Raw genomic sequence first — 141,630 nt, forward strand, 5'->3', positions numbered from 1 at the left:
ACTTCAGGGTCGCTGTATGATTTTTGGCAAGGATGCAATTGCATTGATTGAACAAATTATAAATTGAAGACTGATTTGAACTTTGACATAAGTTTTTGCCGCATTTTCCTTTTAAATGAAATGGGGCGTTTTGGCTAAAATGGTATCGTTTTATATACTGTTCATTAAAAAACGACTCAAAACAGTGTCATTTTAAACGACACCGTACATCTTCTTCTTTCCTTGGACGTGTAGAAAATAGGGGAAAGGAGCTTTTGTTCCCCTGTGTTTTCCACCACCTTCCCCTTCAAAATGATGCTGACCAAAGATCTTATCTTGCTTAGCTGACTCGTGGCCTCCCATATGTTGGAGAAATAGAAGAGACGTGTCTCCTTGAGCAATCATAAGGCTGCAGTATAGTGGTCATCTACTACCACCCCAGGCATGTCTCTTCCCTGTTTTCCTATAAATACAGGGGAGACGAAGAAGAAAAAGGGGAGGAAGAAAAAAGACCAAAAAAGAAAAGAAGGGAGAAGAGGAAAGAAAAAGAAAAAACAGAAGAGGGAAAGGAAGAAGAAGGAGAAGCACCGTCGGCCACCGCAGTCCCTCCACTGCAACGACCACACCCTAGTTATGCCCATCATTACCTTCCTTCTCTAGTCACCCTAGTTGTCCATGCTGCATGTGAATAGGGGAGGGTGATCCACTATTCCTTTTTCTTTCTTTGCTAGGCTAAGCCCAGCCTAGGCATTCTAGCCAAGTTTGACTCAATTTAAAAAAAAATTATTTAAAATTTTATTTTCAAAATTTTGCAACATTTTCATCTTTTGCTATACGCCTTTTTGCTTAATATCAGTTTATATTTTATTTTGTAAAAATATAAATTTGGTATTAAAATACTCGATTTTCATCAAAACTTCTAAAAATACAAAACAATGAAAAAAGAAAAAATATTTTTGTACATACAGCCAAGTGTCTCAAAGCTAAAAAATCATATTGTATTTTTCTTACACCAAAAAAACAATGTTTTAGCATGCATTTTGGCTTTAATAACTAGTTTATTAAAGTTAAAAGAACATTGACCAAAATTTCAAAAACTCAAAAATTTTATTTTGTTTATCTTTTAATATCTGGGGTACGATATTACACATAATATATATTTCGGATATTAATTTTTTTTTTTCAAGCTCTAGAACAATTAGGTTTTACCCCATTAAGATAAAGAACTTTCTTATTAAGGAGAGCTTTTCTTGAACCTTAGATAGACCAACAATTAGAAACCACAACAAAACTTTAGATTTTATCAAACAACAAAAACAATGCAGCTTACCTTAGGTATGTTATAGTTGGGGTGCTAATACCTTCTCTTTACGCAATTAGTCTCCGTTCCCAATCTCTGAGACTAATTAGGGTTCTTTGTAACTGGAATACTAGGTGGAGATTCTCATTCAAATTTTCTACTGATAAGAGACAATAATTCCTGGTCTCTTCATATTTGCTAGATAGACCAATATATTTTTCCTTAAGTGGTGTGCGAATTGCTTCGACGCCACACTCATGTGACAAGCATCATTAATTTGGTATAAAGAATATGAGAAATAAAAAATAACAAAAAATAACAATTTAAAATAGAAATTAGTATTAAAATTACCTTTAATTTTTTATGTTATTCTATGATTGAGACAACAATAACACTTGAAGAAGTTGAATATATGTTCCATTAATATCAACAAATAATATAATTTAAAACAATTAAGCACACTAATCACAATAAACATAATAACCAACAATATAATTAAAATCATTAAAATAAACAGGTAAAGGAAAAGAGATTGTAAACTCGATTTTTAATGTGGTTCGATAAATCTACATTCATATCTCAAGAATCAGTTGTACTTGAATATTTTACTCTTTTACTAATTTGAGTAAATACATTGTCCTTAATGAATTCACATCAATATTAGACAATACTTGAAGATGTCCCCTGATTAGTACTTAAAAATATATTTTTATCAAAGTTTTATATCATAATTTTCACTTAGAGTATCAATAGCTCTTTAACTAAAGCATGCTTTATAATAACAAGTCTGATAATATAAAGTACCTTTAATTTATGGTAAATGTTCATCCTAAATATAGGCCTATCACATAAATAAAAGGATTGATTAATGAGTTTAAGAACTGAAATTGAAAGGACAAAGAAATGGCCAAACTTAGAAAAGAGATGCTGGTGCAGTTCAAACTAGAACACTATTTGGTAATTGGGTCATATCCAAAGTTGTAGATCTCAGATTTAGGCCTACTTTATATGGATGGAAATGTAAGAAATAGGCCATCAACAACTTTTATGCGGAGTCCAAGATTTAAAAGGGCTGTTTTCAAGTCTAAATTATAGCAACAACGACAAAGCCCAAATTTGTCATGCAGCCGAGACACTGTTCAATGTTCAGCCCATATCTTGAGTTTTAAAAGTCCAAATAACCTCAATTGTTTTTTCTGGAAACCTGAGACAATTTTCTAGAACTTTCATGTGGAGGTCTGATTCAAATTATGATGTTATCAATGATGTTTTATTCATATAAGAAGATAAGGATTGTCACCAAGTCAAAATGTGGCCACCTACTCATCAATTAGTTATCAAATCAATAGTTCTCAATTTTGGCCTATAAAAAAAAGCATTTGTCTTGTATTGAGGCATCTTGTTTCCAGATCAAGACTATGCTTTTGCTTGCTCTCTTTGTATTTTTGTAATGCTTAATTTTTACTTTCATCAATATCTTGTTTATGCCTTTCATTTCCTTTCCTTTACTTAGTTAACTTTTATCTTATTTATATTCTTATCTTGTTTATTTATGTTTATCTCTTTCATTATGTTTAGCTAAATTTATTATGTCAAGGTGAAAAGGTTACACTAATGGTGTAAGAATAAGTATAGTGTAAACTCAACGTGGACTTTAATGTTTGATACTAATATGTTTTGTATTTGTTATCTTGTTCACTTTTTAATACTTTACTAGTTAAATGGTTAATCTAGATTCATGTTTTGTATAATACTTAGTACAACAAATACTTGACACAACAAATACTTGGCACTTTCATAGCTCAACCGTCTAGTATAACCTACATCTGTGCTATAAAAGGAACCTGATTTATTGTTAACATAAGTTATAATCATGAATACCTGACAATATTTACCAGTATTAGCATTATTCGAATAAGATAACTAATGTAATTATGTTAACAATTTATAATATGATTGAAACTTCCTTTGTTTGTGGTTTTTAATTGAATAATAAGAGTTTATACTATACTTGTTTGAAATACCACTAGTGGATCCTTTAACTTTGACACTTGTTGTTATCATTGTTTAGTCCTAACATTGATCTTCCATCTCAAAGTACTCATCAACTTCTTCTTCATCTTCTTCTATTATTATTATTATTATTATTATTATTATTATTATTACTATTACTACTACTACTATAACTACTATTACTATTATTATTATTCCTTTTCTTTTTATTGTTGTTGTTGTTGTATTGCTGTTATTTATAATTTATACAATTAACCTCCCTATGATTCGATCCCGGTCTTGCCTAGTTATTTATTACTTCAACACTCCTGCACTTGGTAGAAGACATTAATTTTTTCATCATGTCAAGTTTTTGGCGCCGTTGCTGGGGAGTTAAATTCTTATACAAATTGTTGTATTTATTTTATTTTCTCTTTTTAATTTTCTTATATTTAACTTTGTTTCCTTTCCTTTTGTTTTATTCTTCTTTTTATTCTATTCTTACACGTGTATGAGAGTTTGGTCATGTATATTAAGTGGTAAACTTTGTAGGGTATCCTCGTCATTTTCAGAAATATATGGTCGAAGAAGATAACTAGTCGCTTTATAATGAGAATAACCATATTAGAACACTTAAAGACCACATGAATCCCACAAGAACAAATGTATCCTTATGCATAGTTTTCCCTCCTGATGGATCTCATTTTAATTTTAAGCCAGATATTATTTAACTTTTACCTTCTTTTCATGGCTTAGATTTAGAAAATCCATACTTGCATTTAATGAAATTTAAGGAGGTTTGTAACACCTATAATGACACAAATTATAGTATGAACATTATCAGATTAAAGCTTTTTCCTTTTTCATTAAAAGATAAAGCTAAAACATGGTTATAAAATTTAAGACCTGGATCCATTCGAGCTTGGGATGAAATGCAACAATACTTTTTTAAGAAGTTTTTGCTATCTCACAAAACAAACTCTTTCAAAAGACAAATCACCACTTTCACTCAAAAAACAGGAGAAACATTTTACCAATGCTGGGATAGGTATCGAGACTTGTTTAATACTTGCCCTCATCATAGTTTTGAAACATAGACATTGATTTCATACTTTTATAAAGGGTTAACACCTAGAGATCGGCAAATTATTAAATTGATGTGTAATGAAACTTTTGAAAATAAAGACTCTAATGAAGCAATGAAGTACTTAGACTTGGTAGCTGAAAATGCTTCAAATTGGGACACCGCAGATACTTATAAGGCACCGGGTAAAACTTAACCTCATACATCTAGTGAAGGTATGTACAACCTTAGAGAAGATCATGACCTCCAAACCAAGTTTGCATCTTTAGCTAGAAAAGTCGAGGCACTAGAATTAAAAAAGAGTGATCAATTAAAATCTGTTTAAGAAATTATGTGTTAAATCTGTAAAATAAATGAAAACTCAATCAATAACTGTCCAACTTTGCCTTTTTTTTTAAAGAATGTCTCTATGAACAAGCTAATGATTTAAATAGTTTTCAAAGGCACAATCATAACCTATACTCGCAAACATACAACCCTGGTTGGAGAAATTATCCAAATTTCAGTTGGAAGAGTGATAATAAGTATGCTCAAACTTCACAATTACCATTTCAATCGCACCATAATTTCCTAAATTCTCATGGATATGCACCTCTTTATGCTCCACCTGCTGGAAGAAATCTTGAGGAAACATTGCATGCATTCATTAAAAAGAAAAAGGCAATCAATACTCAACTTGCTCAAAGCACAACAGATTTTAAAGATATTCTTGTAAAATTGACATTTATTCTCAGTTTTCAAGAGAAAGGTAAGTTTCCATCTCAACTACAACAAAATCGCAAGGGGCAATACAATGTAAATGCAAGTAGTTTCGGAAGCTGATACATGGATCAAATCAGTCACTACTCTTTATAGTGGTAAGGTTATTGAAAAATTCACTCTTGAACCTCTTAAACAAGATATTAATAAACCTTTCTTTTGTGCTCAATATATCAACACATAGTTTATAGGTCTTTACTTGGAATAAAACAAAATTCTTGTTCTAATGTTTAAGGTTAACTTCCTTGGGTTGTGATTTTTTTTTATTATTATTATTTTAAAATATATATACATGTAACTTAAAACACAATGCATCTTTAACCCATGTAACAAGCTTTCGACTAATGACTCCCAAACCAGTTGGTCTTAAGGCATTAGGTGTTGAAACATCTTTACGAGCTTAGTAACTCGGGTTGCAGATACTAATACATAGATAGTCCAATGTTTAATTCTCTTAAGCTTTTCTCCTCAACCCATGTAACAAGCGTTAAGTCAATAGCTTCCAAGTCAGTTGACATTAGGGTATTAGGTGTTAAAACACCCATTCGGGCTTAATTTCTTAGGTTGGGGAGGCTATGAAACCAAACTTATCTATATTTTTATTATCATTAATTTTTTTCTTTTTTTTTTGTTTTTTTTTCAAATTATATACTATCCCTTTCCCTTAGTTGTTACCTTTAACAAAAGAACATAAATAATGTAATAATCCAATGTGCAACCCACAATCATATGTTAAAGTGTGTGTGTGAAAATTAAGATTTAAGAATACATGTTAAATGAGTATATGAGCATAATTAAGTGATAATAATGCGAGAGTTTGTAAACCTGAATATTTCAAGAAGTATTATAATAGACCTTGTTAAGAATGGTTACTAAGATATGACTCAAGAGTCATTTTAACAAAAGAGCTCCTTTACTCTGTCATCTTAGTAACAATAATTTTGCACATGTTTTATGAAATGGAAAATAATTTTTTTTATCAACTACTACCCTCTCCCCTCAACCAAAATGAGACATTGTCCTCAATGTCCTAAGGTAGAAAGATAGAGTATAGAAAACATCACTTGAAATAACAAACACTAACAAACCTGAAACACACTTAAATAAATATAAGAAACAACAAAACACAATAATAAAAGCAAAAGACATAAAGATTCACAAATGAAGACTCAAATCTAATCTAAACTTTTTACGGCTTTTCTTAGATGACCAATTTATGTGACTCATGTAGGGATCAATTATAGGAATGAAAGATTGTAGTTGGTCAATCAATTGTTCAACAGTAGCAATAGAGATTATGATTTATCGTGTAGAAGATGTTAGAAATTCTTGTTCCACAGCATGATCAAGAAAAGACAACTTATCATAATAACTATTAACATTTAATAGACCTATGAATTTATGGTGAATGTGCAATTGGGCCCAAGAGAAAATATGAAAGATCTCTTCCAATATGCCTAGACCACCTGGTAAGGCAATGAAGGCATCAACATGGTTAAACATTGCATTCATTCGAGTAGACATTGTGGAGACCTGTAGTTCCTCTCCAATTGTTTTTCTAATGATGTCTTCTTATGCTAAAACTTCGGGGACGACCCCCAAAACTTGGCTATCTTCTAAAAATACAGTTATTAACACACCTTCCATTAACCCAAGACTGCCTCCTCCATAGACCAAATGAATCTTTCTCTTAACTGGCACCTGACCAAGATGATTTGCTGATTCTAAAAACTCATTTTCTTTTCTAGGACTAGATCCATCGAAAACACAAATATTTTTTATGTGATGACCTGAGGAACTTGTCATTTCTACACACTTTAATATTTGTTGAATGTATATGTTGAGTAGAAATGAAAGGAAGGAAGAGAGGATTTTATAGATGAGAAATTAAAAAAAGCAATCATACCACCTATATGTAGGCCAGCTAAAGTCTCACATACACGCTTTCTCGATATTTATTTATTTATTTTTGAAAAAGCATGTGTATGTACAGGTAGTTGTGATTGTGGCTCACATCTTTACTTGGTTTTACGTCCAAGAAGGGCTTAAACGTCCTTTATGGATCCGGGATAGGCTTTCCATCTGGTTTTGTTAAAAACTAGCAAACAAGGTTTTTTTTTAGTCAGATTTCCAAGACTAAGTTGATCATGTTCTTTATGAAAATGGAGCCATAAATCATGAATTGCACGATGCACATCTCCACTGGGATGTGTCTTAAGAGTTAATAGAAGATTATCTAAAGACTCCTTACTCAGGTCATCCTTAATGAATTGTATTTTATCTTCACAGTTTATAGATACCATTCCTAAAGAATGACATTATGCATTACAAGTCCATCTGGCAAATCGATGACAGACTTTCAGTCATTTTGAACGATGTTTCTTGGCAAAAGTGTTTTTACCTATTCCAGGCATGTGTGAAATGAAGGAATTAGAGTACTCACCTGATAATCGAACCTTTGCTTCAATCAACCAGCGAATATCTTCAGGAATTCCATGATTCATTAACAACCTCAATCTTGCACATTTAGCACGGTAAATTTTTGTAATCGCATTCTGAGGCAGAGTGAGAAAATACTTTTTCAATTTTTCAAGATTAGTGTCCATTATCAAATAAGAATTGGAAGAGAGATTCAAAGAATTGCATAAATATATACACAAATATCAGTTATTATGGGAAACTGAAAGAACCGACTTAAGTCATAGAGTACCGTTGTCCGCCATTTGACTGGGTGAGAGAACCTAGCAAAAATCACTAAAAAAAAAACACAAAAACAATGTTAGAAAAAATAAAATCAATCTTTATATACAGGATCACCCAATTCAATAAAATCATTTTCAACTGAAAAATTATCAAAGTAAACTTTCAAACGATGTCCATTTACATTGAAAACATTGTCATTCTTTGGATTCTCGATATCACAGGCCCCATATGGATACACATGTTTCATAATAAAAGGACCGCTCCATCTTGATCTTAGTTTTTCAGGAAATAAATGCAGTCGAGAATTATAAAGCAAGACTTTTTGACCAATATTGAATGTTTTTCTCAGAATATTCTTGTCATGAAACTCTTTGATTCTTGCTTTATAAATTTTTGAATTTTCATATGCATCATTTCTTATTTCCTCAAGCTTATTTATTTGTAATTTTTGCAGTTGACTAGCATAATCAAGATTTGAACTGAAAGCTTTAATAGCCCAATAAGCTTTATGTTCAAGTTCCACAAGCAAGTGACAAGGTTTTCCATAGACTAGTCTATAAGGTGACATACCTAATATGTTTTATAAGCAGTTCGATAAGCCCAAAATGCATCATTAAGTCTTAAAGATCAATATTTCGTATTAGGGTTCACTTTTTTCTCCAAAATATGTTTGATCTCCCTATTAGCAAGCTCTACTTATCCACTTGTTTGAGGGTGATAAGGGGTGACAACTTTGTGTGTGATTCCGTATTTCTTCATTAAAGACTTAAATGGCTTGCTGTAGAAATGTGTTCCACCATCACTTATTATGGCTCAAGGGATTCCAAATCGACTCAAAATATTTTCTTTCAAAAACTTCATCACTGTTTTGTGATCATTGTTTCGACTTGGAATTGCCTCTATCCATTTTGAAATATAATGTACTATGACTAATATGTACAAGAAACCAAATGATAGAGGAAATGGACCTATGAAATCTATACCCCAATAGTCAAAGATCTCAATGACAAGAATAGGATTTAAAGTCATCATATAATGTTTTGAAATATATCTCAACTTTTAACAATTTTCACAAGACTTGCAGAATGCATGTAAGTCCTTGAACATGATGGACCAGTAAAATCCACTTTATAAAATTTTTGCAGTTGTCTTTCTTGATGAGAAATGACCTCCACATACCATAGAATGACAAAATTTAATGACACTACTTACCTCATTGTGAGGAATGCATCTTTGAAATATTTGATCAGGACAATATTTGAATAAATAAGGGTTATTCCAATAAAAGTTCTTCACTTCGTTCAATAACTTTCTTTTATCTTGGGTACTCCAATGAGCTGACAATTGTCTTAAAAAAAAATTGACAATATTAGCAAACCAAGGCATTGTAGAGATGGAAAGTAAAGATTCATCGGGAAAGTAGTCATTGATTGGTGTGATGTTAGTTTTCGAATCTGTTGTCAATCTTGACAAGTGATTTGCGATAACATTTTCACAGCCTTTCTTATCTTTGATTGTGATATCAAATTCTTGAAGTAACAAAATCCACCGCACCAATCTAGCCTTAGAATCTTTCTTAGAAAGAAGATATTTCAATGCTACATGATCACTGATTAGTACTTAAAAGTGCATTTTTATCATGGTTTTATATCATCATTTTGCACTTGAAGTATCAATAACTCCTTAACTAAAATATGTTTTATAATAATGTATCTAATAATATAAGATACCTATAATTTGTGGTAAATGTCTATTTTTAATGCAGGTCTATCACATAAATGAAATGATTGATTGATGACTTGAAGAACTTAAATTGCATGGATAAAGAGATGGTCAAACTTAGAGAAGAGATGTCGGTGCAATCCAAACCGGAACACTGTTCGGTAATTGGGTCATATCTGGAGCTACAGATCTCAGATTTAGGTCCAATTTATATGGATGGAAAGGTAAGGCATAGGTCTACAACTTTCATATGGAGCCCAAGATCTAAAAAGGCCATTATCAAGTCCAAATTGTAGCAACAATAAAGAAGCCCGAATCTGTCTTCCAGCCCGAGCACTGTTCGGTATTTTGGCCATATCTGGAGTTCTAGAAGTCCAAATGAGCTGAATGTTTTACACAAGAAAGCTGAGACAATTGCCTACAACTTTCATGTTTGCAACTGGCTCCAGGTTTGACTTTATCAATGACGTTTTGGGCAGACAAGAGAAGATAAGGATTGTCACCAAGTCAAAAGTTGGCCACCCACTTATCAATTAGTCATCAAATCAATAGTTCCTAATTTTGGCCTATAAAAGGAGGCATTTGCCATGCATTTAGGCATCTTGGTTTCCAGATCAAGATCATGCTCTTCCTTTCTCTCTTTGTATTTTTTGTAATGTTTATGCTTTGCTTTCATTAATATTAAGTTTATGCCTTTCATTGCCTTTCCTTTACTTAGTTAACTTTTATGTTCTTATTTTGTTTATCTATTTTGCTTTCTTTCATTATGTCTAGCTAAGTTAGTTATGTCAAGGTGAAAAGGTTACACTAATGGTGTAAGAATAAGTATATTGTAAACTTAATATGAACTTTAATGTTTGATACTAACATGTTTTATATTTGTTATCTTGTTCACTCTTTAATACTTTGCTTGTTAAATGACTAATCTTGATTTATGTTGTATAACACTTGGTACAACAAATGCTTGGCACTTTCATAGCCCATAATGTATGGTATAACCGACACCTGAGCTATGAAAGGAACTTGATTTGTTGTTAACATAAGTTATAATCATGAATGCTTGACGAGATTTACAAGTATTAGCATTAATTGAATAAGATGACTAATGTAATCATGTTAACAATATATAATCTGATTGGAACCTCCTTTGTGTGTGGTTTCCAATTCAATAATAAGAGTTTATACTATACTTGTTTGATATACCATTAGTGGAATCTCTAACCTTGACATTTGTTATTATTATTGTTTAATCCTTACATTAATTTTCCATCTCCAAGTTCTCATCATCATCTTCTTCTTCTTTTTCTTTATTATTATTATTATTATTATTATTATTGTTGTTGTTGTTGTTGTTGTTGTTGTTGTTATTGTCATTGTTGTTATTATTGTTATTACTATTATTATTGTTGTTGTTATTATTATTATTGTTGTTGTACTATTGTCATTTATAATTTGTACAATTAACCTCCCTGTGGTTCGACCCCGGTCTTGCCGGGTTATTTATTACTTCGACACTCCTGCACTTGGGAGAAGACATCAATCTTTTAGTCGTGTCAAGTTTTTTGGCGCCGTTGCCGGGGAGGTAAGTTCTTGTATAAATTATAGTATTTATTTTCTCTTTTCACTTTTCTTGTATATAACTTTGTTTCTTTTCTTTTGTTTCTTTTTATTTTGTTTTCTTCCTCCTTCTTTTGCTTTCTTCTTTTTATTTTATTTTATTCCTACACGTGCATGAGAGTGTGGTCACGTACATCAAGTGGTAGACTTTGTAGGATATCCTCATCATTTTCAGAAAATATGGCCGAAGAAGATAATCAATCACTTCATAATGAAAATAATGAGAATAACCGTGCTAGAACACTTAGAGACCACATGAATCCCACAAGGACAAGTGCACCATCATGTATAGTTTTTCCTCCCGATGCATCTCATTTTAATTTTAAACCAGGCATTATTCAACTTTTACCTTCTTTTCATGGTTTAGAATTGGAAGATCCATACTTGCATTTAAGGGAATTTGAGGAGGTGTGCAACACATATAATAATTTAAATTGTAGCATGAACACCATCAGATTAAAGCTTTTCCCTTTTTCATTAAAAGATAAAGCTAAAACATGGCTACAAAATTTAAGACCAGGATCCATTCGTGCTTGGGATGAAATGCAACAACAGTTTTTAAAGAAGTTTTTCCCATCTCATCGAACAAACTCTTTCAAAAGACAAATCACCACTTTCACTCAAAAACCAGGAGAAACATTTTACAAATGTTGGGATAGGTATCGAGACTTGCTTAGTGCTTGCCCTCATCATGGTTTTGAAACATGGAGATTGGTTTCACATTTCTATGAAGGGTTAACACCTAAAGATAGGCAAATTGTTGAATTGATGTGCAATGGAACTTTTGAAGATAAAGACCCTGATGAAGCAATGGAGTACTTGGACTTGTTAGCTGAAAATGCTCAAAATTGGGACACTGCGGGTACATATGAGGCACCGAGTAAAACTCAACCTCATACATCTAGTGGAGGTATGTACAACCTTAGGGAAGATCATGACCTTCAAGCCAAGTTTGCATCTTTAGCTAGAAAAGTCGAGGCACTAGAATTAAAAAAGAGTGGTCAATTAAAATCTGTTGAAAACATTATGTGTCAAATCTGTGAAACAAATGAACACTCAACCAACGATTGTCCAACCTTGCCTTCTTTTAAAGAATGTCTCCATGAACAAGCCCATGCTTTAAATAGTTTTCAAAGGGCCAACCACAACCCATACTCCCAAACATACAACCCTGGTTGGAGGAATCACCCAAATTTCAGTTGGAAGAGTGAGAACAACAATGCACAAACTTCACAACCACCGTTTCAAGCACACCATAATTTCCAAAATTCTCATGGATATGCACCTTCTTATGCTCCACCTTCTAGAAGAAATCTTGAGGAAACATTGCATGCATTCATTGAAAAGCAAGAGACAATTAATACTCAACTTGCTCAAAACATGACAGATTTTAAAGATACTCTTGCTAAATTAACATCTGCTCTCAGTTTCCAAGAGAAAGGTAAGTTTCCATCTCAAACACAACAAAATCCCAAATGGCAATACAATGCAAATGCAAGTAGTTTCGGAAGTCAACACATGGATCAAGTCAAATCAGTCACTACTCTGCGCAGTGGTAAGGTTATTGAAAAACCCTCTCTTGAACCTTATGAGAAAGATGATGAATCAATCTCTGAGGGTAAGGAAGGGGATGAATCTGAAAATTGCAAAGAAACGACTGATTCACCGCCAGCACTTCCATTTCCTCAAGCCATGACCAAACAAAGGAAAGTCAATCACAATTCTGAAATTTATGAAATTTTCAAACAGGTAAGGATCAATATACCTTTGCTGGATGCTATTAAACAGGTTCCTTCCTATGCTAAATTTTTGAAAGATCTATGCACTGTGAAAAGGAAATTGAATGTGAAAAAGAAAGCCTTTCTAGCCGAACAAGTAAGTGCTATTCTTCAAAACAATAATGCTTTGAAATATAAAGACCCTGGTTGTCCTACAATTTCTTGCTTTATTGGAGAGCATAAAATTGAAAGAGCCTTACTTGATCTTGGTGCTAGTGTGAATTTACTTCCATATTCAGTTTTTTAGAGTCTCAATCTAGGTGAGTTAAAACCAACTTCTATATCTCTTTTACTTGCCGATAGATCTGTAAAAGTGCCTAGAGGAATAATTGAAGATGTGTTAGTACAAGTCGATAAATTCATTTATCCTGTGGATTTTATTGTCTTGGACACAGAACCTGTTGAAGCATGTAATTCATTTCCTGTTATTTTAGGACGTCCATTTCTTGCAACCTCTAACGCATTGATTAATTGTAGGAATGGACTGATGAAACTATCATTTGGAAACATGACATTGGAGATGAATATTTTCAACATTTGCAAACAACCTGGAGATGATAATGATTTACAAGAAGTAGATCATATTGACGAATTAGTTTATGATCAACTTGAATCTACTTTAAGTAAAAATGAATTGGATGAATCTGAAGATTTGCAAATGATTTATTCTGAGAAAGAAATCACGGATGAAACAAGCATCGAAAATGTTGATCCGAATCTTTTGTCAACAGTGACAGCAGATTCGACATTTGACATCACACCAATGGATGATTACTTTCCTAACGAATCCTTACTTTCTCTTAGTCCAATGCCTTGGTATGATAAAAATATCAATTTTCTTGCTTTAGGAGATTTGCCAGCAGATTGGAGTACCCAAGACAAAGAAAAGTTTTTGAACGAAGTGAAGAGCTTTTATTGTGATGACCCTAACTTATTCAAATATTGTCCTGATCAAATATTTCAAAGATTCATTCCCGACAATGAGGTAAGTAATGTCATTAAACTTTGTCATTCTGAAGCATGTGGAAGTTGTTTCTCGTCAAAAAAGACAATTTCAAAAATCTTTCAAAATGGATTTTATTGACCCACCATGTTCAAGGACACGCATGCATTCTGCAAAACTTGTGAAAATTGTCAAAAGATTGATACTGGTCAAAAAGTTTTGTTTTATAATTCTCAACTCTATGCATTTCCTAAAGAGCTAAGACTAAGATGGAGCAATCCTTATGGGGTCTGCGATATTGATTCTTTGTTTTGGTTACCATTTAATTACTAAAGAAGTGCAATATTGCTAGGGTACAGATCCATAACTAGCTAGGTACCATCTCACGTAATCAGTAGAGTATTTTGATTCCACTGTTTTATTTTATAAGAGCACCATTAAAACTTCGAATACACAGGAGTCCAAATCTATAATCAATACATTAATGCTATATAATTAAGTGTTTTTTCCGCAGTTGTTAGGCTCAATTTGAGGCCTCGCTTCATTTAGGGCTAATTCTACTGGATGATTGGGGGTAAATTAATGAGTTCGAATCTATTATTTTATTTTAAGATGACATTGTTTTATTTACAAATTTTTTATTGATTTTAATATAAATATATTTGATTAAATCAACTAAATCACACAGCCAGCCACGTAATTAATTTATCAAGCTAAAACATGTTTAATAACTATAATTTCTTAATAATTTGGTCTCATGCAGAGAAATAACAATCCATGAACACGATTCAAGATTCCTAACATGGCTAAATTAAATTGATTAAAAAAAAAACATAGCTATTGATAGTGATTGATTCGAGAGCTTAGTTTAATAATAGATAGATATATTTCTTACACTATCATTCAAGATTAGAATTCAACAATAATATGGTGAGTAAATGCTATTTTATAGACACCTCGAGAGTGAATTATTCAGTAATTCAGTTCTCAAGTGCAAATTCCATTTCAAAAATACAAATATTGTCGAAACTAGATGTTGACCACGAATCCATCACCCATGATGGAAATGAAAAATTATAATAATATTAATAAAAAAATATATTGAAAACTTCAATGATGATTGTTGGGTCCCATTTAAGGACATAACACCATTAAATAAAAAGACTTCATGAAAAAGTAAAACACGTGATTATATTATCGAATTAAATTTATATGTATATATATTTTTTATTGATATAAATAATTGAAGCAGCTTATATATATCTTCATTAATATTATAAATTTTAAAATTAATTATTATTTAAAATTTTAGTAGTTTTAAAATTTATAAAATTAAAACTAATAACTTTTAAAAAGTAAATTTAAAAAATTCAAAAAATAACCAGTTAAGATACATCTCTCATGATTAATTTATTAACATTTTTAATTATATTTAGTGTTGTAAAATATAAATAGATAAAAAAAATATATAATTAAAAGAAAATATATAAAAAAAATATGTTTTAATATAGTTTTAAAATAAATTCTACATCTTTACAACAAAAAATAGGAGATGATATGTTTATTTCATGCATTTTTTTCTTATACAATTAAAATATAATCATTACAATATTACCATTAGACTCTATCCATTGTCTTTTATATTATTAAAATAAATGCAGAGAAGTCTTATTATACACATGAATATTTGTTAACAAATACACTGAATGTAGTAAAACTCATTGTGTCCCCCAAAAGCACGTGCAGAAATGCAGCCAAAGATTTTATCAAAGCAGACATTAATTACATTCGTGTACGCTAATTTTATTTATTTTTTATTAAGACGCGGTGTAAATTAATTCGTATCTGGTGGGCGGTGACAGGAGACGTGGAAGGGAATTGCCATGGGGGTGCTTGTGGGATAGTACTGAGAGGTCCCACCAACAGATAGAAAATTCAAGGTAACCCATGGCCTATGTTTTTGCAACGTGTGTTGCAAGGTGGGACATTATATTTCTTAAAAATTTTAAATTTTTTACTTTTTCTTAAATCAAAACTTTAAAATCATTGATTTTTTTTTAAAAATAAACTTAATATTATAAACACACTACCAATTCATTTGCTTGACTTGTATTGTATTAAAAACGTGTAAAATGCTTTATAAGATTGACGTAGAGAGTGTGTGATTTTATGATTAAAATTTCTTTTAAAATGCTTTTTTTTAAGATTAATATTTTTTATAATTTTAATATGTTAATGTTAAAAATTAAAAAATTATCATTTTAATATATTTTTAATTAAAAAATATTTAAAAAAAATAGCTAACACTATATTACTTAAACATAACACGCTTATTAGAGACTTATAATATAAAAGAAGGTTGATAAAAAAGAAACAGAAAAAAAACAAGAAAAAAAAAAGAAATTATGAGAAAGATTTTCTCTCCTTGTATTTATCCCTTCTATACTATGAATATCCAGTAATTATAGTATAAGTATCATAAAATTTATCATATTTTGAAGAAATTTTGGCTGAATTGCAGAAATGTCTCTCCTGTGACGGGGATTGGAATGTGGTTTCATGGGGTATTTAAGGATTGATTTAGGAGTTTAGGTTTTTTCTCAAATTGGACTTGGATTGGGCCTTCTTTAGGCCCAGATGAAGTTTCTATCATGCAAGACCCACTTGGAGGAGTTGAGACTACAGTTTTTGTTTTGGCTTTGTTAGCCATCTATGCTTTTAAATTACTTGATTCATAAGTTACTATAAGGTTAATTTAGTTACTTGAATCATAAGTTATTTCAATAATTAATAATTTAAGCTCCTTTCCAAATCAAATTTTAAATCAAGTTTGAAATTAGGAGGCAGCCAATCAATTATCATGTTATCAATAATACTTTTAGCCGCAAAAACTTTATACAACCTGCAACACTAATATTATATGATCTGGACCCACATCTTAACATATTAAAAAACTTGTTAAAATAATTAAAATTTTTATTTTAATTAAAAAATATTTATTTGACAATAAATATATTAAAATAAAATTATTATATTAATTTTTTACTAAATCTGATCCATCATATTTTTTTTCATGCAACGTGAAGCTAAAAGATTTACGTCGTTTTCATGCATGTAGATAAAGAGAATATGACCTTTTCTTTCTTTCTCTCTCTTTCTCTGTCAATAGCATTTTGCATTATACCCATGTTTTCTTTTTGCTGTTTCCACTTTGTTTTTTCTATTGCGGGCACCTCGCAGTTAGATTTTGCACAGACAACAAGGCAAGGAAAGTCTGCTTGCTGGGTTTAGTCTTGGGTTGGGGGGACACGTGGTTAGTTCATGCACAAATCAACAACACGCGTTAGAAGCATCTGAGGTATCTTCTCCTGCTGTATTTGTGATTTACTGCAATACCCTTTCCTTTATACCTATCATCTTCTGATGAATTTATCGTGCCTAATTTATAACTGGGGTTGTGATTTAATTACAGGAAAAAAGACCTGGGAGTTTATCATAATTCGTCGTGCCTTTTCACCTCAGTATTTACTCAATTAAAGAGAGATTGCCATCTTAATTACTTACAAGGACAGTTCTAATTGATATGTCATTTTAAGACATGAAAAGTTATTTATGTGGGACTTTATGGAAAAGAGCACTACCTGGCAAGCAGCAGCAACAACCTACTAGAAGATAAGCTCTTAGCAAAAAAAAAGGAGGAAAAATAGAAAGAAAACCATGAAGATAAACCTGCATGTTAATTTGATATAAATGGCTGGGCAATTTTTCCATTTTATTTTATGGTAATTTGTGTTTTCTATAAAAATAGTTCACATGGTCTCCTTTTACAGCTGTAATTTATGAAAATGGCAAGCATTAAGATTGAAAATCAGAGAGACCATATAGCAAGCTAAGAATTAACAAGTTAGTAATGTCTCATAATACACGCACGTAGCGAGTGACAAGTCAAAACAGTTGACACGAGTGAAAAAATATGGCAAGATTATAATTTTGGAAATAGAGCAAGAAAACATGGAAAGCAAGGGTAGGATTAGGATTAGAAGGCAAGGTGGGGGGTGCCCATGTTATAAAAGACAAGGTGGAGTGCCCCGATCTAGTCTATGTTCATATAACATCTGAAATAAAGTTTGGTTCTTTTCGTCACTGTATTTTCTCTCTCTTTCCCTCCCTTACAACCGCAAGGACTTGGAATTTTCCGGCATTGACTCGTTTAAGGTTTCTCAGCTTACGGAGTTACAGATCGGTGAGCTAAGTGCTGTGCATGGATATTTTATTTACAATTTCTGTTTTTTTTTTTTCCTTTGACCCTCAACAACTAGAGTGGTTGCATGTCTGTTGCTGCAAATCACAAAAAGATCTCTTAAGAGATTTTATTGAAGTTTTTTTGGTACCCATAATCTTAGAAATTCAAAACTGAGTAGAATTCAGTCAATTTATGCAGATTTGGCTAATCTTTTTTTTAAAAAAAAAAACTAAATAGCTATTTATTCATTTTCTTATTGTTTATTATACTGCCATTGTTATTCATGTTTTCTATGTTTTCCAAGAAACAGATAGAAATAGCTTTTAGCCATTGAGAAATATACGGGATATGATCTCTGCATTTATAACATAGATGCAATTGCAGTTTCTCTTGACTTTATTCGAGTATAAAATGTGTTCTGGGTTTTTGGCAGGGGAGGTTCAGGCACATGAAGTAAGAAAGAGGAAGAGGGCTTGTATAAATCAATGAATTTTGGCAATTCATCGAAAATCTTAGGCACCAGAAGCAAATTAGTGTTTTCAATCGAGAGAATCACTACCCAGAGCAGAGAAGAGGAAGAAAAGCTAGATACAGTTGGCTGGTAGAATGAATCCAATGATTAATCATGGAGAGATTTCCAATCCCGCAGGATATTGATTTCTTACCAACAATGACAGAGAAGCCCATTCCAAGATCTAATGTGATGCTGACTGATGGGCAAGGGAACCAATTGGGCAGAACGAATTGGCAACTGGCCGGATTTTCCAGTGGATGTGAACAGGATGCGTCAAATTACAGCAGAGAGGCTCAACATGCTGACCAGATTGATCAACTGGTTAGAAATGGTGGGGATAATATTAGGAATGCAGGTATAGGTCATGAGGTGACAAGAATGGATAATAACACAGGCAGTCATATAGAGAGTCGGACCGCAGGTTTGAATAGCAGTTTATTAGCAAGTATCTTAGCATATCCAAATATAGCTACATTTACCTCTCCTGTCGCACCTCCTAGTGCAAGCACATGCATGGTTTGGAGTCCTTCATTTCCCAACCCGCATGCTCAAGTCAACAATTGCAGTGAACCCACTTTGCTGCTCGGAAAGCAAGCTCGCTGCTGGAATCTTTTGAGCAGCAGCTATATCTCATCCCAGACACACTGTAAGTAAACATACCTGTCCTTTAATTTTTACGACTTGTTCACAAGACTGCTGTAATGTAGGAACTGCTCGTTCCAATCCATAGGTAACAGCTAAACATAAGATGTCTGCATTTCATGTCATATGGCATTGAATCAATTTTACAGAATGTAGTTCTGAGCACAGAGATGTAATTTAGCATGTAGGTTTCCATTTATTTATCTAGATCAGAATTTGACATTTTCTATATGCTTTGGTATAAGCAAAAGAATTTAAGCATTCCACACTCCACAGATTAACTAAGTTTGTGTCTTTTACTCATTTTACAAGAATCAAAACTCACTAGGAAGATAAAAAAACAAGAGACAGGGATGAAAAAGAATCAGCTTTCATTCTGCCACTAGCTGAACTATTGTTTCAACCTCCTCTTTTGTCAAAATCTTATTCTACATTCTTAAGAATATTACTGCCTACAGATGAACCTCCATTGCCTTGCCTTCCTAACCATGATCTAAACTCATCACCAAGAATAGAAGCTGATGCAGCCTCAAGTGTTACCACCTCTTTTAAATTTGCCACAGTAGTGCCAGATCAGGCCAAGAGATTGGAGAGTAAGCTTCCTGCAACAATGAGTCCCTCGCGAGAAAAAAACTCAAGTGGAGAAAATGAGAAAAACGATTTAGTTGTATTCAAAGAAATCAAAGCCAATCAACACAACTCAGAAGAGCTCTCGTGTAACATTGTAGACTCATCTTCTGCCGTCATTTCTACACCATTTGAGGGAGAAAAAGATCTAGCCAGGCCAGAAGAACAAGGCATTGACCTTAATAAAACACCACTGCAGAAACCTCCAAAGAGAAGAAAGCATAGGCCAAAGGTGATTGTGGAAGGCAAACCAAAAAGGACTCCCAAGGCTGCAACCACAAAAAACACCAACCCCAAGGAGAAGTCAACTGTAAAGCGGAAGTATGTTCGCAAAGCTTTGAAAGAGCCAGCAATTCAACAAACAGATTCTGCTATAGAGACTACACCTCTCAGCTCTGCAAAGAGGAAGTATGTGCGCAAGAAGGGCCTGAATGAATCAGCAGTTCAACATACAGATTCTATCAGAGAAACCATAAATACCCGTCCTGTGAAGAGAAAGTATGTACGCAAGAAGGGCATAAATGAATCAGCAAATCAGCATGCAGACTCCACAGTAGGGATTACACATTCCAGTGCTGAAGCTGGTGCAAAATCATGTAGAAGAGAATTGAGATTCAATTTGGAAACTACCACAGATGAAAGATACAGTAATGCAGCTGCTCAGGAGGACATGCTGAATAAAAAAAGAGGGACTTTTAATCTGAACACAAGTCTTCAAGTGGCAGATTCAAGCACTACAACTTCACAGATGAACCAGCAGAACAGTTTACAGGTTGAAAGCAAGCAATCAGGTGCTACAAGTAACCAGACACCTCTCATGAACCAGATGGGAAGAAGTTATACATCAATTTCAGAAAGACATGTGGTAGCTGCTGAACTAACTCCAAGAAAAATCATGCACATGGAGAATTTAAACGTCAATGCGAGAGATGCACAAGGAATTGGTCAAGTTGTCTTTCTAGAAAAAAGACCAGAGCAGACTAGACAGATAACATATCAGAATACCCCTCAATCAGTACAAATGATACCATTATATTTAATTGAGGGTAGAGGATCCAAGAGAGAACACCTTCATATTGAGAAAACAAACACTTGTACTTCACATCCAGTGGGCTCATTAGATGATGAATATTATCAAAGCATTCCAGGCATGGGATGTTTGGAGGCCCAGAAAAGAAACAAAACAGAGAATGGGACTCAAACAAACACGCTGAGTATGTCGTCATGTGTTGCAACAACTAAATATCCTGGTGAGTGGTATGTTCACCCAACGGCTTCACAGAACCTTCCAAAGCAATGTATTTCATTTAACCCATTTTTACACCTAGAAAGGACAGGAGAGACTAATGGATTGGCTCAAGTCCATAACTCCCTCTCCCCCACCGCAATAGCAGTCTGTCACAACCTTTCACAAACCCCTCTCAAAACAAACCATGCATCTGATAGCCAACTGCAACCTGAAACTTGCAACACTGAAATGTCGAGAATACAGCAGATGTCTGGAGCTACTGTGTCAATACCAATTCCATCTGGAAAGGGTAGGATGCCGCAACAACCAAAGGATATCTTGAAAGAACATCAGCAGCCATCTGCAAAGAGAAGAGGTATAGCATGTTTAGCATATATTATAAGTATAACGCTTTAAGGGTTCAGATAACTTACTAAATGTTCTAGTCACCACAATTACAGCAATTACAGCAACCACTCTTGACATCCAATGCAGGGCGACCAGCAAAGCAGAAATTCTCCTCTACAATTGAAGAAGTCATACACCACATGGAGTGCCTCAGTCTCAATGCAAGGAGCAAAAAAATAAAAAACAAAGAGCAAAATGCACTTGTGCCTTATAAAGGAGGTGGCACACTTGTTCCCTATGATGGGTTTGAATTTGTCAAAAAACACAAGCCAAGGCCTAAAGTAGACCTTGACCCAGAGTCAGACAGAGTATGGAAACTGCTGATGGGAAAAGAAGGAAGTGAAGGCCTTGAAAAAACAGATACAGGGAAGGAGCGATGGTGGGAGGAAGAGAGAAAAGTTTTTCATGGGCGAGTTGATTCATTCATTGCAAGAATGCATCTCGTTCAAGGTAAAAATCTTGTACTTTTTCCCAACATATTCAACACTATTACTGAATTCAACAGCAGAGAGAGAGAGAGAGAGGGAGAGACATGTATATTATTTGTGCCCTCCAACTTGAGAACGAGTAGTCCTGCTATGCTGCATCCACTCACAAACATACAACTTCATACTTACCTGAAGAAACAGAGCATTCATATTGCAAACATATTGCATTTGTACATGTAGAAGTACAAGTGTTTGTTTGTTTACATATGCATGTGTCCCTTGCAAATGCACAGAGACATAACATGGAATGTTGCAAATGCAAAAGCGCTGTCATGCATGAAAAACAAAAGCACAATTCAGAGAAGAATTATTTCACTTGGAAGAAAAAGTCATCAGTAAGTTTCCCACTACTAATGTAAGTTTGTAGTAAAACAGAATCAGATATTGCTATCAGGACAATATAAGAATGGAACTGCAAAATGTTTATGCTGCCTCCTCAGTGCAGATAAACATGGAAACCAGTGTACTACATTTCCTCTGAGTTTTTAAGTTGCTAAAATAACCTACTGGAAAGATTCAATTGAGTTACTAAATTGTTCAAAAGTTCATTAACACATTTTGCTAATGCTTTCTGAAGAGAAAAACTAGGTGATATATAGTCACAAGTTCTGCAGCTCACAGATCACACATCTAATCCCTCAATGTTATACCAAGACTGAACAAACAATTTTATTCCCTCTTTAGTGAATCAAATAGATAGTCACCTGCATGCATGAATTTAAATAACATTCTTTGCAGGAGACAGGCGTTTTTCAAAATGGAAGGGATCGGTTGTTGATTCAGTAATAGGAGTTTTCCTTACCCAAAATGTTTCAGATCATCTGTCAAGGTAAATTTGACATTTGAGCTTAATTTCAAGACTAGATGAGCCATGATAATTAATCTCTATTCATGAACTGAACAATATTGTCAACTACATTCCGACCTTGCAGCTCTGCCTTCATGTCTCTAGCTTCATTATTTCCTCTGAAGTCTAGGAGCAACGCAGCTTGTGACAGCCATAGGAAAGGCATCATGGTTGAAGAACCAGATGTCTGCATGCAAAACCCAAAAGGCATCATCAAATGGAACAGCAAGGTTAGGTATCCACTCTACAACCAAAGCCCCATTACACACCATGGATCAGAACCACAGGGAGAATCTGAAACTTGGTGTATAGAAAGAGCAAGCATGGTAGGGGCACAAAGTCACAGCCTGGAGGAAGAATTTGTATCATCACAAGATTCTTTTGATTCCTCAACTGTCCTAGAAAATGGAGGAGTCAGATCCTACTCAGGCTCCAACTCTGAAACAGAAGACCCTCCTACTGGATGTAAACCTAGCACAAGTCATGGTTTATCTTTCGTGGATCATTTACAGATGGAGAGTCCCACCTTGCTAGAAGAATTTGATGGCTGTGAGAGTGGAAGTTCATTGTTTCATGGGGGATCCAGGCATGAAAATGAGCAAACAGAAGGTATACAGAACACGCAGCAAGGAGCTGGATTGGAAAGATTAGGTAATCTGAACTGCTTTTCTCCATATAATAAGCAATTCAATTACTGCAATCCACAGATGCAAGGGAAAGTGGTTCCATGCAGTAACTATGGGTTGCACCACATGACTTCACAGTCCAATACACAGCAAGCAGAAGGCTTCAAATTGCACAGTGAAGATTCCATATCTTCTTGGACGTCAAATTCTTCCAGATTCGACAAAGAAAAGGCTGCAAGCTGCTCAAGCAAAACTTTTGGACAAAAGGCTGCGAGTGTGGGTAAAAAAGCTGGCAGACAATACGAGTTGCCAAGGTATCAAGAAGCTCCACTAGCAGTCCAACATTCTCTCTACAGAAAGCAATCAATGTATGAACAAAGCAGTTTTCAGCCTTACCATGAAAATCAAGTTAATGAGAGGAATGAGACCTTGCAATGGCAAAGCATGTCAGCTGGTGGACCTGTAAATGTTGCCGAAACATTGCCTGAGAAGCAATACAGTTACACAGAGCACATCTCGAATGTCCCCAGACTCACAGAAAACATTCTTGATTTTGAGAGGATCACTTCTGTGAATAAGCAAACACCCCTAGAAAACATAGTGGTTGATCCAAATACAAAGGAGAAAGTACATCCTAATAACAGGGAAAACCTCAAGTCAAATGTAAATGCCTCAAAAGCTAGAAAAGGAAAAGTTGAGAGTGAGAAAGCAGACACATTTGACTGGGATAGTTTAAGGAAGCAAGTGCAGACAAATGGAAGAAAAGAGAGGACCGAAGACACAATGGATTCCTTGGACTATGAAGCAGTGCGATGTGCTGAAGTCAATGAGATTTCTGAAGCCATCAAAGAAAGAGGGATGAATAAAATTCTAGCAGGACGAATCCAGGTATTTTAGTATGTTTAACCTCAAGCCTTAATAACCTTTCTTTCCTCTTCAAATGGCTTTGTGAACTGTTCTCTTACTCATGGTGGATTGTGTGAACTCAAGGCACAGATAAAAGATGTTAATAATGGTTGCACAATATTGCAGGAATTCCTAAACCGACTGGTAAGGGAACATGGAAGCATTGATTTGGAATGGTTAAGAGATGTGCCCCCTGGCGAAGCAAAGTAAGCCACCCCAAATATTAGAGTTCCTAATCAAAAGTATTGATTATTCCAGTATGTCAATATGAAGCTACTCATAACAAAATTTAAGCAAAAGATAGCAAACAATTGATCAAATGTCATAATATGTTCCCCAGTTTCTGAAATATCTTTATTTTTCAGGGATTATCTGCTAAGTATTCGGGGGTTGGGGTTGAAAAGCGTGGAATGTGTGCGGCTCCTAACACTTCATCATCTTGCGTTCCCAGTGAGTTTCATGTGTAAAAAACAGATAATGTTGAACTTACAAGAGATAGCAAATTTGTACAATTCAAATTATTCAATTGCCTGTTTGTAAAGGTTGACACAAATGTTGGGAGAATAGCAGTTCGACTCGGATGGGTCCCTCTCCAGCCACTGCCTGAGTCACTGCAGTTGCACCTGCTAGAACTGTAAGTATTATATGTCACAAAATTGACACAAAATTTTCTAGTTCACCAAAAATACTAACCAAATTCCCTCTAGGTACCCAATACTCGAGTCAATTCAAAAATATCTCTGGCCAAGATTGTGCAAACTCGATCAAAGAACACTGTAATCACATGACTCTTCCTTGGAGCCATTCTGTTCATTGAAAGCTGTACTCTCCATGCATAAAGATCATGGGTTTTTTTAATTCAGATAAGATTTGTTGATTCCCGTCTTTTTTTATGGGATTACAGGTATGAATTACATTACCAGATGATTACATTTGGAAAGGTATACTCATTTTGGCACTTGATAGCATATTAATCAGAGTACTATTTGTGATTAAGCATCTGAAAAGCATCAAAATACCCGTGCTTTAACTTATGCAGGTCTTTTGCACAAAGAGTAGACCCAACTGTAATGCATGTCCCATGAGAGCAGAATGTAGACATTTTGCAAGTGCCTTCACAAGGTTTGCATATCTTCTCTGTTATACTGCCAACAGCATGTAACAAATATTATGCTAGCCATCAAAAAATATGATTTTGAAATATAAAACATTGCAAGGCTGACCATTTCAGTAATCAATCACATGAAATAAAATTAGTGTGGTATAACTTATAAATACTACAACTAGAATAAAATACACAAAATAACAGATGGTTGACGGGTCACTTGTAGCAATAAAAGTTAGCGAGGAGGAAAATTAATTGCAATTCGTAATGTCATGCTATGCTAATTTTGTAGTGGTTGACTGCTCTCTCGCAGCAACGAAGAGGTAGGGTAGTGTTTCAATCAAAAATACATGATCTATGACCCAAAATTATTCACGATCTCCGAATCAGTTGCACATGAGGGGCCACAATTTTACTTCAGTTTAAGACAAGATGTTTGAAAAAGGAGTTTTTCATTGAAGACAATCCTTGAAAAACACATTTTTGTTTCTTATATTGGATACGCATGCATTCTTGCCCGGGCCATAGATATATAAAGATTTTTACCAACTCTTCCAGGCTAAAAAGTAAATAATGACCATCCCATCTTCGATCTATCCTAGTTGTAGGAGGGGAAAACGAAGGAAAAGAAAATTTAGTGTTGATAATTGCTGAAAGAGATCAATGGATGAGATAACAAGAGATCTAAATAGACAAGTTAAATTTCATTTTCTTAAAACCAAGTACCTCATTTCTTAATATGCATAACAGGCATACTTTTGATTTTTTTAAGCAAAGGAAAATATGTGCTGTATTTGATGCAGTGCAAGGCTTGCACTACCTGGACCAGAAACAAAGGATATAGCAACTTCAACCGTTCCCTTTATGCCTGAAAAAAGCCCAAGCATAGTCATCAATCCCATGCCATTACCTCCACCTGAGGACAACCAACATAAAAGCGTGGGGTTTGATATTGGCAGTTGTGAGCCCATAATTGAAGAGCCAGTAACACCAGATCAAGAGCAGACTGAATTAGCAGAGACTGATATTGAGGACTTCGGAGAAGATCCTGATGAAATACCCACAATAAAACTCAACATGGAAGAGTTTACTGAGAATTTACAGAATTATATACATACAAACATGGAGCTCCAAGAATACGATATGTCCAAAGCATTAGTTGCTTTAGATCCAAATGCTTCTATCCCCACACCCAAATTGAAGAATGTTAGTCGCCTCCGGACAGAACACCAAGTGTAAGTAAAATCTTCTCATAATCAAGGTCGGAACTGAGTTCCTCCACCTTTTTAAGTTTTTTTTTTGTCCTTATGCTTAATAGTTATTTTATCAAAGCTACCCCCCCACCCCCAAACCCATAGACACATGATTCAATTTTCTTCTGCTCTATCGTTGCTCATAACCAATAGCAGAATGATTTACTAGTAACATACATACAGCTCAACAAATAAAAGACAGATTCATACAAAACTATATAAGTTTAGCAAAAATCATCTCGAACATGTGATAAGCCGAACCAACTATGGGCACCATGCACATCATGCAACAGTAGTACTTGGAAATGAAAAACAAATTAGTTGCTAAAAAACCAGAAGACCCCAGGTATCTAAATAATGGCAGAAAGCCAGATTTCAAACTCACAGCCTGCTCCATTAATTAGTATAATAGGTTGAGGGGAAGTTTGGACAATGGATGAGGTCCTAAATGATGCAACTCACTTTGTGTTGTCGTGATGTTATGCAGTTATGAACTTCCAGATTCACATCCTCTCCTTCAGGGGGTTAGTTTTCCTTCCATTTTTTAACGTTTTTATTCCCTTGAAACTACATGCTTTATTTAACAGCCACTTTATAGAACTTGCAGATGGATAAAAGAGAACCTGATGATCCTAGTCCATACCTTCTAGCAATATGGACACCAGGTGAGTACAAAAACTGTGACTTTCAATGGTTTCAACAGCAACTAAAACGAATTTCAGACTACCTATTCTGTATTTAGAGAACTAATTACTGTTGGAGCATGTTGCAAAGCTTCAGGCGTGTTAATATGATTTACCAAAGTAGCAAGCATTCTACTTATATGATGTGACAAGAAATAGTGAATGCTCCTCTCACGAGTAAAAGATGCCACTCCCTTGAAGTATTACTAAGCAATATCTTATTATTTAGGTGAAACTGCAAATTCAATTGAGCCACCAGAACAACAATGTCAGTCCCGGGAACCAAACAAATTGTGCAGTGAAAAGATATGTTTTTCATGCAACAGTATCAGAGAAGCTAATGCACAAACAGTAAGAGGAACACTTCTGGTGAGTATATCCATCTTTGTGGTACATAAATAATCACCGTGGAAGCCCCAGAATTCTAGTTAACTAAATGTTTTGCATACTGATATTTTTATTACCACATATACAGATACCTTGTAGAACAGCAATGAGAGGAAGCTTCCCACTGAATGGAACATACTTTCAAGTGAACGAGGTAAAACTACTAAAACTTTGTGTAATTCTCCTATTTCCTACAAATGACCAGGAAACCTGCCCATCCTGTGTATGCCAGAATTTAAAGCCATAAACTTTTCAATAAATAATTATCGAGTGAAACTGCAATTTCCTTGCAGATGTTTGCTGATCATGAATCTAGCCTAAACCCAATTGATGTTCCAAGAAGTTTGATATGGAATTTGCCAAGACGGATTGTCTACTTTGGAACTTCTGTACCATCAATATTTAAAGGTACAAGACAATGTTAGTGCATTAACATTCCAACTAAATTACAAAGGAGAAGGCTGGCTAACAAGAACTCATTATTTTTCCCAGGACTTTCAACAGAAGGAGTTCAGCACTGCTTTTGGAAAGGTATCCGATGCTGTTTTCAGTATTTAATAAAATCTTGAAATATGAAAGACACCTTGCCAGTCATGCCGGGATATTGTCAAATTCAAGTCTCATACACTTGGCAACCTTCAGTCAGCTTGACTTTGTCGATTGGTGAAACTTTATTTGCAGGATTTGTTTGTGTGAGGGGGTTCGACCAGAAAACAAGAGCACCCCGACCTCTCAAGGCCAGATTACACTTTCCAGTAAGTAGGTTGGTAAAGACAAAGAACGAGAAAAAATGACAAGCAGGAGAGCAGCATGCGAAGTTTAACAGCAATGGTTCTGACCAGCAAGACATCGCTACCTTATTTTTTGTTTAATAGACATGGCAAGCTTTGTGAAGAAGAAAGATCCATGACTAACATTCTGTTGTAGATTCAAGTGTTCTTCCTCTAACATGAGATGCATTACAATATCCGAGCTGGGCACACAAATTTCAATTGAAGTGGTAGGATAACATCGCTAATGGGATGTAGTTGATGCGATCCCATTTACAGGATCCAAACCCAGCTGAAAGAATTTTCATGTGTAATTGTAGGATGACATGGCTAGTGGAATTTAGTTGATTTCATAGTTTTTAAGATGCTTTTTTTTCTATTCAAGCTCAAAACAGGGCCATTCTTAAGAAACTAGTCAATGTGAGCAACACTCCTTTCATCCAAATTATTTCAATTCATGCTCGAATCAGAGCTATTTTCAAAAAGTAGTGAGTAGCGGCAAATCTCTCTCCCCCACACCTGATTCTTTTTCAAATCATGCTCAAAACAGTGCCCTTGTTCAATAATTAATCAATATCAACCCCACCGACCACCAAAAAGTAGAACGATGTCTATTAAACTCTGCTTTAAAAAAAGTACAGAACTTATGCACATCCATCTATTAAACAGGCATTCAAATCTCAATTCTTAAGACTATTTTAAAGCCTGCTTGTATTTCGAACCAACAGGTATTCAAATTCATCAATCAATTAACATATACACCTGGTAAGAAAACCCTCCATCACTTGCTTATAAAACAAAAGAGCACATAACATCATAATCCTATGCATTCAGCTATTTAGCTAAGCCAGACACAATTAATCCACTAGATCAACAAACCAACACATTTATGACCTACCTCAAGCAATTCATCAATCAAATCACAAACATTTCACAAGCAATCAATCTGATCGATTTCTAACAAAAACTGATATTAACTTCTCGTCGCCATTTAAAAAAAATAAAGCAGAGACATTCAGAAGAAGAAAAAACACGAAAAAATCATGCTCGGTAATTTAAATTACGCTAAAAAAAACTTAGCTCGATCGATTCCAGCACGGTGTATCTAATCTTTTTTTCTCTGCAGCCAAACAAACACGTGCTCACAATTCCAAAAGATCATAAAATCAATAACAGCAACGGCAGTAAATCGCAATCAAAAACAAATAAATAGCAGCAATAACAGAAATCGCGACCGATGACTAAAATAATAACGCAATCAGAAGTTCAAATTACCTGCGCTTAAATTCTCATCAACGACAGCTCGTTTTCGCTGATTTTCTGCAGTAACAAGAAGGAGGATAAATCAAGCTGAGAAACAGAGACGCGAGGAGTTAGGGTTTGGAATTTCGAGTGAACTCGGAGATCGACACTGCGTACCTGAGTAGGAGCACGATCGAGACACGGAAACTCTCTCTCTCTCTCTCTCTCTCTCTCTCTCTCTCTGGATGATGAGAGAGGGGGGGCGGATATGAAGAGAGAACTTAAGGGGAAGGGTTTTGGAAATTATTATATTTGTTAGTTTTATATTGTAATGTCCGGGGATGGATTTGATTTCCTTGCTAGTGCTTTCTTTCAATGTTTGCCGCCTTTTTGTTTTCCCTTTCCCTCTGATCGTGATTTTGAAAGTTTCTGCTTTGGTTGTGGATGTGGTTCTCGGGATTTTTGTGAAACCGTGGCTTATATGTCGACACGTGTGTTCTTGCGGCTGAGGATGAACTATTTTTGCCCCTGTGGATTGCGGGATGTTCCATTTTTTACCCCGTGCTTCAAAACGTTTTTAATAGCACCCCTGATTTTTAGATTTTTTTAATGTTGTGAGACACTTTGAAGGTCTTTGATGATTTAGCTTCCGATGATCAATTAATTTAAAGAATTATTTTAAAGAGGGTGCAATGAAAACATCATAGCATTAGAAACACAAACGATAAATAAAAAATTAAAATATGTCTTTGAGATGTAAAGATATGTAGCGTGAGCTGGCATGTTAAAGCATTTCGTGCAATAAATTTAAAATTTATTTATCCCGTGTTCCATTTTTGTATTATATGACACTTATTGTGGTGTGCTATTGATAAAATTACTTGAATTAAAATAATTGTTAAATATATATATATATAATTAAACATTTTATATAGTAAACTAAATAAATTCTTTATTTGAAAAACAAGTAAGCATAATAACCAAGTCATTATATGTTTTCAGTGAAAAAAACTATTAAATAATTTACATAAGATCCATACAAGCTTGAGTCTAACATGCTTGATGTTAGCTAATTTTAAGATATTAAAATATATTAATTGTGCAGTTGAATATTATTTTATTAATAAGTATAGAGTATAAATCATTTAAGCTAGATAGATTTAAAATATATTTAATATTATTTTTATCTTTTTAAATGAAGTAGGTAATATCTATATGAAAAAAAATTATAATTCTTATACTTTTCAAATGTAAGCTAGTACATCTCTAAAATATTTTTGATGGAAAAAAATTCATTTTTCACTCTCAAAATCTAACCAATTAACTTTTAAAATACTAATAAAAACACCTTTTTAATGCTTTTTTTAAAAGCAAAACAATAAAAGCTAGACAAGCTTTTTTAAAGTATGTGATTTAAGAATTATTTGTTGCTCACGTCGCAATCCAGCTTGGAAAAAAAAAGCATGAGCCTTTGATAAATATTGTGTATGGTCCCATATCATGTGATGGTGGGACCATCATATTCATTAGTAAGATGTCTCTTTAAATTAAATATGTTTGCCATTGTAGATGACAGTAGTGTTTTTAAACAAAATAAAAGAGAAAAACGAGAGAGAAAAAGGAAGAAGAGGCAGTAGAGTAATCTGTCTTCTTTCTTTGATTTTTAGTTTATTCATTGTTAAATCGGGATGAGATTTTAACAGCAACTTGTAGACACGTTATTTTTCATTTTGGATGGTTTGATCGAAGATTGGTTGTGTGGAAGTTAACCGTTTTGATAGAAAATAGGGCTGTTAGTGTTTTGAGTTTTTCTCAAACATTTCTCTCTTTAATATTCTTATATTCCAGGAATAAATTGTTCTTGATGATATGTATGTTGTAACCCTTAGTTAAATCCGAAGAAAAACAGTGTGAACCTATTATTTGTTAATAGTGAAAGTTTTTAGATAAACTACGGTCCTGTGATTTTTCACGTAAAATCTTGGTGTTGATTTGTATGATTGTTACATTATATTTGTTGATTGTTTGATTCTGATTTTGATTGTACAGAGAGGAAAAGGAATTGAAACTTATGAATTGATCCGAGTAGATTAGTGTCTAGTTATTTATTCATAGTTTTTCCCAATGAAGTGATATCAGAGTATTGGTTATGTATATTGAATTTCTTATACAGTTAAAATAAAAAAAAAGATTCAGGCATGATGAAAGATCACTTATATTAAAATAATATAGCTTTACCGCTTAAGCGTGAAGGAATAAAGCCTGATAAGATGGGAGAAGCAAAATGAAATGTGCTTAATAGAAAGGTGAGTGCTTATGTTAGAAAATGTGTATCTTCTAAGTTCATTAATCATATTTTTCAAGAATATGACTGCTATATAGTTTGGAAGATGTTAAAAGAAATATTTGCCAAAGAGAATGCATAAAACAAGGTTTTTGTAATTAGAGACCTTGTAAATTTGAAGTATAAAGACGGTGAAGATGCTTCAATATATATAAATAAATTCTAATGGTTCTTAAATCAATTATTATTGATGAATATTAAGTTAGCTAATGAATGCACGTACTAATATTACCAAGTTAATTGCCAGATGGGAGACTTTGGTGATGTCACTTAACAATTGTACTCCGAATGAAAAGATCACTTCAAAGAAAATGAAGGATAATAACTCAATTAAGAGAATAAGAGGAAAGGGACAAGTATTTTCGAATCTCATGCACTTGTTACAGAAAGTCGAGGGAGAAGTTAAAATAGGTTTTCTCACGACAAGAAAAATAGAGAATCCAGCAATAGAAAAGGTAAATGGAAGTCAAGAGGAAGACCATAGTCAAGGAAGGGTTTTAAGTGTTATTTTGTGACAAACCTAGGTATATCCAAAAAGATTGTACAAAGTATAAAAGAGATAAAAAAGGTAAAGATGAAGACAAAAATAAAGAGAATGGTACCGCTGCAATTGTATTTAATGGTGATGTTGTCATTATTTGTGATGATAGTTATGTCATGTCAAGATACCATCTGGATTGCAGGTGCAATAGCTTCTTACCATGTTACACCCCTACGTGATTTTTACACAACTTACACGACTAGTGACTTTGGTTAAGTTAGGATGGGAAATCAAATGATGGTTAGTGTTGTGGGCATTGGAGATATTTAGTTGAAACCGGTATTGGGTGCAAGTTGCTACTTAAAGATGTTAGGCATGTGTTTGATATGCACCTACACTTGATCTCTACAAGTACTTTTAATGAAGAAGGCTATCATAATTACTTTGAAGATGATAAATATAAGCTCTTCAGAAATTATTTAATTATTGTTAAAGGGAAAAGAATAGGTCTCTACATGTCACAGGCCAAGTTGATTAAAAGGGAGGCAAGTGTAATTGAAGATTGCTCGACTGATTTATGACATAAATAGCTTGGATATTTGAGTGAGAAAGGCATTGACATCCTTGCTAAGAAGAACTATCTTCCATTAAAATGTTTGAACTTGAACACATATACTCATTGTTTAGTTGGTAAACAACATATAGTTGCATTTCAGAGATCACCTTCACATAGAAGATCACATGTTTTTTATTTAGTTCATACTAATATTTGCTTTATGATTGATAAGTCTCTTGGAGATGCATTATACTTTGTTAGTTTTATTGATGATCACTCCAGAAAAATTTAGGCTGCTTGTTTGAAATCCAAAGATCAAGTGTTTGATGTCTTTAAGGATTTTCATGTTAGAGTTGAAAGAGAAACTGGTAGAAAGCTAAAATGTATTCGAGCTAATAATGGTGGTGAATGCAAGGGTCCCTTTGATAAGTATTACAGGGGACATGGTATCAAGTTAGAGAAGAAAGTTCTTAAACTCTATAGTAGAATGGAGTGGCTGAAAAAATCAATAAAATCATTATTGAAAGAATTAGATATATGCTTTCTTATATAAAGCTACCCAAATCCTTTTAAGGTGAGGCAATGAAGACTGCAGTTGCCATAATCAACCTATTTCCATCAGTTCCTCTTGGATTTGATGTTTCAGATAGAGTTTGGAAAGAAAATGATGTCTCTTATACACATTTGAAAGTGTTTGGATGCAGAGTATTTGTATATATTCCCAAAGATGAAAAGTTTAGACTTGACAGCAAGACAAAATAGTGTATTTTTTTAGGCTCTAAAGATGATAAGTTTGGCTATAAGTTGTGGGATCCGAAGAAGAAGAAAATTGTTAGAAGTAGAGATGTTATCTTATTTAAAAATCAAACCATTAAAAACTATGAACAGAAAAAGAAAACAGAGTCTACTATTTTTATTTAATTTAATTCAAATCCAAGACTCACTCCATGGTTAACTTTGATGCCTGGTAATCATTAGGGAGACTTGCAAAATGATGATAATGGTGGTTTTCTTATTGAGCCATTAATTGGCGATCCTGGATCAACTAATGATGATATTAATGTTATTCCTGAACAAGTTATATAAGAAGCTCCAGATGAGCCACAATTGAGAAGGTCAACCAGGCCTCGCTAACCTTTTACCAAATATTCTCCTCATGAATATGTATTGATTATTGATAGAGGGGAACCATAATTCTTTGATAAAGCTATGTCACATGAGAAAAAAAATGAGTGGTTGAAAACAATGTAATCAGAGATGAAATCATTGAATGAAAGTCGTACTTTTGAGTTAGTAAAGCTTCCTAAAGGTAAGAGAGCACTCAATAACAAATGGGTTTTCAGGTTAAAAATTGATAAACATTGCTCGTAACCAAGGTACAATGCAAGATTGGTTGTAAAAAGTTTCAGTTAGAAGAAGGGTATTGATTTTAAAGAAATTTTTTTACTAGTTGTCAAGATGTTCTTAATCTGAGTTGTGCTTAGTTTAGCTGCTAGTTTGAATCTTAAAGTTGAATAACTTGGTGTTAAAAATGCATTTCTCCATTGTGATTTAGATGAGGAGATTTACATGGAACATCCTGAAGGGTTTGAAGCAAAAGACAAAGAACAGTTAGTTTGCAAGTTGAAAATGAGTTTATATGGGTTAAAACAAGCTCCAAAATAGTAGTACAAAAAGTTTGATTTTTTCATAGTAGATCATAGTTATGACAAGACCATTTCTAATCATGGTTGAATAGAAAGACGACGATAATGACATTATGAAAGAGATGTTATATGTGAGGTGGAGACTAGCTCTCCTTTTAGTGCTAACCTCTAGAACTGCAGCACTAATTATATTAGATAAATTTCACCATCACTTGTGCTCGATAGAGGTATTTTATTCTCCCCCGAGTCAACTTCGTATACGTGCATGTATCTTGAAATTTCAGGCTTTTGCATTGTTGATTACATGCCAGGTGTAAGAAAAAAGCAAACATTTTTGTTATGTCAACTCCTCTACACTCGTAAACAGGCAGAAGATGGGCTTTTACCATACTGCAGACTTGAAAATTGTAGCATTTATGAAGTGCATGGATATTTAACTTGTAGAAGATATGTTCCTTGGATTTATAGGAATCTGTATAACTTTATGCACCAAGTCATTCTTGTGCAATGTTTTCCTGCTAGCATTATTAAGTTTCTTATTATGGTGCACTGATGCACAAATAGATCTGGCCACAAATACATTTTCTGCTCCAAATGTTTATTCTACGTGGTGGGCATGAAGGAATGTGAAGAAAATATCACGAACTAGCTGATGCACATCTATACCTTAATTGTGATTACTAAAGGATAACTTATTCCCCCTTTTTAAGCTTTCCCTGGATGACAGAAAATGATCAGATGGATTATGTGCCGATATAGACATATCAAGACCCTTGTAAAAGCTTTTTTCATGTTAATTATACCTTATTAATTTAGCATATTTGTATTGAAATATATTCGCTAAAATTTGATTATTAATGTAAAGTTAAATTTGATCCCTTGATTAACTAGGTAGACAACAAGTTTTACCATTTTTTGCAACAAATATAATCAAGCTATCCTTCCTCAATTTGCTCATTATTGAGTTGGAAAGAAAATTTCATCTCATTCTCTTGAAGATGATGAGCTGCTCAACATTAGGAGATACTTTTACTTTTAAAGATGCTTGTAGCATATGAGGAAATAGTATGATTGGTTTTGTAGTGTAATGTTTTTTTTTAAATTATTATTGTAAGAAATGCATTATATTTTATTTATTTATTTTTAATAATATATAATGTTTTCTTAAAAAAATCATTTTTAAAAGAATCTAAAAAATAATTAATTTTAATTTTAAATGCATTGAAAACCTTCCAGCCAAATGAGTAAATATAAGGCTAAAATAAATAAGAAAGAGATAAAATAAAAAAATATATAAAGTTAACTAAGAGGGATACAACTCAACTAGTCAAACTTTAAGTTTGCCTTAAGGGATATAGCTTAGTTTTAAAAGGGTCATTAGAGATTTACATGATTGTTAACTTTAGGGCTCGTGAGATTAGTTGATATATGTGTAAATTAGTCCGAACACTCACATTAATCTATAAAAGAAAAAAAAGAAGTTCCAAACATTTCTTTTTGAAAATGAAAATCCAACAAAAAATTACTTGGAAGTTGTGATGATGGAAATCTAGACGAGCCCAAAAAGCTCTTATGGACTCGAGCGCGTGTCTTAAGCCCAATACCTTTATGGGCTTAGATACATGTCACAAGTCTAATATTCATCAATTTTTTTTTCAAAACCTTACATCAGTTTCTTTATATTTTATATTAATCTAATATATGTATTTCAAGTGAAATACAACATAAAATATCATAAAGATTAAATTACATTTTAATCCCTCCTATTCACAAAAGTGATATGATTCATAGAGCATAAATACATCATCAATTATTTAAGTTAAAGGTTCATAATCTTTTTATTTATAATATTTTTAACATGTATATTTTTAGAATTTATCTATTTAAAATACCATTATAGTTTTTCTCTTTATAGAGTTGTTGACTTTATCATTGAATAATTCCCTTATCCATAAAAAAAAAACATTTTGCAGGTATTAATCATCACAGTTATTAATCACCTAACTTACCAAACAACGTCTATTATTACTATAGTTATCAGTCATTTAATTTACTAGATATCATTTATTATCAATTACTAACTTTTTAAGTTTTCTATATCAAGTTATTAGATATGTTAATTATAAATAATATGTCAAATTAAATCCATAAATCAATTAATTATTCATTATATTAATCTTATTTTTAATCACCTAGAATTTTACTACTCGTCAACACGGAAGGTTCTGGGAATTCAAAACAAGCAACCTTTCCACCATCTCAACATCTAGTGGAGCTTCAACACAATTAATTATATACCATGCCTTGACGGTGTTCCTTCTTTGGTTCTTGCATCTTCAAGGTTCCATCAAGCTTGACGATGCCTTTGGCTGACTGGCTTCCAACGAGGGACTTCACAGCCTTGTCATCTACATCCCATGCTCGGCTCGCGAACTCAGTAGAGAAGCCGGTGAAAATGCCATTGGAGCCTGTCAAAAAGAAGTCAGTAAATTCACCAGTCTTTAAGAAATGCTATTCATGCTTTGGATTTCAAAAAATCTCATGAGTTTGAATAAATATTTGATTATTGTATTATGATAGAAGAGAAACAAATAACAAGAATAAAGAAGATATATTTTGTTGTACTCTTGAAATTATAATCATTCTTCATGTCTTTATCTCTATAACAAAAAATATAATTGAAATTGTAATTATTTCATTCTTTTAAAAGCATTGATTGTGCACCTAATTAACGTTAGCTTTTAATATATCACGGGGATATCCAAGAAGTAAAATACATGTTGTGATCATGTACACTTGGAATTGACCAAATACTGGAGAGAAAAAAGAATGGCAGGAGAGGCATGAAGCTGTAGTTGGATTGCTAGAAAAACACATGGTGTTAAAGCACAAAACCGGGATTAAGTTAGTGCATTTTTTATATTGTATCAAAATGCTTGTAAATAATAAGTTATTTAGTATTTGAAAAGGTAGTTAATTAATATATGCTGATACATAGATTTTTTTCTCTTTAGATTTGAAAATTCTAGACTCACGATAAAAGTTTGAGTATATATAAAAATATACTTAATTATAAAAGCTCTAAGATTCTTTAATAATAAAATTAGTATATTTATAAGAAAGATAATAAATAATTTAAAAAGAGTTTTAAACTTGAGGAATAAAAATATTTATTTTTAAATTTTAAGTTATTTAATACTCTAAAATCCATTAATTTATTTTAAATGATAAATGTTTTTGACCTTTACCTTGACAAGTATTTATACTATTTGAAGAGAATGCCCATGAAGCTTTGATATATGCTCTTGGCGATATTAATGAACATAAATATCTTTTATATATTATTAATGGAATATTAAATATGATAGGTCAATTAAAAAGTCTGGTATATATGTATGAGTAGAGAAAAAACATTGCATCCGTATGAATGAATATTTTACATGGAGAGACATGATGATTTGTTATGCCTTCAATGTTTTTATTCCAGGGGATAGTTTAGGACCGGTGTATAGTTTTAGAATCCAATAATGGTTGAATCCAAATGTTTCGGGTTTAACGTGTTTACCGAACTCATGTTATTTTGGGTTTAGTTAATTGTCAAGTTCAAATGCTTTAGCCCTGGTATAATTGCTAAACCTCAAGTTATTTAAATTTGACATGCTCATTAAACTCTCATCATCTTAAACTTAATTAATTGTTAAATTTAATTTGTTTAGTATAATGTACTCGTCAACTTCTTTTATTTATCTTGAATTTGATTAATTATAAAGTTTAAGCTTTTAAGATTTAATGTTGGAATATTATATTTTTTTAAATAATTTTTATTTAAAGAAAGTGTATGATAAAAATTAAAATGTTGACTTATGATTTTTTATGGTGGAATATGTATAGTCTAGTGTTTCTTCTACTTTCAATGACTTCACGAAGACCCCACCCAATTCAAGAATCATGAAAGTATTTGCTAGAACAAAAAAACGGAAAGAAAAAGGGTTGTTTAACTATTTTTTTTCTTCTTATCTTGACTGTTTTGTTGGCGTGGTTGTTGTTTTCCTCTTGTAAATGTTTTGGAGTGCTTATTTGATTATAAAAGGTATGTTTGTTGGTTTAAAAGTGGTTTTTAAAAAATTATTTTTTATTTTTGTTTGTTATCGAAAAAGTTAGTTAATATAAAATATTTTCTAGTTAATGGAAAAAATTTTCCTATCAAAAAACAATTTGGTTTAATTTTCAAAACAATGTTTTCCTTGTATTTTAGATGAAAAACATTTTCTATAAATTGTAAAAAAATTAAAAATATCATATTATTTACTAATTATATCAAATTTGATTCCCAAACTTTTAATTACTATATATTTTGTTTGAATTTTTTTTTCAAGTTCATTCCTTAAAATTTGAATTAATTTGATTTTTATATTAACTTCGGTCTTTATTTTTATGATTGTTATCTATTTTTTTCTTATCATTTTTTAAATTAAAATTTTTTATCTGTCAAATTCGATCCTCGTTATTTTGACTATTATTTATTTTATTTAAAATAATTTATATAATTATAATTATTTTAATTTCATCGTCTTTTAATTTTTTTATTTGTTGGATTTGATCTCTATTATTTTGATTATTATTTATTTTATTTGAGATAATTTATAAAATTGAATTTTTTTTCAATTCTATTCTCATTCAACTTTTTAATTTGTAAGATTAGTTTCTTATTGTTTTAACAAACTTGAAAAAAAAATTAAAAAGCGATTTTTTAGCTCATTTTTCATAACATGACCAAATATTAAAAAATATTTTCCAACTGCCTTATTTGTTTAATGAAAAGTAATTTTCTGAAAATTATTTTCTAAATTTTACTGTGTTTATTTGTAATTATAAAAGTTGGACAATGGAAAACACTTTCTGTCAAAAAAAAGTTTAGCTTGGTTTTCAAGAAAGTGTTTTTCTTTTATTTTTTGGCATAAAACACTATTTGGAAGTTATGAAAAAAATTAGAAATGTCATATTATTTGCTAATTATATTAAATTTAGTTCCCAAACTTTTGATTGCTATATATATTTTGTTTTTAATATTTTTTCTTAATTTTATCCATTGAAATTTGATTTTTATATTAACTTTAGTTCTCGTTTTTATAATTGTTATTTGTTTTTTTCTTATCATTTTTTATTTAAAAAATTTACCCATCAAATTTAATCCTTATTTTTTTGTTTGCTACTTATTTTATCTGAAATAATTTATGAAATGATAATTATTATTATTTTAATTTTTTTATCTTTAATTCTTTTTTTGTTAGATTTGATCTCTGTTATTTATTTTATTTGAGATAATTTATTAAATTATATATTTTTTTAATTTTATTCTCATTCAACTTTCTAATTTGTAAGATTTATTCCTCATTATTTTAATAAACTTGAAAAAAAAATAAAACATTAATAAGTTATTTTTTAGCTTATTTTCCATAACATAACTAAATACTGAAAAATATTTTTTAATTTATTTTTCATTACACTACCAAATATTAGAAAAATAATTTATTTTTTCAATTTTTTTTTAAATTTAATTTTTTTTTAAATATTTTCTAGTAAATAAATAGGGTCTCGAAATTCAGATAAGTTAGAAATAACTTATAATGACATGATAAACAAGCACACCCTCTTTTAGGAAGGCATAAGATGAGTCACGTGGTCATTCTTAATTTAGGATTTATAGTTTAAAATATTTTTATTTTAAAATATATTAAGATAATTTTATTTTTTATTTTTTATACTAATACATTAAAATTATAAAATATTACAAAAAAAATATTTTTTTTTCAGGTTAAAATTATTTTTAAAAAACATCTAAAAACAGAAATAAAAAATATATCAACCATCATTTTAAATAAAATATTTTAATCAAAATAATATTATTTAGTATTTTTAATGTCATTCTGTAAAATTTAGATATATCAATCAAGTTATTAAAAACTTAACCAAGTCAGTTAAATTTTATTAAGTTAATATTTTTTAGTTTAATTAGAAATTTAATTTGAGATTAATTTTAAATTTTAGATTTTTAATTAAATTAGATTGAATTTAATAATTACATGGTAATAAAAAAAAAGAGACCATAAAAAAGTTCTAAAAAAGGTTTTGAATTAAAAAAAATCCTCATACTGTTAAAATCAAAGAGTAAAAAATTAACTAAATATTCACGTCAGGAGGTCAAGATCCTCCTTAACGGGTTACTGACCGGAAAACCTGCCTCCAGCCATCTAAGAAATGGTTAAGTGGTAGTAGCTTAAGATGAAAACGTTTGTGTTTTCTTGATTTTAATATAATAGTTATTAGAAATTTATATCATAATTAAATTTAAAATTTATGAAATTAATCAAATCACACTCTTACATTTACATTAATAAAAAAAATAAAATCATACCCAACCATTCACCGAACTTGGCAGAATCCCATGACATCCAAACTGGACCCCACCAAACGCCCACCACCAACTAAAAGGAAAAGAAAGAAATTCCCTCTCCTCGCCTCTCCTTTACTTTCCTCGAGTGAATTCCATTGAGTTCCAAGCTAAACCAAAAATCCATGCCAGAAAATCATTTCCATTTCTAGCAACTGTAAAGTCTCTTCCATGTTCAAATACTCAGACTTCAAGTTCAAGTACAGTAACTGAGAATCGAGGGTTTGGAATGGATAGTTGGTGTGGAGGAGAGGCAACAATTAAGAGCCGGGCTAAACAAACTGAAGAGAGTTATCAGTTACAGCTTGCTCTTGCTTTGAGGTTATCTTCACAGGCTGCTTCAGCTAATGATCCCAATTTCTTGGATTTCAGTTCCAGTGACAACACTAAAAGAGGACTTCCTCCTTATTCTCCCGAGTCTCTTTCTCATCGATTCTGGGTAATTTTTTTTTCCATACTTTTCGTTGCTCGAGAATCTCTCTCTGAAGTGGGCCCCATCACAAATTGAGATTTCTTTTGGGAGCTTGGAGAAAGATTTTGTTGACGTGATTTTAAGAATATTTTACGGCGCTTATGTTCTTATATGTTTTATGATTTTCTCCTTTGCTTTTTTTTTTTTAATTTTGTACTGCAAACATGTTTTGAAGTTTTTGTGTGTGTGTTTTCGGTTATATTTGCATCAGGTGAATGGAAGTTTGTCATACTTTGATAGAATTCCAGATGGGTTTTATGTGATACATGGATTGGATCCTTATACATGGAGCATAAGTGCTGATAGTCGTGTCCCATCTTTTGAATCATTAAAGGCTGTTAATGATTTGTCAATAGGAGTGGTTTTGATTGATAGATTCAGGGATCCTGGTTTGAAGGAGGTACATAATAGAGTTATTGGTCTTTCAAGCAGCTTGAGTACAACCGAAGATGTGGTTAAACACCTTGCGATTGTTGTTTGTAATCTTATGGGGTGAGTTCCTTGAGTTATGATCAGTTTGGGGTGTTTTCAGTGAATTTCTTGTATTAGGATTCTTGTGAACAGGGTTTTTCTTTATTGTCTCAGGGGTTTAGTCCCCAATGAAGATGATAATGCCTTTGCCGAATGCTGGAAGGAATGTACTGAAGCTATGAAAAGGCGCTTCCGTTCTGTTGTGCTTCCAATTGGAAGCTTATCCATTGGCCTCTGTGTTCATCGTGCGTTGCTGTTTAAAGTAAATCTCACAACTTCGTTGTTTTTGTTCATTGCATTCAGCTGCATTTTAATGCTGCCCATGTTTGTATTAAATACATATTATTTGGATGTTGAATGGAAAAATGCAACATATTGATCATATATTTTTCCTTTAATCATTGGATGTATTTATGTCTTCCAAACTATAAATGTCTCTATTGACATTTCTCGAATTATGATTTTTTTTCAGGTATTAGCAGACTCGATTAACTTGCCTTGCAGAATTGTTAAAGGATGCAAATACTGCAGAAGAGATGTCGTTTCATCCTGTCTGGTACAAGTTGGTAATGACAGGTATGCAGTTTCAACCATATATTTATTTGAATTTCACTACATAGGAGGTTGGAACTGTGGAGCAATAGAGCTTTGAAATACAAGTATATCAATATTTGAAGGTTGGTAAATATATTGATATCTTTAGTGGTATGTAGTGCAAATTGGTAAGTGAAGAATGGGAGAGGATGGGTGAATCTTGAATTGCTGATAGCTTCATCTGGGTTCTTACATTGGACCTGTTTGTACTTGCAGTTGAGCTTGAGCCATTTTTATTTTTCCTTTCCTTATCATCTTAATTTGTCCAAGTGAATTATTTCTTAATTGACCGTTGATATGTGCCTGGTAAAAATGAATGAATGGAACCCCTTGCTCTGACAAAAACTTTTCTCTCAAAAGAAACTGGCAGGAAGAGCATGAGCATCCTGAAATTTTGACACGAGCACTGTCTAATTTAGCATCTCCCACATGATGCTGGTGGGGTGGATCGTTTTTCTTGGATATTTGAGGAAACATTATTTATATGGCTTGAACTGCAATGATTACACAAACAGCGAGCATTTTTTTCTCCCTGATACTCAGCATAACCGGAGTCCACATTATACCAGCTATTGTTGACATGGTTAGAAAGGGTGTCGTCTGCATAATCATAGATGGCCATTCACCATTTAACTATACTTTTGTCTGCTATGGTTTGTCTGAATGGTGGAATGGCTTTCTTTCAAGGGTGAAGTTCTCATTCCACCAGCATTCGATTCTTTTCCATTCTTTCCAAAAGTTAATCAAAGTTGCTTAAGTAATAGTTGCCATAAGAGGATATGAGAATAATTGATGGTTGCTTTTGTTTTTCAAGATCATTTCTTCAAAATTGCGAGTGTGCTTTTTGAAGGTTGAATGGCTGACCTATCTAGGAATTACTGTAGGAGTTTTTCTTTTATGGTAGGTCTATTGGTCTATAGTTGTTGAAATGAAAGGTCCATGGAGTGGTTGATCTCTGAATTATTTCATAATCCTCAGGGAATACTTTGTTGATTTGCTTAGAAATCCAGGAGCCCTAAGCCAGCCTGATTCCTCGTTCAATTCTTCATCTTCAATCTTAGTTTCTTCTCCATTGTCTCATCCAAGGTTTAAATCTAATCAAACAACTGAGGACTTCAGGACATTGGCCAAACTCTACTTCCTTGACAGCCAGCCACTTAATCTTGTATTTGATAATTCTTCTTCAGGTGATTCCCTATCTACTTCATACATGTATCGCTATAATATTTTAGAATACATGATTGATCACTTTGGCATTTATTTGTAGTGCATTATTTAATATATTTGTTTATCCTATTCCTCCAACAACCCCTACACATTTTCATAATTGTTTGAGATGCAGGGTACTCTCTCTGTGACTTCAAATTGGAATTTCCATTTATCTCGTAGTATCTACAGAACCATATTTATTATACGATACTCTGATCATTTGCTTTGAAGTAAATAACTAAAGAATAAGTTCATCTCTTATGATCAAACTTTATCGAACTGTAAATAAGATAAAAAAATTTTAACAAAAAAGAAAGGCTAAAATATTCTGATTGTAATGCTCAATATGATTAGTTACCGCACATATGATGTGTCTGACAATGACTCTTGAGTCTGACCTGCCAAAGGAAATGCTAGAATGGCAAGTCATGCTTGTAAATGGTATTTAAAGACAATTGACATTCAGAGAAGTAATCTATTATTGACACTTTCTAAACCTTGGATTTTCAGGTACTGCTATTGATGAAGATGACAAATTTATTTCAAGGCTCAGTAAAGACAAGAAGAACCTTCTACCCACTTCAAGCAACAACCGTGACACTTCTCTGTCAAGTTCTGTCCTACCAGTTAGGCAAAAATATACAGATCCTGTCATCTCTAATCCCAAGCGTGTTGCTACAAATAATTTGTTGTTCATGGAATTAAACCAGTCAATACCAAGTAAATCAAACAATCAACTTCATCTTGAAGAGGAAGATTTGGTTGTGCCCTGGAGTGAACTTCTTTTGAAGAATAAAATTGGATCAGGTACCTTTTCATTTGAACTTTGGGAGGACTTCACCACTGCATGCTACGGTAGCTAGTAGTATCCCCTTCATGCGTTCAATGTATTTTAGTTTGTCAATTCTGTGAGATTTCATTCATGAAGGATACTGACAAATGCTTCTCAGGCTCTTTTGGAACGGTCTATCATGCTGACTGGCGTGGTTCGGTAAACATTTCTTTCTTATATCTCATAATCTTTGGCATTTTGTTTTGCTTGTTTTGAATATGTATATATAGTGGTTCTTATATCACAGAATCTTTCATCTCTATGATTGCTGTTGTTGATGAGATACCAAGATTCTTTTTATATGTTATCTATAAGAAAACCCACCAGCGAAATGGTGTTCTAATGTAGATTCTGCTATAAAAGTTGGTGCCTTTCCAAAAATCCAATCTCCATTCTTGTCATTTTCTCTTCAGGATTTCTGGGAGGATATTGTTTGCAGGACTACCTTGTATCATGGTATAACAGCAGTTAGGATATCTAGAGTAGCAATTTTATGTATTCTTCAGAATATGAAAAAGAATCTTGAGTTGATTAGAAATCATTCTTGTGTCTAGAAGTTATCATTTGAGTGTGTCAATTCTTGTCTTAGTCCTGCAGTTCTTTCCGTGCCTTTTCTGAATTCTGCTTAAGCAGTAGTTTGACACTAATCATTCTCATTGTTGAGACAAAATTGGCAATTGGTCCTGATCAGCTATTAATTTGATGTTGAGATGAAAATGATCTTCGTTTGCATCTCCAGCACTCCTCTAGAATGTAATAAATTAAATTTCTTAAAACTATTATTTACTGATAATCCTCTCTTTATGTTACCTTTCTTAGTGATATAGCTAGTAAATTTCAACAATGTATTCATATTGAATGTTTCTATCAGCTCTATGGGTTTTATTGCCATAATATAACGAATTCTTTGTTGAAGCTCTGAATATTGATTTTAGTGCTTTGCTCTTCATTAGCACTGAAAATATCAAATATGATCAGGATGTTGCTGTCAAAATTCTTGAGGAGCAAGAATTTCATGCAGAGCGCTTTGAGGAATTTTTGAGTGAGGTACCTATACCATGCTTGCTAAAAGTAAACCTCACCAAAACAAAAAGGGATCAAAGAATAGAAAAGAAAAGAAAACTTCAGCATCTTTTTTTATAGAGCTAATAGTGACTTGAGATTTTTGTGGTATGAATTTTTATCAATGACATTGATTTTGTTTGGCAGGTTGCTATTATGAAACGTTTGCGACATCCAAATATCGTTCTTTTTATGGGTGCTGTTACCCAGCCCCCAAACTTGTCCATAGTTATGGAGTATTTATCAAGGTATTAAGATTCTTTCTATGAATCAGTAGATATTTTTTAGGAAATCAACTCTGTATTAATGTGAATAATTTTCTTTGGACTGCAGAGGCAGCTTGCACAAACTTTTACATATGAATGATGCTGCATTGATACTGGATGAGAGACGCTGCTTAAATATGGCGTATGATGTGGTATGCTGTTTTCTTTTGGCTAATATTTCTGTTTCTAAGAAAAATAGATAATCAGCGGAACAATTGCTAGAAAAAAATTGGAACCATAACATCATCTAGAAGTGAATAAAAAATTTCCTGGATTTAGGGGTTGTTTATTTCTCTGTACAGGCTAAGGGAATGAACTATCTTCATCAGTTTAGACCTCCCATTGTTCATCGAGATTTGAAATCTTTAAATCTCTTAGTGGACAGTACATATACAGTAAAGGTTAGCATTCCTAAACTGTGATATGTGGATAAAGTTTTTCCTCTCTCCATAATATGCTTAGAAACTTGCTGCTCTGCTTAAGAATTAAAACCTTTAATCTGAAACCCAAAAATAATCCCCCCCCCCTCCAAGGTTAGCATTCCTAAATTAGTTGCAGCGGTTAAATCTCCCATTGACAAAGGCACAAAGGACTGCAACAGCTAATCCATTGTTGATTCCTCCCCAAATTTTTAGCATATAATGCTGAAGTTTCTGATTAGTTCTTAGAATAGAATTAAAATAACTAAATGACCCAAGCAGCCTCTTCTACCCTTAAGAAATAATAAAGAGCAAGCTAATTTTATCACAACTAAAATGTGGACACTTCTCATGACCTTTTTTCAATGGGAATGATCATTTACATGCCATGCATGAGGAGCCTAACATTGTTTCCACTTGGAAAATGTTTATCCAGATTTGTGATTTTGGTCTCTCACGATCAAAAGCAAAGACATATATTTCATCAACAAATGCTGCAGGGAGAGTAAGTGCTACTTTGGAATCATTAAGTTGTTACATGCACTTTCTTATTGTATGTTATATGAAGGAAGCATGGATTGGGTTACAAACCTAAATTTACAATTCTGGCTCCTCTTCTTTAGCCTGAGTGGATGGCCCCAGAAGTACTCCGTAATGAGCGATCAAATGAGAAATCAGATGTTTACAGCTTTGGTGTAATCTTGTGGGAACTTATGACCCTGCAACAGCCCTGGAGAAACTTAAAACAAGCACAGGTAATTTGCTTTAGCATACTTCATTTCACATTTTGTTTACAAACTCGTACACAGATGATACAATAGAATCTGTTTCTCTTAATCAAGTTATATTTGTGAAGTTGAGAATGGATGCAAGACCTTCAAGGAAAATGCCTTGTTAAGAAATAAAGTCCCTGAGAAGGCTCAACTGGTGAAGGGTGTTGATTGTTCCTAATTATTTAAGGATATCTGACTGGCTGCTGCCGGAGATGAAGTCTGTAACTAGAATTATTGTAGTCATCTGGAACTGGATACTAACATACACATGGTTCTGCATTATACAGAACCCAAATGCTATTATTTATGTTAAACGAGTATCTTATATTTTGTTGTAGATCATTGAAGCTGTTGGTTTTATGGGCCAAAGGCTTGAGATTCCAAGCAGTGTAAATCCTTCAGTGGCTGCCTTGATTGATGTCTGTTTGGATAAGTAAGTGGATGGTCATAATTACATCAACTTCCCAAGAGTTTATGGACTAATTTTATCTCTCAACTGTGAAATTTGTTTATCTTCAAGAAACCCTACTCAGGACAAGGAACTAACTAATATACAGCGCCTGCCTTTAATACCTCTCTCCCCTTTCCGTCATATTCTAATGGACTTTCCTTTCAATGCAGCGAGCCCTCTAAACGTCCCCCATTCTCCTATATCATGGAAACATTACAGGAACTGATAAGTAACTCCATCTCCCAACCAGTTGCCGCTCAAGTTCGATGACAAATCTATAGGAGGGGAACCCCTGGTAAAATCTTTATTCATAGCAATGTGCCATAGATATGATGCTCATCTGGTGCATATTTCAGGTGTGCCTGTCGTTTTATAGTACTTAATGAATCAAATAAAATTTTCTTTAATATCTTTGTTGGAATATTTATAGCTTAGATGCATGGTGTTGTACTATCAGATCTTGCATTCATTCAATCCCACATGATGTGCTTTTAATGTGTTATAAGTCATCTTATTCTGTTGGTGGCAGGATTCTTGCTGCACATAGTTTTTTCCTTTGCAGATAGAGGAATGGTAAAGCTGCTTGCATGGATTTCATTCTTCTCATTGACATGATACTTTCTGGGCTTCCACAAGTTGTTGATTGTCTTTTCTGTATCTGCCATGATCTAACCCTTGTAGCTACAATTGTAAATACACGGGAAGTTGTCAGGGTATCGATACCAAGCAATATTGGTGGAAATGCCACCATGTGTTAGGAACTTTTATATGGGAAGAAGTTGAGGGCAGCTGGTTCATATTACTAGTTACACTGATGTGCCCATCATTTGCTTAATTGCTTCACTCTGTTGGCCTCATATTATCAGTCAGGGTGGCTTATGAATCATGATTGCAATTTCTCAGCGGGAGATTTTTGGCTGCTCAGCTGTTTGGTTTGCGAGGTAGAGAGAGGCTTGCTATTTATCATCCCCTTGCATTTAATTTTGGGAACCTTCTAATCATACATGTTAATTCTTCTGAGCAGGTTAAATCTTTAACAAGCACTAAAGTTGTAGAGCCCAAGAGCCTGGGAGAGCTTTCACTTTGGTACAAAATACAATCCAGTTCTTCCGCATTAAGCACCGTCACAGTTTAGTCCTTTATAAAGTTCGTCCAGCTCTATTTTTTTTTTCAGCTGCAACTAAGCGTGTTTTTTGTATTGTGATTGTTTTTGTGGTTACGGTTTAGAAAAACAAGTTCAAGTAAAACACTTCTAGTTATAGTTTTAAAAAATATATTTGGTTAAACTTGTTGGAAGTTAATTTTTTACATGTAAAATAAATTAAAAGTATATTTTCATAAATAAAAAATATAGATTATTTTAGTTTTTATAAAATCAAAGTTTGAAATGATAAAGCATACATGAAACTCAAAAAAACTAAAATTCCTTCCGGTTGCAGTGAATGCAAATACTCAGTTTAGTCCCTTGTCATTAGGCAAAGGTGTTCTTGTAGGTTTTGATCCCTCAACTTTGTTTATATTAAAATTATTATTTTTTAAAATGTAATTTGATTTTTCTAGTTCAAGTGTCTGACAATTTAGACTTCTGAATGTAGCATTTTATATAACGTATAAAAATATTATTTTTAATTTTGTTTTACAGGGTATTTTTCAACTTTCTATTGTGAATAAATTAAAAATTATTAGACACCAAATAATTCTAAAAATCATTTAGAAGTGAATACAAATCAAGCGTACCCCACGTTTTCAGTTCCCAAACCCTCCTTTTTCAAGCCATGCTCTCTTTTCCACTCCTTCAATTTTCTCTCTCTTTTATTCCGTGGGCAACCAAAAAATTAGCCTCCTCCTTTTCCTTTTCCTTTCTCTCTCTTTTATTTTGACAATCCTCTTAATTTGCTCCAATCTCTCATAAAATGAATTGTTTTAATTATATTAAAGAATTGTATCAATCTGATTGCTCAAAGCTAATGATAGCGTGGAGATAATAAATTTAATCTATTTATGGGTAGAAAAAACCCCACTCTGTTCATGGAAAATCTTGTGGTATTATTTTGTCATGTCTTGAATTCTGAACTCACACTGTGCCCATGCCCATTGATTTTGTGTGATTCTACCTTCTCCTTTTCATGTCAATAATATTTTTTTTCATTTTGTTTTATTTAAGTTCTATTTGATTTACCTATCGTCTTATTGTTTATATCCATTAATTCTATAACAATCCAAGCAAAGTTCTTTCCTTTATATTTAGAGCTTAAGTGTACACAAATTACAAATAATTTCTCCATTTTACCACCAAACAACTTACACTTTCAGAAATATTCAACCGGACTTTTTATTTATTCTAAGTATCTAATTAATACAACGTTATTTCAAATAATATTTAACATATTCTGTTTAAATTGCAAGTCTTCTTCTATATATATATATATATATATATAAATTATTTTAAAGAAGATTTAACATATCCATTATGTGATTTTAGTAAAAATACTATTTGAGAAATCAAACTAATCTCAGGATAAAATTGATATAAAAGACAGTTTGAACGTAAAATTGATAATATCTTAATAGTTTGGGGGTATATTTAAAGAAACTGAACAAAACTCCTCCTTCTTCAACTCATTTAATTAATAAAAAACAATCATCCGCGGATTTCTTGGTACCTTTTTTTTTCTCTCTTTTAATTTTATTTTCTCTTCGCATGTCTTGGAATTATTTTCTTAACACATTAGAGGGTGGACCCGGGCAGAAGTTGCCGGAAATGAAAGAGCTGAAAAATAAGCCCGGTGTCCTGTACATTGGGAGGATACCTTATGGTTTCTACGAGGGAGAGATGAAAGGTGAGGTTTAATGTGTGATGAGATATTAGTTTTGATCTTAGCACCTCTGTTTTGCTGATTGATGCAAGTCTTTTGTTTTTGCTTATTATATTTTCTTGTAATTTTCAGCTTATTTTTCGCAAGATTATATAGTCATCTCAAATGGTGAATTAAGTTCCCAAATCGAGTTGTATGGAGAAGCTTCTGAGTGTAGCCATGGAAGCCTGTACCTGACCCTTTGCTTCTATATGTTACAGCTGTTTGTTCACAAGCCTCGCCCTAACAATCCACGCTACATGATGACACTAGGATTATTCGATGTTCAAGCAGAAATTGCATATGAGCTTTTATTTTATGTGAATCCAGTCGTGTTTCAAATATATTTCCCTCGCTTCTTTTTGGTTGGATATAGAAATTGCCTGAGCCCAGGATTGTGCACGACTGTATATGCCAGAGGGAGAGAGCATCACCGATTAAGCTTTTTTTATTCACAATTTGACCATTACAATACAGAACCAACATTGCTTTTCAGTAGACGACTTTCTCCACATTATAACCACAATTTTACCGCTCCTTGAGCCTTTCTTCTACCTGTTCAGCTTCTCTTTCCCATCCCTTTGCAGCTAATTATTGATAACGAACAGGAGGTTTTCATGAAGACACTAAGCTACTCTGCCCGAATTCGGTTCCAAAATTAACCAGAGGAAGCGGCCCATCAAGAGGAGAGTGCAGTACTGGAATGAGCTAATAATGTTTCCTTCTTCAAACTTCGTAACACGTACCCGCTTTTGACCATCTAGGTGTTCTACACCCAGATTTCGGCAAATAGCCTACATGAACTCTGCTTTTCTATTCAATATCCATCAATTGAAATGTTACTTTAGCTCGTGAAAGGGAAGTTCAGCAACTGGAATTCGGAGTTTGGAATTTCGAATTTTTGCAAACCTGAGACAGACGGGAGCTCAAAGAACCAACACTGCCACACAAAATTCAAGAAATTATAACAACTATCAAGAAAGTCTCCAAGAAAGAACAAAATACCTTATAAAGAAGAGGAACGGGGCTGAAAATAAGGAGAGCAGCAATAAAACAGTACTTAAAGAAAAGCTGCCAAAGAACTTGAACACTGGCCCATGTAAGCAAACCAGTCAATCCAACAACCAAGATGTTATCAGGATTTGGGTTCAGTAATAAATCACCCCACTTGATTTTGATTAAAGGAGGAGGTTGATCTTTACTCAAATCACCACCACCACCATTGTTATTGGAAGACTCATAATTCATATCTTGTGCTGGTTCTTTGGGTTCTTGAGTTGGGTTGTTGCTGTTGTTGTTGGTTTGTGCAGAAGGAAGGAATCTCAGATGGGTTTTCTTGGAGATTTTGAGAGGAAAAGAAGGGAGAGGGAGGTTGGGTTGGATGTGGAGAAGAGGGATTCTTGAAGATGATGGGATTTTAGGGTGTAAGAAAGAATTGAACCCTGTCATTTTGTCCATGGCATTTTTAGCACAGAAGTTAGGAAGAAAACAGAAATGGGCAAACTCTCAAGAACAGCATTTCCTTTCTTGATTTTTTAGTTAAAATGAGGACCTAAAAAAATAATCAAGTTACAACGAGGACCTGAATGAAAATTGATAATTTAAAAACGACCACAGTGGGAGTCGAACCCACGACCTTTTGATCCGAAGTCAAACGCGCTAATCCACTGCGCTATGCGGTCTGCTCTGTGCAAGATTATATATATGTTGATAAAGATGTAGGTGGTAACGTGGAAGGTATAGCATTTCATGTTAGCAATTCAGAATCTGTCAAGAATCTGACACTTATTGAAAAGCTTTCTACAGGAATTCGCATTGAAGCTTTATGATCGTACATCAGGGGACCAAAATATATATGATTCCAGAGGATAGTATCCAAATTTCTTGGTTTTGAAGTAATCGGGTCTTGAACGTAAATATTTTATTTTTTTATTGCCTGGGATGTCCGGCTAGCTTATCCATACCAAACATTTACTGAATGTTTTATAAGCCTAATAAATAAGTAAAATATTACAAAAATGATAGGTTTCTATACAAAAACTCAAACTTAAAATAAAAGGATAAAAAATTCACTGCTAGAACTGCTATGCCACGAAGAAGGATGCTAGAACGTAAATATTTGACTTGTGATCTTGAAGGGCTGTGTTTTTTTCTCCTTTGGATTGATACCAGATGAAGCTTTATGGGATTTTATTTAGAAAAAAAAACAAATGGATTACTATCTAATGTGATGGTTTTTGTTTTTTTTTTTTTAATAAAAAAGCAGAATGCCATAGCTTGTCCTCAACCCCACTAGAGGCCTAGACTTTCTAGCTAGGGAGTGAAAATCCCTAGCCTTTCTCCACTAGTAGTTATACATTGTGTTTTCCCTCTCGGCAATGTAGCCTCTCCATCCTGCAACTAATTCACCTCTCACCCGTAGGGCATAGCTGACTAGGCTAGCCAGAGACTTATTGAGAGTACAGTCAGCTCTCGGCAATAGACAAGCAAAGTTTTTGACACCTTTCTGTTTCTCACTAACAAAAGCCATCTTTATGCCACGCTTGTGTAGTCTGCATGTAGGAATAATATTGTCCTAAAGTCCTTCCACCCAACAACACAACAACGTGGCCGAAACACCTTTCTGTTTCTCACTTGCAAAAGCCCTTCCACTAGTGTAATTTGCTTGTGGCATTAATGTCCAAAAACCCTTCCTTCCTTCCATCAACGAACCCAGTTAGATGTAATTATTTTCAATTTGATTTTTAATCAATTTTTTAATTTTTATTTTTCTCATCCCCTACCCACGGCGGTACTGTGGCCTTTTCCTTTTCTTGTTACCGTTGCCTATGGGCCGTCCAATGCCATCAACGCGAAAGGGGGAGCAAAAGGCAAAACAAGAGATTATCCAATGATGCCTTGCAAAAAGGATCCGCCCTTTTTCTTCGATCTCCTCTCTCGGAATCCATATTCTATCTCCATATCCCATCACCTCCCCCGCGCATTTCCAAATCAGGGCCCCACCACATTCTCAACTCCTCCGTACAACAGTTTGATATGATGGGCTTGTGATGTCCAGCTGTGAAATGATGACCCTCGTTACCCTTTTAGGCAAAGACAAACTCCTCTTTCCTTCGCATATAGTTGACAAGAGCTCCCTCATCACCAAATCCACCCCCTTACCAATAAATCCACTCACCATAATCATTTTCTTAACTTTAATCATTCGCTTTATTATATCTTCCAGGTCATAAATGATTTTTGCCACATCAACTCTTATTATTTCAGTGCCTTTTAATTATAAACGGGTTGACTAATAGTGCCTTTAGCCTCCTCCTCCTCCTGCGGTGTAAAAATCCTTTTATTTTATTTGTTTTTTATTAAAATATTTTTTCTATATTTTATTCCATCGCATCAAAATCATAAAAAAAAATAAACAAATGTTAATCTAATTCTTTTAAAAGATAAAACACACCAGAGTAACAAAAAATCATCTCCAAAGGCATTTTGAGAAATCTTTATGTGAGATGGCCTGTCATTCTCCTATTGGCCTCTAAAGTCTTTTGCATCATTAATACCGGCGTTCGAATGCTTTTTTCATAATTGATGTTTCAAAACCTCAAGTTAAAAACTTGAATTATTTTTTCACTGTAATATTATAGTCTTAATGATTAGATGAACACTTTAGTATTAGTATTCAATTTTTTGAATTGAGTTGACTGTTTCACAAGGAAACTGTATCAATTGTGCTGAGAATATCTGTCGAAATCGGAGACATTTAAAGTTGAATCAACACCAATGGCTTTAGCTGGTCTGTTTAAGAGATTAACCTTCGCAAATTTATTTTCAAATTTAAGAGATCTTTTTAATTAACATCTCTGGTTACCATATAGAACCCCCATGAGAATGACCTCATCGTATTTCACAAATGTATGCATCGCTTGGTTCAGTGCAACTTGACTGATTAAGCTAGCTGACCTGCAAATCTGCAGGCTCTTTTATGGATACTGCTTCCTCTCCTTTCCTACCTTTTTTTTTTAATCTTTGAGAAAGAGAACAGAGAAAGCAGTGAAGGGAAGTCACTTCACTTCACTCCACTCATGCAAACATGAGGGAATGGATTGGGTCAGCAACGTCTGGGGTAAGTAATCAGGCCTGACAAGTGTGTCTCGGGAGGGGATTCAGATTCTTTCCTCTTCCATTCTTACGTGGGAAACATGGACTCTAGAAAAGATTCAGCAGGGACAGCTCACTTCTTGTTGACACATGAACAAGAAAAATAAGGTTTCAGTTTGAGTGTGTGAGGCCACGGTTTTCCTACTTTTCTTTAATGCTCAATATATATTATTATTATTACTTTCACAAACTTAATTTAGGACGTAGATTTCATAGCTTGTAAGACACTTGAAAAACTTTGAATGCATGAAGCCAAAGCAAATTAAATGGATCAGATCATCAGATGTCTGCCAAAGCCTAAAGCAACTGTCCTTGACTAGCACTGCTACTGAGGTCATTAACAGTTTTATGAGAATTCAATTGAAGAACCGAAGAAACCAGCTGACTTTTGGGTTAGACCTTGCTATAAAGAGTTAAGAGGTGTAGTTTTTTTTTTTTTCCCCAGTATGTGTATTCAAGACAGGTTATATATTTATTAATTAATTTTATAAATTTTAAAGTTGGTAACATGTAAATTATTAATAATTCTAAGATTTGTAGGATTTAAATTAATAATTTTTAAAAAATAAATTTAAAACTTGACCAGTTAAATTACACCCTTTAAAATTAATATGAAATAAAAAATCAAACCCGGAAATATTTTTTTTCCAGCTTCGTATCTAATTTAGCATTTATCCATAATTAATAGAAATGATATATTTTTACATGTAGTAGAGTTCGCTCTATGTATATAGTAAATTCCCTTTTATGAACATATATCCAACACCCATTTTCTTTGATCGAGTTTAGAGATAACATCAGAGTTGGGTTTTGTTTCACTCAACTCGGACTTCAAGATCGTCTAATGTCATCATCTCTGATCGCGCTGGATAAGATCAAGTGGAGGATTTTCTCTCCTCGGCGGGTGCTAATGGATACCTGAATATCAATCCTTTTTTTACTATTTTTTAAATTAATTTTATAGAGTCTAGAAATCATATTTGTATCCATGAACAGTAAAATAGAGTCCAGGAATTTAAATTCGTGTATAAACCGTAAAAAACATTAATGAATAATACAAAAATCCATACATTGTATTGAAAAATAAAATTACAACTCCACAAAGTAAAATAAAAATAGGTTCGAGAATCTGATCTCGCCTCATTTGTATGATAGCTGAATGCTCGAAAAAAGGGATACTACAAAAACTTGATCAATTGAATGTTATAAAATCCGATTTTAATACAAAAAACTTCTTGGAAATTTGGGAATTTGTGTGTTAAGCAGAGCTGCAGGTGAAAATATTTAATGTATTTGGATATGCTTTCACATTACACTATTGTTACGTAACTTACTCTCTAAAGTATCAGTAACCCTCATAATTTATTAGAGAGAATCTATCGACATGTCTTTAGTAACTAGCTAGACTAAGAGGGATTCCTGAGTTCATACCTAAAGTAGAAGACATAAATAAATTCAACGATGTTCCCTCGGCAATATCTTCTTAAGAATATTTTTAAGATAACCCTTTTCTTTTGTCTTGAAATTCATAAAATCCAGTCAACCTTTTTTTTTAAAAAAAAAAATCCTCTAACGTATAAGTGGTGGCAATTTCGTACCGCCTGTGTCCAGGAATGAATTAAACTATTCATTGGTTTAAGTACATTAATTTCTGATTTTAGACGATGATCAAATTACAATGTGATGCGTACCCATACATCTAAGGTCGACATGCCTTTTCCGTGGCAGAAACTTTCTGCTACTCACATATATCTGGCCGTACGTGTGCTGCCTTTTCATTTCATAGCATTTGGGGTTGTGGGCCAGCAATTATAAAAGGAATTAATTTTTTTTATATATAAAGGTTTGATTTTATATATATATATATATTTGTTATTTACGAGACACCTTACTTATTTATTTACTTATTTACTGAGATTCCAGGATTTTTAATAAATTTAAAAATTAATTATGGTATATAGAAGCTGACTCAAATACTAGAATTACAAAAAAAAATACACAGTTAAATATAAATTTTATATACCTAGAAAATAATTAACTCAAAATAAATTATATAAATGATCTAACAAATATATTAATGATACAATTTTGAAAAATTTATGTTCAAAAGAGATTTGGTCTCGTTCTACTAGAATAATAGTTTAAAAATAACATAACTTTTTATTTAATTATTGAATTATGCTAAAAGTTTTACAACAATTTTTATTTTATTGGTCGTTATTATATGAGCAGTCATGGGATCACTACTCCAATAGTCAAATATTTATATTTAAAAAATTACACCTTTGGTTCCTTTTTAGTAATTTTTATGATTTTTCTTATTATTTTTGAATTTTATGTTTTTTTTCTTTATAATTTTGAATTTTTTTAGTTTTTTAGTTGAATTAAAGTTTCTAGTTTATTTAGATCTCTTGCAAGATTAGTATTGCTACAGAAAATAAATCATATGAACTTAGAGTTTATATCTGCAGCATCTTTCACCTATTAAAATTTTAATATTTTTTATTTGTTTCTTATTGTGTTTAGCTTCCACCTGCATGGCACAATTTTCTCTCTTAATTTCTTCTAAGCCATTGCTACAGTTTTATGATTACTGATTAATCAACGGGCACAAACACCATTCCCAAAACCTCTACCTCTGTATTTATATACAGCAGTTCATTGCATATTTAGCAGCAAAAAGCAACAGAAGTTTATCTAGCAACACAACATAATTAATAAAATATCCCACGGTGTGTTTTTAATTAGCACCGTAATGGTGGTGCGAGATAAACTAAAAATATAAACGTTTTCTTCATAATTCTTGTTGTTAGATGGAGAATTTTATAGTGTGGAGGAGTAACTATCAATACTTATTTACGAGTTTAATTTGAAGATAAAGATAAGCGATGAAAGAGAGGATTTCATCCGGAAGAATATTCTCACGTAAGCTTTTATATATTATAGCATCTCCTTTATGTCTCTCTCTTTTTTGTAAAGTAATTATTTATACTTATTCCTATAACACTCTGGAAATTCTCATTATTAGATTCCTAGAGAAAAGGGTTATGCAATACAAGATGGCTAAAGAAAGGCACTACAATAATCAAATAAAACTTAATTAGGGCAACATATACGTGATTGAACCCTAAGAATGTGGAATTTTGAAACAATAGCTTAGCCAATCATGACAAATAAGATAGAGAGACCCACCACTAAAACATTTGCGAAGAATTAACATGTGTGAAACCATAATGATTTTTTTGGAGTTCTTATTTTAAAGATGAACTATATATTTTCGAACTAGTTTATACATATACGCACGCCGAATTATTAAGCCTTTTTTTAAAAAAAAAAATCAAGTTTATTATGGTTTTAGTTTTCTTAGATAATTGAAACCCCAAATAGAAGTAAATTGCTAGCAAACCTTTGGGCTTCCTGAGCAACAGACTAGCTAGCCATGTCTTCTCTCCTAGGGTAACAAACTGATCATGCTGTGGACAGGAAGCAAAATGGTCGGTCAAAAGGTCAAATCCTAAACACTGTACACGCGTAACGTGAGCAGAGCTTGAATAGTCGGTTGTCATCCTCGTGTAATTCTTTGACATCTGTCGCTCTCAGACTGGCCCATACACATTACGTAATGCTCTGCCTTCTCTCTCTAAAGAGAGAAAGACAGAGAAAGAGAAAGGTTAATGAAGTGGTAGTGATGAAAAGTTGCGGTAGACTCGGATCCTGTCTCCCCAAGAAAAAAGTTCCAAATTTGTCAATTAATCTCTCTTTATAATTTGAAGGCCCAGAAGAAAACATCTCTCTCGTCTGTAGTGTATATTTTTCTTGCTATCTAAACCCAGTGGAGTTGGATTAGTGGGAGCAAGAAATGAGTGAACACCACCACCAGTACGGAATGCCAGATCTCCGGCAACTGGTGGCCGGAAGAAGTCATTTTCAAGGAACCCAGCAAGGGGGTGAGCCATTCTTTGTTCAAAGTAGGAATCTCGCAGCACCACAAACACATCACTTTGAGTCCATTATGGTTGGTCATGAAGCAATGTTGTCTAGTGGTTTAGTCAAGCTTGGTGGGCATCATGATCGTTACTGCACCAATGCCACTAATATTAATACTACAAATAGTGCTACAATTGGTACTAGTAGTTCAGCTGGTGTTGGTACCCTATATGGAGTAGAAATGGAAAGTGCTACTACTGCTGGGTGGATTGGAAATGATGGAGGAAATAATAGTAGATGGCCAAGACAAGAGACTCTTACTCTTCTTGAGATCAGATCTAGGCTTGATTCCCGGTTCAAGGAGGCTAATCAAAAGGGTCCATTATGGGATGAGGTTTCAAGGTACTTTCCTTGTTCAACTAAATAAATTCTACGAAGCCCTTTTGGGCAAATATCCTGTTTCCTTTGTTGAGTATTTCTTTTTCTATCAGGCTTGTTCTTGCATTGCAGATACTGGATTAGGAAACCCTAAATTTTTTTTTTGTTTTGTCACGAAGTGGACATTGATGATGATATTCCTTCTCCTTCTTCGCTTTCTTTTTTTCTTCTTGTGTGTTTTAAGGGCTCATGCCCCAGGAAGCTTATTTGTAAAATCTTCTCTTGAGTTCATTTCGTGATTTCCTTTCATTAGCCGTCTTTGTGCGTTTGTAGTGGTGATCAGTACAGGAAGTATTTGTTATCAGTATCATAATCTCTTCGCTAATTTTCTGTTATGAAATCTTGGTAGCAATTGGGGGATGATGGGAAATACTAGCTAGCCTCTTCTTCCTAGCTAGTCTCGTCTTCTTCTTCTTCCTCTTCCTCTTCTTCTTCTTGAGAGGAGTACAATAATAGCTAGCTAATGATTTTAAAATTCAAAGAGAGACAAGATAACTTAGCTGGTGGGATCTTCATTAATTACATCCCAAGAAGAATGTTTTGAATATTTAATACTTTAATTACTAAAAATGATGGTGAATAAACTAATTAATTGCTTTTTGTGTGAGAGAAATGTTGAGAGTATGTTAGTCAACTATTGAATATTGCCAAATCATTATATTAATGGCATCATTATTGTCTGCACAAGAATACGTAAACTTCTGCTTAGGTTTTTCCTTTCCTTGAAATCTGTACCTGTGTGTCTGTTTGTGCACACATACAAGCAGTATTGAGTGAATTTGACTTTGTTGATATTCAGGATCATGGCTGAGGAGCACGGGTACCAGAGAAGTGGCAAGAAATGTAGAGAGAAGTTTGAGAACTTGTACAAGTACTACAAGAAAACCAAGGAAGGGAAAGCTGGGAGACAAGATGGCAAGCATTATAGGTTCTTTAGGCAGCTTGAAGCCCTTTATGGAGAGCCAAGCAATCAAGCTTCAGCCTCGGAAACCCATTTTGTTAACAACACACTTCTTTACCAAGCTCCAATGAGCAACACAATCAACCAAGAAAGTCAAGAAACATTTCAAGAAAACAAGCACAGTGAGAGTCTGAGTTTCTCCAACACATCTGAGTTTGAGACTTCTTCATCAGAAAACAATGATGATGACCTTTCAGCTATTGCTTACAACATGATGAACCGATCAACGGAAAAACAGAAAGGGATAAATGAGAGCCAAAGTCTTGCAAGGCCTAAAAAGAGTTGGAAACTAAAGGTTAAGGACTTTGTGGACTCGCAAATGAGGAAGTTGATGGAGAAACAAGATGCCTGGATGGAGAAAATGTTGAAGACCATTGAAGATAGGGAGCATGAAAGAATGTGTAGAGAGGAAGAGTGGACAAAACAAGAGTTGTCTCGGTTCGATCAGGAACATGAGTTTTGGGCTAAAGAGAGAGCATGGATTGAAGCTAGAGATGCTGCATTAATGGAAGCCTTGAAGAAACATACGGAGAAAGGACTAGAACTGTCATCGTCAGTTGAACAAATCGCAGTAGCCACTCAAAGGCACAACAAAAACCCGGATAGCGCTGGTGCTAAGAAGATTCAGAAAGACAAGTTCAATGACATTACATGGACTGAACCCGAGATCCTGAGCTTCATACAGCTCAGAACTTCCATGGACTCAAGATTCCAAGAAAATGGGTATTCGAATGAAGGCCTTTGGGAGGAGATAGCAGCAGAAATGGCTAGTTTAGGCTATGATAGGAGTGTGGATGAGTGCAAGGAGAAATGGGAGAGCATGAATATCTACTTTAACATGACAACAGAGTCTAACAAGAAGCGTAAAGAGGATTTAAGGACCAGCAATTATTTTCAGCAACTTGAATCCTATAATGGCATGAATTCATCACCTTCTAACTCTTATGTGGGTAGTCAAGTGAATGATAACAGCTGCTTTCAGGTTCAAATAAATGAAGGAGATCAGCATTTGTGGAATACTAATAAGTTTGACTTGAAGCTCAACAAGGAGAAGAACCAGCAGCAACTTTGGCACAACAAGTAATTAGTTAATTAAGCTGTTTTTTCTTTAATTAGCTATGTAGATGTTAATTAACTTGTTGATGCGAAGGTGACGTACGGTACATTTATTTATTTCCATATTGTGTGACATTTGGGGGTGAGAGGTTGTTCATTTGTGTAAGTAAGAACTGACTAAGGAGTTTTTATTATAAGACCATGAAATGTCTTTCATGGTCAGAACAAAAGGGCTTAGGGTTTTTACTAAAACAATAGATCGATGGGTTTTTCTTATCATCTTTTATTTTTTTTATTAATCATTTATTTATATTTCAGTTGCTTAGCTAATGGGGAACTTGATTGTATTTTTTTAAAAAAAAAAAGTAAATATGAGTGGTATGGGTTTCCATTTCGTGCATATATATATATATGTCGTGATGTTTGGAGGTCTGAACGTGCACCTATAAAGCTTACATTAAGCACATAGGTTAGGGTTTGAAAATGTGATTCTATTGGTTCAAAATATATATTAGTTTAATGTAAACCGAAATATTTAATTAATCAGTGAGATGTTGGAATATATATATATATAAAAAAAAACAATCCTCTCTACCTCCTAAACGGCGTTCCTTCCCCGTCCGTTAATGAGAGAAAGAAGAGAAGAAAGGTACATCCATGGCATGCGATGGTGCATGAAGAAAAAACAAAGGGGAATTCTATTGGAGATCACGCTTATGAATAAAACAACCTGCTTGATTGATTTGCTGGCTGCTCCTTTTTGAAACTCCGCCCAAAAAGAGAAGAAAAAGGGAGGAAGGTGGCTTGGACATGAAACGACTTGAATTGGCTATGAACCTTCATTTCTCATCCCCTTGTTGCTCCAGTCCTTGATAAGACACGTAGATTTCCCATCTTTCAAATCATCACCTCACCCATATCCAGGCTTAAATTCACGGCTTTTTCTTCTTTTCCATATCTTTTCTTATTTAAATAACATCTTCAAATTATCAAGTAAATTAAAATGATATTTTAAAAAAATTGGTATGCTAATATAAAAAATAAAAAAATTATTTTAATATATCTTTAATATAAAAATATTATACATCATAATATTAAAAAGAATATAAATTTTAATTCTTCTTCTTCGTTGTTATAATAATAATAATAATAATAATAATACCTGTAATGATAATTTCTATGTATAATAATAGCTCATGCGATGATTTGAATTAATTATTTTTATTAGAATTATATTTTTAAACATAATATTTTGCCTTTTTCAATGTTAATTTCATAAGGTTTGAATTAAATTTGTAGAGAGTATTTGATAATGTAGTAATAGTTGTTTTTCAAAATATATTTCTTTTCAAAATATATTAAAATAATGTTTTTTTATTTTTTAAAAAATTATTTTTGACATTAACACATCAAAATAATCTGAAAATATAAAAAACTTATTAATTTAAAATAAAAAAAATTAATTTTTTCAAAAACATTTTAGAAATATAATGTCAAACACTGTCAAATAAATAAAAATTCATTGAATAAGGATGCATTTGAGATTATAGTAGCGATGTCGGTTCAAAGCGCTTTTCATTTAAAAATATATTAAAATAAATTTTTTATATTTTAAAAATTACTTTTTATATTAGCACATCAAAATAATCTAAAAATATAAAAATATATTTTATATAAAAAAATAAATAAATAAAATTTCAAGTACCATGTACAAATTCCTAAACACACTTTAAATTTAATTGAATTAATATTTTTTTTAATTCAACTAAAACCTCAACCTCGAATATAATCCTAAATTTTTCTAATCAATCTATTAAACCGAGTCTAACATAAAATTAATTCGATGTGGGTTAAACAAATAGCACGATAACATAATTTTGGTTCCTATTCCTCCTTTTTTTTTAAAAAAAAAAACGGGGAATTAAAGTCTATACTATTTGCTATCACCGTCATGCATGAACTTGTAGAACTTCGAATAATTCGGGGAATGGAAAGGGATATTGATATTCCCATCTCTACCCCTCCATTAGGTCCAAAGCATAATTTCTTAAGGGTTAAGATTTGAGATTTCCTAGAAAATATTTTAAAAATTCAAATGTTACAAAAAAGATGGACTAAATTAGCGTTTTGATCGATGTAGCTAAAAATTATAGAAGGCAGGCCTGCCTGCCGGCCTTTATAAAAGCCATCAATAAGCTCTTTGGGCCCAAGTAAGTGGGCTATTTCCAGGCCTGTTACCCTAACGTTTCTTCGGATTACATTGAGCTGTCTCCCCAACATAAAAGTCCATCAAGCTTTTCCCCTTAGCCATCTCGTAAGTTTTTTTTTTTAATATATTCTTTTAAGATTTTAACCCAACAACAATTTTCCTTTTGATTGAGAATAACATTTTTGATGGAGAAAATAGGAAAATAGAATATATATAGTCTATTTATTTTGTGTTGTTGGATTGAATTAACAACAATTATTTTTTTTGCTCAAGATTTTTTTTTTTGTATTTTAAAATTTTTTAACATGCTGATATCAAAAATTAATTTTAAAAAATAAAAAAATAAATTGAAATGTTTTTAGTATTTTTTGATAGTTTTGATATATTGATATCAAATATAAAAATAAAATTTTTAAAAGATATTTTAATATATTTTCAAATAAAAAATATTAAACTAAAATTGCTTGTGCTTTTTTTAAAAAATCAATTAAATCCTTAAACTTTTATTTTATATGATTAAACTATTTTGAGCTCAAATTAACATCCAATTGCATGTTTTATTTAGGGAGGGTTAAATTGTAGGATAATGGATCGAAGTTAAAAAATTAGGTAATATAGGTGGTGGTTTTGCAAGTTGTTTGGAAAATTCATTTTAGTTTTTCCTATTAGAAAACTAGTACTTTTAATTTTATAAAAAATAACATTTTGATATAAAATTTCAGCATCATCATTTTTTAATTCTACCAATCTCGAGAAAGAGGGGGTATTTTCTTAATTTTAATTGTTTAGAGAAATCTACCTTGAATATGACCTATCAATTTATGATTTTTATGAGTTAACCTAACATCTTTTGCATAATAAATGCAAGGATAACTGTTCATATCCAAACATTTCTTGAACTGGATTAAGGATTGTCCACATCAAGTATATTATGTATATATAGATAAATTTGGTTTGAATTTTCATAAATAAAAAAAGAGAGGTTTAATAGGAAACGACAGCAATACCCCTGGAATACTAAGTTTTATGTATAAATAGAAGAAAAACATTTTACTAATGGATAAAGAGTTGGTAAAAATAAAAAGAAGATTAGAAAACAAAAAAGAAAAAAAAAGTCCCAGATTTGAAGAGACAAACCATAATAAGAAGAAGAGAAAGAATAAAAGATAAAAGAATGAAAAGAGAGTTAGATGAAATAAGTTTAAAATGTAAGATTTAGGTTTTTGATGTGTAGAATTGTTGGTATTAATTAAGATCATGAATTTCTTGAAGATTATAGTTTTGAGAATTATGATTTGAGTTTAATTAATGAGTTAATTGGAATGTTATGAATAAATTGTTGTGGGTAATAGTTTAATTGATTGAATTTTAGATAATTTTATTATGAATAATGATTTTGAGATTAATTAGCTTAATTGATGTGTTGGGTGTAAGAATATTGAGAAATTTTAAAAAATCCTTGCTGAAAATCTGGACAGTATGGTTTCGAGGTTGAAGATGATAAAATTTCAGTTTGGTTATTTAATTTTAGAAATTTACAGTTTCACCCTTAAACCTTGAAAAAATTATAAAGTGATCTCTAAAGAATAATTCGAGATTCTGTACAGAAAGGGTGAATTATGGGTAAAATTTCAATATAATTATGAATTTATGATATTTTCAGTTTGGTTCTCCAATTTAGCAAAATCACAATCTTAACCCCTAAAAGTATGAGAAAATTTCATATTGGACCTTGACCATAATTTTAATTTTTCAAAATTGGCATGATGAATAATTGAGGTTTATTGACGAATAATTATTAATTTTTATGATTTGTTTTCATTTGAATTAGATTTTAAAAAATCATTTGGTTGTTGAAAAAAAAGACCAATTTGGTTCATATATATATATATATATGAATATAAGTTGGACTATAAGTTAGTGTATTAAATAGATTGTACATTATTTTCGAGTAATCTTTTAGTATATCTTCTTTTATTTTCAGATAATACTGATATTTTACATGTAGTATATTATTATGATTATCTTTGGTGTGTGCCTACGTGTTATTTATACTTTTAAGTCAAGTGAGCATATAATTTTTTATATGCTATAGAATTAGTATAAATATTTGAATTGTTAATATAAAATTGATTGTACTTCTTAATAATTCTTATATTGTTATTTATTTATCGTTTATGACTATGCATGATCACTTATTAAAACTGAATCATTAATATAAATAATTATGTACTTCTAAATTGATAGTTTTTCATTTTATTGATATTATGAGTTGAGCATTGATATATGGATTTGTCTGTGTGATTATAATATGAAACTATGGTATGCCAGTTAGAATACCAATGATAATAAGATATTGTTAGTCTTTATATACATCGTATTTAAACCCTAACTGGTCGGGAGGGTCATCAATCTATGACGATTGATCATCTTATAGTATGAAATGTCATGTTTATTGCATTTTAATTTTTTGACGAACTGTACTTTATGATATTCTTAGTATGAACTATTTAAGAAACTTTGAAGTAAGAACTTAAAGCCACACGAGCGCGAGCTCGTGCACATGCACATTATTGTATTACATATTATACATATATTAAACGTTATCTACTATTTAAGATGTTGAGCTCACTCTCTTGATTTATCTTTTTTCAGGTTTATAGTTTGTTAGTAGATTGTTTTTGTTGGACATTTAGAATCTACTTTTTTTTTTATTATAATTTTTTTTTAATGTATAATTAGTGCTTTATAATTGTGATTTTTGTATTAACTCTTGTATTAAGATACTTAATTTATATTATATAGTTAGTTATCTTATCATGCTGTGTAAAACTATGTTTTGGTTGTATACAAAAAAATGTTTTTAAATTTGAATTTATATAAGTATAAAAACTTATAAGGAATCTTATTTATTTATGAGTCATGAATCTAGAAATTACATCGTTAGATTTGATCTTCATGTAGAAGGGTTGGATCTTCTTCCTTATTTTTCTTCATATTCACTCTTGAAAAATAGCTTTATTTTGATAAGAGGATCTCCAACATTATAAATATATATTGTATATCTAGTCATGCACCGACTAATGCTGGGATTAAGTTTTAAAAGTTAAAAAATTAAATTTAAATCTAGTAAAAGTAATTTACACATTAATTGCAATTAAATTTTATTGTGAAACGATCTTTGTGATACGTTATTTATATCGATCTGATAAACATAAATTCAAGAGCTAAGAAAACAATCAAATCTACTAGGCCACCGCACATATGTATCTTGTAGAATTATAAATCTAGTAATGTGTTTTGTTATAAATATTTTTATTTTTATTTTAAAAATATATTTAAAAGTGTGACAGTAATTTAAAAAAATCTTTAAAAAATATTAATTTTTTTATATTTTAAAAATTATTTTTGATATTAAAAAATTAAAATGATTCTACAATAAAATTTTTATTATTTTTTAAATAAAATTTTAAATTTTTATAAATCAGGGTTCGAACCTCGTTATCAGACGAGAACTAAAGTAAGGCACAGCCACCATCACAGCTCAGAAAAAGGAAAGAAACGGCGACGGATAGAAGATTTTTGGTGGGGGAAAATAGGCAAACCGCAACACAACAACACGAGAGAAACAGGCAAATAGAACGAGTAATCTTTATGCCACGTCGACAAAGACATTGATTAATGGATTGCCATAGGATCGCAACGTCCAAATCGTCGACAACAGAAAACATTAACTAGCCACCGATTCTTTAGGAATTTTCATCACAGTCTCAAATTAAAAAAAAAAAACCCTCCCTGTCCATAGCTGATGTCATAAATAACCACGTGGTGGAGAAAGATTTGAAGAAAATAACAGAAGCCCACATGGTTTGTACATCAATTAACCATCAATCACCTCCTTAGGCTCGGTCTAATTAATTTATCTTTTTTTATATTTATAATTTTATTAATTCAGTTGTTTTTAAAAATAATTTTTGTTAAAAATATTATAATAATATTTTTTATTTTTAACTTCAGCATATAAAAATAATATAAAAAATTAATTTTAATAAAATACAAGTTAAAACTTATTTCTAAACAGTATCTTAATACACTAAAAAAATTTGAAAAAAATCAGGATCTAGCGATAACGGTTTCCTTGAAACATATACCATATATATCCTAGTAGAAAATGACTTCAACTAATGCTCCTTTTAAGAAAAATATTATAATAATTTTTTTATATTAACATATAAAAAATTAAAAAATTAAATTTTAATAAAATACAAGTTAAAACTTAATACACGAAAAAGAAGTAAAAAAAATAAAAATCAGGGTCTAGGGGTAAGTGACTTCAACTAATGCCCCTTTTTTTAAGAAAAAAAAGAACACAAAACGCAAGTGAGGAAACCCCTTGTCGCTTTACTACCTGTATGAGCTGCAAACATTTAATAGAATCGGGAAGTGGTTCTCCCTGCTCGTGTCTTAAAAGCATTATTGCATACAGCAAGCTAGCTAGTGGGGTCTCTGGTAGTGATTGTTCTTTCGGACCGATCGTAACTTCTTAGCATCAAGTAGTGTTGTCGATTGTCTGCACAAGCACGATAAGCTTTATGATCAGCTAACAACCACCCACCCAAATAATGCATGTACTCTAGCCAACGTCGTGTTCATTATTGCAATGCCACCCGCAATTTCATGCTCTTGCTATTCTTATAGACTTTAATTTCTTCTCCAAAAACCACCTCAGTTCAGCATCATTCACGTCTCCCCTTTTCATCTCTCCTTAGCATGAACACAATGTCTCTTCTCAGTTTTAGTTCTGCAACTCTTTATCCTTACTATCATCTTTTCTTTACCATCCTTGCCCTGTTCATTTCAGGCCTCATTTTCTTGCTTTCTCGAAAACCCGAATCCAAACGCTCACACCTCCCTCCAGGTCCACCCGGTTGGCCTATTGTTGGAAATCTTTTCCAAGTTGCTCAATCAGGCAAGCCTTTCTTTGAATATGTTGATGATATACGTTCGAAATATGGTTCAATTTTCACTCTTAAAATGGGAACAAGGACAATGATCATCATCAGCGATTCGAAGTTAGCCCATGAAGCGCTTATTGAAAGGGGTGCTTGCTTTGCATCTAGGCCTAAAGAAAACCCAACAAGAACCGTCTTTAGCTGCAATAAGTTCAGTGTGAATGCGGCAGTTTATGGTTCGGTATGGCGGTCGCTGAGGCGAAACATGGTGCAAAACATGCTTAGTTCAAGTAGGATCAAGGAGTTTCGTAACGTAAGAGATAGTGCAATGGATACACTTATTAATCGGCTTAGAACCGAAGCTAAGGCTAATAGTGGAGCTGTTTGGGTGATTCAAAATGTCCGGTTTGCAGTGTTTTGCATACTTGTAGCCATGTGTTTTGGTATTGAAATGGATGATGAGACCATTGAGAAAATGGACCAGGTAATGAAGTCAGTCTTGATCGTTCTTGATCCAAGAATTGATGACTTCCTTCCGATTTTAAGTCCGTTTTTCTCCAAGCAAAGAAAGAGGGCATCTGAAGTAAGGAAAGCGCAAGTAAATTTCATGGTTTCCTTCATCGAAAAGCGAAGGAATGCTATCCGAAACCCTGGATCAGACAAATCGGCGATGTCATTTTCATACCTGGATACCCTTTTTGACCTAACAGTCGAAGGAAGGAAATCAACTCCAAGTAATGAAGAGCTTGTCACTCTTTGCTCGGAGTTCCTCAACGGTGGGACTGACACTACAGCGACCGCTGTCGAGTGGGGCATTGCACAGCTAATTGCCAATCCCGAGGTTCAGACCAAGCTCTACAATGAGATAAAAGCAGCTGTCGGTGATCGAAAAGTGGACGAGAAAGATGTAGAGAAAATGGAGTATTTGCATGCAGTAGTAAAAGAATTGCTGCGTAAACACCCTCCTACCTATTTTGTTCTAAGTCATGCAGTTACCGAGCCTACGACATTGGGAGGGTATGATATACCACTTGATGCAAATGTTGAATTTTTCTCTTATGGAATAGGAGAGGACCCAAAAGTATGGAACAATCCTGAAAAATTCAACCCGGATCGATTCATTTCCGACGGCGAGGATGCCGATATTACAGGAGTTACAGGGGTGAAAATGATGCCTTTTGGCGTGGGGAGGAGGATATGCCCTGGTTTAGGACTGGCCACTGTACACCTTCACCTGATGATTGCAAGAATGGTTCAAGAATTTGAATGGACTGCCTATCCACCTAATGGCAAGTTGGATTTCTCTGGGAAGTTGGAGTTTACTGTGTCTATGAAGAATAGCCTCAGAGCAGTGATCAAGCCTAGAGTTTAATTAAGCTGTGATCCTGCGACAAGTTGATTATATATAATGGCATTAATAAATTAACATCCTGCCTAAAAACGTTGGTGATTTTTATAACTATTATGTCATTAATTCTTCATTTTGATGTCATCAATTAAGTCAATATCAACGGTGCAAGCATATTATGCCATATGAGAATTATAGAAGTCTTTTCCATTTTAATTATCTTCTGTATAATTTCTGTGTTTGTGCGTGCACCCTTCTCCAGCATTCTGGAGCATATTTCTTGACACCCTGATCGTTTGTGGACAAAGAATCTATCTTAGCATATATTCACCAGCTCTCTTCTCCGCAGGGGCGGAGGCAGGGGGTGGCTGGCAGGGGCCGAGGGCCCTGCTTTTAACCACCCCTGAAAGTTTCTATCTTACCTCCCAAACCTCCTAACATCCTGGTTCCGCCCCTGATTCCCGGCAGGGTAGACAACTGCTCGTGTCTCAAAGAAGCATATAGCCGAATCTGTTGCTGGCATGGACGGATGTTTATCCAACAACTACAAACCTATGGAGCCTTTCAGATTTTTTTTCAAAAGCAGCATCTCTCTAATTACTTCTATACATCAATGAATTTCATGGTGGGATTAGTTGAATCCAATAGAAATCTTTTTTTATCCCCGCCGATTTGATAAGCAACATGCAGGAAATTTCACTGACAGTTGAAATATGACACAGATGCTCCTCGTCCTAACAAATGGACTTGCTAGATTATCTTATTATTTTGCAAGGAAAGATCTTGAAATTAACGACTAAGATCTTTTTCATAAAATTGAAATATATACTATGACTATCACGACTAACTCATAAGAACTAAATCCTAACTATTTATATTCAATCAATGATTTAGGTTTTCTGGGTATGATTTATCATATCAGGTGAAACGGTGTTTAGGGAATATAGCATGGGTTATTTATTATTTTCTGACGAGGTCAAAAATGTTGGTATACCTGATATAATGGTGATAGGTTGGGATTAATCAGAGTCCGAGGACTAATAATTCATAAAATAAGTAGCTGCTCAGGACCTCCCATAAAGTTATCTGGTTAGACGGCCCATTTAATTATCACAACTATATTTTGCTGCCACATTAATTAGAATAGACCTCACATTTTAGACTACGGCAGGGATTTATATTACCTTTTGAGGTACTGGGTGTTATTTTGTTTTTTATTATTAATGTATGTAGATCTTTAGATGTATATATTTTAATTAATTTTATAAATTTTAAAATTAATAATTATATAAATCTTCAGTGATTTTGAGATAATTTAAATTTATAATTACTAAAAAAAATCTAAAATCTGACTTATTTTTCCGGTTATAGATGTTATTGTTTTTCTTTCTTACTTTATCTATTTCTCTCTGTGATTTGAAGAAATTTTGGAGAAATTGATGTCCTTGCGGGGGAACGCGTTTGCATCCATGAATCCGCTTTTGCCGCCCCTAGAATCCGCGTGTTGTGCGGGTCCATCTTGTACCTGGAGCTGGATGTTGAGGGGATATCTCTTTAATTATATGATTTGTCGGCAGATCATATTTTTTTAATTGAAAATATATTAAAAACATTTAAAAAAAATCAATTCAGAAATCACTTTACAAAATACCAGACCACAAGTTATACAAGGTTGTTTTCCTTGTACAACATTGAAAGAAAATAATTTATTGAGAATCATCGTGTGGACGTGATTTCTTTAAAATTCAAACAATCAAAGAAGGATTTAATCTAAATAGATAGGGCTGGAAAGCAAGTATGATCCAGTGATTTAATCTAAATAGAAATAAGCAAGTATGATTCGTGTGCAATTTTGATGTTAAAATTCCAATAAGGTATTGTTTGGGCTTCAAGAACAAATTTAATTGTCACGGTTCTAGATTCTATTTACTTTTATATTTTAAAAATTTTTATAGATATTTTAACTCTTTTTAAAAAATAAAAAATTATTATTTAATAACCATATAAGACACCTACTCTTTAAAAAATAAAAAAATATTATTTAATAACCATGTAAGACACCTACTATCCGAAAGAAACAGAGAGAAGACGGAGATTTCCATATTGGATATACGAAATTATAAGAAACTAGAAAATACGAGCATAAATGGCTTTATTTTGAGACACAACAAGAGTACATGGAAAGAGAAGAATTAAAGACAGGGAACATGGTCATTGGAAAGGGACCATTTATGCACCCACACAGACATCTTGTGCATGAAAAAGCAACCGAAGAAGGAGCAACCTCCTACAGATATTCACAGATTTCACATTATAATGTAGAATTCCTGACAAACAAACACGTTCTGCAGAAGTTAGATGTTTTAGCCCTTCTAGTTTCAACTAAGTTCAACTTTGGTCCCTGTAGTTTAAAGATTCCCCAAGGTAGGCCCTGACATACAGAATTGTCAACTTCTTTTGTCTTCTTCTCTCGTGTTTCATGTTTATCCCTCATCTTTTCGTTCAAAAATAAATAAAAGCTTTAAGAACTTAATAAAATTAATTCAAAAATTATGTACTGAAAAAAAACTTTTAACATCAGCATGTAAATATATAAAAACAATCTAAAATAAAAAAAAATAAAAAAACATAGTTTCAACAACATTCCAAAATTCTGCTAAGGAAAACATCTGCATTCGCATCGGAAAATTTTAAACTAGATAAGAGTTCAATCTCGTTTCACGTACAGGATAGTTTGATATTCCTGGATGTGCTTTCTTTATATTTTCTTCTTGTTACTTGGCTCCAATGCGCACTTCGTGTGCTGCTGTGATTAGAATCATGATGCATAATAATACTTCGTAAAGATACTTTTCTTTTGAAAACATGATTTTTTATTTTTTGAAAATTTGAAATTAGTAAATCAAAAACATTAAAAAAAGAAACCAATTTGATTTTTATTTGTATATAAAAACACATTTATAAAACATAATCATACGCAAACAAATGGTGGTAGGATCCTTGTTAGGTTAATAGAAACCAGATCTTTCAGCTTTCTGCCGTTTGTTGCCATTAAAATATTACCCTCCAAAACTATCCATTGGGACAGAAGGGCCTCCAGATCTAATCATGATGCTTCCTCTAATGATAACTCAGTTAACATTTTCACTTTAGTTCACAAGGAGACAGGGAAGTAAAGAACACAGAACGTGAACTTGTATGCGTACCTTGAAGAAAAATATTGAAAAGACAGGCCTGACTAGAAAGGTACCAAAAGGCAAGAACAGGTGATCCAGTCAAATCTACAATCTTGGCGACAAATGAGCTGCTTAGTAGCTTTATAAAGAATCCAGACATATTGTGATATACCTAAAGCAGGAGACATGGACAGCATATCAGAGTTGCAAACCCCACAAGGGTTGCGTCTTGTGAAAAGTCCAATGAAAGAAACATTGGGCAGAAAGGAAGGGTTATCTACATCTGATGTGTTTCTGTGTACATAGATCGCTGCAGTTATACTCGTATGAGAAGGGGAGAGGCATGTAAGAACTGCTATCCCATTCAACCATTCTTCATCAGATTCTATTTCACAACCGAAACTAACAAAACTACCCAGAAATCAACCATTTTGAAGGGGGAAATTGAAAAACAAATGACTTTTGCAATATTTACAATAAGCCAAGAGTGAAGAAAAATGAACTTTCTGGGAGCCGTTCCAATGGCATTCCAACTTTTTTCACTCTATATACCCATATTTGGACTCTGTAAAATTGGAAAACCTAATGGATACAGCTTAAATTTTGACTCTTCTGAAGGATCTACGAATTTGACGGGCTTTCTACATGCTTGTCTGCTATGTCTCTTGCAATCTGATTGCTCTCGGTCAAGGGGGGTGAATTCTCCCTGCCTTCTTCATCACCATCAGATGCACAATGATTATCTTGAATGGGGTCCATCCCATGGTTGTTGTATGATGGTGAAATCCCTTGCTCAGTTAACATATAGTTATAAGAATGGGAATCAAATGTCTCTGTGCCGTATTGAGAACGGATAGCTGAACTGAACAAGGGTTGCATCACATGCTTTTTCGCAGGAAATTCCCGCAATGATATTCGACAAACAGGACAAGTGGAATGCTGTTGCAACCATATGTCTACGCAGTTCACATGGAAGGAGTGCCCACAGTAGGGGAGAATCCGCAATATATCATCGCCATGATATTCTGCAAGACAAATTGTGCATCTGCCACATAAAACCACAACTTAATAGCAGAAAATTGTGAAATGGCAGAACACTGTGAACTGAGAAGATAAACAACTCAAATCCATGAGGAAACCAATATGCTAAAGAGACAACATGGACATGGTGCAATTGAAACCTTGCTGCTATCTGCAATGATGATCCAATTACCAATATGATGTCAACTTGTTTCTACTTTTAGATGCTTCTTCGGAAGGAGGTTCATGTGACCAAAAAAAGAACAAATTAAAAATTAAAGTAAAAATGAACCAATTAATAAAATTCTGAAGAAAAACATGCATATAATAACCGTGACGATTTCAGTGACAACAAAAAAAGGGGTCCAGCACCAAGTGTGCCAGCTAGAATGCGTACAAAAGGTTCAGAAAATAAATTAATCAGATAGGCAAGCCCTCTAAAGGAGCACTGTCACAAACTCAAAAGTATAAATGAATCGTATTTCTCCCAAGCCTATGTTTTCATTTCTTCATGAAGATCACAGCGGTTATTGTCACCCAGATTGAACTGGTGAATTATACTAGACATAAAGAAGTGAAAAGGCAAGTTCGGGTCCTCCAAAAATGGAGCAGAGCAAATCTTCTATTTCACCACATCTTTCATAATTTATCAAGATCAGGCAAATTGGATTCCCAGCAGCTCAAAGTTGCTTCAATCAAAACTCAAATAGTGAGCCAGTCCTTCTGACTGAATACCACCGTTTTTTTCTGTTCTTTTCTTTTCCTTCTGTCAAGGGGTGAAAAAACAACCAAGAGCATCTGAGGTCCAATTCCCATAATCAATTGTTAACAAGCCCCACCTCAAATTCCATGTGCCTTGTGGAAACATTTTAAATAATTTTTGAGCGATCAATCAAGCGTCAAAGGACTGGGAGAAGAAGGTGGTGTTTCATTAAGCAACAATAGTTAAATATCACCTGCAAGACTGCTGTAAGAAGACAGCATCTACAGTTAGAAAAACAGAACACCGCAAGATAGCTAAATAAAGGTTTTTGTGCACTGGGCGAATTTCATCCCAGTCATACCACTCCAAACATTTAGCGATAAGGTTTCAGAAACTCTGCTCAGTCAAACAGAGAGTATAATAATAAAAAACAAAAAACATGAAAAAGAGATCCCAGCACAAATGCGTGCTTACCCTGCCTCATACAAGATTGCCACAACTAAATCAAAGTTTATATCAGAAGAAAACAAAAAAATTGAAGTATAAATTCAAAATTTATAAGAAATCATCAATCTTACACCTCCACACCCTGTTCTTCACGTCTTTCAAAAATAGTTACAAATGGATAAAACCTTCAAAATAAAAAATAAAAAATCATTACACAATATTACTGGCACTGCATATTCTTCATTGTAATGATAACTTAAGCCAACATGGTTCGAAAACTAGGAAAATTATCCACATCATACAAAATCATTGCATAAAAACCAAATCCAATGATACTAAAAAGGAAATAGAGCAGGGAAGGAAGAACATACTGAGCATCTTCTGAAGCTGAGAAAATCTTATCATTGTATTTCTTGGTTGGAAAGTTTGCTAAAAATACATGCTCAAGACCACCTCGTTCCAACTGTAACACATGTCAAAAATTAACAGTTAAGCTCCTACACAAACAATTACCCCATGAAACAAAACTCTATTCAGCAAACGAAAAAACCAAATGTCAAAGATTAAATTGTATTTTCCTACAAAAATCGGGAGTTCTTGCCTCACAATAAGTCCGTTTATATCACACTCTACTGTTCAATAAGCCAGTTCCAATTTTTGCTTAAAGACAATTAATTTGGTGATTGACTTTGTATTGCCACAAATAAAATATCCAAATTTAAACAAACACAAGAAACTAAACCCAAATTTTTTTTTAAAAAAAAAAACCCAACTTTAGAAGCTAAAATCCAGCCTACTCCACTCACAGAATTACAAAACAAAAAACCATAAAACAAGCCAACATTAATTTCCACAGTACAATAAATGAATAATCAAAATATCCAAAATTAGACAAGCAGGAGAAATTAAACCCAATTAAAAATAGGAGAGAAAAAAAGGCAACCATACGAGCTGAAATTCAACCTCATTCAATTCCAAAACCAAAAACCATATAAACCCCAATTCAGCTTACACAAAAAATCATAGAAAACACATTATAACAACCAACTAGATATAGAAACAGTGCTGAAAACCAAAGAGAAGTGCTCACTAAGCTAAGATTAGATCCGGAAGCAGTAGGAAAAGCTCGTCTTGAAGCATTCAACTGAATCCGAGCACAGAGAAGGCGAGTACAAACAAAAACTATAAACATAGTGCTTACAGCAAATCCTATTACTGTCATCACCAAATTTATCCCTGAAGCTATCATTTTTAGATGTAAAGTTCCAATCTTTTTCACTCACTTATATTCAAGAACTCAAAATCAACAAGACCCTTTATTTTTCTCAATCTCTTTACACAATCCTTGATCTAATTCTACACTTAGAAAAACAGCAAGCAACAAAGGTCCCATCTCGAGACAAGAAATGGAAGTAGAAGTTTATACTGTGAGGATTCATGTATCTTCTTCTTTTTCTATGAAATGTGTGAGGAAACAAGATTCCAACATATCAGAAAAGACGCAAAAAGACGCAAAAAAGTAACTGACTGTTTTATTGTTGAAGTGACTGGAAAAAATAACTCTTCTAGGAAGAGAAGATGTCTTGTTTGTGTTTTGGGAGAGAGGAGGGCGAGGAGGGGGGAGATTAAGGGATCTAATCTTCGTTGTGTATTAAGAGGAGAGATTAAAGAGAGAGATTACGGGATCTAATCTTCGTTGTGTAGATCACATCATCACAAGTGTGTTTATGTTTTTTCTTATTTTTCATGTTTTTATTTATTTTGAGGTGGGTGTTTTAAGTGATAAAAAATTATAAATTTATAATCAAAGATGAACTCGAATGATAATCGAATTTTATTAAATACACGTAAGAAAAATGCTATTTTTCATTTTCATTCCTTCAAATAATTAGATAGTATTTTTAAATCTTATCTACTTTATTATAACATGTACTTCTAAATTAACAGATAGTTTGGAATCGTGATCAAAATACTGTTTATTTAAAATTTAATTTTTTAAAATAATTTTTCTTATGTTTTTAAATTATGTTTTTAAACAATTTAATTTAATTTGTGCTAAAATAGAGTTGGCATCACTCTTTGTGCTCAAATAATAGTGTGCATTTATTCACGGATAAACACAGGGATTTCTTTATGTTTCATGTTTTTGAAGTTGTGATGGCATTTAGTTTCATTTCAATTATTGGATTACCAATAAGTAATTTATGCGACAAATAGCGAATGTTTTACCACTTAAGTTATAGATGCGATGCGAAATCTTTAAATTAAATGTTTTTTTTTTACTCTTGAGGTTTTCCCCATAATTCTTTTGATTACTAAGTAGATTTTTTTAAATAGTTATGAATATATTTGTACCATAACATATACATGTTAATCGAATTTGGTTGTTGAATAATTCAATGTGAATTTTTTATGTACATCTAATTTATTTAAAAAATAATTATTTTGAGTGGGGTTTTTGAGGTTTGACCTTTTGCTCATGGAGCGTAATCTTTTATAGCTTCTCACGATATAATGTATTGATAGTCTAGTTATTAATATTCTGTAAAATATTTTTTATTAAAAAATATATTAAAATAATATTTTTTATTTTTTTAAATTATTTTTTATATCACATATTAAAATGATATGAAAATATTAAATAAAAATTAAATAAAATTTTTTTATTTTATTTTAAATAAAAAAATAATTTAAAATTAAAATATATTAATTTAATTGATTTAGTATGGTATTTGATAACTCAGTTTATATGATCAAAATTCAACTTTATTTTTTTAAAAAAATTTAAATAATATTATTTTTATTTTAAAAAATAATAAAATCATATTATTTTGATTAACCTAATAATATTATTTTTATTTTAAAAAATATTAACTTAAATTAACTTGTTTAATTCATTATAATCTCGAGCTGAGTTATAAGCTAGACAAAGTTTAATAACTTGATAGTTAACATTATGATTCAGAGTTTTAAAAAATATTTTTCAACTAATATTGGTATTTTTATATTTTTTTAGATATATTTGATATAAAAAAACCAAAATTATCTAAAACACCTTAAAATTATAAAATTTAATGTTTTTTAAATAAATTTTATTTTAAAAAAATACTTTCTACCACGTTATCAAACACATAAAAAATCATCCAAGCTCTTATTTTCTCCGATGATAAAAGAGGAGGAAAATCATCCAACTTCTCGAGTTTTAAAAAAAACCCTTAAAATAACTTACGCCGTAACATTTCATGTCAAGTTGCCAATTTCTAAAGGCATCCATGTCAAAACCCTCCACCATACACGTAAAGGAAGATGGAATCTTGATGTACGTGACGGGGATGGCGGCAGGGTTTTCCGAACAAAGTATTTGATTATTTGATGATTATTATTGTTATGAATATTTGGATTAATTTATTTATATTTTTTAATTAATTTTATAAATTTTAAAATTAATAATTATATAAGATTTTAGTTTAATGGTTTTAAAATTTATAAACTTGAATTGATAATTTTTTAAAAAACAAATTTAAAAATTAATCAATTAAATTTACCTTTCAAAATTAATATTTTATCATTTTAAATTTAGGGGTCGTATTTTACCATTTTTAAATCTAGGTTAGGGTGAAGTTTTGTGGAATGAGATGATTGGTGAAGTCAAGAGGCCATTTGATTCTCCAAAGAAAGTCGAGAGGGATTTGGATGGAGATGTGTGGCAAAAAGAAGACCGTAGATGAGGTCAATGCCATTTTCTCCGTTAAATTTATTTCTGCTGGTGTTTGCTGGAAGGCATTGTCTGGCCAGACGGGTTTTCAGCAGACAAACGTCAAGGCCAGAAAAGAAAGAACACGAGCAACCACCTTTTTTATAGCGATTTCTGATCAAAAAGCTATCATAAATTATGCTTCAAGGAGAGGAGAGGGGGGAGAGGGCATGACTGATTCAAGGATTTGTGGGGAGCGACATGTTCTTTTGTCACAGGCAAGGCACTGGATTGAATAACCTTCAAGCTATCAAATGTATGAAAGCACAAGTTTTGTAGAAAATAACTCTCGGTATCTTTAACTAGTTGGATTTTAGATTTGTTATATAATAATTATAAGTTTAAATTCTTTCAAAATCATTAAAATTTTATGCAAAAAAAAAGTTCAGATTGATTTACCTAGTTTAAGTTGTTGCATTAATCAATTCTATTAATTTAATTAGATAAAATTAAGTTAAATGCTGAGATTCAATTTTCTAATTATTTGATTATTAAATTTGTTATACCATGTAGACAATCATTTCGATTCAAAATCTAAGTTACCAGATGAAGTCTTGAAAATAATATTATATTACTATCTGACACTATCGAGCAAACCTGACTAACTTTCTATCAAATGTATGAAAGCACAAGTTTTGTAAACTCTTGATATCTTTAATTGGTTAGATTTTAAATTTGTTATATATAATTATGAGTTTAAACTCTTTCAAAATCATTAAAATTTTATGCAAAAAAAAAGTTCAGATTGATTTACCTAGTTTAAGTTGTTGCATTAATCAATTCTATTAATTTAATTAGATAAAATTAAGTTAAATGCTGAGATTCAATTTTCTAATTATTTGATTATTAAATTTGTTATACCATGTAGACAATCATTTCGATTCAAAATCTAAGTTACCAGATGAAGTCTTGAAAATAATATTATATTACTATCTGACACTATCGAGCAAACCTGACTAACTTTCTTGTAGAAAAGAAAAGAAAATATAAATAGTGTTTTTACTGGACAACAGTATAAACAAATGAAAATAGTGCAGTCAATTTCTGGACAGGGACAGGTGACACTTTTCTAGCTCTCTCGTGTTGACGAGATTGTATACATTGTTCAGATTCGTCCTTGGATGGTTCTGAGCTGTTTTCCCTGGACAAGATTGTGCCATAGGATCCTTTTCCTCTGCTTTTCCTCCACTGATTTTGATTCTCTGATCTGAAATCGAAAAGTTCATCACCCCATTTTTGTTTTTAGGGTTTTTTTGAGCGTCAAAGATCGTTTTTACGTGCCCAGCTAGAAACACATGTAAAGCATACCCAAGCTTCTTTAGTTTCTTTAGAGTGAGATTTGAGAGTAGCAATCCCGCAAATTACTACAAGTATTTTATTCGCTCAAGAGTTGCTAAACTATACGATAATCATTGATCTTGTACGGATTTAAGATCTTAATTATGACCTCTAGGGACAAAAAACAAGTGTTTCCTGCATGGACTAAAGCACACATTACGCTTGTTTTTTTTATAATGATACTGGTAATCGGAAGCAATCTGTTGGCATGAGTTAATCGCAAAAGGTCAGATAAAAAGAAATAATAAAAATAAAATAAAATTTGTTTAATTCCCAAAAATCTTCACCAAAACCAAAATAAAAATACTAGAGAATCTCGATGAACAGGAACAAGGAGAAGGATAGAGAATTGTTCTTTAATCTTATCATCACCGTTGAGATTGATTTTCATTTTTTTTTTAAAAAGGGCCCTGATTTTCCTTGCATCTGACTAGATTTTTTTTGTTCTTACACCAACAGTTCTGTATGCTGGATTATCAATGGAAGTGAATCTCCGAGAGATGACAATTCCATCTTAAAGTCTTATAAAACTAATGCAATTGAAACTTCGAAAGGTAGAGAGAGAGAGAGAGAGAGAGTAGAAATGGGTTTTATAAGGTTTTAAGTTGATTGCCGAGTCATCAGAAAACGACATGGAAGCAGTTGGAATAGACAGCCTGTTTTTGGAAATAACATTTCAAAATCCATACTTTCTCATTCCCATTTTAGGCTATTCACGGGATTAATGGAAGATTATTACAACTGCAATTTGCTTGACAGGTACTCGTGACAAGGTAGTGGCTGTCCGTATGGGAGCTCAAAATCAAGTTGTCGATTCGCCATTGGAAGTTGAGACTTTAGACCAGTGATACGACATGTACTAGTTATCAAGCCTTTCCATGACAGGATTAGGGCAATTTTTATTTTCGTGACAGTACCATGTTTTTAAAAATATTAAAAAAATTGTTTTATATTTTTTATTGTTTTAATATGTTGGTGTGAATAATAAATTTTAAAAATTAATATATATATATATTATTTTAATATATTTTAAAAAAATAAAAATAAACAACTGTTATTATAAAATCAAATAATATCTAGAAGTAGGTCTAATGCCACTACACATTAACAATATGTTTGGGATTTTTTCAATTAAAAGTTTTTAACAAAAATTCATGTTTGTACTGATTTTAAGTGTTGAAAATTCAAATATAGATAAAACTTTTTTTTTTGAATGGTATAAAAATAAATTAGCGGTTAACCCCCCTGATTTACTATATTAAAAAGGATAAATTAATGTTAAAATTAGTTTTTTTTAAATATTCTTTTTAGATATCTTTGAAAGAGTAAGATAAAGATAATAAAAATAATATAGGAAACAAAATAAATTACATTTTATCTCTTTCAATACACATGAATTCAATTTATTTATTTATTGAATTGAAATTAAATACTATAATTAAATTAAATTGCAATAAAAAATTGATTTCAATCTGTCTATAAAAGTTTATTTTGTGCAATTGTGGTAATACTATTGCATCTTTCATCTTGCTCGGTATTTATTTGGTTTTTAATTATATATTTTTGTATCATACAGGAACAATAAAAATTGTATAATTTTTTTTCATTCATTTATGTACCTCGATAAATAGTGTGAAAATCCGATTTGGTCTTGCAGGTAATTAGCGGGGTGAGCCTAAGCAGGTTACCAAGGAGGGGCCACTGGGCATGCACTGATTGATTACTAAGCATGATAATTACGAATTACGATAGCAGAAGCAGTTAAGAAAAAATACGAAAAAAAAAAAACCCATTAACTTATGTGGAGGTGGAAACAAAGAGCAAAGCGACTGCCCACCCACTTCCCTGAGAGTGACACGTCGTCATTAATTATTATTTGTGCATTAAGAAAATGCCAATTGGCACATCATTTGCCACATATTAAAAAATGAAATTAAACGATTGGCCCTTGATAGTCAAACCATTATGTAATTCTGCTTTGAGAAAATATAATCTCGACTGTCAGCAAAGTCCGCTCTTTAAATTAAATTATCCTCTAGTTCACTAATTATTAATGAGCCCACTTTGATCATGGATTAGTGTTGATTACTTGATAGAGTTATTGAGCACACGCGTACGGCTGTCTTGGGAAGACACGGAATGTCTATCAATTAAAATTTCTATATCATTAATTACTGTTTTTTTTATCTATGACTATTCATTATTTACTGTTATTTATTATTTAATAATATATATTAAATGTTAAAATTATAAATTCTATAAATATATGTACATTATGCTAATATTAAGACATATACAGAAAATATTGAATTCAAATAAAGTCAGGTTTAGTTCAAATTTTAGGTAGGGTTTGATAATATTTATATCATATCTACTATTCATTAAATAAAATAATTATAAAAAAACCCACAAATTCAAGTCAATATTCATTAAACTCAAATTAAATTGACATCCCTACAAGTACCCATGACACACATGGTAATTTATGGTCCAATCACAGGATATTGATATATTTATTTTGCTACCGTGAGTTATAATTTTTAAAAAAATATTAGGTATATAGGTTGCTCAATGTGTTTTTTTTTATATAAAAAAATTAAAATTTAATTGAAAATAAGACATGTATTTGATTGTGTTTCATAAATTTATTTACTTGAATAAATAAAATATAAATTAATATCCCAGTAAACTCATAACTTAAAAAATAAATATAAACAAAACTCACTAGATAAACTCAAGCCATATAAAGTATTATGCAAGGCCAAACAAGTCAACAATACAAATTAAAAACTAATATTTTTTATTTTTTAAAAAAACTTTATCTGCATAGAAAAATATAAATGAATTAAAATAATACCTTAAAGAATAAAATAGAAACAAAACAACTAAAAATACTTATATTAAAAAATACATATAAAATTCATAACTCATAAAATGAGTTTAGGATAAATTTATAGAAAAAACTTGATGATGATCATAAAATCAATACTAAAAAAAATAATATAAAATATTAAGTTCTATGAAGTTAAATCCCCAATAAATTAAATATTTAAAGAAAAAATTAATTACATAAAGAGAAAAAAAATAAGGGTGGGAAAAAACACTAAAGAATTAGAATTTTCAATTGAAGGGTTTAATATAATTGAAAATTCATTTTAATAAAATGAAAAAAAATCAAATGAATGAGTGTTAAATTAAAAAAAAAAACAATAAAAAAATTGATTGAAAGATGAAATTAAAATATAAAAATTTTAAAATTTTTTTGAAGATAAAATAAAAAATAACATAAAAAGCTAAACACGTGAGAAATTATAATTAAAAATTAAATTAAAAAGAACAAAAACTTCTATAAATGAAAAGGACAGCAGACGACCAGTTACGTTTACCGGATAGTGTCACATTATCTGGGCCTCCAGGCACTGTTTTTGGTCCATAGCTAAACCAACCAGGACCAGGACCATCCATGTTATTCCTTTGCTCTGTCGCCCTCGGCCTTTATTACAGGTGGTCCATTCTTTTGCTTGCACGCTTGTCAACCTTAAATACAAGGCTCGTAGCAATATCCCACGTTAATTAATTATTACTAGTGCTTTACTATGGATAAAAATTTAAACAATTATGAGTATCATTAAATTCAATTAATTAATTTAATTTTAAAATTTTATAACTCAACTTTTTATCTCTCTCTAGTTTTAAAATAATTTTTTTTAATTTTAAAATAAATTACATGAGAGTTGACACAAAATAAATCATTTAATTTAATGATTTAAAGATAATTTAAATAATTTTAATCACCCTGCAGCTTAAGTCATGAACTTTAATGAGTTTAATAACTTTATTGTTTATGTAAATTATTTTTATTTAATTTTATGATAAAATTAGATGTTTTCAAAATTAAGCACAAGTCCTAAAAAAATATTAATTTAAAATTATAATAACTCTATAAAAATATAAATAAAAATAAATCATGAATTCTATTTCTCAACTAGTTAAATATTAAATAAAAATGAGACAATAATAAAAAATAATTAGAAAAATTAAAGGACCAAAAACAAAATAAAAAATATATCAGGTTCATCAAATAAACCTATGAAATGAATAATTGGGGTTACACATTAAACCAAGTTATATATTCTATCATAATTAATATTTTTTTCCTTCTAACGTATTGTTAATTTGATATACGATAACAAAAATAGATGAACGTAAAATCAAGTATCAAACCAATATTAAATTTTTTTATAAAAACTATAATAACCTCAAAACAAAACAAATTTTAAAACTTAATTTTTAATTAGTCAACTAAATTCTTAATTAAACTACTATTAAAGTATGAAATAAAAAACAAATGTAAAAAAATGGAGAAAAGTTAAACTCACCAAACCTTTCCATAGATCTATGAACTTTTTAAATTTAATAACAAGTTTTTTTTTCAAAAATATTTTTTTAACTACATGATAGAAAGAAAAATAGATGACCATGTCAAGTTTTTTTTATAAAAAAAATACCCTGCTAAACCATGAATTAAGGCAACTATGATTACCTCGTCAAACTTGCAAACTAAATCATTGATTTTATAACGTTTAATATCCTAGTTTTTTTAAAAAATATTTTTTTATTTAAATAAATATTTTTAAAAATAAACCATACCATAATGTTGTAATATTTTTTGATATTAACCTGATGCTGCAATAATTTTTTGATTTTGTGATAATCATATAAAAAACAAGTCAAAATAAATTATCAATCTAAATTTTCATAAACACATCATATAATGACTAAATTTAAAAAAAAATCAACAACCAAATTAAAAAAATATCAAGATACAAAAAAAAACCCTAATAACATTGTGGATTACTGTTATAATATATAGTAGTAACTATTTCCTCACACTTTTTATGAGTATTTGAGAATATGGTAGTTGTTGTTTTTTAAAATGTTTTTTGCTTGGAAATACATTAAAATAATAATGTTATTTTTATTTTTTAACAATTATATTTCACATCAGCATATCAAAACGATTTAATTTTTTTTTTAAAAATCAGATTATAAAAAAATACAGTCTCAACTACATTTTCAAATAGTCACTTAACTTTACGCTCAATTAAAAAAAAATATCCTACTAAACTTGCAAATTGAGGTAACCAGGTTACCTCAGCAAACTCATAAATTATATTATCTTTTATTTAACTAAATTTTTTTAAACATAAATCATATCATGATGTTGAGATATTTTTATAATATTAATATGATATTGAGATTTTTTTTAAATTGTGATAATCATATAAAAAATAAATTAAAATAAATCATTCTAAATCTCAATAAACATATCATATAAAAAATAATTAAAAAAATTCAATAACAAAAAAAAAGTTTAAAATAACAAAAAAAACATCGTGAATTATTCTCTTAATCCACAATTAGCTTTATACTTTTCTTTAAAAAAATAATTTAGCTTTTGTATTATATCATCCGAAGATTTTCATTAAGAATCGACACCATGTATTTCAAAAGTATAATTTTAAGTGCATGATTCAAATCTGAATTCCAATACATTCATAAGATTTATTTTTCACGATATATAGATTGAAATTGACTTATTGAATTATATGTATAAATTTATAAAATCATGATTTAAGCATTATCTCCTTCGGATATGCAACAGTGCAATCATTCCCATTTCCCTCCGTCGTTTTGTAATCACAATTATTAAATCTGATGTGGATCGGTTTAGATTAGATTTTAAAGAAATTCAACTTGAAATTAATTTTGTTTAATAAGGTCAATCGACAATTTGATGAAAATCAAGATTGATTTATTTTAATAAAAATCTTCAAAACAAACTTATTTTATGTTATTATTATTTTTAAATATTGCCATTTTATATTGACTCGATCATTCATTCCGATATGCAATCCAAGTATGCTCGTAAGCCACCGGCCAAACTGATGGTTTTTATTTTAATTAATATATATCTGTATCGAGTTGACTGCACAATTGTGTGATGTTTATTTAACTCTCTAAAAAGAATGAGTGCAATATCCATGTTATCAATAAAATAAAAAATTCTGAAGGATTAACACTGTAGGCGTGTAGAAAGAAAGAAAGAAAAACCCTTCTTATAGAAAGAAATTTCTCAATACACAAACAAATAGCGGTATTGTTACGACCATTTACATTGAACAATGAATGAAGGAATAAAAAAATTGCTGTATCTCTGAACAAACTGTGCTGTGGAAATAAATAAATAAATACTGTTTCGGGTTCAAGCTTTGCATCAAATCATGGACCGGTCTATGTGGATTTAATTAGAAGCACCTCTGTCACCTTGGCCACCCCCGCCATGAACCACCGTGCGAACCTTGAACCTCTCGAGCCTTAATGGCGATTCACCTCCATTTCTCGAAGGTGTTCTTGGTGAGCCAACGCTCAAGCTCCTTTGCAAGCATAATGCCCTAGTCTTGAACTCTCCAGGTTTCTCTACGTATAAATTGATGTTACCAATTCTCTTGAACATCCCCAGAAACTCATCATGTAACTCTGGAAATAATTTCTTGAAAACTTCCCTTCTTCGAAAAAACAGTTCTCTAAAGAATTCCAGCAACATGAGGAACCTTGAATCAATGGACTCCCATGCCTTGTCCTGATTTCTATAGAATTTATCACTAATATCACCATACTTCTGCTCGTACAGACCACTTTCCAACAGTGACAAATCGTCATATGTGCCTAAAAAAGGAGAATCATTGGAGCTTGATGCCATGGAATCTGCCGTATCACACCTTGGATAACCAAACTGATAAATATCCAGTTCAGGACGAGCGTCACGAAGATTGCCCTCAGACATGATCTTAATGTAAGAACTTAGAAGTCGCTGAGATAAAAAGATCGAGCAAGATGTAATTCTGGAGCTGATGAGCTAATGGAAGAGATTGCTTTGGTTTTTTATGGATCTGTGAATGGCTAGAGAGGTCTTGCTGGGGTATATATAGAAGAGGGAAAAATACCTGTTCAGCAATCAAGGATAAAGTCATCAGATTATGCTAGCTAGGACTAGGTCACCTAGATTAAGATACGCGTGCTGACTTTCCTGTTCTTCTCCAGAGAATCGTAGATGGAGTGAAAACGTACGAACTACAAATCAAGTTTTGAAAGCCAGATCCGGACCATAGTAATTCCCAGAGAAAATACCTGGTCAACTTTATTTTGTGAAGGAATTTTTTGTGGTAAGATTCTTTTAAATTATTTTTATAATAAAATTAGATGCTTTAAAATCAACTACTAACCATAAAAATATTTATTTAAAATTACAATAATTATATAGAAAATAGAATAAAAATAAGCTATAAATTTCATTTCTCAACTAGTTTAATATTAAATAAAAATGAGATAATAATAAAAATAATTAGAGAAATTAAAAGATTAAAAACTTAAAAAAAATATCAGGTTTGATAAGTAAACTCGTTAAATCTATGAATTAAGTAGCTTGGGTCATATTGAACTGGATAATGGATTCTATTGTTATTAATAATATTTTTTCTTCTAAACTATTATTTGTTTAACTATATGATAATAAAAGGATAATGTATTCCATTGTTATTAATAATATTTTTTTTTAACTATTATTTATTTAACTATATGATAATAAAAATAGGTAATCATAAAATCGAGTATCAAACTAATATTAAGATATTTTCATAATATTATGATAACATTATAAAAAACAAAATGAAACAAATTAGAATATTAAATTCTCAATCAGTTCAATATTAAAATATAAAATAAACAAATAAATATAAAAAAAAGGAGAAAAAATAAATTCAACAAATCCATCAATAGGTCAAGGGCTTTTTAAAATTTAATAACAAGTTTTTTTTGATAACATGATAAAAAGAAAAATAGATGAATACTTGATTTAGTTCAAATAAAAAAAAAAGGTACCCCGCTAAACCTGCAAATCAGAACAACCAGAGTTACCTTGCTATATAAACTTGCAAATTAAGTCATTGACTTCATAAAATTTAATAATCTATTTTTTTAATTTTTTTTATTTAACTAAACTTTTTAAAAAATAAATCATATTGCAATGCTGAAATATTTTTCTGATACGAACTGAATATTAAAAATATAAAATAGTTTTTTTATAATGTGATAACCATATAAAATACAAGTTAAAATAAATTATCAACTTTAAATTTTTATAAACACATCATACAAGGATCAAATTAAAAAAAAGGTCAAATACAAAAAAAAAAACCAATAACACCATGGATTAAAGTTACTAATATAATCCATAGTGGTAACTGTTTCCCAAACCTTTTAGGGGTGTTTGAGAATATAGTATTGGTTATTTTTCAAAGTATATTTTACTTAGAAATACATTAAAATAATATATTTATTTTTTATTTTTTAATAATTATTTTTTACATCAATACATCAAAACAATCCAAGTAATGAAAAAAATAATTTTCAGAAAAACAAATTAAAATAAAAAAAACACATGATTTCAACTGCATTATGTAATTGTCACTTATCTTTACACTTAATTACAAAATGAAAAAAAAGATACCTCGCTAAACCTGTGAACTAAGGTAACTAGAGTTATTTCGCTAAACTCATAAACTATGTAATTCATTCATAAAGTTTAATAATCTAGTTTTTTTTTTAAATTATTTTTTATGTAACTAAAATTTTCTAAAAATAGATTATATGATGATGTTGAGATATTTTTCTAATACTAACATGATGTTCAGATTTTTTTTGATACTGTGATAATCATATAAAAAATAAATTAAAATAAATTATTAACTTTAAACTTCTGTAAATATATCATATAAATACTAAATTAAAAAAATTCAATAACTAAAGAAAAAAGAGTCATCATAAAGGTAAAAAAACCATGAATTGTTATCGTAATTCACAATTAACTTTATACTTTTTAAAAAAATAAAATTATTTTTTACTATAAATATATGTACATTATACTAATATTAAGACATATACAGAAAATATTGAATTCAAATAAAGTCAGGTTTAGTTAAAGTTTTAGGTAGGATTTGATAATATTTATATCATATCTATTATTCATTAAATAAAATAATTACAAAAAAACCCACAAATTCAAGTCAATACTCATTAAACTCAAATTAAATTGACATCCCTACAAGTACCCATAACACACATGGTAATTTATGGTCCAATCACATGATATTGATATATTTATTTTGTTGTCATGGGTTATAATTTTTTTAAAAAAATATTAGGTGTGCAGGTTGCTTCAATGTGTTTTTTTTCCATAAAAAAATCAAAGTTTAATTGAAAACGAGGCATGTATTCCATTGTATTTCATAAATTTATTTACTTAAACAAATAAAATATAAATTAACACCCCAATAAACTCGTGACTTAAGAAATAAATACAAACAAAACTCACTAGATAAACTCAAGCCATATAAAGTATTATGTAAGGCCAAACAAGCCAAAAATACAATTTAAAAACTAATATTTTTTATTTTTAAAAACAAACTTCATCTACATAAAAAAATATAAATGAATTAGAATAATACCTTAAAGAATAAAATAAAAACAAAACAACTAAAAATACTTATACTAAAAAGATGCATATAAAATTAATAACCCATAAAATGAGATTAGGATAAATTTATAGAAAAAACTTGATGATGATCATAAAATCAATACTAAAAAAAACAATACAAAACATTAAGTTCATACAAAGTTGAATCCCTAACAAATTAAATATTTAAAGAAAAAATTAATTATATAGAAAGAAAAAAAAGAGGGTGGGAAAAAAAATTAAAGAATTAGAATGTTCAATTGGAGGGTTTAATATAATTGAAAAATCATTTTAATAAAATGAAAAATATTCAAATGAATGAGTGTTAAATTAAAAAAAAAACAATAAAAAAATTGATTGAAAGATGAAATTAAAATAAAACAATTTAAAATTTTTTTGAGGATAAAATTAAAAAATAAAAAATAAAAAATAAAAAATAAAATAAAAAGCTAAACACGTGAGAAATTATAATTAAAAATTAAATTAAAAAGAACAAAAACTTCTATAAATAACTGCTGATGACCAGTTACGTTTACCGGATAGTGTCACATTATCTGGGCCTTCAGGCACTGTTTTTGGTCCATAGCTAAACCAACCATCCTTGGACCAGGACCATCCATGTTATTCCTTTGCTCTGTCGCCCTCGGCCTTTATTACAGGTGGTCCGTTCTTTTGCTTGCACGCTTGCCAACCTTAAATACAAGGCTCGTAGCAGTATCCCGCGTTAATTAATTATTACTAGTGCTTTACTATGGATAAAAATTTTAAAAATTATGAGCATTATTAAATTTAATCTATTAATTTAATTTTAAAATTGGATAACTCAGCTTTTTATCTATCTCTAGTTTTAAAATAAATTACATGGAAGCTGACGCAAAATAAATCATTTAATTTAATAATTTAAAAATAATTTAAATGATCTTAGTCACCCTATAACTTAAGTAGTCATGAACTTTAATAAGTTTAATAACTTTATTGTTCATGCAAATTATTTTTATTTAATTTTATAATAAAATTAGATGTTTTCAAAATTAATCACCAGTCCTAAAAAAATATTAATCTAAAATCATGATAACTCTATGAAAATATAAATAAAAATAAATCATGAATTTCATTTTTCAACTAGTCCAATATCAAATAAAAATGAAATAATAATAAAAAATAATTAGAAAAATTAAAGGAATAAAAATAAAATAAAAAATATATCAGGTTCGTCAAGTAAACCTGTGAATTGAGTCATTCGGGTTACACATTAAACCAAGTAATATATTCTATCATGATTAATGTTTTTTTCCTTCTAAAGTATTGTTTATTTAATATACAATAACAAAAATAGATGATCTGAAAATCGAGCATCAAACCAATATTAAGACTTTTTCTAAAAACTATAATAACTTCACATAAAGTAAAACAAAACAAATTTTAAAACTTAATTCTTAATTAGTCAACTAAATTCTTAATCAAACTAATATTGAAGTATGAAATAAAAAACAAATATAAAAGATAAGAGAAAAGTTAAACTCACCAAACCTTTCCACATGTCCATGAACTTTTTAAATTCAATAACAATTTTTTTTTTCAAAAATATTTTTTCAACTACATGATAAAAAGAAAAACAAATGACCAAGTCAAGTTTTTTTTTTTTATATATAAAAAGTACCTTGTAAACCATGATTAAGACAACCATGATTACTTCGTCAAACTTGCAAATTAAGTCATTGACTTTATAACGTTTAATATCCTAGTTTTTTTTTAAATAATTTTTTTTTAAATAACTTTTTTTAAAAATAAACCATACCATAATGTTGTAATATTTTTTTGATATTAACCCGATGCTGCAATAATTTTTTGATTTTGCGATAACCATATAAAAAACAAGTCAAAATAAATTATCAATCTAAATTTCCATAAACACATCATATAAGGAATAAATTAAAAAAAAAATCAACAACCAAATTAAAAAAAATATATCAAGATACAAAAAAAAAACCCTAATAACATTGTAGATTACTGTTGTAATATATAGTAGTAACTATTTCCTTACACTTTTTATGGGTGTTTGAGAATGTGATAGTTGTTATTTTTTAAAGTGTTTTTTGCTTGGAAATACAATAAAATAACAGTTTTATTTTTATTTTTTAACAATTATATCTTACATCAGCATATCAAAACGATCCAAAAACAAAAAAAATTAAAAAAATCAAATTATAAAAAAATACGGTCTTAAGTACATTTTCAAATAGTTACTTAGCTTTACACTCAATTGAAAAAAAAAAGATACCCTACTAAACTTGCGAATTGAGAGCAAACTCGTAAATTGAATTATTTTTTATTTGACTAAAATTTTTAAAACATAAATCATACCATGATGTTGAGATATTTTTATAATATTAACATGATATTGAGATTTTTTTTATATCGCAATAGTTATATAAAAAATAAATTAAAATAAATTATCAACTCTAAATATCAATAAACATATCATATAATAAATAAATTAAAAAAATTCAATAACAAAAAAAATGTTCAAAATAACAAAAAAAAAACTTTGTGAATTATTCTCTTAATCCACAATTAGCTTTATACTTTTCTTTAAAAAATTAATTTAGCTTTTGTATTATATCATCCGAAGATTTTCATTAAGAATCGACATCATGTATTTCAAAAGTATAATTTTAAGTACATGATTCAAATCTGAATTCCAATACATTCATAAGATTTATTTTTCACGATATATAGATTGAAATTGACTTATTGAATTATATGTATAAATTTATAAAATCATGATTTAAGCATTATCTCCTTCGGATATGCAACAGTGCAATCATTCCCATTTCCCTCCGTCGTTTTGTAATCACAATTATTAAATCTGATGTGGATCGGTTTAGATTAGATTTTAAAGAAATTCAACTTGAAATTAATTTTGTTTAATAAGGTCAATCGACAATTTGATGAAAATCAAGATTGATTTATTTTAATAAAAATCTTCAAAACAAACTTATTTTATGTTATTATTATTTTTAAATATTGCCATTTTATATTGACTCGATCATTCATTCCGATATGCAATCCAAGTATGCTCGTAAGCCACCGGCCAAACTGATGGTTTTTATTTTAATTAATATATATCTGTATCGAGTTGACTGCACAATTGGGTGATGTTTATTTAACTCTCTAAAAAGAATGAGTGCAATATCCATGTTATCAATAAAATAAAAAATTCTGAAGGATTAACACTGTAGGCGTGTAGAAAGAAAGAAAGAAAAACCCTTCTTATAGAAAGAAATTTCTCAATACACAAACAAATAGCGGTATTGTTACCACCATTTACATTGAACAATGAATGAAAGAATAAAACAATTGCTGTATCTTTGAACGAACTGTTCTGTTGAAAAAAAAAAAAATACTGTTTTGGGTTCAAGCTTTGCAACAAATCATGGACCAGTCTATGTGGATTTAATTAGAAGCACCTCTGTCACCTTGGCCACAGCCGCCAGGAACCACCGTATGGCTAGAGAGGTCTTGCTGGGGTATATATAGAAGAGGGAAAAATACCTGTTCAGCAATCAAGGATAAAGTCATCAGATTATGCTAGCTAGGACTGGGTCAGCTAGATTAAGATACGCGTGCTGACTTTCCTGTTCTTCTCCAGAGAATCGTAGATGGAGTGAAAACGTACGAACTACAAATCAAGTTTTGAAAGCCAGATCCTGACCATAGTAATTCCCAGAGAAAATACCTGGTCAACTTTATCTTGTGAAGGAATTTTTCGTGGTAATATTCTTTTAAATTATTTTTATAATAAAATTAGATGCTTTAAAATCAACTACTAACCATAAAAATATTTATTTAAAATTACAATAATTATATAGAAAATAGAATAAAAATAAGCTATAAATTTCATTTCTCAACTAGTTTAATATTAAATAAAAATGAGATAATAATAAAAATAATTAGAGAAATTAAAAGATTAAAAACTTAAAAAATATATCAGGTTTGATAGGTAAACTCGTTAAATCTATGAATTAAGTAGCTTGGGTCATATTGAACTGGATAATGGATTCTATTGTTATTAATAATATTTTTTCTTCTAAACTATTATTTGTTTAACTATATGATAATAAAAATAGGTAATTATAAAATCGAGCATCAAACCAATATTAAGATATTTTTTTAATATTATGATAACATTATAAAAAATAAAATGAAACAAATTAGAAAATTAAATTCTCAATCAGTTCAATATCAAAGTATAAAATAAACAAATAAATATAAAAAAAAGAGAAAAATTAAATTCAACAAATCCATCAATAGGTCATTGGCTTTTTAAAATTTAATAACAATTTTTTTCAAAAACATTTTTTTTGATAACATGATAAAAAGAAAAATAGATGAATACTTGATTTAGTTCAAATAAAAAAAAAAGGTACCCCGCTAAACCTGCAAATCAGAACAACCAGAGTTACCTTGCTATATAAACTTGCAAATTAAGTCATTGACTTCATAAAATTTAATAATCTATTTTTTTAATTTTTTTTATTTAACTAAACTTTTTAAAAAATAAATCATATTGCAATGCTGAAATATTTTTTTGATACCAACTGAATGTTAAAAATATAAAATAGTTTTTTTTTAATGCGAGAACCATATAAAATACAAGTTAAAATAAATTATCAACTTTAAATCTTTATAAACACATCATACAAGGATCAAATTAAAAAAAAGGTCAAATACAAAAAAAAAAACCAATAACACCATGGATTAAAGTTACTAATATAATCCATAGTGGTAACTGTTTCCCAAACCTTTTAGGGGTGTTTGAGAATATAGTATTGGTTATTTTTCAAAGTATATTTTACTTAGAAATATTATTTTTTAAAGTACTTTTTACTTAGAAATACATCAAAATAATATATTTATTTTTTATTTTTAATAATTATTTTTTACATCAACACATCAAAACAATCCAAGTAATGAAAAAAATAATTAAAATAAAAAAAACACACGATTTCAACTGCATTATGTAATTGTCACTTATCTTTACACTTAATTAGAAAATGAAAAAAAAGATACCTCGCTAAACCTGTGAACTAAGGTAACTAGAGTTATCTCACTAAACTCATAAACTGTGTAATTCATTCATAAAGTTTAATAACCTAATTTTTTTTGAAAAAAATATTTTTTATTTAACTAAAATTTTCTAAAAATAGATTATATGATGATGTTGAGATATTTTTCTAATACCAACATGATGTTCAGATTTTTTTTGATACCGCAATAATCATATAAAAAATAAATTAAAATAAATTATTAACTTTAGATTCCCGTAAATATATCATATAAATAGTAAATTAAAAAAATTCAATAACTAAAGAAAAAAGGGTCATCATAAAAGTAAAAAAACCATGAATTGTTATCGTGATAACAGTTAACTTTATACTTTTTTTAAAAAAAAAATTATCTTTTGTCATATCATTGTAAGAATTTTTTTATGAATCAACATCAAGTATTTCAAAAGTATAATTTTAAGTAAATGATTCAAATCTAAATTCCAATACATTCATAAGTTTTATTTTTCATGATTGAAGTTGACTTGTTGAATGATATATAAATTTATAAAATCATGATTTAAGGATTATCTCCGTCGGATACGCAACAGTGCAATAATTCCCTCCCTTGTTTTGTAATCACAATTATTAAATCTCATCTGTCTTGGTTTAGATTAGATTTTAGAAAACATTCAACTTGGAATTAATTTTGTCTAACCCGGTGAATATGACGGGTGATCAATCGACTATTTGATGAAAATTGATCGAGGTTGATTTATTTTAATAAAAATCTTCAAAACAAACTTTATTTTATGTTTTTTTTTAAAATAGAAAAGTACTGCCATTTTATATTGACTCGGATCATTCATTCTAATTCTAATATGAAATCCAAGCATGCTCGTAAGCCACCAGCCAAACTGATGGTTTTTATTTTAATTAATATCTGTATCGAGTTGACTGCATAATTGTGTGATGTTTATTTGACTCTCTAAAAAGAATGAGTGCAATATCCACGTTATCAATAAAATAAAAAATTCTGAAGGATTAACACTGTAGGCGTGTAGAAAGAAAGGAGAAAAACCCTTCTTATAGAAAGAAATTTCTCAATACACAAACAAATAGCGGTATTGTTACGACCATTTACATTGAACAATGAATGAAAGAATAAAACAATTGCTGTATCTTTGAACGAACTGTGCTGTTGAAAAAAAAAAAAATACTGTTTCGGGTTCAAGCTTTGCAACAAATCATGGACCAGTCTATGTGGATTTAATTAGAAGCACCTCTGTCACCTTGGCCACCGCCGCCAGGAACCACCGTGCGAACCTTGAACCTCTCGAGCCTTAATGGCGATTCACCTCCATTTCTCGAAGGTGTTCTTGGTGAGCCAACACTCAAGCTCCTTTGCAAGCATAATGCCCTAGTCTTGAATTCACCAGGTTTCTCTACGTATAAATTGATGTTACCAATTCTCTTGAACATCCCCAGAAACTCATCATGTAACTCTGGAAATAATTTCTTGAAAACTTCCCTTCTTCGAAAGAACAGTTCTCTAAAGAATTCCAGCAACATGAGGAACCTTGAATCAATGGACTCCCATGCCTTGTCCTGATTTCTATAGAATTTATCACTAATATCACCATACTTCTGCTCGTACAGACCACTTTCCAACAGTGACAAATCGTCATATGTGCCTAAAAAAGGAGAATCATTGGAGCTTGATGCCATGGAATCTGCCGTATCACACCTTGGATAACCAAACTGATAAATATCCAGTTCAGGACGAGCGTCACGAAGATTGTCCTCAGACATGATCTTAATGTAAGAACTTAGAAGGCGCTGAGATAAAAAGATCGAGCAAGATGTAATTCTGGAGCTGATGAGCTAATGGAAGAGATTGCTTTGGTTTTTGATGGATCTGTGAATGGCTAGAGAGGTCTTGCTGGGGTATATATAGAAGAGGGAAAAATACCTGTTCAGCAATCAAGAATAAAGTCATCAGATTATGCTAGCTAGGACTAGGTCAGCTAGATTAGGATACGCGTGCTGACTTTCCTGTTCTTCTCCAGAGAATCGTAGATGGAGTGAAAACGTACGAACTACAAATCAAGTTTTGAAAGCCAGATCCTGACCATAGTAATTCCCAGAGAAAATACCTGGTCAACTTTATCTTGTGAAGGAATTTTTTGTGGTCAGATTCATCAAGCGGACATGATGCACCTGTGTTAGGAGTCCTGGTGGCCTTTCATGATTTTATTTTATTTTATTTTATTTTGGCGGGCAGAGAACGGGTCACTTGCACGCACCGCCTTATTCTATCGGAGAGGTAAGATCCTGTTGGAAGTTAGGCTTGGGTACGGAGTCTTGGTCAATGGATTTAGCAGCTCCCATCCCTGTGGTCAATGGATTTAGCAATCCCTTTTGTCCAGTCCACGTCGGAATCCGATTATTAAAATAGTCAGTTGTGTTTTGGCTTGAACTAGTTACGTCAACCCTTTTTTTGGCAGGATAATTTTTTTATTAAAAAATTTTAAAAAATAAGCAAGTTTTTTATTTTTTAATTATAAAAATTATTTAAGTCAATAAATACAAAAAAAGATATTATTACATTTATTCAACTTGTTTAGTTGTAGATTGAATAATTTTTTTTGCAACTCAAAATAATTAATATGTAGGTGTTATTAATATATTTTTTTATATCAAGTAGGAAATATAATTGTGAATCATGTCGGCGCTTATATATAATAAAATATAATAAAAATTATATGTATTAATTAATAAAAATATGTAAGATTCCAAGCTAAATTTTAATGTAACAAAAAAATAGAATAATATTGTAATTGATATAGTGAAATACCATATACATAGTCTATGAGGAATAAATTTTCAAAAACAAAAAGTGTAAAGAAAAAAAAACATTAAAAACAAATTACAAATGAAAAAAATAAACAAAAAGAATGGTATAAATAGACCAAGCGTAAAGAATAAAGAATAATATTTTTTTAAAAGAAAAGCTAGAAAAAAACATTAAAGTCATGAACTTGGCATGCAAGTTATAATTATTATTTTTTAAAAAAATATCAGGTATACAGGCTGTTTCAATATATGTTCTTACATGAAAAATTAAAAGTATCATTTGAAAAATCTATGCAATTATCTAACTAAATAAATCAATAATCATTTATGTAAATAAAAAAAATCATTAACAATAACCAAGAAAAAAATTGTTAAGATGAGATATTTACTTGATTATGTTCAATAAATTTTTTTTATTTAAATAAATAAATGATAAATCCAGTCTAAAAACTTATGGCTTAAACAATAAATACAATTAAAAATGAATGAATAAACCCACACCATAAAAAATATTACAAAAGATTGAATACATAAAAAAAAAATATAAGGAATAGACACTTACTGATATGATGTAAATATATAAAAATAGATAAAAAAAACCTCGAGTGAACAAATAAAACATATGACACAGGACATGAAATTAAGATGACCTCTCAAATAACAAAATGAAAAAAATACTAGCAAAAAATATTTAAAAAAAATACTTAAAAAAACCAAAGTCGACTTGAACTAATCTTTCAGATTTATAGTCTAGGTTATAAGACTAAGGTGATTTTATTTAAAAAAATCTAAAAAAAAGAAGCAAGATTCTTAACCAAATAAATATTGAGGGATGAAGTTGAGGGAACAAAAATCAATAAAAAAACAATTCAAAACAAAACAAATAGTAATTAAAAAAATTATGACTAAAGTCAACATAGAAAACAACTAGAATTAAATATTAAGGGAAAATTTAAATAAAATCAAATGTTTAGGGATGAAATTTAAAAAAAAATCAATTAAAAAATGATTTAAAAAATAATAATTAAAAGAATTAACACCAAAATTGACATAAAAATTCAATGAAAAGAAATACTCGATAATGGAATTGAAGAAAAACAAATAAATCAAGAAAATGATTGAAAACAAAAAAAAAATAGCAATTCAAATATTGAAAACCAAATTTAATAAAATAAGCCAACAAAATCAAACAACCAGAGATGAGATTAAATATTCAATTAGAAACAATCAATATAAATAAAATAATTGTAATTAAAAGAAGAAAGAATAAATCAAAAATAATAATTAAAGGGTTAATATAATTTTTTGAGTAACTAACATGCAATCCAAGTAAAAAAGAAAAGGAAAAATTGAAAAAAAAGAAAAGAAAAGTCAATTGATATCAAATAATACCTCGCTATTATACAAATGTCAACTAGAGAAAAAGAAAACATTGAGATGCATCAAATGATATGACGAAAACTTGTTTTCAATCACCATTATCAGCTATTTTTTTTATGTGTGTAAAATAAAAAATATCCCTAAGATTAAATAACAATAACAAAAAAAACTATTAGGAAATGACATTCAAGCCCTTAAAACCAAGGCTAACAAATTTGCATAGTAACTAAAGGTATGGTGTAATTTAATTGTTCATGATAAAATTAAAATTACCATGCACTCCTTGAATCAAAGATTTTGATTGTTTATTCTGCACTGTTATTAAAAAATGATAAAAACAATGCTACCCTCAAATAAATTAAAAATGATAAATTGATCGTGTGCAAAGACTATTCTATTTTTTAATTAAAATTTAAAAAATTAAAAGATAAAAGGTAAGAAAATAGTTTCACCATAATCTTACACACATTTCACCATGGTTGGGCAACATATGTCAACACGATTTAATATTTTAATTAATCATGGTATACTCCATGTTTCATTGACATTAAAAAAAGGTATGATTTATGAACACCACTTTTGACGATGAATTAAGTAGGGTACTATCCAAAGGTAGTCTTTGAGAAATTTCTTTTGAATACCAAAATTCTGGTATAGATTCATGCCTATGACTGGGACTTTTTTTTATTGCATGCAAGCAACCGCCTCTGTTGAAAGGAGAAATTAAAAAAAAGGGAGGGGCGTAGAGCCATCTGCAGACTGTTAGGTGCAGTGCAAAGTTGTTTTGAATCCAACAAAAACTACTGGATTTACACGGGAGCCATGTTAAACCCTTTCCCGTCCAAAATCAGTCCTGGAGTTCTGGATTGCTGGACATGTAGATGTGTACACGTTTACAGTTATCAAGCCCTAAGCCACCAGTTTGTCTTATACTCCATGCATTTGTCCAGGTCCCTGTTCAGGAGGAACATACCGAGCATCAGATCCCACTCTACTGAATATCTAGTGATGAAAAAGAAATAGAAAAACTTAAATTATAAGTGTTTCTAGGACATCCAGCATTAACACAATGAAGGAAAATGGATTGCTGCTTGCAGAGATGAATAGATGATAGAATGGTGCAGGGGGAAACAAGAGTAAAAATTGAAGCAGGTTGAATCTCTTTTACAAAATTCCATCTCACAACAAATGATACACTGAATCATACAGCGGTAATACAAATTTGCCCTTTAAGGACCAAGATTTTAACTATTATGCTACAAAATCGCTGTTCCTGAAACATTGTTGGTAAAGCTAATCATCGAAAACCTAGTAGAATGTTTAATAGCAAGCTATTATCTATACATGTTTGGTCTAATATGATAATCAGGGAATGAGAAATGATCTGCAGGAGGGACACCAGTAGTCGTACTGGGAAGGAAGGAAGGGGGTTCCCTTGAGGGCAGTTGAGGCATCGGGCCGGGATAAGAGGGATTTGTGGGATAACTATATCTGGCTGAAGGAGGTGAAACTGTATCCAAATAAGGATTAAAAAAAGGCCCCTGACTAGAGATTCTTGATCCAGCCTCGACATCTTGACTAGCCAGAAATTGATCCTCTGCAGGAAATCTCGATCCAGTTGCCGAGTAAGATTGACTGGCCAGAAATTGATCCGCTGAAGGAAATCTCGATCCAGTTACTGTAGGAAATCTGCTGACAAATCGATTGCTGGCAGCTGCTGGAACTCCTGTATCAGGATAATAGTTTCTCAAACTTAATCCAGCATTAGGAATAGCGAGGTTTTTTCGAGTGCTGCCTTCAACCAAAGAATCAAATGGAAGTCTGAAAAGTCCAGCATTTCCAAGGGGAATATCTACTTTATCGGCTGGTATTGGAGGGGAAAGAGAAGGATCAACAGGGTTTCTAATAGATCCACCTTCTATTAATGGTAATGTGCTGATTTTCTGTTGCAACGATTGCCTTGCTAGTTTAAGGGCATCCAGCACACCACCCAATTCATTCGATGCTCTATGTGGCACCAATGCATAGAGTTCATTTTGCCTCCCAGAAAATTGCCCTTTGCTGAAACCACTGTCTGTATTAGATGGAAAGCTGGTTGCAGATTGGCTCCCAGGGGAATCATGTGAACTGTGTGACTGTGGATGGTCATGGGAGCTGTGTGGAGATGGATGGTAATTGTTCCCAAGACTCTCTTCATTTTCATTTTGCTTTCGCTTCTCTGCCTGGAATGCAAAATCTTGAGCTGGGGATTCAGTGGGTGCACTACTGCTCTTCCATTTCTGTAACAAGTAGGTGCACTACTGCTCTTCCATTTCTGTAACTGCCCAATATTAACATGTGAAGGTGGTAGAATGCCATCAGATTGAATGTTAGATGCCTTTTCAACTTCTGACTTTGCCCTGTTGGATTGGGCAGCTACGGTCCCAGTGTGTTTTTGAACTTGTGCCTTGATCTCATAGCCTTCCTCAGTGACATCTGAGCGGTTTCCAGCATCATATGAATCCTAAATCATTATGACCAAGAAACAAAATAAAAAATTCAATGTTTATGGGAATAGAATTCATGGTAAGAGAAAAGTAATTAAAGAAACTATTTTACTTTTTTTTACATAATCAATCAGCATGGTTACTTGCTTCTTAACTATTCCGATGAATGAAAAGAGAATTTAGAAGTTCAGATTGACTAGTACATCAGGAAAATTTCCTTTCTTTCGTTACTATTTTACAGGCAGATTCCATCAGTCCAGACATGAATATTCTAAGCACATTTCTCATTTGCAGCACATAGATTATTATACTCAACAGTTTGCTTAAAATTCATTGTACTCTAGCAATTATCTTAACGGTTCTTTCAGAGTATTAGCTGTCCCTTATTTTAAAGTTGCTCCTATTCATTGAAACTCTTTTTTCCCCTCAAAGAAAGCACTAAATTTAAAATGTGCAGATGCCATTGGCATGTTATCAACTTGATCTGAAAGCAATTTAATTGTTTATTAGTTATATAGGTTCCGATAAGCTTACTGGTGTACTGCCATTGTTTTCTCTGAATTTCTCTTCCCATTCTCTTTGAACCTTTTCCATTGCTTTGTATCTGTCAATGAGTTGTGCTTGATGTTCAAGTGCTTTTTCCATGTCTCTATCACTGCCATACACATTGTCTTCCAGCTCATTACTATCTGCACGCTGTCCATTTTCTAAGCCAACTGATATTGGGGGTAAAGTTTTCTCTTCTCCATTTTCAATTCCTCCCACCTCAGGTTCAGAGCAATTTGGAAGAACTTCTGATGTGGTAGCAACTCCATTTTCTGGAGAATCAACCTTGTCTGGATTGGTCCTAAATGCTCCAATTGTCAATCTGACAATTGAAACAACTAGTTACTTATGTTGTATAAACAGCATAGAACCCAGAATGAATAGTTATCTACATCTGCATGCAAAAACTAGAAAAAGCGAACAACCTAGGGGACTTGCAGTAGAAAATGACTTGGCAAAGTGATTGCTTATTTTTCTTCCCTGGCAACGTGGAAACTTTGATTCGAATCACAATTAAGCAAATGGTGTCTACATGGTATTATTCTATTCAGAGAGTGTTAAATAGAACTTTATCAGTGCATGAGAGAGATATGTGATTCCAAGGGTAATTGTTACACCTGATTCCAAGTTTTTACACAAATTCTAGATGTGACAAACTATGTTGTGTTTATAGTGAAAAAACAACAAGAACGAGAGCATCACATTGGAGCTGCTTTCCTGGGCTCAGAAAAGGGGAATAAATTAGCAAAAAAAGAGTGCCGGGCAATTGCTTAAATCTATGGTTCCACACTATAATTGAAGATGTGAGATGAACTAACCTTGATTCTTTGTTTCTTACTTGGCGGCACGACTTGCCTTGGTGATGTTTAGGGGAAGAACTAGTAGATGCAAAACTGCTCCGTCTCCTCAGAGATGGATCCTTGCACTTTTCAAGAGAACGTGGACTATGCTTGCGACCTTTCCAAGACAAGTTTCTACCTTGTGATGAGGAAAAATCATGGCCAGGACCTGAATGTTCTTCCAACTTATATTTTGTCACTTTTGAAATGACAGAGCTCTCTTCTTGTTTAGTCTTCTTGCCCACTTTGGATTCACAAGGAGTATCCTGATCAGAGTTAGAACCAAAGATTTCAGAATCGTCACTGATCCCATTGCTGTCCAGGATGGCAAGAACGTCTGCTGTTGCTTTCTCAGCCTTCATTCTTTGAAGAGACACGATCCTTAGCTGTTCCTCCAGTTCTGCTACCTAATTCTTAAACAAGTTTAGACTTTATAATAGGTGATAGAGGAGAAACAAGAGAGTACAGTCCCCAAAACCAACCCACCCCCTCCTAAAAAGAGTACGGAAAAATAAATTCAAAGCATACTCTTTCTGCTAGTTCATCAGCTCTCTGTCTTGCAGTTCTTGACACAGATCTTTCAGCTAGCAACCGTGCCCGAAGAAATTCAATAGTTATAGCCGTGGAATCCTCCATGCTAGACTGGGTCCTGATGGATGAGGGTAAGCCAATGAGAACTCAAGCAAGAATCGGTAAACTTCCAACCAAATACACAGCAAAAATTTTGACCACTGCCATTTCCAAAACTACAGAACAGTTTTTAGCTGACTGGTAACTAATCAATCGAAAACTAATAGCTTCTCTGACCCATGGGCAAGGTATGCTCTATCCCTCTCCACCAGAAATAATCCAAAGTATTTTTATTTTTTTAAAAAAAATAATTCTAAAACCCTCTCTTTTCAATTGCCTAAAAAGAGGTGAAGATGGTAAGAAAGAAACCTTATGGTTTCTGTCGCTCTTCTGGAAAACACTAACTTCAATATCAACTAAGCTAATGAGCAGCATAACGATCAGTTAACTTGTTTCACAAACAATGAACAATATATCACTCCAAGCTAAAAAAGTTCTCCAATTTTTGCACAATTTTATCAGCAATCTAATCCACCCTAAACAAATGAATCAAAACCTCGGTGCTCATAACTAAAGCCATGAATGTGCACACACAAGCATGAATATTCTACCAAAATCCCCATTCCCTAACTTCCACAATTTCTCGTAGACAAAACAAGATGGAAAGCAATACAATCTACTCTAAAAACTCACAAGAATCTACCAATTCAAAGACAATCAGCTCAGAAACCAACCGAATAAACACAACAAAAGCAAATAAAACTAACCCAATAACCCAGAACCACAAAAAACACAAACTTGTACCTCACGAGACCAAAACCACGCAAAAAAAAATAAAAGAGAGAAAGGATTTTACCTCTGATCTTGATTCTCTTGATCAGAATTATTCATATCTTCACAATACAAACCCAAAACCAAAGACCCAGAAAGCAAAAACTAGCTCCTGCGCCAAAAAGGAAATAGAAAATGAACTTCCATTTTAGTAATTAAACTTTTAAAGTAACCAAAAAATAAAAGAAATTAAAACCAAACCTAAGAGTGTGATTTACACAAAGAAGATGATGCCGGGACCTACCTTGTTGGAAATCGACAGAAACTAGAACTCCATCATCATGGAATTGAAATGGCAATCAAGACTTTTACTTTCACTAAAACTATGGAGAGAGATAGAATTTGGGTATGTTGGGAACGAACAAAGAAGCTTCTTTTTTGAGACCATTTTGAGCAATGATGGGACCATTGCCATCTTATATATTTGTTTGGACATCCTTTCCTATGGTTATATCTTTTATTTTATTGCTGTAATAACCATTTCACTGGATAAACACCATGGATAATAAAATTATTAGTTCTCTAATTTTATAACGAGTTTACCCGCAAAAAAAAAAAAAAGAAGGGAATTTGAGATGGAAAATAAAATATAAAATGCCATTGAGGATCCAGGTTCTCTGTTTTTTCTTCGGAATTCTTTTATTTGGTTCATTTCTAATTTGATCTAATCTCTGTTCTTTTTTTCGGACCATGAACCTCCATCAACAAGCTGACATCTTATTGGTAATTGGATCATCATGACAGATAACAGCAAGGTGTGAACCATCTCCATGTCCCGAGAGTAGATTCAAATCAAGTACCGAATCATGGTTCAAGTTAATTCTGGATCATTAATTTTTTATTTTTATTTTATAGGTAAAAAATTAACATTATTTTTTAAAAATAAATTAATAAGTTAATTAGATTTTTTATAAGTCGATGAAGTTACCGATCAAACTTAATTTTTAATCAAATTCTATTAAGTTTATTATTTTTTTTATTAAAATTTAACCACATTATTTTTTAAAAATAAATTAATAAGTTTTAAGTAGATTTTTTATAAGTCGATGAAGTTATCAATCAAACATAATTTTTAATCAAATTATATTAAGTTCATTATTTTTTTATTAAAATTTAACCCGTCTAAATTCCTAGACATCCAAATTATAAATCAGTTGAGATTTTAAAACAGTGATATGTCTAGTTGGTGTAATAATTTAAGATAAAAAATAAAAGTAAATGATTTTTTGATTGCATACTCTAGTGTTAAAAGAAATTATTTTGTTTTCAAGTTTACTGGATGTAGTATATATCTAGGATGATTATTCTCAATCTAGTTTGGTTATTATTAAAAAAAAAAATTAATATTTTCTTTTAAACGGATTGATTTTAATTAAGCTAATTATTTTATTATTTTATAAAAAAATAAATTTAAATTTGAATAAGTTTTTTTATGATTTAACCTTTTCAATTATCTTTTTAATTTTTTCAATTTAATTAATTTTTTAATTTTTTTTCTCACTCCTACTTATACCCGTGCACAAATAACTTGTGAAAATCTTGAATAAAGGCGTCCGAATTTAAAACAGGAAGCACCGGTTTTTTGTCTAAATTTCTTAGGAGCTAGTTCATCGTATATTGCTTTAATTTATCTTTGCAAGTATAATGGCTTCTAATCAGTTTCTAAACGAGTAGGTTTTTTTTAAAACACCCTTTTGTTCAAATTGAAAAAATGCTCTTCCATGATTAACACCAAATCACAATTCTTCCTTTTAAAATTATTTTTTCTAATAGAGTTGGCTAAATTTGACTTTCCATACAAGTGCATTTCTATCGGTTTAGATGGAACTATATGTTAAAAAATATAAAAATAAATTAAAAATAATTAGATTTTTAGAGACAAGTTAAGAATAAATTGATCTAATTTCCAAAAAAATATATGAAATTAATAACTAGGAACTTTTAATAGTTTGAAGACCTGATGAACAAATTAATAAAATAGTTTGGGGACTCTTTTGGTTTGCCGGATCGAATGGGGCGCGCTGATTTTGGATCCAAACGAATTTGTTCTGGGTAAAAAAATAGCCAAAATCTTCACACATGAGACAACATATCATTTAATTTTTTTTAATTGTAAAAATAAAAATAAAAATAGAAGCCCAGCCACGGGGGCTTACCAAGACAGACTCCATGTGAGCCCTAATAAAATAGGTCAACGGGTTAGCCTGGAAATACATGATTTTTTTAATTAAATGATTTTTTTATAATTTATATCTAGATTAATATTTTTTTATAATTTTAAAAATATCTTTTTAATTATATATTTAAATTTGAAGATTTAATATATATAAAAAACTCATAATAGCTATCAGCTAAACCAAACACCCACCTCTATATTTCAAATTAAAGTCAAGCTACTAGAAAGAAATTTTTCTACATATAAATAAATAAATTGATAGAATAATGTCTCCTCTCTGTGCTGGCCTGCTTGGGATGGTCCTATTTTGGGACAGATGTCCATCAAAGACTACATAGTCCCTAACTATCATCGTGCTTGTTGAACATTTGTATTTGGTGGTTTAAAAAATCTATCATGTTATTAAACTAAGTTTAGTGAATTAATTTAGTTAATTCAGTGATCTATTAACTCGAATCTAATATGAATTAGATTTTAAATTAAACATGGTGCAAATTAATCTGATTTAAATATAATCTACTAGACAAGTTAATCTATAATTTAATAAAACTCATTTTAATTTTTTTCTTTAGAAAAAACTATATTGTTTCAACTTATATATATATATATTTTAAATGTTATTTTTAATTAAATTAAATTAAATTAATTCAAGTTAATCTACCTGACTTATAATTAAACATGAGTTTAATAACTTGCAAGTGGTATTCAGCACCGAGAGAAATGATCCATCATTAAAAATATAGTAAGATTTTTCTACACATCTACATTGTTTATACTTTATATCCGCACATTGTTTATTCTTGGCTAGAAACTATACATTTCTCTCTTAATGATATGATTTGACTTTGGTTGGAAAAATTAAGATTATTCTTCGCTCCTTTTAAGACTCCCCTCTCCTCTTCTACTTTACTTTCATCTTCTACCAGCCCAAAATCAAGAAAGATCGCAAGGTTGATCTTGATGGATACCTCAAGTAAGAGCAATATTCGAGTTCTAATGTTTCCATGGTTAGCTTATAGTCACATACATGCCTTCTTGGAGCTGGCCAAGAAGCTCTCAAAGAGTAACTTCTACATTTACCTCTGTTCAACCCCTGCTAATCTTGCACATATCAAAGAGAAAGAACCTTCAGTAGAATTTGTAGAACTCCATCTTCCATCATTGCCCGAGCTTCCTCCTCACAACCACACGACCAAAGGTCTGCCCCGACATCTCTTGAGCAACTTGATGAAAGCCCTTGATATGTCAAGATGTAGCTTCTCCGGAATCTTGACTGCATTAAAGCCGGACTTGCTCATTTCTGATTTCTTACAGCCATGGGCTCCTGCAAAGGCTTTATCACTTAAAATCCCAACCGTTCTGTTCATGGTTAGTGCTGCTATGCCTTACTGTTTTCTGCTTGATCTCGTGAAGATATCAGGTAGCACTGCTCTCCCCTTGCGGTCTAATTATCCACATGAATATGATTATGAAAACGATAACCTCACGCTTCAAGATCGTCTTCTTCAATGCTTGGAAGGATCCAGTAATCTCATGCTGATTAGAAGTCTTAGGGAGTTAGAGGGAAAATATGTAGATGAACTCTCAGTGCTAGCCATGAAGAAGATTGTGCTAGTGGGTCCACTTGTTCAGGAACTTAGCGAGGAAGAAGATGAGAAAACAGAAATCATAGAATGGCTCAACAAGAAAGACCCATGCTCGGTCTTGTTTGTTTCTTTTGGCAGTGAGTGTTACTTGTCCAAGGAAGACAGAGAAGAGCTAGCTCATGGATTGCTGCTTAGCAATGTAAGTTTTATATGGGTCCTCAGTTTTCCTCAGGGAGAGAAAATAAGTGCAGAAGAAGCTTTGCCAGAGGGGCTTGTTGAGATGGTTGCAGAAAAGGGATTTTTGATTGAAGACTGGGCTCCCCAGAAGAGAATCTTGGATCATCCTAGCATTGGTGGGTTTTTGAGTCATTGTGGCTGGGGTTCTATAATAGAAAGCATGAAAACCGGTGTTCCAATAATAGCCATGCCTATGCATGTTGATCAACCATGTAATGCCAAGCTTTTACAAGAGGTTGGTGTTGCTTTGGAGATCAAGAGAGAGCAGAACGGCAAACTTGGAAAAGAAGAGGTTGCAAAAGTGGTCAGAGAAGTGGTTGCGGAGGAAACAGGAGAGCAGGTGAGAAGAAAAGTCAGAGAATTGAAAGACAGTATAAGAGGCAAAGAAGATGGAGATATGGATGAGGTAGTAAATGAGCTTGTCAAACTTTGTGGCCGGGAAGCAAATATACCTCTTTAGTCAGAGCTCTGGACCTCCTCCTCCAAAATAATCTCATCTTGTTTGATTCTGCAGCCAGCTGCTAGTCAAGCTTTGGATCTGAATAACGCGAAGTAAATGAACATGGCTGGGTGTAGTTACTAGTAGCTTTGTGCTACTGACCCCCTCAACACGGTGTTCACCTGACTTTAGATCACCATACTTCATCAATAAAAAAATAAGCATCCTATGACAAATTGAAAGCAAGAAAAATATAGTTGGGCCAGAAATTTGGACTTGTAATTAAAGCTTGCCAATCCTTTCATAACCTTGTTTAATCTCAATCTTCGATATTGTATTTGGTTAATATGGCAGGAGAAAACAAATATAAAAAAAATAAAAATATATTTGATTAAGGAAAAAATAAAGATATAAATTCTTATACTTATATCTCTAAGTTTTTTTTTTTATATATATATATATATATATATATACATATATATATATCCTTTTGCTTTCGTTTTTTTATCTGACTTTGAGGAAGATTAAACTTTTTTTGTCGAACAATTTCATTATCAAAAAGATTCAATATGGATTTGCATGCATCATCATAATTTGTTAAATATTTTACGAAAACTTGGTATCCAAACTCGATCATTAACAAATATTTTTCACTTTGTTATTTAATCAGCATTTTTTGTCCGTACATTTAATTCTTCTTTAAATGCATGTACATCCTGCAAAAAATTTACAAACAAGAGGGTGCCATTGGCCCATAGCCTTATCCCCACACTCCTACTATTTCTTGTCCATCTAATTAGTGGCAAAATCAAGAAAGAGCAGTACCAAGCCCATATGGATGCCACAAATAGGAGGGTTGTGAGGGTTCTAATGTTTCCATGGTTAGCATATAGTCATATTCATCCTTTCTTGGAGCTAGCCAAGAAGCTTTCCGAGAGAAACTTTTACATTTATCTTTGTTCATCGCCTGCTAACCTTGGCCATATCAAAGAAAACCTACTGGAGATGAACTTCCCTTCAATACAGCTTGTAGAGCTTCATCTTCCATCATCGCCTGACCTTCCTCCTCATTACCACACAACCAAAGGCCTGCCGAATCATCTCCTGGGAAACTTGATGCAAGCATTTGATACGGCAAGCAGTAGCTTCTCCGGCATTTTGACAACATTAAGGCCAGATCTTCTTATTTGTGATTTCTTTCAACCATGGGCTCCAGCACTGGCTTTATCACTGAATATCCCAACTATTCAGTTCGTGGTCAGTGGCAACAAGGCAAATTCTGTTGCAGTTCATGCCTTCGTTCAGTTCGTGGTTAGTGGCAATAAGGCAAATTCTGTTGCAGTTCATGCCTTCAAGAAGTCAGGTGTTGTTATTCAAGATTCTGCGAAAGATTTTCTTTTCATTAGAGACAGAATTCTTCAGCACCTGGAACAATCCTCTGGAATCATGTTGGTCAGGAGTTCGAGAGAGATTGAGGGCAAATACTTAGATGATCTTTCAGCTGTAACCATGAAGAGGGTTTTGCCAGTCGGTCCACTTGTTCAAGACCCTATTGCAGAAGATGATAAAAAGACGGAAATCACGGAATGGCTTAACAGGAGAGACCCATGTTCGTCAGTCATTTATGTGGCATTTGGCAGTGAGAATTATCTGTCAAAGGAGGATAGGGAAGAGCTAGCACTTGGCCTACTGCTCAGCAATGTAGACTTTATATGGGTCCTTAGGTTTCCTCGAGGAGAGGAAATCAGTGCAAGAGAAGCCTTGCCCGAGGGTTTCATTGAGATGGTTTCAGAAAGGGGATTGATAGTTGAGGAATGGGCTCCGCAGAAGAGAATCTTGAGTCATCCTAGCATTGGAGGATTCTTGAGCCATTGTGGATGGGGTTCTGTGTTGGAAAGCATGAAATTTGGTGTTCCATTGATAGCGATGCCCATGCATATTGATCAGCCTCTGAATGCTGAATTTCTTGTGGAGATAGGAGTTGGTTTGGAAATCAAGAGAGACAAGAATGGTAAAATTGAGAGAGAAGAGGTAGCAAGAGTGATCAGAGATTTGGCAGGGGAGAGAACAGGAGAGCATCTGAGGAAGAAAGCCAGAGAATTGAGTGACTGCATAAGAGACAAGGCAGGCCAAGAAATAGACGAGGTAGTAAATGATTTGGTTCATCTTGTTGGCAGGAAAACACACAATCCCTTTTAGGTTGGTCCAATCCAACTTTTCGGATCCCACATTTGCTATTATTGTGTCTGCAATAAAACTTTAATCAGTAAGGGAAGACACCATGTTCTTGCTATTCTTGATTTGAAATTCAATAACAGAGTATAAATTAAGCAATAGTATCGGATCATACGAGTGAGTTGTTAATATTTGCCTGTTGTGGATAGAATTTGGTTATTTTTCATGATAGAGATAAATAAAATATATCAAGTCTTAAAATTTCAGAATAAACTCGCTTAATTGGGTTAGAAAATAATGAAAAATATATTTACTTCTATTATTTTTAGACACCTTATGGCCTTTGAATGCCAAGATTTATTGCTTTTATTATTTGTAGACACCTTATGGCCTTTGAATGCCAAGAGCAAGATTTCAAATCAACCCACTTAGTTGGGGAAGGTTTAACAATTACACAATAAATTGATGAATTACCTATAAACTAATCTGAAAACACCTTAATTAGAGGAAAAAAGGAAAGTTTACAATAAGCTTAAGACCCGTAATAATTTATATTTGACTCAAAAATTATTAATGGGCCAGGCTTCATATCTGGGCAACAACAAGCTTTTTTCTTAATTAAATTGTTGGTATCCGGGCTTGGCCCGCATAGCCCAGCTCCCAATAAAATTTATTCACGTAAAAAAGAAATTCATGATCAACGGCAGTTCAGTTTGATCCCCCTCTCTTTCTTTTCTTCACTTACCAGTCCAACAGAAACTTCATAGCCAGAGCCAAAAATGTATCACTGGATTCAAGCTTCTCCCTCTGACTTCTCCGGTACCTTGCCTCAACCTCGCAGGTACTCCTCTCTCTCTCTTGATGTTTTTAATTATTTTTTTTGATCGAGTCAGTGATTTTTTCTATATTACAAAACAGTGGTCACACCGCTGTTATTGTCGGAAAATCGAAGCTGGTTGTGTTTGGTGGACTTGTCGACAAGAAGTTTCTCTCCGAAATCACTGTTTATGATCTGGGTACTGACGTTGTCATAAAATTTGTTTTGTCTGAAAAGAGTTATCAAGTGCTGAATTAGTGTTGATTTGATTTGTTGTTTAGAGAATAAATTATGGTTTAAGCCAGAGTGTAGTGGAAGTGGGTCTGATGATGGACAAGTGGGACCTAGTGCTAGAGCATTTCATGTTGCTGTTTCTATTGATTGCAATATGTTCATTTTCGGTGGCCGGTTCAGTAATAAAAGGTTTGTGCATTGCAAATCTTGTCTGTAACGCCGCAGTGTGCACCATTTGTGTTTTGATTGATGATGGTATTTGTTTGATCGATGTCCAGGTTGGGTGATTTTTGGGTTCTTGATACCGGTAAGGATGAATGTATATATGTATTTGTGCTATTGGTTTGATAGTTTGTTTCATCAGTGAAATGGGGTTTAGTGAATTTATGTATTTGTGACGTAATGGTTTGAATATAATTGCTTCAGAGATATGGCAATGGTCAGAGTTGACCAGTTTGGGTGACTTGCCTTCACCGAGGGATTTTGCTGCAGCCTCGTCAATTGGAAACCGGAAGATTGTCATGTAAGTATTTTAGTATATTGTGTAGTTCATTACAGCGAGATGGAGTTAATGAGAAATATTTTTTAATGCAGGCATGGTGGCTGGGATGGCAAGAAGTGGTTGTCAGATATCTATGTCCTGGACACAAGTAAATTCTCTGCTCTCTGGCTTTGGAATCTCTCCCCGTGTCTACTGGCATTTTATTAGGGTGACTTTTTATTTCGTTTCAAATTCGGTTATTGTGTTTTTATGAGAATGCTTGTTTAAACAGTGTCACTTGAGTGGATGGAGCTGGCAGTTACAGGAACATTGCCTCCACCTAGATGTGGCCATACAGCTACCATGGTTGAGAAACGATTGCTTGTCTATGGTGGAAGAGGTGATGCAGCACTGTTTATCTTTGTTTGATAACTGGGTTTCATTATTCAATTCATATAAGTTACTATTAATTGACTGGAAGGTTCTCAACTTTGATAGGTGGCGGCGGACCAATCATGGGGGATTTATGGGCTCTGAAGGGTCTTATCGAGGAAGGTTGAGCATCAACTCTTTTCAGCATCTTAAGTTGAAGATGCATATACATTTCATCCATTATATTTTAGATAATACTTTTTAGCGCTGCTTTAGATTGTGCATAGTAAAGCTCCTTATCTCATCAAACTTTCATATTCTATTCTGGTCATTTTGCCCCATTCTTTTACATAAGATGCTGCAAGTTCCATGTCCTAGTTATTTCTTTAAATTATACATTTGTTGTTTTCTCAAGAGCTTGAAAGTTTTCCCTTTGACATTCTATTGTTGATTAACTCTTGAGTATTGTCAATCAATTAATTTGAGTTAATTTTATGTTTTTGTTGTGCAAGGAAGAGAATGAAACACCAGGGTGGACACAGCTGAAGCTTCCCGGTCAAGCACCATCTCCTCGTTGTGGTCATACTGTAACTTCTGGAGGCCACTATGTAATTACATTTGCATTTGTTCCTATTCCGTTTGCTATTTCTTTTACATGCTGCTATTGGTTATTGCTCTGCCTCAATTTGCATGTATGTGTTAATATTACATGGAGTGTATTTTGAGTAGTATAATATCTGGGGTTGTTTCTGGTGTTACACAATGCAATCATGTTTGTGTAGTAAGTTGATAAAAGAGAAGATGCTTGCTGACCCAGGTTTGTGGGTAGCAGAAATTACAGTTCACCTTCAAGTAGATATTTCACGAGGAAACATGTTCTTGAACTTCTAATACCCATGTTCCTTGGCAAGTAATTTTATGGCCACATTGCACTGATTGGCCTGTGACTTATAGTCTTTTATGTGATGAATTGATCATTTTATGAAAGTTCTCTATTGATAGTTAGCAGTTCTGGCTACTAAAACTTTATCTTTTCAGCTCTTGCTGTTTGGAGGGCATGGTACTGGTGGTTGGTTGAGTCGTTATGACATTTATTACAACGACTGCATTGTTTTAGACAGGGGTATGTGCTTCTTGAAATTCTTTCTTGAACTCTTTAGACATAGTGTAAGATATAAATAATTGAAGGTGTTGTTAATTGTGAATGGACTGACCATATAAGTGGACTTACCTGCTACTGCTGATGGATATAGTTATATAATGAAGAATACTATGGAAAAGTTTCTAGATTATTGATCCAAATGATTGGCCTTCACAATTTGTGTGTGCGTGTGGTAATCGCTGTCTTCTTTCTTTTCCTGTTTCACCATTCTTTGCCACAAGGTGATTTTGAAACGTTTTACTTCTTCTCTGCCTCCTATACACCTTTTCTTCTCCTGGCTATATGTTTAAATCTGTTTGTTCCTTCTTCAGTGTCTGCACAGTGGAGGCGCTTACCTACTAGTGGCGATCCTCCTCCTGCTCGGGCATACCACTCTATAACATGTGTTGGTTCACGATATCTGTTATTTGGAGGCTTTGATGGGAAGTCAACTTTTGGAGATTTATGGTGGTTGGTTCCAGAAGGTACTAGATTTTCTTTTAAGTAATGTGCATGTCCTCGAACTCCATTGATTGTGGTTAAGTCATAAATGGCCCTTTTACTCTTGGGGGTTCCCTGATTGAGTTATCAATTATTCTATGCATCAAAGTTTTTTCTGTTCCAGTTTTCTGTGCAAAATATTGGAGGCCTAACAGCCATGGCATGTGAGTGAAGAGTCAACAACTATGGCATGGAATCGTAAATAACATGAGAAATTTAATATAGGATGTCCAGATTTACTAATAGAAGACAGAGTTGTGTGTTCTGATTTGTTAATGAATTTTTAATCTTCTTCATTTTTTTTTTCACAATTTGTTGAACAAAGTAAACAATTTTTTGTTATTGACAAAACATAATTAAGTCTTGTGAAAGCAATATTTGAAACAAAAGAAGAATTTAGCAATTCTGATGAATGAAGAGGAACATACTATATATCGACATTTGACAAAACACTGATTTGCAAAAGAAGATCACATGAGAAAGGAGCAAGATTGCAGGATTAAACAATTTCACAAATCCAAGTTATCATTGATTTGTGTTGGAGTACAATTGATCAGTTTATTCTGTTGTCCAGAGTTTTATTTTTTATGTAGCCAATAACGTTGCTACTTTGTTGCCCCTTCTTATCTGTTTTGCAGGGGACCCAATTGCAAAACGATCTCCACTAGAAGCTCTTCCACCAAATAGGGATGATAGTGTCCATTCACGCAAGGTAAAAAGGCAATGGCCCATCTCAGCTCCTTAATTTTATAAACTCTTTAACAGCCATTTGGTCAAGTAGCTCCCCAAGGATCTCTTTTTTGTTTTTTGTTTTTTTTTGCCTTTTGATTAGACTAACCTAAGTTAGCTAGTATCAGCTTTGTTAGCTTAAGCAGTTCCAGTTTTCAGAATCAACCTGGGTTCAATTCGAAATTTATTATATGGTACAGGTGCAGTTTGGAATTTTTCGTGAGTCTTATGTCTGCCATTTGTAAAGTTTGACTGCCTGTACTATCCGAAATGAAGCTCTGAATAGGAATCAATATACACCAGGACTTAAAAATTTTACTTACTGTTGTTATTTTATCATGTATTGATCAGGTCAGTTTATTTTCCCCTTAAATATGTAAATGCCCTGCAAAATGTTTCACAGGAAAGCCAAAGCGAAGGATCTGCTATATTAGAATTACAAAAGAGACTAGAAATTTCAGCTTCGGTCTCTAGTTCCGGGCTTCAAATTGTAGATGAGCTGGAAGACAGAGAATTTCTTGAACTTGCCTCAGGGCTGATTGGAGATGAAGTTTCCAATAATGGACAGGTTTTTCCCAACTATCTATATTTTATGATTTCAGTATTTTGCATACTCCACTTATAAAATTCTCCGTGATTGAAGAAGGAAATTCAGGCAGTCCGTGATCACTGGAGGAAGTCTGCACCAAGTTCAGTAAAGCTCAAGGAGCTAGGGCCCTTGCTTCGTGATTACCAACGCCTGATTACTCGCCATTACTTGTAAGAATGACCTGATCCTCAGCATGTATTTGTCAGTTCACTTGCCTCAAAATGTCACAGTAGTTGTGGTCTACAATTAGTAGTGTTTTCAGTTGCCAGCAGTGTGGATCCTCAGTTAATCTTCAAGTTGTCTATGTAAAAAGCTGTGCATTCATCTTGAAGTTTGTGCATGTCTGTGACAGAGCAAATGGTGGTGCTGATTTAACCTCCACGGAATCTCATTTTCCTGGGAAAGACTCTCATCGGTTTTATCACATTAAAAGTGCTTCTAAGGTACGAGTTGTGTAAATCAATGGGCTTCTTGTTTGTCATTTTAGTTGATTTTTTGCAAATTTTTAGACAATTTAGACACGTCCTAGGTTTCATGGATAATGCTGGAAATCTTGGAGTAAATCAGGTGATAAGGGTGCTGGATCAATTACTATACCTCACTAATGAACATAACATGCAATTAAATATTGTTCTACCAGAAAATACCAAATGAACTCTTTTCTGTATTCAATGAAGATCAGTTTATAGAATGAATACATGAATGCCCGTTGTGAAGATATAATCCTAAGTGTGATGAGTTCCTATACGGAACATCACCATTATCCATTTTCAGTATTCGTGCTTCTCCTTAATGCTTCCCTAATCTCATGCTCGTCGCTGATTGTGGAATTTCAGTTGCGTATGGATGATATCCCAAAGTTGCTGGAAGAGTACAAACAGCTTTCATCTGATTGAAAAACAATATGGGAATGCCCTTTGTGTCAAAATCGTTGTAGGAGTTTGTATCTCATGGTAACTCTATCAAACTGGAAAATTTGCATTGCTTTGGGTGAACGAAAGCAGATGATATGTAAACCAGTAGGTCAATAACTCTCTGTCTTATAATTTTCTCTCTCTTTTTTTATACCTTTTTAAATTGTTTTTCTTTGGAATGTGACTGTTTGAAACATATTAGGCTATTGATTACGTTTCCAATTCACATAAAAATTACTTTAAATTATAACTTGTGAATTGATCGAACAAATATGAAAGTAACAATTGATTGAATCACTGTGTAAGTATATAATTTATACTGGTAAAGATTATAAATCATAAGGGCTTTTGAATTGTGAGTCGTGGAAGCCAATTGTTATTATGATAAGATAAAATTTTCTTCTTGATTGATTCATAATACATGAATTACAAGTGGATCAAACATGCTTTTCCCTAATCTCCTTAATCTCTAAAATGGGTTTACAAAGAAAGACAATGAATTTAATCAATCCCTGATCCATGGTATTGCATTTCTTTGCATTCAAGTCGGACCTTTATGGTTTTAGCGCAGGGCTAGCTTTTGGCTACTAATTTGAACTAAAGTTAAATTCAATGAAGAAACACAACATCATTGAACGAAGCACATAAAAAAAAAAAAGAAGTATTTTAAGGAAAAATCAGCACGTAATGAATACAATATCTCGCTGTGAGATCCTAGAAGGCAGAGATAATCTTGCTCAGTTCTTCCAGCTTCGTCATCCTTTGTCTTTCACTCTCAGTCAGCAGCTGCCAAGAAAATGTAAACAATGAAGAAGAAGAAGATGAAGAATAGCAGGTTGTAGCGCCGTGAGCTGTTTTGAGCTTTTTCTTCGTCCTTTTCATTGAAAGATTCCAGGGCTTCCTTGTATTCTTTCTCCTGTAGACAATCAGAATTATCTTATTTAGGAAGAAGAAAACCTGCACAAAAAAGGAATAGGAGCATCTCTTACACCTTCTTTTGGCAGCTCTGACCTAGAGGCCGTTTCAACTCTCTATTTGCCATGTCAATATTCTTCTTAAGTTTTCTGACCTAGAGGCCGTTTCAATTTCTTTTGTATCCTCACTTGATTGCTCATATGATGATCACTAGAGACTTACATGATCGTTAACTTCATGGTCCATGAGATTAATCACGGTACGCACAAGCTGACCCAATCATCCACGTTAATCTTAAAAAAAAAAATAGAATTACTCGCTTTATTCCAACTGAAACTGCCATGCTGCTAGGTTAAAGGCAAACTCACCTTAAAAAACGTACTTTGTTGTCGAACAACAATGTAACCAAAGATCTATACGGTCCTCTTTTTAGTACTCTCTCCTGCATCAAGCACGTAGTTAATTACAAGCAAAATCCCAATGAGCAACCTATTTACACATTAGTTATTCATTTTTAGAATTTTTCAAATTTTAAAACACCTATATAATTAACAGTATTTCAAATTAGTTGAAAAAAAATAAAAAAAGGGAGATGAGCCACAAGAACGATTCCTTGGATGTGAAGGACTGATCTTTCTTTTCCTTTTTCCTCCTTGGCCCCCCTCTGCCTCCTATTCCTTAGATTACACCATCATCATCGTCATCACATGTTCCTTTCAGCTGGCTGGCTGTCCATGATAACCAAAAGCCATGGGAACATAATTGCTGCTTTAACCACTCACACCTGTGTAATATTCCTCAACCACTCGCATTTGTCTCCCTGTTAGAAAATTAATAATTAATACAAACAAAAACAAAAACAAAAACACAAACAGAATTTTTTTTATTTATATTTTACAGTTATATTTACTGATTAAAATTTTTATCTTTATTTTTATTGATAAATATCAATATAAATATTCTTATAATATATACCAAGAAAATCTTAATAATAATAATAATAAAAATAAAAAGCTAAACAATCCGATAACTTGCAAGTTTTATAAATAACGTTACCATCTAAATTAATTCAAATATGAAATTCATTTATGAATATACCAATAAAAATATTCTTTTATTAAAATTCATTCCTAAGATTTTATGGTTTACATATGGCTTCTTATTATTTTGTTAGATAAAAATAAATAAAATCAAAGTTGTCATTGAAATCCAAGATTGCGTGTTATGTTGGGTCCAAATATTAAATAAGAGCTCGTAAAAATAAAATATTAAAAGATAAATTACATAAACCATGCATATAATAAGCATAACTACATTATTCTTAAAAAAAATCCATAAGTATATTAAATATTCCCTTTTTTTTTTTCAAAACTGCACTATTGTTTTATAATTTTTTTTCTTCAAATAAATATATCATCACGTAAATCATTGAATTGATCTTCAATAGTTTTATTTTGAATAATAAAATATATTTACTTTAATCACAATAAATCTCAAAAAGCCCATTATACAATATTGTTATAATAACAAAATTGTTTTAAATCTAGAATTTTCATACCATGAATTTTTTTTTATATAAATCCAGGCATTTTTTGAATAGAATTTTTTTTTCAAATATTCACGGAACAAAAATTAATTCCAAGATTGAAGAACTTAAATATTAATATGTAATTTTACACCAACTAAAATTCAAACTAGTTGAACAAGAAGATATTCAGAAGCCCTTGCACCATCCAATTCCACCGAACCCAATTGGCCCAATATCCATTTGTGATAATTGATAAATATAATATTGTTTTTGGTAATTGATAAATATAAATATTTAATAATCAAGTCATTAATTACTTTAATTGGGCACCAATCCCACAGGACACAAGGTAAAGGTTGAGGAGTGGTATTATTCAGCAACAAACCACTTCAAACCAGTGAAAAAAATTCAACACTCACGTCTTTCCATCTTCTCTTCACCTAAACCTCGAAAGAAAAATAGCAAAACAAACAAGCAAACTTCTTCATTATACAGGACATGAAAAATCTAGAGAAGCGAGAGAATTTGATAAAAAAAAAGTTAACAAATCAATGACGGGTTTCTTTATTTGTATCCTCTCCTCATGCGATCTCTTGTTTAGCTGAGAAAGCAAGAGAATATGTCCCAAAATGCTCCCCAAGACTACCTGCTTCCAGTTGAAAAGGTTTCAAGAAAAGCAAGGACAAGACATCCAAAGAATGGGAATTACTCGCTTTATTCCAACTGAAACTGCGATGCTGCTAGGTTAAAGGCAAACTCACCTTAAAAAACGTACTTTGTTGTCGAACAACAATGTAACCAAAGATCTATACGGTCCTCTTTTTTGGTCCATGAGATTAATCACGGTACGCACAAGCTGACCCAATCATCCACGTTAATCTTAAAAAAAAAAATAGAATTACTCGCTTTATTCCAACTGAAACTGCAAGACATCCAAAGAATGGGAATTACTCGCTTTATTCCAACTGAAACTGTAAGACATCCAAAGAATGGGAATTACTTAACCATTTAGGTGGTGACCAAGTGGTAAAGATTTGGGACTAAGAGGTTTGCTCCCTCTGTGGTCTCAGGTTCAAGTACTTGATTGCTCATATGATGATCACTAGAGACTTACATGATCGTTAACTTCATGGTCCATGAGATTAATCACGGTACGCACAAGCTGACCCAATCATCCACGTTAATCTTAAAAAAAAAAATAGAATTACTCGCTTTATTCCAACTGAAACTGCCATGCTGCTAGGTTAAAGGCAAACTCACCTTAAAAAACGTACTTTGTTGTCGAACAACAATGTAACCAAAGATCTATACGGTCCTCTTTTTAGTACTCTCTCCTGCATCAAGCACGTAGTTAATTACAAGCAAAATCCCAATGAGCAACCTATTTACACATTAGTTATTCATTTTTAGAATTTTTCAAATTTTAAAACACCTATATAATTAACAGTATTTCAAATTAGTTGAAAAAAAATAAAAAAAGGGAGATGAGCCACAAGAACGATTCCTTGGATGTGAAGGACTGATCTTTCTTTTCCTTTTTCCTCCTTGGCCCCCCTCTGCCTCCTATTCCTTAGATTACACCATCATCATCGTCATCACATGTTCCTTTCAGCTGGCTGGCTGTCCATGATAACCAAAAGCCATGGGAACATAATTGCTGCTTTAACCACTCACACCTGTGTAATATTCCTCAACCACTCGCATTTGTCAGTCACACCTTTGTAATATTCCTCAACCACTCGCATTTGTCTCCCTGTTAGAAAATTAATAATTAATACAAACAAAAACAAAAACAAAAACACAAACAGAATTTTTTTTATTTATATTTTACAGTTATATTTACTGATTAAAATTTTTATCTTTATTTTTATTGATAAATATCAATATAAATATTCTTATAATATATACCAAGAAAATCTTAATAATAATAATAATAAAAATAAAAAGCTAAACAATCCGATAACTTGCAAGTTTTATAAATAACGTTACCATCTAAATTAATTCAAATATGAAATTCATTTATGAATATACCAATAAAAATATTCTTTTATTAAAATTCATTCCTAAGATTTTATGGTTTACATATGGCTTCTTATTATTTTGTTAGATAAAAATAAATAAAATCAAAGTTGTCATTGAAATCCAAGATTGCGTGTTATGTTGGGTCCAAATATTAAATAAGAGCTCGTAAAAATAAAATATTAAAAGATAAATTACATAAACCATGCATATAATAAGCATAACTACATTATTCTTAAAAAAAATCCATAAGTATATTAAATATTCCCTTTTTTTTTTTCAAAACTGCACTATTGTTTTATAATTTTTTTTCTTCAAATAAATATATCATCACGTAAATCATTGAATTGATCTTCAATAGTTTTATTTTGAATAATAAAATATATTTACTTTAATCACAATAAATCTCAAAAAGCCCATTATACAATATTGTTATAATAACAAAATTGTTTTAAATCTAGAATTTTCATACCATGAATTTTTTTTTATATAAATCCAGGCATTTTTTGAATAGAATTTTTTTTTCAAATATTCACGGAACAAAAATTAATTCCAAGATTGAAGAACTTAAATATTAATATGTAATTTTACACCAACTAAAATTCAAACTAGTTGAACAAGAAGATATTCAGAAGCCCTTGCACCATCCAATTCCACCGAACCCAATTGGCCCAATATCCATTTGTGATAATTGATAAATATAATATTGTTTTTGGTAATTGATAAATATAAATATTTAATAATCAAGTCATTAATTACTTTAATTGGGCACCAATCCCACAGGACACAAGGTAAAGGTTGAGGAGTGGTATTATTCAGCAACAAACCACTTCAAACCAGTGAAAAAAATTCAACACTCACGTCTTTCCATCTTCTCTTCACCTAAACCTCGAAAGAAAAATAGCAAAACAAACAAGCAAACTTCTTCATTATACAGGACATGAAAAATCTAGAGAAGCGAGAGAATTTGATAAAAAAAAAGTTAACAAATCAATGACGGGTTTCTTTATTTTCAACAACAAAGAAAGGTTTGGTCTTTTTTCTTTTGATCTGTCATAGCAATCAAATTCGTATGTGGGTTTTTCTTGATTGGTGTTTTGAGTAGATTTGGAGTGTTCGTAGTGTCAATCTGCTTACTGGGTTCTGGATATTTCAGGGTTTTGGCTTTCTTAAGTTGCTTAAAGATTGAATCTTGGTGATTTATCGTGTTGTGAAAGGTTCTATATGTTCCAAAGCTTAAGACTTAATGAGATATTGATTGCAGATTTGCAGTATTTAGTGTGTTTTAATATATAAGTAATTAAGAAAGATGCAATCTAGGAGGAAAGAAGATTACGTGACACAGTCGCCATCTTCAAAGATACGTAATCCACATAGAACTGATATAGGACATGAGTCTCATCCTGCTCCTCGCCATAATGCAGTTGATCGGTCTCCACGCGTGCAGCAGCGAAGGAGTTTAAGTCCTCGTAGTAAGGTTGAGGTTTCTAGAAGGGTAGTTCAAGGGGAGGGAAGGAGCAGTTCAACTGAAAAAAGGGACTATGGTTGGCATTTGGGTGCAGGTAGGACTGAAAAAGTCCGGCCTGGTTCCCCACAATATGCGCAAGAGCATAGAAAGCCTCCTTCCGACGACGGGGTTGTGCATAGGAAGTACAGGCAAGTTGAGGATATAGATTATGATGGTAAAAGTAATAGATTGAAGCGAGGATATGATCATCATGCTGCACTTTCTAGAGTGGATAAAGAAAAAGATTATCGTGAAAGCAGGGCTGTGGGTATTGATGGGCATGGCATGTTGGGGCAGAAATCAGTGCCCGTGGAAGATGGTTTGGTAAGAGGGCCATATCGGGTGCCTCCAGATTTGGTTCCCAGCTCATCTTATGGAGATGCTGGGGCGCATATCCAGTCAATGTCCCGGGGTATGGATATTGGCCACTTTGAGGATGAGGAACTTCGATTTCGAGAGCCTATACCATCAGATAAGATTCCAGTCAGGGATTTTTATGAAGAAGAGGAAAGACCCATGTTTCATTCTAGAAATGTTCTATACACCAGGATGCCAGCTCCTCATTCTAAGGATTTGGAAAGTACTTCTCGTTTTGAAAATTTTGCTGGTTCATCTTCTGGATTCTCAAGGAGTGAGTTTCCAAGTTCATATAGAGAAGGCATGCCTTTTGCTGAATCAGATGAATATCCAAGGAGCAGCATGAAACTCACAGAATCTATGGATTTTAACGCATATAGGGAAAGGCCAGTTATGGACATAAGAGACCGAGAGGCTGGTAAGAGAGTTATTACGAGTTATCCTGAGGTTGCTTATAATCCTAGAAGGGTCTCACATGATCATTACCTTTACTCCAGGTCACAAGGAACTGTGAATGATGATCATGCATATCAATCTGATGACATACACAGAATAATGTCCCCACCTTCTCCATTGGACTATGAGCATGCTCGAATAGATTATGAGCATAGAGAATTTTCAAGGCTGAGTATGCACCCTGTTAGAGACAGGACTGAGCACGCTGAGGGTTCCTATATAAACATGAGAAGGAGCACTGTATTTGATCATCCTACAATACAAAAGCAAGCACCTATGGAGAACCTCGATGCAGGCAGAATACAACATGCATCAGAATACAATGCAGAATATTTGGGCTCTGCATATACCCGAGTTGAGTTTGGACAGGGGGAGTTACAAGATAATAAGAAATCTCGTTTGGGTTTCACACAGAATCACCAAATCCCGCATTCAAGGTCAAATTATGGGTTTGGACGAGATGCAGGTCCACAGTTTCAAAGGGAAATATTGGACAATCCTCCTATGCCATTATATGACCTGGAAAGGCTTGCTACCAAGAGGCAAAGGACGAGGGAAGAGCTTGCGATATACAAGCCATCAGATAAAGCATTCAAGCAGAAGTATGTAATGGAGGAAGAAATAAATAGGCATGACAGAAAGTACGTTGTGGAGGAAGATATAAATAGGCATGATACAAGAAATACCGTGTCAAACAAATGGAATGCACCTCAAGAATTTGAAGATGTTTATGAAACAGGCGAGGGATGGGTAAATGAAAATGCAGGTGATTTACATGTATCCAGTACTCAGAGGTTTTATCAGAGTGCATATAGAAATGCTAAAAGGACATATGACAGGCAAGATATTCTTGGAGATTCTGCATCTGAAGACTGGTTGTCTTCTCAAGCTTCTTTGTCACCTGCACGAAGGCATTCCATTAGACATTATAAACCTGGTGCTAAATATATGAACGGTCATCCAAGCTCTGGTCCTTTAAGCTGGTATAACTCGCACCAGGCTGATAGAAAAAGTGGTGTTCATAGACAGCATAGGATTTGGAAAAGAAATGATGATTTTGGCGATGATGCAAGTGTAATTGATGATGACCAGCCAGAAGAATGGGTGAATCTTGGGGAGGCTGAACCACCTGAGGGCTCAGAGGAATTCAAGCAATTGGTGGACGAAGCCTTCTTGCTGTACTCTAAAAGATTAAATTTGAACTCTGCAGTTCGGAGAAGATACAAGGAGCAAGGAAAAGCTGGTAGTTTGTTCTGCATCGTTTGTGGCAAAAGGTCTGTTTACTTTTTCTGTGATATGCATTTTTAAAGTGGAGAACTTTTCCATATTTTGATTCAGGAGTTTCGTAGTCTGTCTTACTGCAGAAATCAGATGAGTTTTGGCTAAACCCAAAAGACTTTTTTTTCCAGTAATTTCTGAGATTTTATCATATTGGTATGTGATGGTAGAGATCATTTATATATGTTACTGTTACTTGCTGGGGTAATCTTTGGAGGTGGATGATGTGGTTTAATTTCATGCAATGGAGCATGAGCATTTGGCAAACTCCTAGCTATGGATAAAGGGCACTACCTGAATCTTGCATGAGGCTTTTTTTTGGCATTAAATATGCTTTCAATAATTTATAGATTGCGTTTATGCATTCTGTTCCTTGTGTAAATGTGTGAGAGGTGATTGGTCAGAGTGACCCCTTTGGTGAAATTTGTTTCTTGTGTAAATGTGAGAGGTAATTGGTCAGAGTAACTCCTTTGGTGAAATTTATGTAAATGATTGTTGTGTGCACGTTGATAGTCTTAGAGTGATCAAGAATTACAAGTTCTTGTTTCACATAAAAATTGTCTTATACTGTTGTTTGACGTAACATTTAAATGGCAAAATCTTTGGCAATATAATAACTGTTAGCAAATGCTTATAATGTGTGATTGGATGGCTTTGTGCTGCTGGAAGCAGTAGAATAATCACACTGGATGTATATGATGGGTGGCTATAGAAGAAGGGGCTGTTTATGCATGGATCAGAAAGGGAAGATTGAGGTAGTTAGCAGCAGGTCAAATGGGTCAGAGAAAAAGGGGTTAACTGCTTCCTAGTTTTTTTGGCTGTTCGAGGACATGCTTAATTCTGTTTATTTGTGAGGCTATGATGCCAGACAATTAAGATTTGAGGAGCTATAGAAGGAAAAGTAAGAAATAAGAAAGAAGAAGATGGGAAGAAGAAGTAGGAGCTGAAGAAGAGAAGAAAAAATTAGGGGAAGAGAACAAAAGTCAACTTTTTTTTAATTCATCAGAACTGTACATAATGTGAAAAATTACATATAAATAGTAAAACCCTAATCACAACCAATAATTGGGCTAATAACCCACTAAACAAAATACCCAACAAAATAACATGAATTAAGCCCAATAATAAACCCAGATAAAATCCAAAACATAGGGGTTGGACAATCCTCCTTCATCTTTTGACCATGCATGTGTGGGGACCGTGTCTTGGGTTTGGTGTTGTCACCACACTAGCATTGTATTTCTTGAAGAATGCCTATGTGATATTTGCTTGTTCACCTTGCATTTTCAGCAGGAATAGGTATTGTTAAGGACTGCATTTACTTTCCATAGAAAAGATGTTTAATCTATGTCACTGATATAAATTGGCTAATGACATGCTAAATTCATTCCTGCTGATTTCTTTATTGTACTCATTTATGGATGTTATGCTTGTCCATCAAATTCCTTTTGGCATTGTTGCACTCCATCTTGCACTTCACTTTCTTATGTTTACATGCCTATGCTTTTAACAGCTCATCAAAGGAGTTCATGGCTGCCCAGAACCTGGTACAGCATGCCTTTATGTCTCACAAGATTGGGCTGAGAGCCCAACACTTGGGTCTTCACAAAGCAATATGTGTTTTGATGGGCTGGAATAGTTCCGTGCCTTGTGATGCAATAACATGTGCTCCTGAGATCTTGCCTGCTGAAGAAGCTGTTGCTCAGAAAGAGGATTTGATGCTCTGGCCTCCACTTGTTGTTATCCACAACATTTCTATGTCGAACAACAATCCAGAACATCAGAAGGTCGTACCTATTGAAGGGGTGGAGGCTTTTCTGAGAGGCAAGTTGCATTTTATTTGATCAGTTACTGGATACTGTTTTACTAAAATGAAACTTGAGTCGGGAATGCATGTAGAGAACAATTACTCTTTCTAATGCTAATGAAGAGAAACATTAGCTTGAATTCATTAGTCTTTGAACATACAAGGAAGAACAGCATACATTTCGTGTTTGCAAATTTTTCTGCACCATGTGAAAGCAGTTGTATGTATATTCAGTATTTTGCCCGACTAACAGTTTGTCTCACTTTTACCAATTCACTACGTCCCTTTGATAGGTAAAGGTATTGTTGGAGGTAAAATCAAGGTATGCCTAGGAAAACCTGCCGACCAAAGCATTATGTTGGTAAAGTTTTTGGGAACTATTACTGGACTTGGAAATGCAGAGAAGCTTCACAAATATTTTGCTGAGAAGAAACATGGGAGAGAAGAATTTGAGCATAAAACATCCAACAATGGTAACAACATCAGTGGTTGGAAAGAAGAAACTCAAGGAGGCGGCAAGTTGGAGGAGCAGCTGCTATATGGGTACCTGGGAATTGCTGAGGACTTGGACAGGCTTGATTTTAATACTAAGAAATGGATTAAAATAAAGAGCAAGAAGGAAATTCAAGAGCTGGCAAATGCCCCTGTTAAAACTGATGACAAGTTGCTGAATTACTAAAGAAAAGTTGCTGAATAACTAATGACAAATATTAACTTAAACATGGTGGAGCAATTTCCTTCAGGAGGAATTTCACGCAAAAAAAGTTTCTCCATCTTTAGTTCCAGTCTATTGGTAGTCTATTAATACATAACTTAAGGTAGTGCAATCCTACCTTAAGCTATGTATACGTATCAAGATTTGGAATTATCTTTGTTATGAAGACAGAAATTTCTGTGCAGAAGTTATCCTCCTGTATGTGTAGTCTATTGGTAGAACAATACTACTTTAATCTATGAGTACAGATCAAGATTCGGAATGTCTTTGTAATCCAACTCTTTTCCTAGTCAGATATTACCTACTTGCATACTCGGATTCCCAAGTTCTACACCATTTGCTATAATGTACTGTGACCTATGATTTTTGTTTCTGTTCTTTCGAAAACTGTGATGACTTCTGGAGTATGATACTGTGTTTGATTGGAAGTCAGAACTTGGAACCATTCCTTTTCCCAGAAAGTTAAAAAGTGAAAAAAGAAAAAGATGAGGGCCTGTTCAATTGCCAAAGGCTAATTTCTTGAGGGCAACTTGAAGTTCCCTGTCTCGTTGTCTATTAATTTTTCCTTCGGCTCATCTTATTCACGCTGTTTTTCCTGTGTACTGTAAATGAAGTCCACCTTGTTCCGGTGCTGTCGTTTGGTCTGTTTCACTTTGCAACATTTCAAACGAAATTGGACTGAGCTTGAATGGTTTGATTAACATTTCTTTCCCTTTTCGTTCTGGTGATATCTGAGCAAGTGGTGAATTCATGAGATTGGGTGTTTGAGAGTGTAATTGTTTTTTATTTAAAAATATATTAAAATAATAATTTTTTTATTTTTAAAAAATTATTTTTGATATTAACATATTAAAATGATTTAAAAATACACATAAGAAAACATTAATTTGAAGCAAATAAAAAATAAAAAAATTTATTTTTTTAAATATTTTTAAAATACAAAAAAAATAAAATAGTATTACTATGTAACCAATCCACCACTACGGAGTAGCCATGTTGGATCATACCGGCTGAAAGAGGAGCGACTATCCAAGAGGAGTTGAACCCATGACTTGGGGTGCCTTGAGCTCCCCACCTAACCCCGTCCTCAAGGACTTGAGCCATTCGGTGGCGCACATTCATCAGGGATGAACGTGATAGGGTGACATGAACTTCTTTTCAGAGTTCAGGACCGTCTGGATTCGAAGTCTTGGATTACACTTGTTGCCTGATTGTTGATGTATTTTTTTCTTCCACATACTATCAAGGTGGTGTTTTCTTTATCTTTGGTTTTGAATGTCTTGCGATTCTTAGAAAGAAAACAAGAGGTCGGAAACAGAAGATGGTAGAAGGAAATTGCTGAAGAAAAAAATACCCTGCATTCAGTGAAATCTTATATAGAACAATAAATTGGAACTTACATAAATAATGGATACACAAGCCATGAAGAAATAGAAAATTTAAGGGAGGGAGGCAAGCAAACCACTGATAAATTTGTCCAGATTTCAGACAAGAACACAGTCTGGAAAATTCTATCAAGACTCTTGCCTATCTTCTTTGGAAATTCAAGTACTTAATTCCGTAGGCAAAGCAAAACAAGAAGAGTACAACAAAACCAATATGGGCTGCTGCAACGGCTCCTAGGAAGTCATATTCAAATCCTAAGCGTGCCTTGAGGAAGTCCTTTACTGCGACAGGACCAACTTCAGGTATCTCGATCATTTTTTTGAGGTTGCCTACCTGGGAGGTAATGAGGCCATAGATTGTCCAAGAGACTGGAGAAGCCCAGTAGTACCACCTCCACCAGAGAGGAATTTGCTGCAAAAAAAGAGTTGTCAGGTTTCAGTTTTTTTCCCTGAAAAATCAAAGACGGAAAGCATACAGTATCCTAGATGATTGGAAATAGAACTACATAAGGACTCCGTCGGGAATACATACCGTTCTCGGGACAAGGAAGCCAGAGAACAGGTTCCAGAAACTCATGAAGAACGACATAACAATTGCAGCAATTTGATGGCCAGGAGTGAGAGAAACAAGCATCATCCCGTAAAGTGTGAAGTACATGAAGGCAGTGAATATGAAGAAATAGAACCACAAGAAGTTTGTAAATTCCCAGGAGAATCCAATCATCACATAGAGCAATATACTATAGACCATAGTTTGGATTGCAACATAAATTCCCTCAATGGCAACCTGCAAGGAACACGATAGGATCAGTTAGTCATTCAAGTATGTTTTCTAGTGTTTGGATGATTTACATCTAAGTTTTAGCTTATTTTACCTGAGCAAATGCATAAGGCAGTTCAGAGTACATTCCAGCAGCTCTTTCACGGTAGAAGACCGTTCTTTCTATCGACACTATTGACATCACTGAGGAAGTGTTGGTGGCTCCCAGGAAAATGACTGCAGAATACATTGCTCCAAGCAAATTGAATAGATCTTGTTGCTTGTTTCTGTTGACAAGAGTTTGCAAGTGCTTAAGATGAATTCACAAATTAACATTCACAGAAATCACTTTCCTAGTACCTATCCATTGAAAATATGGCTCCAACAGTGGGTGGTAATTTTGCAACAAGAAAAACTGGTCAATAATCCTTCCGAAACTGTGCAAAATACTTCAACATGACTAGCTGACTACAACTTTATGGTGTTTTTGCAGTAAGCTTTAACTTTTCTTTTCCCTTTAAGGTTTTAATTTTTTTTTGTTACTTGTCATCAACGAGGATTGATAATAAAAGTGAATCAGATATTGCACGCTTACATCTTTTGCCCTTGGTTCCAGAAAATAAGTCCAAATATAAGACCAATAGCCACTGTCATGAACAATCGCATGGCATTATATCGTGGGTTCTTCCAATAAGACCATTTCTGTTTCAAGAAGCATGCCTTGCATTGTGTAACGAAGTCCTGCGAGTATTGTGTCGGGAAGTAAAGGTCCTTAGATCCTGGTTCTGGCTTGCTTAGTTCTTCAATTAATTCCTGATTTGACCTGTTTCAAAAAGGAGATAAATTATATGCAATGACCAAAGTCGAAACTAGTTACATGGTAGGATTAGGGGGGAGAAAACAAAAAACAAAGAGGCACGGATAGCAGGAAAGCAAGAGTAGGTAGTCTGGAGTCTGAGATCCTTACTGGTAGAGTTCAGAATTGGCATAAATTTCTGCAAAGTCTACTTTGAGTTGAGCCTCGACTGCAGTTGAACTGATCTCCAGCATCCATGTAGCAGGATTATAACCATCTTTGATCTTAGGAACCCCTGGTACAGCCTGAAAGATGATGTAGATATTAAGTTGAGAAATTATTAGAGAACTTGTAAGAGATTTAACATTTGAGAAGCAATACTCACTTCAAAGTATTCTATGAGCTTGTGAGACTCATGACCGAGGGATCCTGCATAGATGACTTGTCCTCCTCTCTTCATCAGAAGTAGCTGCAGACGAGAAAGGGACAAAAATTTAAGAAGAAGCATGATGGCTTCAACAAAACAACAGGATTCAGACATTGGATGACCAAAAAACACGAGAGATTGAAATACCTCATCAAAAGCTTCAAAAATATCTATGCTTGGTTGGTGAATTGTGCAGACTACAGTTCGGCCTGTATCCACGGTATTTCTCACTGTACGCATAACAATTGCAGCAGCTCTAGCATCAAGGCCTGATGTTGGTTCATCCATGAAAATGATGGATGGATTAGCAACTAATTCTACTGCTATAGTGAGTCGCTTTCTCTGCTCAGTCGACAAACCATCTATCCCTGGAAGTCCTACCATAGAATTCCTTAGTGTGTTCAGCTCAACCAAATCCATGACTTCCTCAACAAACATCTGTAGCACAAAAGATAAAAACCTGGTGATCAATATGTATTGAGGATGCAGAAATAGCCATTTGCATCAGATCTAAATCAAATAGTCAATAATATGAAAAAAAATGTGATTTTCATGAAGAAAAGCATGCCTTTCTTGTATCCTCATTAATTTCCTTGGCGAGACGCAACCAAGCAGAGTACAGGAGTGATTCGTATACAGTAACGTAAGGAGAATGGATATCATTCTGCTCACAGTAACCGCTAACCCGAGCAAAAGTTTCTTGCTTCTTTGGATAACCAGAAATGCTGATACCTCCTTCAATGTACCCTCCAGTTTTCCGACCTGCTAGAACATCCATCAAAGTGGTTTTTCCAGCACCACTCACCCCAACCAACGCTGTTAGAACACCAGGTCTGAAAGCACCACTAACATCTCGTAACAGCTGTAGGCGATCCTCTTCGATTCCTTGCATTTTCATTTCCTGACAAAAAATCACAGTTTTCATTATTATCAATAAAAGTTCAGTCTACTGGCCTTATGAATCTCTCAATAAAAGTTAAATGGATATTTTTTTATGTTCATTCAATAATCTTTATATTTTCTTTTGTGATTTATAGTAGAAAAAAGGAATACAAAAATACTTACTGCAGGCATATCGACATAGTAATTAACATGATTAAATGCAAGTGACAACGGCTGAAAGGGCAACACCATTCCGCGTTGCTTAAGTGCTTTCTCTGCAGCAGCAAATGATAAGCACAAAAACGATTAAGATAGCAGTTTTTGCACACCGTGATTGATTAGAAATCTTTTCTTTAACATGACCATATTGAAGTTAGGCATTAATAGTAAACTGATGTGTCAACCGTGATTGATTAGCAGTCTTTTCTTTAACATGACCATATGGAATAAAGAATGACAGCTGATTTCTTTGCAGAAAGCTGTTGGAGAACAGTATAGCAATTAAGCTTTTTTGTTAAAAGCCACAACTAGGGAAAGATGTGAACCTTCAGTGAATTGGGAAGCAGATGCTGGAGTCATTTCTATGGCCTTAATATTTTGCTTTCCAGCGGAGGATGACCTCTTAGTCTCATCCTCATCCAGAATAATGGATTTGGAGTCTCCCAAAGCTGCATTGATTTCCAACAATTTATCAAATTCAACATTAATCTTACATAGCTGAAAGAAAGATCAATATCAGAGTCGATGGCTTACGATCCAAATAAGTCAGTGCCGCTGCGAAAAGGACATTAAAAAGCATAGCAAATCCAAGAAGTGCCCCAACAGAAATCCAATACCAATATTCTTCCATAAACATGCCTCTCATTTTGAGAAGAACCTTTCCAACCGTGGGTTGAGAAAATGCTTCGTCATGATATGGCTGCAGCAGGGAAAGGCCACTTTAGTTCAGATGACCAAGAAACAAGGTATTATGGAACATTAAAAGATTTGATTCACTATAAAACATTATTAAGAATTCTTACAACACTCCATCTATCATCAAGAAATTCGTTCAGGACTATGGCGTTCTGCCCATACATCATGGGAGAAATATAGTAGCCCCAGATCATCCAGGGTCCAATATCATCTGCGAAAGTCTCAGAACAATTTAGTATTTTTAACAATTACTCACCAGTCAACAGCACAGGCTACTAGTAGAAATAGGAATTGTACAAAGATTCCCTTCCTTCAGCAGTAAGAGGTGTTTCAGTGTTATTAACAAAAGGTAAAATATTTACCTTTGGAAACGATGAATCCACCGAGGACAAAAACTACCAGCAGTGTAAAGGTGCCAAGGGTGCTTGACACAACTTCTGTTCTTCCAACTGCAGCAATGAAACGGAAGAGAGAGAGAGCCATCTGATGCACACTGAAGAATGCTAGAAATTGTTTGAAAAACCTGAACATTTTACAATATGCGTTAATGAACATACTCATCACATTAGAAAGCTAAACTACACAGCCAAAATCATTGAAGAACAGAAATCCTTCCACATACCTGCTAGCAGCAGGAGCAAAACCAATGGTGTAATATGTGAGCAAGATCCATATCCCAGACTCCAACAAGGAGACAGGGATCCTCAGCAGATATATTGGTAATGCAAAAGCCCATGCTGGATAGAATTTGAAATCCCTTTGTTTGAAAAATACAGGAAGCCGAGTCATAGTCATCGCCATCTCTGCCATCCCATTGAACATTACGTTAATGAGACTAAAGAACAGCGCACCGTAATATTTTCCTCCACCTTCCACAGTGCCAACTGTCATTTCAGTTCTTAAGAACACTGTCATGGCAATGAGTGCCATGATAGTGATCTGGGTTGTCTTAAAAATATAGATAAAAGAGCTGCGCTTCATCAATAACCACTCTCTCGAAAAGCATGCCTTAAAGAGTTCCATATTGGAGATTCCATACTTATCTTTCACTAGTGCAGCCGGGTGAGCAGTAGATTTATCATACGGAATTCTAAGTTGTTCAGAGACTCTTTGGCCTGTGCGGAAAGACTTGAAGCAGTTCACAAGCTCAAGTGTCGATACATATCGATAAGGTTCATGCCTTTTGCTCCAGTACTGCTCTTGATCTTTCTTTGATGTTACCTCTTGCAAGAAATCTGCAACTCCTTTTCTTTCTGGGCACTTGAAACCAACACTTTCGAAGAATTCAAGTACTTCTTCACGTGGACCTTGGTAAACAATCTGACCTTCTGAGAGTAAAATAATGTCATCGAAAAGGTCATACGTCTCAGGTGCAGGTTGTAGAAGAGAAATTATCATGGTGACATCCAGGATGTGAACCATTTGTCTCATAAATTTGACAATTTGGTAAGTTGTTGAACTGTCCAAACCAGTTGATATTTCATCCATGAAAAGAGCTTTTGCTGGTCCAACCAACATCTCTCCGGTAGTAACACGCTTCTTTTGACCGCCGGATATACCTCTTCTCATGTCATCACCCACCGTGATATCAGCACAGATATCCATTCCAAGTATCTGTTGCAGTAAAACTTAATCAGTAAACCTCCGGGCTGCTGAATTATATAAGAAATGGTAGACAGTAACTGCAAAGGACGGCAACAAACCTTGAGAACATAGTCTGTAACTAGACTAGCTTCCTGGCCTTCTATAGCTATCGCTTTCATGAATGCATCTATCTCAGGATCTGGTTTTATCCCAGCCTCCTTTTCTCTTCTCAACAACTCTGCCAACAACTCATATCTTGCTCCAACACCCAAACAGCGCCCTGAAAAATCCAGTGTCTCTCTGACTGTCATCTCACCGTGATGAAGATCATGCTGGCTTATATAAGCACATGTTCTCTGAGGAACAAACTCATGCAATTCATGTCCACAGTAGGTGACTTTTCCAGATACCTGAAGACCAAGTTACACATGATTAAGCCAGAGATTTAGAAATAAAAAAATCTTACTCTGATAATTCATTCAGAATTGCTAACACGTGTAGGAGACTAGAAATGGAAGCAGAAACACACCCTGAGCTCCTTGTCCCTCTTTCCTGAAAGTGCCTGTAGCAATGTAGTTTTGCCTGACCCTGGAGGTCCTAGAAGCAGGGTCATCCTGAGGAAACAAGAATTAACACAAACCTAATGAATAATCTACAAACTTCAAGGCCTTCAGGCAAACGTTTTCAAGAATCAACTAGTTCAAGCTATTTCAACACAGCTGCAATACATTGAACACTGTAAAATCACTTAGTTGTACCTCATTGGTTCCACTATTCCGCTTACATTATGGAGAATGTTGACTACTCTTTTCTTAGACGGGGAAAGCCTCAAAAAACCCAGAAGTCCCTGATCGCCACGAAAGATTCAAAAGAAAATCATCTATCAGAACAAGATATAGTGGCTTATAATTAAATATGATGTAGTAAGTGCACATATAGCATATTGAATTCAATCTTCTCTCTTCAGAATTTTTTTTGCTGCAAGCTATACGTGGTCAAATTGAAATAAGTTGTCTGCAGAAATGATTAAAATGACAAAAGGAACTACCTCTATTTTGTTCACAGCAACATTCACTAGAGTTGGAAGTGCCTTGGTTCCAACATATGCATCTCCTTCGACAGACAAATGCTCGAACCGGACTTCAATCTTGGGAGTGACAATTCCCACCCTGTTTAAACAAGTCAACGTTTTCAATAAAAGAGAGGTTGTTTATGCACATTTAGGAAAAATCATAAACAAGAGTAGGCATCGAGGAAGAAAGAGTCTGACCTATCAGTCCTTTCCCTCAGCTTACGAAGAAATATCTCATTGTCTTCTTCAGCAACCTTGAATATACTCTCTATGAGCTGCCTCCTGCCTTGAACATCTAGATTGGCAACATCAACCTCTTCATAGCGAACACTTCCACTATCCCTAACCTGCTTGAGCATGCCTTTTCTCAACCGATCATATGTAGGCAGTCTCTCGATTGCAGCCCATTTAAGCTCCTCTTCATCTTCCTCTCTCCCACTCTTTTGAAACATATCTCCTTGATTCACCCACACCTCGCGAATACTCGCTGAGGCCCAATTTCTTTTACTAGCTGATGATAAACTCCTCATGCTCGGAGACCTTGTGCTCAGCGACCTCATTGACCTTGCAAGGTCATGTCTACCAGCAAAAGCCTCAACCATGGTTTACTAACCTGTATTCTCAAGCTATAACAAACACCAAGACCTTTGAATTATGCCAACTTTGTTATGGTGCAAGATGAACTTGCAAGGACTTAAACATGTGAGATTCTCAAGACTTGTAAGTCCTGAATCAAACCACTTCAACAATGTTTTGGTTATATTTGGAAATGGTGATGAGTTGATTTTGGAGGGCACAGTTTATATAGGTGAAGAAGGTCACAAGAAAAGGCAAGATAACGACAGAGAAGAGTATTATTAGAGAGTTGTCAGAAAATGAAAGCTTTTGCACAAAGGTATCCACAATTTTGTCAAGAAAAAGAAGGATTGGATTACTACATATTTTTCTATTCTATGTCGTTGTGTCCGAGGAAACTTTACAGGTTCTCGGTCTTCTGACGACAATGACGGATACCTTTGTTTGTCTTCAAGTCCCATTACCAGGAACTTGGTGCCCTCCTACGTTACTGCTAGAATTCCAAAAGGATAAGCATATCCTCAAACTCTGCAATTGCTTATTACTAAAATTACTCTTATGTACTTTGTTTGTCTGAATCTCGGCCATTAGCATTAATACAAAGGAAGAATCTCTAAACAGTGAAGGATACGAGCAATATGAGAAATAGAAGGAATCCTCGACCCGCAACGCAACAGGTGGAGAAGGATTTATTCAATCACATAGTTTAGCCGTACAGAATCCATTCTTTCAACGCATAGATTTTCTGAGAAAAATATTTGGTAAAATTAACAAACTCTTTCTATGGAGCATAATCAGACCAGAAATTCAACGTCATCGAATGCTTTTCTGTCTTGCTTCATGTATTTAGGATCCTAATCTACTTAACCAGTTCAAATCGCATGGATAATTTTCAAATTCTAAAGAATTACCCCTTCTTACCACAACTTTGACTTCATCAACTAGACATCTTCACAAAAGTCAATCACCTAAAGGCCAGCTGATAATATAAAATCCAACCTCCAGGAAACAAAAAAACAAGTCACAAACCCCACAGTTACAACCTACCCCATACTTGGCAACGTCATGTCCTTCTAACTATTTAGGGTTTGTAGCTTTCAAAATGTAATCCAGGTACCCCTGTAACCTTAACCAGTCGTACTCCTGAGGCCTGAAGACTTATCCCATGTCGTTGTGGCAAAGGATAAGAACAACATGGGCCAAACATCAGATCGTAAGAAGTTCTTTATAGTCATATAACGAAGACCTGGCTGGTCTAGGAGAATTGACGAGAAAAGAGACAAAACAAAAGCCATTAGGAGTCCTGGTTGTTAGTCCAACCAGCATGGAACATGATGTCAAATACACTTTGTATGGTCAAGCACGTATTAGATCCTAGATTAATCAAAGATGTTGAACCTAATCCCTGTCGTTTTAAAAGAAAATCAAATCCTCCATAAAGGGCTACAACAAGCTCGTCCAATAAACCTTTTGGCCTTTGAAGGGTTTTGTTAGATTAAGGGTAAATAAGCACTTTACATTTCACGTTATTAAATTTAAAATTTAAATCTCTCAATGCATCACACACTCGTGTAATGCTTATCCAATAATAATAATAATAAAATAAATTACAAAACACTGGCAGGTGGTTTCCAAGGCAGAAACTTTACAAGGCCCGTTAAGAAGCTACAGACAAACACTCACATCAGGATAAACATGAACTGTTCGCTAAGAGGCCCATGAGAAAGAGCACGTTGTGACCACGATGTCCCTCCAAAAGAGTGCTTAATCTTCCGTCTGATCTTCATTTTTTCTTCAAGAACCTTAATTTTATCTCACAACTGATCAAGAATTGAACCAACTTCGATCTATGCTCAGTCCTTTAAGCTCCGGCCAATATCAGATTCCAGCAAATGGGGGGCGCATTAGCATGGCACGAGCTCCTTGTAGAACAGGAACTAAGCAAGTTATCAATAAACGCCAGCCAACATCAATAACCAAGTGATAGCCCAAGATCCAATAGACCTCCTAAAATACATCACGTATCATTAAGGGGGCAGGATTCCCACTTATAACAACCGGGAAGAGTCTCCCTCCCTAGCTGGAACATTGACAGCTCAGGAAGCACCGTCAATTAGTGACCGGTTATTAAAAACGGCGTGCACATGCCCTTAAGCCAAGCCAGGTGGATGATGTTTCGAGGAGACCCGTGAAACGTTGAGCCAACACATCAAATGGGACACACAAGATACAAGCGTGTAGAAGTTTCTGTTACAGCCCTATTCTTTAACATATACAAATCTAATAACCTTGCATAAGCAGCAACAGCACCAAGCACTGAAGGATGAAGGTGAAAAAACATCAGGGGTCACCATACAAGCCTTAGCCATCAGTCTATAATTTGTGTTCACTATCTTTCTTGGGTTTAAGCTCATTAACAATTCCATACCAACCAATCAGGGAAAGAAATTATAGAATTGCTTAGCTTTACACTTCAACCGTCTAGATAAGCTTTCCAGAGACTGATTAGACTCTAACATAAAACAGGCTGCCACAGCCCTCCATCATTGCAGACCAACACAATTAACAGTATTCAGGAAGCTACTGTTAAAGCTTGCTCAAGCTGAGAAGAGAGACCCGCAAAGAACCACGAAGTATCATATTGATCAAGCTGAGAAGAGATACTCACCTGACAAAATGTAAGCAAAACATACATCTCTATGGAGTGATCAGGTTAATGAATCATGCACGTTTCTTTCCCAGCATGCCAAGAGAATGAGATTCGACAGCAGGGTAAAACTTTTCCCGTGAAATTTTCATTTTTTCCCAAATTTTTTTTCCAAGGACATCATCAACCGAAGTGCCTTGTGAAAACATTTGGTGTGAGGTTTTACTAATACAGAATGTACATTCAATCAAATCTATACAAAATTACAATACCTAGCATTGTCCTCCAAAGGCATCAAAAACACCCATGGGATGTAATCCTTCCGGCAGTAATTATTGGTCCAACTCAAGTAGTGGTAGCAACAGGGATACCCATTACCAATCAATCACAAAAGTGAGTGACAGCGACATCTGTTGAGCAGGCAGCAAGAGCAGCTTCAGCAATTTTAAGCGCCATTGCAGCTTTGAAGGTTGCCAAATCTGCATTCTTCATGAGCAACTGTGCCTTTTGACGCTTCAGTATGGCGGCTTCTACAGATCTTTTCACTGAATTTTTGGCTTCTTCAACTTTACACAAGGCACTATGCAAAGCATCCTTTTCAGCTGCCATTGCTGTATGGCAATAGAATTAAAGGACATAAAAACTAATCTCTGATAAATGACAGTGAAGTGAGAAGTGAAAAAGATAAGAAAGCGTAGATAATGAGCAGACGTGATCATCATAAAACACTATTAAAAAACAGAATGAACCAGATAATAGACTACAATACTGGACAGGACAAGAATCAGTAAGATCCATCATTAAAATAGCCATTCTTCAAACTCCCGGGAATCTTTGGGTATGAAACTTCACAACACATGATACATCTTGACTGAGTAATATAGCAGAGTTAAAAGATCTGTTGACTAGGTTGTAAACATCATAAAAAGATTCTGAAGTAAAACAGACAAATACCTTGCAATAGACTTGGTTGCTTGCCTCTTCCAAACTGACTGGGAGGGCGGTTGAATGACCTTCTCTTCCGCAGTACAGGTTTCGGAATCAGTGGGGTTTTCTTTGCTTGATGTCCCTGTTAACAAGAATCATCAATTTGATCAGATTAGCCAATATAATCATTATCAGTCTCAATTAGTACACATGTAAACCACTACGTGATGAATGGGAAAAGAATGGCAAGAGAACAGGGTAAAATAAAAAAAAATGACATGGAATTTAAAGATCAATCTAAATGACAATCAACCATCCAGAAATTAGTGGTAATTCCAACTCACCACGCTGGGAAATTTAACTTTATACAAACAGGTGGTTCAGCTTCATGTTCCCCCATCAAAGTTAATGGATTACTAATAGCAAGAGACGGCAGAAAATGCGTGACAACTTTTGGTCATTGAGATGGCAAGCTCGTCACTTGCTTGTGGAAACACAATCTGAATTTGAAATAATTTATTTCACCATTTTTTCTTTCTTCTGTCACCCAAATAATGAATACTATTGCTAAATAGATATCTTGTCAACCTATTGGCAAGGCAATTGATGCCACAGGCAAGGGAAAACACACACAGCTTTTTCCTCATCAATGTTTCCCTGCTCTGGTTATTATTTTGGAAAATTTTCTTATGGTCACCCCATCCATTGAAACCAGAAGCAAACAATAGGAAAGCACAAAATGCACAAGAAATTTCTTAAAAACTCCTCAATATCTACATGATGCAAATTATACTTCAAATATATTATTGAGATACAAAATAATAGAATGGTCAATTCAAACAACAAAAGTTGTAGACTACTGTTATGCTGCTACAGAACAGAAATCTGGGAGACATCAAAACATTTACCTGAAACACCCGAAGCAGTGGTGATCGTTTCTGCTTCCGTTTTTTCATCCAGTAACCATACACAGCTTTAGCCATTTCCCTTCTACCAAAATCCTTACAATATTTTGCTGCTGCACTCTCATCAGTGAAGTCATCTGGATCACAGAAATATGACCTCTCAAGGGCATCGATCATCAACTCAAAGTTATCCTCTGAAAGATGATCAGATTCTGCTAAAAACTCTTTATTGTACTTCTTAAGCCATTCCTCATCTTCAGAATCCATGTCATAACTTGCCGTGCTCCTTGACAAAGCTCTAGCTACCTCATCATTATTAGAAGAGATGTATGCATATGGTCTAGAAAAGGGAGCACTGCCACCATCATCATTGTCTAACACTCCCCTTACTCCGGGGACAGGTATGGCCTTTGAAACAGAAGCAGGAACATTGCGATCAGAGCATTCCTTGTACAATTCCTTGAAAATGAACCAGTCCTGTCTGTTTGGGAATTCTAGTTTCCAGTGGCCATCCCCATTCCAAATTATATCATGAGTGAAACGGTTGGAAACACAAGTCCTCATAATTTTCTGAGCCAGGTGAGAGTATCGAGTTAACCCATTTTTCTTAACCACAAGCACCCACTCCTTTGAATCAGTAAATTCTAACATGACAGTGGCCCCTTCTATCCTGTAACATCTGTCTGTTTCAGTAATCAGTAAATTTGCAGAGCAGCTAGATAGGTTCATGCCCTTCTTTACTCCAGTTGCAGCACAATTCATCTCTTTGATGCTTGCTGCAGGGCTACTTTGAATTGACCTTCTAAGCTTTTCCTTGGACACAACAGAGGAGAAAGGGATGCCAATTTTCCTACTACTAATTAAATCAGAAACTAGAGCACCATTAGCTTTGTGCAAGCCAGCTATGAAAGAATTTCTAGGTCTCCTTCTCCTGAGTGCGCTCCTCCTTTTCTGAATACCACGGGAATTTAATCCATTTCTGTGTTGGGTGTTTCGACCAGTCAACTTGGAAGCTCTAACAGATGGATGTAACACCACCCTACACCCATAACTATCAGTTTTGGGCACAACTGTAATTTTCTCAGTGAAATCGGTCTTTGTGGACGTGCATGATTGATCTCCTTTACTTTCACTCATGATTTCATCATCATCATCATCCCCATCCACCGAGTTATTTACAGGTATAAGAGACAGACATCTAAACTTAACAAACAAACTGAGATGCATGACCGCAAAGCATGAAGGGATTGCAGAAAAATCCACAGAAAACATCGGCAGAAGCTGCCTAGTCTCGAAAAACTTGCAAATTCCAATTCTATCAGAAGGAAGGTCCTGGGCGAAAATTTAAAAAAAAAATAAACAGAGAGAGAGAGAGAGAGAGAGCAATGTTAGGGGTATGTATCTATAAATCGCATATCATCTAAATCTTAAATACTGAT

The 141,630-nt window shown here is 32.9% G+C and overlaps 15 protein-coding genes, 3 long non-coding RNA genes and 1 other non-coding gene across 31 annotated transcripts in view; 10 read left to right on the plus strand and 9 right to left on the minus strand.

The window, feature by feature from the left end:
• The first annotated feature begins 17,918 nt into the window (after positions 1–17,918).
• Positions 17,919–28,967, plus strand: LOC105131498 (transcriptional activator DEMETER-like). 2 transcript variants are annotated; one of them, XM_011034501.1, is made up of 20 exons: positions 17,919–18,120; positions 18,554–19,280; positions 19,735–21,507; positions 21,627–21,989; positions 22,766–22,856; positions 22,960–24,388; positions 24,533–24,612; positions 24,772–24,856; positions 24,949–25,040; positions 25,114–25,182; positions 25,311–25,347; positions 25,446–25,528; positions 26,315–26,746; positions 27,252–27,288; positions 27,363–27,429; positions 27,677–27,816; positions 27,923–27,988; positions 28,128–28,242; positions 28,327–28,365; positions 28,516–28,967. In XM_011034501.1, exons 2-20 carry the CDS (start codon positions 18,746–18,748, stop codon positions 28,626–28,628), a joined length of 5,646 nt encoding a protein of 1,881 aa, XP_011032803.1. In that variant the 5' UTR covers positions 17,919–18,120; positions 18,554–18,745; the 3' UTR covers positions 28,629–28,967. The 2 variants fall into 2 exon arrangements, with proteins under 2 accessions (XP_011032803.1, XP_011032804.1); XM_011034502.1 differs by having other exon boundaries at positions 17,920–18,120; positions 27,372–27,429.
• Positions 21,987–22,998, minus strand: LOC105131497 (uncharacterized). The gene is made up of 2 exons (XR_843445.1): positions 22,953–22,998; positions 21,987–22,156 (listed from the first exon to the last, which is right to left on the minus strand). It is a non-coding gene; the product is annotated as an uncharacterized LOC105131497 (long non-coding RNA).
• A 209-nt stretch (positions 28,968–29,176) lies between the features above and the next one.
• LOC105131496 (uncharacterized) lies at positions 29,177–30,270 on the minus strand. Its single transcript, XR_843444.1, has 3 exons — positions 30,024–30,270; positions 29,880–29,924; positions 29,177–29,724 (listed from the first exon to the last, which is right to left on the minus strand). It is a non-coding gene; the product is annotated as an uncharacterized LOC105131496 (long non-coding RNA).
• Positions 30,271–41,298: 11,028 nt separating this feature from the next.
• LOC105131500 (serine/threonine-protein kinase CTR1-like) lies at positions 41,299–49,034 on the plus strand. 7 transcript variants are annotated; one of them, XR_843449.1, is made up of 18 exons: positions 41,300–41,763; positions 42,008–42,288; positions 42,382–42,529; positions 42,740–42,843; positions 43,840–44,048; positions 44,581–44,877; positions 45,021–45,061; positions 45,881–45,949; positions 46,112–46,212; positions 46,298–46,382; positions 46,533–46,631; positions 47,086–47,154; positions 47,273–47,404; positions 47,761–47,855; positions 48,044–48,229; positions 48,403–48,731; positions 48,783–48,814; positions 48,898–49,034. XR_843449.1 is itself a non-coding variant. In XM_011034505.1 (16 exons), exons 1-15 carry the CDS (start codon positions 41,554–41,556, stop codon positions 48,141–48,143), a joined length of 2,040 nt encoding a protein of 679 aa, XP_011032807.1. In that variant the 5' UTR covers positions 41,300–41,553; the 3' UTR covers positions 48,144–48,168; positions 48,403–49,023. The 7 variants fall into 7 exon arrangements, 3 of the variants coding, with proteins under 3 accessions (XP_011032808.1, XP_011032807.1, XP_011032806.1); XR_843448.1 differs by having other exon boundaries at positions 48,403–48,814; XR_843447.1 differs by having other exon boundaries at positions 48,403–49,023.
• A 1,569-nt stretch (positions 49,035–50,603) lies between these two features.
• Positions 50,604–51,280, plus strand: LOC105131499 (uncharacterized). The gene is made up of 2 exons (XM_011034503.1): positions 50,604–50,713; positions 50,822–51,280. Exons 1-2 carry the CDS (start codon positions 50,635–50,637, stop codon positions 51,268–51,270), a joined length of 528 nt encoding a protein of 175 aa, XP_011032805.1. The 5' UTR covers positions 50,604–50,634; the 3' UTR covers positions 51,271–51,280.
• Positions 51,281–52,336: 1,056 nt separating this feature from the next.
• TRNAR-UCG (transfer RNA arginine (anticodon UCG)) lies at positions 52,337–52,410 on the minus strand. The gene has a single exon. It is a non-coding gene; the product is annotated as a tRNA-Arg (tRNA).
• A 6,146-nt stretch (positions 52,411–58,556) lies between these two features.
• Positions 58,557–61,541, plus strand: PTL (Duplicated homeodomain-like superfamily protein). The gene is made up of 2 exons (XM_011034507.1): positions 58,557–59,212; positions 60,048–61,541. The coding sequence occupies exons 1-2, from the start codon at positions 58,743–58,745 to the stop codon at positions 61,291–61,293; spliced, it is 1,716 nt and encodes a 571-aa protein (XP_011032809.1). The 5' UTR covers positions 58,557–58,742; the 3' UTR covers positions 61,294–61,541.
• Positions 61,542–68,025: 6,484 nt separating this feature from the next.
• On the plus strand, positions 68,026–69,987 carry LOC105131503 (cytochrome P450 77A3-like). Its single transcript, XM_011034508.1, has one exon. It carries the CDS (start codon positions 68,245–68,247, stop codon positions 69,796–69,798), a length of 1,554 nt encoding a protein of 517 aa, XP_011032810.1. The 5' UTR covers positions 68,026–68,244; the 3' UTR covers positions 69,799–69,987.
• A 2,964-nt stretch (positions 69,988–72,951) lies between these two features.
• Positions 72,952–76,804, minus strand: LOC105131504 (RING-H2 finger protein ATL32-like). Its single transcript, XM_011034510.1, has 3 exons — positions 76,211–76,804; positions 75,492–75,583; positions 72,952–73,995 (listed from the first exon to the last, which is right to left on the minus strand). The coding sequence occupies exons 1-3, from the start codon at positions 76,367–76,369 to the stop codon at positions 73,572–73,574; spliced, it is 675 nt and encodes a 224-aa protein (XP_011032812.1). The 5' UTR covers positions 76,370–76,804; the 3' UTR covers positions 72,952–73,571.
• Positions 76,805–86,516: 9,712 nt separating this feature from the next.
• LOC105131706 (uncharacterized) lies at positions 86,517–87,152 on the minus strand. Its single transcript, XM_011034816.1, has one exon. It carries the CDS (start codon positions 87,057–87,059, stop codon positions 86,517–86,519), a length of 543 nt encoding a protein of 180 aa, XP_011033118.1. The 5' UTR covers positions 87,060–87,152.
• A 6,052-nt stretch (positions 87,153–93,204) lies between these two features.
• LOC105131505 (uncharacterized) lies at positions 93,205–96,779 on the minus strand. The gene is made up of 2 exons (XM_011034511.1): positions 96,127–96,779; positions 93,205–93,265 (listed from the first exon to the last, which is right to left on the minus strand). The coding sequence occupies exons 1-2, from the start codon at positions 96,644–96,646 to the stop codon at positions 93,243–93,245; spliced, it is 543 nt and encodes a 180-aa protein (XP_011032813.1). The 5' UTR covers positions 96,647–96,779; the 3' UTR covers positions 93,205–93,242.
• A 3,410-nt stretch (positions 96,780–100,189) lies between these two features.
• On the minus strand, positions 100,190–104,773 carry LOC105131506 (uncharacterized). Of its 2 annotated transcripts, XM_011034512.1 has the most exons (7): positions 104,587–104,773; positions 104,368–104,454; positions 103,470–103,590; positions 102,921–103,348; positions 102,091–102,424; positions 101,357–101,573; positions 100,190–101,324 (listed from the first exon to the last, which is right to left on the minus strand). In XM_011034512.1, the coding sequence occupies exons 2-7, from the start codon at positions 104,400–104,402 to the stop codon at positions 100,405–100,407; spliced, it is 2,055 nt and encodes a 684-aa protein (XP_011032814.1). In that variant the 5' UTR covers positions 104,403–104,454; positions 104,587–104,773; the 3' UTR covers positions 100,190–100,404. The 2 variants fall into 2 exon arrangements, with proteins under 2 accessions (XP_011032814.1, XP_011032815.1); XM_011034513.1 differs by lacking the exons at positions 104,368–104,454; positions 104,587–104,773 and having other exon boundaries at positions 102,921–103,354; positions 103,470–103,559.
• A 2,533-nt stretch (positions 104,774–107,306) lies between these two features.
• LOC105131507 (crocetin glucoside glucosyltransferase-like) lies at positions 107,307–109,156 on the plus strand. The gene has a single exon (XM_011034514.1). The coding sequence runs from the start codon at positions 107,479–107,481 to the stop codon at positions 108,799–108,801; it is 1,323 nt and encodes a 440-aa protein (XP_011032816.1). The 5' UTR covers positions 107,307–107,478; the 3' UTR covers positions 108,802–109,156.
• A 351-nt stretch (positions 109,157–109,507) lies between these two features.
• LOC105131508 (crocetin glucoside glucosyltransferase-like) lies at positions 109,508–111,072 on the plus strand. Its single transcript, XM_011034515.1, has 2 exons — positions 109,508–110,025; positions 110,080–111,072. Exons 1-2 carry the CDS (start codon positions 109,615–109,617, stop codon positions 110,977–110,979), a joined length of 1,311 nt encoding a protein of 436 aa, XP_011032817.1. The 5' UTR covers positions 109,508–109,614; the 3' UTR covers positions 110,980–111,072.
• A 576-nt stretch (positions 111,073–111,648) lies between these two features.
• Positions 111,649–116,979, plus strand: LOC105131509 (Galactose oxidase/kelch repeat superfamily protein). Of its 3 annotated transcripts, none has more exons than XM_011034516.1 (16): positions 111,649–111,796; positions 111,874–111,971; positions 112,054–112,195; positions 112,285–112,313; positions 112,433–112,529; positions 112,601–112,656; positions 112,780–112,887; positions 112,986–113,042; positions 113,376–113,467; positions 113,898–113,982; positions 114,333–114,485; positions 115,140–115,213; positions 115,634–115,798; positions 115,874–115,989; positions 116,172–116,262; positions 116,656–116,979. In XM_011034516.1, the coding sequence occupies exons 1-16, from the start codon at positions 111,735–111,737 to the stop codon at positions 116,713–116,715; spliced, it is 1,485 nt and encodes a 494-aa protein (XP_011032818.1). In that variant the 5' UTR covers positions 111,649–111,734; the 3' UTR covers positions 116,716–116,979. The 3 variants fall into 3 exon arrangements, with proteins under 3 accessions (XP_011032818.1, XP_011032819.1, XP_011032820.1); XM_011034517.1 differs by having other exon boundaries at positions 115,877–115,989; XM_011034518.1 differs by having other exon boundaries at positions 115,886–115,989.
• Positions 116,980–119,498: 2,519 nt separating this feature from the next.
• LOC105131512 (uncharacterized) lies at positions 119,499–127,629 on the plus strand. Of its 2 annotated transcripts, XM_011034522.1 has the most exons (4): positions 119,499–119,715; positions 122,178–124,789; positions 126,307–126,617; positions 126,894–127,629. In XM_011034522.1, exons 2-4 carry the CDS (start codon positions 122,505–122,507, stop codon positions 127,277–127,279), a joined length of 2,982 nt encoding a protein of 993 aa, XP_011032824.1. In that variant the 5' UTR covers positions 119,499–119,715; positions 122,178–122,504; the 3' UTR covers positions 127,280–127,629. The 2 variants fall into 2 exon arrangements, with proteins under 2 accessions (XP_011032824.1, XP_011032822.1); XM_011034520.1 differs by lacking the exon at positions 119,499–119,715 and having other exon boundaries at positions 121,960–124,789.
• Positions 119,858–129,526, plus strand: LOC105131513 (uncharacterized). Its single transcript, XR_843451.1, has 3 exons — positions 119,858–119,920; positions 120,420–120,571; positions 129,516–129,526. It is a non-coding gene; the product is annotated as an uncharacterized LOC105131513 (long non-coding RNA).
• Positions 128,697–136,925, minus strand: LOC105131511 (pleiotropic drug resistance protein 2). The gene is made up of 19 exons (XM_011034519.1): positions 135,335–136,925; positions 135,113–135,233; positions 134,823–134,911; positions 134,594–134,678; positions 134,184–134,474; positions 133,103–134,094; positions 132,843–133,003; positions 132,588–132,691; positions 132,319–132,484; positions 132,111–132,233; positions 131,749–131,840; positions 131,252–131,584; positions 130,831–131,121; positions 130,642–130,725; positions 130,428–130,561; positions 130,056–130,283; positions 129,576–129,747; positions 129,233–129,487; positions 128,697–129,112 (listed from the first exon to the last, which is right to left on the minus strand). The coding sequence occupies exons 1-19, from the start codon at positions 135,736–135,738 to the stop codon at positions 128,843–128,845; spliced, it is 4,395 nt and encodes a 1,464-aa protein (XP_011032821.1). The 5' UTR covers positions 135,739–136,925; the 3' UTR covers positions 128,697–128,842.
• Positions 136,926–138,393: 1,468 nt separating this feature from the next.
• LOC105131514 (uncharacterized) overlaps positions 138,394–141,630 on the minus strand; it is a 4,907-nt gene continuing 1,670 nt past the window's right edge. For both annotated transcript variants that reach the window (XM_011034524.1, XM_011034523.1), the window contains 3 exons: positions 140,195–141,523; positions 139,314–139,428; positions 138,394–138,970 (listed from right to left, as the gene is read on the minus strand). In XM_011034524.1, the coding sequence (XP_011032826.1) occupies positions 138,741–138,970; positions 139,314–139,428; positions 140,195–141,523 (1,674 nt within the window). In that variant the 3' untranslated portion in view covers positions 138,394–138,740. The remainder of the gene's footprint in view (positions 138,971–139,313; positions 139,429–140,194; positions 141,524–141,630) is intronic.

The sequence above is a fragment of the Populus euphratica genome, unplaced genomic scaffold (genome assembly GCF_000495115.2).
Source record: "Populus euphratica unplaced genomic scaffold, PopEup_1.0 scaffold24.1, whole genome shotgun sequence".
Classification (NCBI taxonomy): domain Eukaryota; kingdom Viridiplantae; phylum Streptophyta; class Magnoliopsida; order Malpighiales; family Salicaceae; genus Populus; species Populus euphratica.

Excerpts from the sequence above, each read along its gene's own strand:
- LOC105131512 (XM_011034522.1), top strand. The coding sequence starts at position 122,505 with ATGCAATCTAGGAGGAAAGAAGATTACGTGACACAGTCGCCATCTTCA. Across the intron at positions 124,790-126,306 it reads TGCATCGTTTGTGGCAAAAG|CTCATCAAAGGAGTTCATGG; the intron begins GTCTGTTTACTT and ends TGCTTTTAACAG. Across the intron at positions 126,618-126,893 it reads GGTGGAGGCTTTTCTGAGAG|GTAAAGGTATTGTTGGAGGT; the intron begins GCAAGTTGCATT and ends TCCCTTTGATAG.
- LOC105131503 (XM_011034508.1), top strand. The coding sequence starts at position 68,245 with ATGAACACAATGTCTCTTCTCAGTTTTAGTTCTGCAACTCTTTATCCT.
- LOC105131506 (XM_011034512.1), bottom strand. The coding sequence starts at position 104,402 with ATGAATAATTCTGATCAAGAGAATCAAGATCAGAG. Across the intron at positions 103,591-104,367 it reads CAAGAGAATCAAGATCAGAG|GACCCAGTCTAGCATGGAGG; the intron begins GTAAAATCCTTT and ends CTCATCCATCAG. Across the intron at positions 101,574-102,090 it reads AAAACAATGGCAGTACACCA|GATTCATATGATGCTGGAAA; the intron begins GTAAGCTTATCG and ends ATAATGATTTAG.
- LOC105131499 (XM_011034503.1), top strand. The coding sequence starts at position 50,635 with ATGAAAGAGCTGAAAAATAAGCCCGGTGTCCTGTACATTGGGAGGATA. Across the intron at positions 50,714-50,821 it reads CTACGAGGGAGAGATGAAAG|CTTATTTTTCGCAAGATTAT; the intron begins GTGAGGTTTAAT and ends TGTAATTTTCAG.
- LOC105131509 (XM_011034516.1), top strand. The coding sequence starts at position 111,735 with ATGTATCACTGGATTCAAGCTTCTCCCTCTGACTTCTCCGGTACCTTG. Across the intron at positions 112,196-112,284 it reads GGCCGGTTCAGTAATAAAAG|GTTGGGTGATTTTTGGGTTC; the intron begins GTTTGTGCATTG and ends ATCGATGTCCAG. Across the intron at positions 112,888-112,985 it reads GCTTGTCTATGGTGGAAGAG|GTGGCGGCGGACCAATCATG; the intron begins GTGATGCAGCAC and ends CAACTTTGATAG.
- LOC105131511 (XM_011034519.1), bottom strand. The coding sequence starts at position 135,738 with ATGGTTGAGGCTTTTGCTGGTAGACATGACCTTGCAAGGTCAATGAGG. Across the intron at positions 134,095-134,183 it reads TTACAGACTATGTTCTCAAG|ATACTTGGAATGGATATCTG; the intron begins GTTTGTTGCCGT and ends TTACTGCAACAG. Across the intron at positions 131,122-131,251 it reads TTAATGAGGATACAAGAAAG|ATGTTTGTTGAGGAAGTCAT; the intron begins GCATGCTTTTCT and ends TTTGTGCTACAG.
- LOC105131498 (XM_011034501.1), top strand. The coding sequence starts at position 18,746 with ATGGAGAGATTTCCAATCCCGCAGGATATTGATTTCTTACCAACAATG. Across the intron at positions 21,990-22,765 it reads AAGAATGCATCTCGTTCAAG|GAGACAGGCGTTTTTCAAAA; the intron begins GTAAAAATCTTG and ends CATTCTTTGCAG. Across the intron at positions 27,289-27,362 it reads CACATCCTCTCCTTCAGGGG|AACTTGCAGATGGATAAAAG; the intron begins GTTAGTTTTCCT and ends GCCACTTTATAG.
- LOC105131508 (XM_011034515.1), top strand. The coding sequence starts at position 109,615 with ATGGATGCCACAAATAGGAGGGTTGTGAGGGTTCTAATGTTTCCATGG. Across the intron at positions 110,026-110,079 it reads TATCACTGAATATCCCAACT|GTTCAGTTCGTGGTTAGTGG; the intron begins ATTCAGTTCGTG and ends GTTCATGCCTTC.
- LOC105131500 (XM_011034504.1), top strand. The coding sequence starts at position 41,554 with ATGGATAGTTGGTGTGGAGGAGAGGCAACAATTAAGAGCCGGGCTAAA. Across the intron at positions 41,764-42,007 it reads CTCTTTCTCATCGATTCTGG|GTGAATGGAAGTTTGTCATA; the intron begins GTAATTTTTTTT and ends TATTTGCATCAG. Across the intron at positions 47,405-47,760 it reads GAAACTTAAAACAAGCACAG|ATCATTGAAGCTGTTGGTTT; the intron begins GTAATTTGCTTT and ends ATTTTGTTGTAG.
- LOC105131706 (XM_011034816.1), bottom strand. The coding sequence starts at position 87,059 with ATGTCTGAGGGCAATCTTCGTGACGCTCGTCCTGAACTGGATATTTAT.
- LOC105131504 (XM_011034510.1), bottom strand. The coding sequence starts at position 76,369 with ATGATAGCTTCAGGGATAAATTTGGTGATGACAGTAATAGGATTTGCT. Across the intron at positions 75,584-76,210 it reads CCGGATCTAATCTTAGCTTA|TTGGAACGAGGTGGTCTTGA; the intron begins GTGAGCACTTCT and ends CATGTGTTACAG. Across the intron at positions 73,996-75,491 it reads TCAGCTTCAGAAGATGCTCA|ATGCACAATTTGTCTTGCAG; the intron begins GTATGTTCTTCC and ends TTTATGTGGCAG.
- PTL (XM_011034507.1), top strand. The coding sequence starts at position 58,743 with ATGAGTGAACACCACCACCAGTACGGAATGCCAGATCTCCGGCAACTG. Across the intron at positions 59,213-60,047 it reads TTATGGGATGAGGTTTCAAG|GATCATGGCTGAGGAGCACG; the intron begins GTACTTTCCTTG and ends GTTGATATTCAG.
- LOC105131505 (XM_011034511.1), bottom strand. The coding sequence starts at position 96,646 with ATGTCTGAGGACAATCTTCGTGACGCTCGTCCTGAACTGGATATTTAT. Across the intron at positions 93,266-96,126 it reads TCCTGGCGGCGGTGGCCAAG|GTGACAGAGGTGCTTCTAAT; the intron begins GTGACAGAGGTG and ends GCTGTGGCCAAG.
- LOC105131507 (XM_011034514.1), top strand. The coding sequence starts at position 107,479 with ATGGATACCTCAAGTAAGAGCAATATTCGAGTTCTAATGTTTCCATGG.